This window comes from Corythoichthys intestinalis, chromosome 17, assembly GCF_030265065.1.
Source record: "Corythoichthys intestinalis isolate RoL2023-P3 chromosome 17, ASM3026506v1, whole genome shotgun sequence".
Lineage (NCBI taxonomy): Eukaryota > Metazoa > Chordata > Actinopteri > Syngnathiformes > Syngnathidae > Corythoichthys > Corythoichthys intestinalis.
Genome location: NC_080411.1, coordinates 27,665,263 through 27,772,530, shown reverse-complemented (window position 1 = coordinate 27,772,530; position 107,268 = coordinate 27,665,263). Strand labels below are relative to the sequence as shown.

The following is a 107,268-nucleotide window of genomic DNA, read 5'->3' as shown; positions in this document are numbered from 1 at the left end:
TCTTATTATCCCCTTATAATTATATATTTTCAGGTAGTTCATTCACAACGTCTGAGTGTATGTTGTCGGCGATTAGCCTAGCAATGATCTTAATTGTGGTTGTCAGCCCAAAACCCTCTAAATATATATTAAATGCATCTTACCAGATATAAAATGACTACTACATAATCTGTGGTAATCGTTTGGAGCCCAGTTTTCTCGTCGAATTGCAGCAGCCCATGTCGCTCTCCTCTCCGGGTCTCTCGGAATCCGGTAGAACTTCAAGTCTCTCCGTCTATCTTCTCTGTTATTGCAACCGACCGCCACACACGCATTCACCATTTTGATTATTAATGTTAACGAGCAGAAAAACACGCCATAATAGGAGGAATTTACGTTGCGGTAATGCATCAACAGTGACGAGTTGATGGACAATATGGCGCGGGGGCGTGGTTGTGACGTCATGTGAGTAGGGTCTATAGACCTGTCTGTCTAAAATGCCATATTTTTATTGCCCCAGTTATACCAGTGGTAAAGCATAATTTATTATTTATTTATGATAACACTAACAGGTTTAATTCTTTTTTTCAAGAGATGCTGCATATAATATTTTTTGCTTATAAAATGTTTAGGTTGAAAGTTTGCACTTAAGTTACTTACTTATTGTGTCCAGAACACCAGGAAATAGAGTAAATAAATTACTTTTACTTTTGAACTTTTTAAATTATTTGAGTTTTATTGTATTGTCAATCCCATCCAACAAAATGACCGTCATATACGTAGTAAGCCTTATTTTTTTTTCTCCAAAAAAATAAACATAACATTCGTATGAAAATTTTGTTGTTTAATTTTGCTATTAAAAAATGTGGTCTTTTTTATATTTTTAAAATACTGTACGAACACACACAACAACTGTTTACTATCGTATCGTTGTCACTCTGTATCGAACCGTATCGTTCTTAAACTGTATCGAATCGCTCGGCCTAAAAAATGTATCGTTTTTTAATCGAATCGTAACCTGTGAATCTAGATACATATCGAATCGGCTTCATGCCAGAGATTCCCAACCAGGGGTCGCGTTAACCGGAAATTTTCCGTCGTTGACCGGTTTTTTAAAACGGTGACGGAAAAAACTGAAGTCCGTCAGTCATTTTGACAGGTTGCAATTCACACCCCAGACCACAGGTTGGCACATTAATTAGCTATTGTCTCTCTTAATGCATGACGTCGTTGGCTATTCTGTCAGAATATTGTAGCGTAACCGGGGTCTGGCGGCGGCACCGTGATGGACACATCAACGCGAGGTTCTTATTGGTGCACCCGGTGTGCCAGCGCGTGATCCAATTGGTGGACTAGATTGCCGCCTGTGTATAGACAAGTTTTCGAGGTACCGGTTTACTTCCTTATGTCTTCCTTCCCCTTCCGTTTCCGCCTGTTTACCATTGAAGTCAATGGCGGTGGAATCGAAGTTGGAAGGTCTTTATACAAGATCCCGGGAATGTTATTTTGATGTAGGCGGGTGGAGAACCAAGCCAAGGCCTCCATGCTTCGTACCATGTCGATTTCCAAACCATGGGTGCTCGTACTCGTCATAAGGAGATGGACAAAACTGACAGCTCCTGCAGTCATGCCCCCGCTGTTATGGAAGGTAATGTGCTCTAAAAATACGAAACCTAAAATCTGGCGCATGAAACGACTTGTTGCCTTTGCTATTGATATTACGATGATGATTGTAATTACGAAGTTTAATCATTTTTACAACAACTAGCTTCTGCTACTGCTGCTAGCCGCCTGTTGCTAATCGTGTTTGAATGCACCGCATATATCCAAGTGTTACAAGTTTTTATTCGTTTGTTTACAGCTGGGAAATGCTGTTATAAAAGAGAAGACAACTTGACTTGTACGTTGATGGACATATATCGAACATATATAGTTTGCGTTCCACAATGATGATGACAGCTCGACTCCCGGGAGAGGCCGAGAGAGGCAGGAATTGTGACAGACGGTGGTTCGCCGAGATCGCCGTGATCCAACTACGAACTTGTGAACGGTAGCATTTTTAAATATATGCTATTGGAGCTGGAATTACCGAAGAGGAGAGCGAGATGGACTGCTGTAATTCGACAAGAAATCGGGGCACCAAACGATCACCACAGACTATGTAGTAGTCATTTTATATCTGGTAAGATGCATTTAATATATATTTAGAAGATTTTGGGCTGACAACCACAATTAAGATCATTGTGTGACGTTGGTGATTGGGGTCTATATGGTTGCCTCTTTTTCTTTGGGAGTGGAGTTGTTTTGTTGGTGTTGTTGGCGGTAAGCAGAGTAAAAAGAGGGAGAAAAATACAACTTCAGTGTCTAATTTTTCGCCGCCAAGCAAGCGTTACAAAATTAAAAATGAATGAAAACTAAATACTATTGAATATGTCATCATTATCATTTTAAAAATTTCAGTGACTGGTAAAAATAGATTATGACCGGATTTTTATGACCCTGTCAGTCAAAATGACAGACAACGAAAATGTCTAGCGCAACCTCTGTTCCCAGCCCTAGTAAAAACGTGCCTTGAGTCAAAAAAGGTTGAAAAACACTGCTCTAAAGTGAGGTTAATGAAGGCTAAATTCAAATCTTTCTTGAAGTTTAAACCCCGCAAACTCCCCCTTTAAATATTGCCAGTACAGCTCATGAAGATTTTACGCTGGCCGTAGCTTGACCCTGACTGGCACAGATCAATTCAGTTTCCATTATTTTCTATAATTGTGTGGGGATATCAAGAAATCAAATCGAACACCATCCACTGTAATGATACTTAACACACTACAACCCGGGTCCTTACATTGCAGGGGTTCCTGCAGGGAATGCCACTACTCTTGTCCATCACATGGCACTTCCACACACCCCTCCTCTTGCAGCTTCTGTTGCTGCTGATGGAGTGATGATCTCTCTTTCCCCCCCCCTCTCTCTCTCGCTCGCTCTCTCTCGGTCTCTGTTGGTTGCACGTCCACATCAATGAGACAGAGCAGAGAGCGAGGAGGAATCCACGCGTGTATTTCCACGCGGACACTTGTGCACGTGCTCCTCTCCTATTTTTTGCTTGCGGATTTCCTCTTTGTCGCAGTCCTCTATCCATCCGCAAGAACGAGAAAGAGAGCGAGAGTGTGTGATTTTGTGTAGTTATAAGTAGTGGGCATGATCTGTTTTCTGTCTGCGTCGTTTCCATGCCAGCATGGGAACCGCTGTGTCCAAAAGGAGGAATTTGAGAAACGACGCGATATCATCCGTGGCAGCAAAAGTTAGGTGAGTGAAAGCTAGCTTGGCTCAATTTTCCTTTATGCTTGTATGTTTAAAGTGAAGTTCATGTTCTAACGAGGTACCGTGTATGAGCTTGTCCCGTCCGAAATGACGCACCAAATTCATACATATTGGGAGTCTATTGCAGACCATTGTGGACTGGAGTCACCTGTATTTGTGAATGAAGCGTCACTCTGTAAAGAAAGTGATGTAAGGGTCTGCGCTGCAAAACAGCATGACTTTACATTTTTGGGAGGAGGCATCCCAATATGTCAGTCAGTCAATCAATTAAGTGATTAGCCATCACACTTTGGCAGGAGTCCATACAGATCAGTCTGAGGAGTCCATAAAGGCTAATATGGATGTTTAGTGTGTAGACATAAATATACACAGAGCGTCTCGTTTCCTTGGTGCGTTGTGATTCCCATTCTATCAATGAATGACCTTGACTCCACATCACACATATGGGCCGATATGCTGTTACGTCATCCTCCTCCCTCTCCTTCTTCCCCTTTTTCTCTCATATTTTAACCTCGCTCAGCCTTGTTTGCATGCAGCGCTGCATTTGTATGTGTGCCACCTTGAGAGGAGATGTGCTTCTCATACAAATTGGCTAGTGGCTACACAGGCTGTCCTGTGTGGGAAGCTTGCATTATTAGGGAGGTGGCGGAAAAAGGAGGGCATTTCCATTCCTCCACTGGACCTATAGGTTGTGTCATAACTAGGGGTGTGACAAAATATCGAAATGGTGATATATTTCTATAAGGCGGAAAACACAGACAAGACTGAAAAAGCAGTTTCTGCTCTTGCACCCCTCTGTAAAAGAAACTGCTGTATTTTAAGCCAAAACAACTGTTGCGTTTGATTGAACAATATGTCTTTATGCTGCCATAGCAGATTCATGGCGCATTAAGCCCCTGAACTATTTTTAATTTGTCCGTTTTACCCTGAAAACCCACGTTTACAGACGTCGCGCAACCGTTTTTCAAAATATGTCATTTTTAGCTTACAATCATTAATTGATTTCTCATATTTAGTTTGAAAAAAAAAAAAAAAGAAAAACTTTAAAAAATTATTCACTCGCATATTTTAAACTCTTAAACAAATGACGTCACAATGGAAAAAATGGCGTCTGTAAAAAAGTCACGGATATCTACCTCATAGCTATCGCTTAATTGTATTTTTTTTTGTTACTGTCGCATTTTCTACGATATGTTAGATGATAAATAATCGATCCAAACAAAGAAAAATTGGAAAAAAATGTTTAAACGGGTGAATATATGAAAAAGAAAATCTCGACCACTCCTTGAGGTCTGCGATTTCTGCATCCCGTTTGCCGTGTTTCACCCCTAAACCCCCAAAAATCCAGCTGTGTCTTGACACTCGGTGATACATGCTACATGGAGTTTTTGGATCAAAACAAGGTAAGTATGCGATAATATCTCGTTAAAATCATGGCGTCTGTAATTCTGCTCTCGCGTGCGCTCACCTCCAGATAGGGTTTAGCTGTTTGAAATGTATATATATATTTTTAAATGCTCTCCTGTTTAAAATTTTTAAATGCCCTCCTGTTTAATTTTTCTTCCCCCAGAAAATTGAGATTTTAAGCTTTCCAATGATGTATCACACATGCGTATCGGACAATTTTGAAATTTGGCCAAATTGGGGGTCTCAGAGCTAACTTCAAAGTGTTTTCCGCCATAACAAAAGGTTATTGATATGCTCATGCCTAGAATCGAGACATCGTTTTAAAAAGGTGTCAGTGTCTAAAAAAAATAATAATAAAATAAAAAGGAACCAACAAGTTGCTACCATAATCTTCCACCATAATAGTGTCTCAGTTAACTCTAAAGCCTGAGTTATGCTCCCGCATTGCGGTGACGGCACAGCGACTACAGCGTCATTCGACATTCGACGGTTCTCCGGCCAGATGACTTGTTGCTTTGTAATTCACCGCCAAGCCACGAGAGGGGTGTTGCGTTATGTTTGTACAGTTTTGGGGCATGCTTGTTGACTTCCTCTTGTCTAGTTTAACGGAGAAAAAAAATAAACAATGCAAGATGGAACGCTTGAAGGTGGATCTTCAGCTCATCAACATTAAATAAATGTTGATCATACAAATGTTGAGGCGCAGGCGACGGTTTCGAGGCGGTCTGTCCAACTTTTGATGTCGCATAGCGTTCTAGCCTCGGGTGAAAACCAGCTAGCTGTGGTGGCTAGCTTCAAACTGGTGTCGAGCACTGCGTCCAGCGTTTTGTCCGAAAGCCCTTCAGCCTGATTTGTTTGACGTGTTCTACAACCAGCCAGTGGGAAGCCATACCAGATTTCTGGCGTCTATGGAACTTCCCAAACTGCGTTGGAAGCCTTGATGTTAACATTGGCACTTTCAATCAGTGATGAGGTATAATGCGTGAACTGTCTGTTGTTGAAAATTATACATCAAAACAACTCTTTTGACAACAAACCTGTGCTTTATTCTTAATATACTTGAAGTGTGACACGTAAATAAGTCCCAGACTCACAGCAAACATATGTACACAATAAATGATGAAGTACACAAACCAAAAATATGACATAAAGTGATAAAAAGCTGGCAGTTTTTGGCCGACCGCTTCGTGTGGCCATTCGATTCCGAACACACACGTCTCAGAGGTTCTTCCATTTTATTATTATTATAATTTTTTGTTTTTTTTTAAATTCAATCGCTGATATTGCCATTTGGCAATCTTTATGATGTCTTGACGAGACTTGCTCTTCAATGATACTCCCGTCGGCTTGCTCCATTTTTGCATGTACAAAAATAATGTTTTACAATGGCGGTGATTTCACGTTGAACCGGAAACAACAGTCTGAACGGCCCAATCACAGTCCATTTCCGCCACGTTATACGCGTTGACGTGACGCTAGGGTTTGAAAAATCAATAGGAACACGTAAGGCTACGGCGCAGGGTCGTAAATCGGATCTTCCTTGACGCCCCAGGTCTGACGCGGAAGCATAACTCGGCCTTAAGGCTGCATTGACGGTGCACGACGCCGAATCCATTTAGACTGGGAAGGTTCGTTCATTCGAAACCAGAGCATTCACTGTCATTCTGTCCGATTTTCAGGGCATTTACAGGTCTTTTTCTGTTGAGTTTGAGTCACTGCCTATTCATTTGGGTGATTCCCAGGTCGCTTCCTGTTCTGTAACTCAAAATAAACAGGAAGTGGCCCGTAAAATACCCCCAAATCAACAGGAAGTAACTGAAAATCAACAGGTAAATGACCTTAAATAGCCCAAAATTACCTCATTGCCTTGCATTGGCTGCCACTGACGGCCATAGACGTCCAATCCATTTAAACTGGGAGGGTGGCAGCGAATGAACGAATGTTCATTCGCTGCCATCCCTCCCACTTCAAACGGATTGAACGTCTACAGGGTGACCCAAAAAAAAGTTTACACTGCCATAATACAACTTAAATGCCATGTTTATTCAGCTTAGAATTAGAATTTAATCACAAATTATACATTATTGTAAAGAACATGTACAGTACACTCTATTTTTCAATGTGTCCTCCCTTAAGTGTCACAACCGCCTCCAGGTGCCTGCGGAACGCTTGACAGGTCTTCTTTATGTAGGATGCTGTCATCTTTTCCCAAGATCTAACAATGGACCTCTCCAAGGCTGCCACGGAAGTTTGTCGCTTCTTACAGGCACTGTCCTCCACAGTTGCCCATATGCTATAATCCAGGGGATTGAGATCTGGACTCTGGGGTGCCACATATCACCTTGTCAATCAACTTTTTGGTCCGCACAGATCGGCACTTCCAGACCCAGGTTTTCGTGAGGCTGTTCCAGTATCTTTCAGCTTCTTTTTAACTTTGTAGACTGCACATCTGGATATTCTCAGATTTGCTGCAATCTCAGTAGGTGTCAGACCGGCCCGCAGCAGTTCAGGTACAGCTAAAGTTTTCTTCATTTTCAGCAGAAGCACAGGAATTGTAGAGACGAGAGATTACCAGCTGCATTGAGTGACCTTAATGAATCACTTAAGCATGACAACCTATTTAGATATGTTTCAATGGCTTTTAAACCAGCAGTCAACTGAGTGTAAACTTTTTTTTGGGTCACCCTGTACTAGGGATAAACTCATTCCAATTCACAGCAGAAGCTTGTTTTTCTGTTTATCAGTTTGTAGAATATTCTAGAATGATTTCCTGACCAATGTATCGATAATCATTGTATCGCCATATCGTCAGATCATCATTATCATGAGCTTTGTATTGCAAATCGTATTGTTTCGTGAGGTACCAAGAGGTTCCCACTCCTAATCATAACTGTCCTGTATAATGTATTTATTTCTATCTAACACAGACACCCCCCTTCCCTAGATGATGTCTGCTTACTGCTGTCATAGCATGCCGTGTACTCGTCACACGGGGGCTGCAGCTGTCGATTATTTTAGTAGTCAATTAATCTATCAACTAGTTAGTTCGAATAATTGAGTAATCGAATTAGGAACATTTAATGCGTTGCAGAAGAAATTTTAGGGGTGTAAAACAAAGGCTTGCTAAGATTGTACTTTCAAAATAAAATTCCCGAGTGTTTCTTCAAAATATGCAGAATTGCAGTTTCATTTAAAAATATATTAAAATACCTGAGCTTAGCCTCAAATGGTATTAAAATACATAAATAAGGATCTAAAGTCCAAGAAAGGAACAATTGGCTAACTTGCACAGCAAAGGTTTGCAAGCTTGAATGCTATAAAATGCTAACATTTTTTAACAATGCTCTCAACAAATCGTTCAAACACACATTCCCACAAAAAAACGGCAAACTATACCTATGCACTAAATTACGAATGCATAAAAAACATGATCTTAAACAAAAACTTACCTTATGTTGGTCTTAACAGGGAGCAGCTGGATTCAGATGTTAAATGATTTATGCAATATTCACTGTTGCCACTATAAGGCAGTGTATCCACTAGAGGTGTGCAAAATTTCCGATTCTTAGATTATTCGCGATTCGGCCGTGGAAGATTCGAGAACGATTCACAAACATCCAAATTCCGATTATTGAAATATGCCAAGTAAAGCGGAAGTACAACACACTCAGCGCGCCGCGCGGTCAATGAGCAACGGAGCGAGAGTAGCTAAACATCATGCTTCTCATTACCCGGCCCCTCAGGTAATGCCAATGCTCAACTCACGGCTCTAGCTCAACTCATGCCACGAGATAAAAAAACACAACAACATACCTGAAGCTGCTACAAAAGTACGTCATCCACATAATGTTACGGTAGATATCATTTATATAAGACTAGATGCACTACGGTAGCGGTAGCGTTTGCAGCACATCTACAAAAAGCTAGATGCAGACGTAGTAAACGGCCGCCATCTTAAAGCAGTACACTTCTCTGCAAGGCTGTTGTAGCGAACCTTCCAAGCAAACCTAATTAACTTTTTATCTAAAATACTCCTAAATCGGTAAAATATTGACTTGAATCTATCTTTAAAATAGTTTTAAAACTTTCACATGTCGAAAGTTGACAAAAGGGAAATTATGGATTAACGGGAGCAATTTTAACAACTTTAACGGTTGATTCACAACATTAAATTAATTGAATGTAGTTTAAAGCTGCTGATACAGAATGGGGACTGGAGTTTTTTATTTACTGTTATTTTTGTAAATTTGTTTACTGCTATATGTTTACTTGATACTGAAATAGTAGTTTGGTTTAGCCTGAGAGTATTTTTGAACAATTTTGGAACAAATGTACAAAATATTAAAAAAAAAAAAAAAAAAAAAGGGGGGGGGGGGTGCATCAATAATCGTTTTAGAATCGAATCGGACCATCTGAATCGTAATCGTAATCGAATCGAATCGTTAGGTGCCCAAAGATTCCCAGCTCTAGTATCCACCCAAATCAATAAAACTAATGCAAACACTTTTACAACTAACCATTACTTTTTTCTAATCGAATTACTCGAGTTAATTGATTAGTCATTGCAGCACTCCATCACACCACACAATTAACCCATTTTTCCACACCAATCCTGAGTTTCCTCCTGAAATTTGCTGTCTGTCGCATTATCAAAATTAAACTCTGAGAGGCATCCTGGTACCACAAGGCATTTAGACTACCAGAAAATATGTGTTACGTGACATATTCTCCTTTTTCTGAGGTGCTGGCCGTGTGGTGGGCCAGAAAATAAGTGAGAAAGCACCTTTTGAGTGTAACGTCTGTTAGCACAGCATACACAGGAAGTCCGCTAACCTGTTTTCCGGGTTTAGTTTAGTTTCATTTATAGATACAGAATGTGCCTTTAGGAGCTGTGGTCTCTGAAGCCCCTTTCACATTTACCAGAACACTGTTAAAATCCCAGGATTCAAACAGGTAGCCATTGTGTGTGAAAGCAATTTCCTGCGTCAACTGACACGGAGATTACGCGGACATTTAACGGGTATTATGTCCGGGACTTTCCCGGGACGAGGCATGCGTGAAAGCACGAGTTTGGTTCCGGGGTCACAGCACGATGGCTGATGACTTAAATATCATGGCGGGCCGATTGTCATTTCCTATTTCTTGGCGGTAAGACGAAAACTGGTAAACAAACATCACAATTAGCAACATGGGAAACTGGAAATAGCTAAATTAAACTGAAAACATAACAAAATCAAATTGCAACTGGATCATAAAGCCGAGGAAGAGAGTCCATCCTCCATCTTTGGAAATGTGTGGTTTATTTTGTTGCTGATGTTGGGGTCCGCAACTGCAGAAACAACTTTGTACCTCAAAGCAGAAAACAATGGAGGGATGCTTTCAATGGTTTAGTAAATACAACAAAAATATATGCAATCGCGGAAAAGGGGAAATAACACAGTGGGTCCATGACAGTAAGTCGACGGTGATCAATAATGCAGCTGTTGCTCCCCGTCTGTGGAACGCCCTCCCAGACCACCTCAGAGCCCCGCAGACAGTGGATGCATTTTAAAAAAGGACTAAAAACTTACCTTTTTCAAAAAGCTTACTCTAGCTAATTTTATTTGACTATCTTATTTTTATCTGATTTGTATCTGATTTTATCTGTGGTACTGTCTGTTTTTGCTTTTACTCTTTTATTCTTAGTCTTTTTTTTTTCATGGTAATGTGCACTTTGAGATTTGTTGATGATCCCGAAAAGCAGTGTCAACAACAAAATTAATTTACAGGAATATTTATAATAGTAAGTGGAAAACGAGCGTTTTTTTTTTTGTTTCCCATCTTTTTTTTTAGGGGAATTCTAAATCAGGCTGCTTAGGACAGCTATAATTTCCCCCAAGATCATCATCCATTGAATATCTGTTGTAAAATCAGTGACTTTAGTGGGTAAAATGAAGCTCTGCATGGTCCACAGTTTTAATCCTCGGTTCTTTCTCAGTAGTTTTGTCGCTTATGAAAGCTTAGGTTTGAAAAAATTACGTATATCCATCATGCCTCGTCGGTCCTCAGGTGGTTTTGGCCAAGCAAAGCAAATGACCGTCTAAGGTGCTAGTCATAAGATCTGTTCAAAAAAAGAATTTTGACCCATTATAAAAATATTTTTTTGTTCACTTCATTCATTTTTGTTGTTTGTTTAATTGCTTTATATGTTTTATAGATAATATTTTACCAGAAAACTCTTAATTTTAAAATCATATATAGGAAAGTCAATTACATGCAATGACACTTTTCTGCCACTGGGGGGGCATTCCGCCCTTGCCCCCCCTTAAACTCCGTGTATGCTCTCCATGTGTGAAAGCAATGAGTTAATCCCGTGTCACTTTACATGGGAATTTACCGGGATATTTGTGTGAAAGGGGCTTGGAAAGATGGTTGACTTGGCAAAGCCTATGCGAGTGTCTGAGTGTGAGCTGTGGTCGACAGCAGATCTAACGCGAGCATGCATATTTTCGTTGCTTATAGTACTGTTTAAAAAAACTGCCAAAAAGTGCTACAATGAATGTGTCTTTCCTTTTCAACTCGCAAGGTTGTTCCTCTATTTGTGTCTGGCGACAAGGCAAATTTCAGGCTGCTTCACTTTTGGTCAGTTGTCCACAGATCAAAGCACAAACATTGTTTTGTTGTGCTTAGGCAAGACTCTGAAGCACAATTTTCTCCCAGTGGGCCTGGCAGTGCCTTTCATGGCAGCAGCTATGAAACGGTGCATGAACGGGTGAAAGTGAGCCTCTGCAAAGCACTCTGGGCACTGTGGTGTATGTAAAGCGCTATTTAAGTGCACTCCATTTACGAGAAGTCAAGTTGTTTTATTTTGTCGGCCATTTCAGGGTGAGCATTTAAATATTTCGCTTAAACCTCCCATCAAAGGGGATTAAGTAATGTGATTTAGAATTTTTGTAATATACTGTACAAGCAGTCAAGCAAAACAAAAATTCTACATTTAAGAGTAGATTCAGGTAGAAAAGGCTAGTAGTTGGGACTTCTGAAGGAAACACACCAACTCACTTTATCTTCATTAATGGAATGTATTAACGTGGACTCGTGGATAATGTGACCCTGTTAGACGTATTGACCTCCTCTAGAGTTTACCAAAAAAAAAGCACAACTATGGTGCTGTCATCTACTCCTATTGTTTTCAGCATTTACATGAAAAATTATGACGGTTGTTTAAAAAGGAAAAAAAAAAACATTTTGTGAAGGTTTTCATTCTCCCAAAAAATGCCACAGTCCTTTTTGTGTAATAAAGGTTTCTTGTGGATATTGAACAAAAGAGAATTCACTTGGTCATGGTCCATACAGTATTTGCATGGCTGCTTGTTGCTTGCCAGAATTCATAGATCTTAATCTCAACTGCTCCATATGCCAATGTCATACAGTAATTTGCGTATTCCATGCACAGTAGAATTTTTAAGAAGTGACAGTGCCATTCCCATTTCCCTGGACAGAAAATGTTTCGGCAGGAACAGATTGTTAGATTAAGCTTTAGTAATATTTTTACCCCTCCGCGATCCTCGTGAGGAAAAGCGGCATGGAAAATGAATGAATGAATAATATTTTTACCAAGTGACGTTAGTAGGTTGTGTTATTGTATGGTTTTGCCAGCTATTTTTCATTCTGTTCCAACTAGTTGGAATACCACTTGCCTGAAACTTACTTTGCCAATTGATTGTTGCAGTACCCTTCACAACCAGAGGTGGGTAGTAACTAGGCAATTGCTCGGATGAGATTCTGATGGTATGATAATTTTAAGCCAAAATATCACGGTTTCACGATATCACAGTATTCCCATTACAGCTCTAAAAAGTGTTGCTTTGAAGTATCTGGGTTCAAAATAAAAGATAAACTTTTTTCCATTGAACAGGATTTTTGTTTTTCAAAACATTAGCAAATTGGAACATAAGTATAATTAGCTAAACAAAATAACAAAAACTACTGAAATATTCTAAATAAAATTAAAATAAATGTAGTACCTTAAATGAGCCGCAACCCACAGCCACAGCTCAACTTGATTACCATCAGAATGAAAATAATTGAATTATTTTCCATAAAAAGCACCCGTGTATGACTCGTATCATGTTTACATGATACACACAGTCTTTCTCTACACAGACAATTGCCAGAGAGAACCCCCCCCCACCACGTTTTACCACCGCTAGACACGCTAAACACGCTAAACACGCTGGAGTTAACTCTCCTAGCTGGTGGGAAACGTTCATAACAGTGTTTACTAACCTTTAATTTTGTATAAATGCAAAATAATATTGGAGGTATTGCCTCCTCGTCAGCCACCCTCCGCAAACATGTTTTACATGTCGGTTGGCCCTCCTCCTCCAAGCTACGGATGTTTGTAGCTTTTCTGTAGCCGAAGTACTGTATTCCCATACCAGTTATTTGGTTTTCTTTGATGGGGGGAAAAAAGATTCATCGTGTAGCACAGCTGACTAACTGACACCATCAACAACCGGTGGGGGAGAGTTGAACCTTGCAGCCGCAAGCGAGGGATTTCTCCCTGCATTTTTGGAACATAAAAAATACCATAGGGACGGTGTGACGGAATTTTTTTGCGGTTTTGAAACTGTGACGTTTTCATACCATGGTATACCTTGAAACCGGTCATCGGCACGGTCATGTCTAGAAGTAACGCGTTACATTTACATCGTTACATTTAGTTGAGTAACTTGAGAGAAATGAACTTCTATGAGTAGCTTATGTCTTATTATGACTAGCCATACTTTTTACTTTTACTTGAGTAGATTTGTGAAGAAGAAAAGCTATTCTCACTCCGCTACTTTGGGCTTCAGTAGTCGTTACATTTTTCCTCTTTGTCTACATATTGTGTTTTTCTTTTTTTCTTGCCAAAGATGCCAACAATGGCTCAACCAGTTTCACCAATGAGACATAGCAATAATAATCACATGACTCCATTATACCAATCAGACTCAAGCTTGCTGTTCTATGATCACGCCGGCCTGTTCAATCACATGGTGTCTTTAAAGCACCGTAAAAAATTAAGTATTTGACATAGAGCGCTGCTGTCAACATGACTTTATAGTGCGATTTTAATAACAGTTCATATAGATACATTTGTGCTGAGAAAAAAAAAAATCAAAAATCTTAAGCAGTTACTCACAATGTTACTCATTACTTGAGTATTCTTTTCACCAAATACTTTTTTACTTCTACTTGAGTACAATTTTGGGATGACAACTTTTTTTTTTGAGTAATACTATTTTGAAGTAACACCACTCCTGCTTGAGTAAAATTTTTGGTTACTCGACCCACCTTTGTTCACAACATATGACAATAGAAACAGAAACGAACATTTGAGTTTTTCGAAACAGAACCCAATATTCAGGTGGTTTTTGCATGAATTTGCAAGCAAAAATTTGAGATTCAAGTGCTTCATGGCAGCAGTGAACTCAACTCACTTGAAAATTATTGCCACTTACCAGGTGAAGCTTACTTTAAAACTAAAAACAAATAATAACATATAAACATCAAGTAACCACATAACTGCCAAAGTCCATTTAGCTTCAGCACAAATGCTGGAGATCGACAATATAAAATTCAGAGGCAGATATTCTTTATGCTTTGTTAGAAACAACTAATATCCCTGCATATTAATGAGTCAGTTTTTAATTTAATCGTCATGTTTTTACAAACTCCAAGCCTGTAGAATGTTTTATTTATTGAATTCATGTTAGAAAAAATATACAGTACATATTAGTGCTGTCAAATTTATCGCGTTAACAGGCGGTAATGAATTTTTTTAATTAATCACGTTAAAATATTTGACGCAATTAACGCATGCACGGAATGACCAGTTCATGCGTTGCCTCAAATAGTTTACAATGACACCATTTTAGCACACTGAGAGCAAAAAGGCGAGAAATACGAGTGGACATAGGCGTTCATTTGACCGCGCCTTTTATTGGCTTAAGCTTTGGCAACTCTTTCACAATAAATATAAGTATTGTGGCAAACAATGTGGGGAACAATGACAGGAGACGGTCTTTTTCTTAACACGCTTAACACCATTTGCAGCCACCACTGACAGTCATGGTTGCCCAACTTCCCATCATTTGGGCAGACCAGATAAGTCGCTACAGTATGATTTAGTGTAACCACAACATAAATAATGTTCCTATCTCTCACAGGAGATTATCTTTTTCTTAACACGCTTAATTGAACACAACGCAGAACATACTGTATACCATTTGCAGTCACCACTGACAGTCATGGTTGTCCAACCACTCATCATGCATTTGGGCGGAACAGTTAAGTCGCTACAGTATCATTTAGTGAAAGCACAACAAAAATAATATTCCTATCTCTCAAAAAAAAAAAATAATGTTCACAAAAAGGAAAGCGCTCAATGCAATGAGAATTGGTATTCCCAATCAAAATGGCTATGCAAAATACACATAAAACTTACTCAGACTTTGCCTTGGCTAGAGCTCTAATTAATTTAAAACTCGCCATTGACACCTTGTGGTGTATTTCAATCACTACCTTACCTTACGTAGTTAAAGACAATAGTTTATTTTTTGATTGAAAATTTGACAAATTTTATTAAAACGAAAACATTAAGAGGGGTTTTAATATAAAATTACTGTAACTTGTACTCAAATTTAACTTTTAAAAACTACAAGTCTTTCTATCCGTGGATCCCTTTAACTGAAAGAATGTTAATAATGTTAATGCTATCTTGTGGATTTATTGTTATAATAAACAAATACAGTACTTATGTAAAGTATGTTGAATGTATATATCCATCTTGTCTTATCTTTCCATTCCAACAATAATTTACAGAAAAATATGGCATATTTTAGAGATGGTTTGAATGCGATTAATTACGATTAATTAATTTTTAAGCAGTGATTAACTCGATTAAAAATGTTAATTGTTTGACAGCCCTAGTACATATATATTTTTAGGGGAGGTGTTACGGTTGGAACAGAGGAATGCCATTTCAGTGGGTGATGAATCTGAATGGAATGAACTGAACTGGTATCTGGGGGCACCACTACACTGTTCTCAAATGGTATTGCATGGTTTAACAAATTCGAGGACACAACTTTTGTTCCCAGTCGAACACCTTGTTCCCAATTAAAGAATTTAATGTCATAAAAACCTCCTTTAAAGCATTCAGGCGTAGGGCCCGGTTTAATTTTGGTCCGTTAATAGCGCGATGAACCTTGGCTCCAGCTGATGGGAAACGCTATTCAATCACATCCAATATTTATTAGCTACCCACCGGCACATGACCCTGCAAATGTAGAGACTAGAATGCCAAAGTGCTTTTCGTCATATTTTAACAACACACACACGCCCGCGCACACACTCAGTCCCTTTCCTCACCCTGTTCTGTTTGAAGGACAGACTCAAACTATCTTTGTGTAGCAGTGCTGGGACCCAATTTTCATTCTACACTGGCTTGGAATCAAGAGATTCTTTTCCATGGTCACGCACGACCTATGTTTGTCTTTGATGGGCAAACCAGAAAACCATGGTATTGAAAGTAATAATTAGAGAAGGTGACAATGGGGTTTGAAGATATAACGCCTTTTTTTCTTTTTCGCCATGAAAAATGTTTGACTCTACCTTTTTCTATTCTTCAATAATTAGCAGTAGAATATTGTACCCAATGCAGTCGTTTTTCCAACAGCTGGGGAAGAAAGTTGCTTTTTAAATGGAACATATGAAGCGGAACAATCTCTTTGATGTTAATGTTTGTTGCTATAATTACAACTCTTACATCTCTCCAGCAGTTTCCCAGTGAGCTCTAGACATAAAGTATAGATTACACTTGTCTACAAAATGTTGGAAAATATCTGCTCCAGAGATAAAAAGTTGCTTAATCGAACTGCTGTGGTGACATCGATTGGGAAAATAAAATATTTTAGTGCTGGTTGGTTAAAGTATTCAAGATATTAAATGTTTGGGTTTGATTACAAAAATACATTGGTGTAATTATATAGTATCAGTTTAACAAGTTGCTACATTGTAAATGAGATGGATATGCAGTGGGGCAAATAAGTATCTAGTCAACCACTAATTGTGCAAGTTCTCCCAATTTAAAATATTAGAGAGGCCTGTAATTGTCAACATGGGTAAACCTCAACCATGAGAGACAGAATGTGAAAAAAACTTAACTGAAAACCACATCGTTTGATTTTTAAAGACTTTATTTGCAAATCATTCATGGTGGAAAATCAGTATTTGGTCAATACCAAAAGTTCATCTCAATACTTTGTTACGTACCCTTTGTTGGCAATAACGGAGGCCAAACGTTTTCTGTAACTGTTCACAAGCTTTTCACACACTGTTGCTGGTATTTTGACCCATTCCTCCATGCAGCTCTTCTCTAGAGCAGAGATGTTTTGGGGCTGTCGTTGGGCAACACCGACTTTCAACTCCCTCCACAGATTTTCTATGGGGTTGAGATCTGGAGACTGGCTAGGCCACTCCAGGACTTTGAAATGCTTCTTACGAAGCCACTCCTTTGTTGCCCTGGCTGTGTGTTTGGGATCATTGTCATGCTGAAAGACCCAGCCACGTCAAATCTTCAATGCCCTTGCTGATGGAAGGAGATTTTCACTCAAAATCTCTCGATACATGGCCCCATTCATTCTTTGCTTTACACAGATCAGTCGTCCTGGTCCCTTTGCAGAAAAACAGCCCCAAAGCATGATGTTTCCATCCCCATGCTTCACAGTGGGTATGGTGCAATTCGGGATTCTTTTTCCTCCAAACACGAGAACATTTGGTTTTACCAAAAAGTTCAATTTTGGTTTCATCTGACCATAACACATTCTCCCAGTCCTCTTCTGGATCATCCAAATGCTCTCTAGCAAACCGCAGACAGGCCTGGACGTATAGTTTCTTCAGCAGGGGGACACGCCTGGCAGTGCAGGATTTGAGTCCCTAGCGGCAAATTGTGTTACTGATGGTAGCCTTTGTTACTGTGGTCCCAGTTCTTTGTAGGTCCCCCCGTGTGGGTCTGGGATTTTTGCTCACCGTTCTTGTTAGCATTTTGACGCCACGGGGGGGGAGGAGGGAGTTAATAGTCCGTGTTGCCCAACGACAGCCCCAAGACATCTCTGCTCTAGAGGAGCTATGCATGGAGGAATGGGCCAAAATACCAGCAGTGTGTGAAAAGCTTGTGAAGAGTTACAGAAAACGTTTGGCCTCCGTTATTGCCAACAAAGGGTACATAACAAAGTATTGAGATGAACTTTTGGTCTGGTCGTCTCTGGTTGTGGTTTCCGCTTCAAGGAAATATACGTGGCAGCACACCATGTTTCTATTTGTTATTTTCCAAGTGGTGAGTGCGGAACTGTGCAACAATTTTAACATCCCAAGTAACGATGTTAGACTTTCTTAGTCGTTTTCTTAAGATTTATTGCAATCGCAACTCGGAGACTCCTCGTAAAAACAGAGCATGACCACGCTCTCCCTCCCGTGTGATGCATTCAAATGCTTTCACGAAAGAAACAGTGCTCACAAAACGGACTCGGAAAGCTGGCAGCAGAAAGTACAATATGTACACTGCTGGCCAGAGTACTGGCACCCCTGCAATTATGTCAAATAGTGCTCGATTTCTTTCAGAAAATGATTGCAAATACAAATGCTTTGGTAGTAATATCTTCATTTATTTTGCCTGCAATGAAAAAACACCAAAGAAAATGAGAAAAAAAATTAAATCATTATCATTTTACACAAAATACAAAAAATGGGCCAGAAACAAGTTTTGGCTGCCTTTGAAAAATCATGTGATGCTTCTCTAATTAGTGTAATTAACAGCACCTGTTACTCACCTGTGGCACATAACAGGTGGTGGCAATAGCTAAATCACACTTGCAGCCAGTTAAGACGGATTAAAATTGACTCAACCTCTGTCCTGTGTCCTTGTGTATACCACGTTGAGAATGGAGAAAAGAAAGAAGACCAAAAAACTGTCTGAGGACTTGAGAAGCAAAACCGTGGGGAAACATGGGCAATCTCAAGGCTACAAATCCATCTTGAAAAACCTGAATGTTCCTGTGTCTATCATGCACAGTGTCATCAAAAGGTGTAAAGCCCATGACACTGTGGCTAACCTCCTTAGATGTGGACGGAAAAGAAAAATTGACGAGACATGTCAAAGTCGAAAGATTGGGGGGATGGTGGATAAAGGACCTCGTCTAACATCCAAACAAGTTCAAGTTGTCCTGCAGTCCGAGGGTACAACAGTGTCAACCAGTACTATCCGTCAGCGTCTGAATGAAAAGGGACTCTTTGGTAGGATACCCAGGAAGACCCCACTTCTGCCCAGAGACATTTAAAAAGCCAGGCTGGAGTTTGCCAAAACTTACCTGAGAAAGCCAAAAACGTTTTGGAAGAATGTTCTCTGGTCAGATGAGACAAAAGTAGAGCTTTTTGGGAAAAGGCATCAACATAGAGTTTACAGGAAAAAACGAGGCCTTCAAAGAAAAGAACACGGTCCCCACAGTCAAACATGGCGGAGGTTCCCTGATGTTTTTGGGTTGCTTTGCTGCCTGTGGCACTGGACTGCTTGACCTTGTGCATGGCGTTATGAAGTCTGAAGAATACCAAAATGTTTTGAAGCAAAACGTAGGGCCCAGTGTGAGAAAGCTGGTCTCACACTGTCCTGCTGGTCTTCCAAAACGCACTTCAATGGTTTGAGAGAAAGAACTGGAGACTTCTAAAGTGGCCATCAATGAGTCCAGACTTGAATTCCATAGAACACCTGTGGAGAGATCTGAAAATAGCAGTTTGGAGAAGCCATCCATGAAATATCAGAGACCTGGAGCAGTTGGCCAAAGAAGAATGGTCTAAAATTCCAGCAGATCATTGTGAGAAACTAATTAATGGATACCAGAAGCGGTTGTTCGCAGTTACTTTGTCTAAAGGTTGTGCTACCAAGTATTAGGCTGAGGGTGCCAATACATTTGCCCGGCCCATTTTTGGAGTTATGTGTAAAATAATAATGATTTAATTTTTTTTTTCCATTCCCTTTTTTGTTTTTATATTTATAATACCAACGCATTTGTAATGGCAATCATTTTCTGGGCGAAATTGAGCATTATCTGACAGAATTGCAGGGGTGCCAATTAAAGATGTCCTGATCGATCGGGTCCGATCACGTCATTTTCAAAGTATCGGAATCGGCAAAAAAATATCGGACATGCCTTTTTTTAATATATAAAAATATTTTATTTAAATCGTTTTCTAATTGTATTTAACGTTACAGACAAAATGTCTTACACTCATCGAGAGTAGTTTTGGCTTAAAGTAAGGCTATCAAATTTATTGCGTTCACGGCGGTAATTAATTTTTTAAAATAATTAACGCATGCGCTGCACGACCCACTCACGCTTTGTCGCGTTCAATCTATAAAGGCGCCGTTTCACCTATTTATAGAGCTAAAAGACAGCGTATAATGAGTAGAGAGAATTTTGACAGCCTTTGGAACCTTTTTTTAATTTGGTTAAAGCCTTACAATCCCTCTCTCAGCAATTAAAAATATCGTGAGAGGCAATGTGGGGAAGAAAGGTAGAAGTTGATCAATTTCTTAATACCCTATGTACTTTCCCAACGCAGAGAAGATATATCAATTGGTGCCCCTACGCACAGTCATGGTTGCACTTCCCATCATGCATTTGGACAGAACAGTTAAATGGGTGCAGTATCATTTACTGAAAGCTCAACAAATACACTAGATGGCAATATTTAGTCACAATATACAAAGTCACATTTATCCTTTAAGAATTACAAGTCTCTCTATCCATGGATCCCTCTCACAGAAAGAATGTTAATAATGTAAATGCCATCTTGAGGATTTATTGTCATAATAAACAAATACAGTACTTATGTACTGTATGTTGAATGTATATATTCGTCCGAGTTTTATTCATTTTTTTCTTAATGCATTGCCAAAATGTAAATGATCGGGAAAAATTATCGGGAATGATTGGAATTGAATTGGGAGCAACAAAAAAAAGCAATCGGATAGGGAAAATCGGGATCGGCAGATACTCAAACTAAAACGATCGGGACCGGATCGGGAGCAAAAAAACATGATCGGAACAACCCTAGTGCCAATCCACATATATATACATGTATGTATGTATATACTGTTCGTCTTTGTGTCGTTTAGCTCAAATTCTGGCTGCCACACATACAGAAGAGATTAGACAAAGAAGATACTCGTAATTTGAAAAACTTAAAATTTAGTAATACCTCAGGTCCCCCCCGTACCCTCCCTCCATTGTGCTTTTTGCTGACTAAATGCTCGAACCCAGTGCAAAAAACAATGGTGGGTATAAAGAACATCTAACCAGAAAAGCTTTACTACATTTATAAATCAAGAGTCTCAAGTTGAGTATAAAGATGAAGACAACCAAACAGGTAATGGCATAGTTTGAAAAAATATTCAGATCTTTTATATCTTTTAAAAAACATTGTGGCACAGGAAGAGCTACTCTGTGGCAAAGAGAGTATGTTTTCATGTTTATGGATGGCTGGTTACAAAGCAGGTCACTCGTTCGCCTCCAGCAGCTCATGAGACACAATGAGCCACTGAGAGCCTTCAATGGAAGCTCTCCAGTGCTGTCACATGGATTGTAAAAAGCTTTGATGGCGCTCTCCCCAGCAGAGAGGAGGGAGGAGGCCTGACGCAGACACGCCCAGAGCTCGTCGGACAAGGGGTTAGCGGTGCAAGAGCGTGACAGATGAAAGGGTTCTACATACAGATACAAACTGTTTTGCTTAGTGGTCGACAGGTGCGATTTATTTGTCATAGGCCACTCTTGGGTTATATAATGCTTCGTTTATAATGGTTTCGTTTTCTTTTCAAAACACTCCTCTGTGTCGTTTGCCTTTTTTTCACAATCGTTCTCCACATTTTTCTCAAATTCTCACGCGTCTTCACAAGATCCATCCAACTTCCGTTTCCTGACTATTTTTCTTCACTTCTTTTCTTGTACTGAGATGAGTTCTTACAAAATGCACTACTGCCCTCCAGTTTTATTGCTTTAAAATGAGTTTTAAGCATTGTGCATTGCAGTTTAGGTGCAACAGAACCTAGAGATGCCTCTTGTCAAAAAAAAAAAAAAAAAAACGTAAAAGACGTATAAATACGTTTTTCGGACACTGAAACAATTAAAAATAGAACGTATTTATACGTTTTTGGGAGCAAATGAGTTAGGGGTTAAAAAAAATCACTGCTGTCACTCAAAAAATTTTTGAAGAAAAACAATTCTTATTTCTTACCTAAAAATTTTAATTACGCTTGTAAACACACGTCACTTAACAGTTAGGTGTTTTTCCCATGTGTTTCAAATGAATTCTCATTTGTGTCAAGCTATTTATAAGTTCTAGTTCAGTTCTAGTTCAGTTTTAAGTTTAAGTCTAAATTCTATGTCCTGATAGGATTTTTGCAGTGTTCAAAATAAATGTAGGATACCTGCTGTATTGGAGCACATTAGGGACCAGTGCTACATGGTGTTATATCCATCACTGACTACTGAGCTAAAATTGACAGTTAGCTTTATTATGTTTTTATTTTACACCCTTATCACTCTACAGCGCTGTTTTTTTTTTGTTTTTTTTTACAGATTAAATAAAGCCTGTTTTAAAGACACGTTAGCCACGCATCGACAACAGTCATAATTAATAGAAACCTAGCCATCCGCAGGGCTAACGCTACGTTAGCAAGGTACAGTAACATTTATCTTATTTATTAGCGCTACGTTAACTTAAATTTACCTAGTTCCTAGTAACGCTCTTCCGCTCTCGGAGTAAATGGGGTTCCTTCGATGGAGCGGGGGCTAGGCGGGCAGGTCACGCGGTGGCACCCGGCCTGGGTTTCAGGGGGTAGTCATCGGTCGCTGGGTCCAGCCGGGGCTGCGGAAGCATTAGCGGGGCCAGGCAGGGGTAGTGTTATGCAAGCGCTGTGTTACAGTTAATACATGAAACAATGTTCGCCTTGGTCTGCAGCTTGAAATACTCCCACACTTTTGACATTGTCTGCTTTTTCGTAGTGCCTTTCTCTTCGCCGGCTTCTTCGTCGTGACCTCTATAGTCATGCGTGGTTGAAATCAAAATATATCTGCTGCCTCTCTCTTCTTCTTGTACGCACGTGGCGTCAGTGCGTTGTGCCGCATTAAAAGTAGTCTGGGCAAAACATCATGTTTAGAGCCAGTAAAATTAAAACGATTCCTCAAGGCGGAGAAAATTCCTCGATCAATTTTTTAAATCAGGTTACTCGAATTATTATTATTACTCATTTTTCAGCTCTAGACTGTTGATGTTAGTTCTCCACCGACGATATCGCCTCTTCCTTTTGCCTCCTCCCTGGTTACCTTGTTATAGAGACCCTCTCTAAATCTACAAAGACACAATGCAGATTCTTTTGGATATATTTCCTTATCAACACCCTCAAGACAAATAATGCATCTACTATGGTACTCTTTTCAGGCATAACACCATGGTCTTGTTCGGAAATACTCGTCTGAATACAGTCTCGTCTACTCTTTCTTGAAAATTGATTTTGGGAAGAAAGCAAGAACCATAGTCACTGATTAAGGTTAAAGACAATTAGTTGTATAGTGCGCAATGCTCAGATTTTTGTAATAGTGTTATCACCACTATAGCTAATTAGTAGCATACATTTAAGTTCATAAATAATTGTCCTGTTTTCTGTGATTACATAGGATTCTTTTTTTAAATACATTTTTATGTGCTATATCATCTTTGTCGGGTTGAATCTTGCTTGATAACTCAAGCACTGTGTAAATCAGGTTCAATTTTGTATTATAATTTACAGTATATTGCTATTATATACCATTACACATCCACAACAACATAACAGTGCCCCAAAACCTTAAATCAGCAATGGAATATGCTAATAATAAATAAATAAATAAATAAATAAATACAATTGGGATGTCATTGGCTAATATGGTTGAATATCACACTAGGTTACATCATCCTCCCAAACATTTTAAAAGCTCCTGGCACAATGAGTGATGCAATGGAACGAAATTGACCACATGCAAGTTTTCTGCCTGACCGGCAACAACATCAAGTTTATTGTCAAATGTACAGAAGAAATCCCTCTGCAATTGAGTACTTCCCTTGCTATCCGCAATGAATGCCGAGCACTAATTATAAAAAGTAGTGTTGCACCGACACCATTTTTTGGCCCCGATACCGATACCTGGTTGTGCAGTATCAGCCGATACCAATACCATGCCAATACCACTCCATTATATACTGTATATATTTATTTTATATATATGTTTATATATGTATTAGAGGAGTTCCAAAAAATTGATTATTACATGCATCGCGATTCGACACGTGACAATACGATTACGATTCATAAAGGTTCAAAAACGATAGTTTTCTCTCATAACTTTATGACAGCTGCTCGTAGAGGAACGAAATTCAAGACACGTCTGCCGCCCGGACACCGTTAACGGACGCACGTACAATGTTAAGATGGATGTAGAGCTGTCAAAATTAACAAGTTAACGGGCGGTAATTAATTTTTTAAATTAATCACGTTAAAATATTTAACGCAATTAACGCATGCGCAGAATGACCCACTCAAGCATTGCCGCGAACAGACTACAATTACGCCGTTTGAAGTATATTGAGAGCTAAGGGCAGAGACAAGCAAGTGGAGTAGACGCAGGTGTTACCAGCACCTGCCAAGGGGGCCGCTGTTATTTTCAATGTGACCGGCATTGTCAGATTGAGCAGTGAGGAAGAAAGTGGTCGAGCGAGAGAGGGAGCGAGAGAGTAGAGAAAGTGCGCAGTTAGCGCAGGCTCAAGTGCTGCGTCCCCCACATGCTTTCGTTTTGTTAATAAAAGTACCCACATAAAGCCATCCAATGCCCCTCGGTGATCATATGTACACCGCCGTCTTCCTCAGGAGGAAATCGGACGAACCAAGCCAACAGACGACAATGAGCCAACATGAATCGCCGGTCCATAGCACCACCATTTACCCAGATAGGCGAATTGTTAACGAAGATGGATATAATCTCTATCTTAACACCATGTATTGTACTCAACGCAGAGAAGATATACCATTTGCAGCAACCACTGTGACTCATGGTTGCTCAAATTCCCATCATGCATTTGGGCAGTTAAGAACATTTAAGTCGCTACAGTATCATTTAGTGAAAGCACAACAAAAATAATATTCCCATCTCTCAAAAATAAAATAATTTTCACAAAAAGAAAAGCGCTCAATGCAGAGATCTGGCATTCCCAATCAAAATAGCTATGCAAAATAATACTCTATTCAAACATTAAGTTTAGCTCAACAAATACACTAGATGGCAATATTTAGTCACAATATACAAACTATCAAAATTACTATAACTTGTACTCACATTTATCTTCTAAGAATTACAAATCTTTCTATCCGTGGATCCCTTTCACAGAAAGACTGTTTATGTTAATGCCGTCTTGTGGATTTATTGTTATAATAAACAAATACAGTACTTATGTACAGTATGTTGGATGTATATATCTGTCTTGTCTTATCTTTCCATTCCAACAATAATTTATAGAAAAATATGGCATATTTTAGAGATGGTTTGAATTGTGATTAATTGCGATTAATTAAGATTAATTAATTTTTAAACTGTGATTAACTGGATTTAAAAATTTAATCATTTGACAGCCCTAGATGGATGCTCCCGGTTACTGGGAGAGAAATTTACTCCTTTTCAAAAGACTGTAAAATAAATTTGTGTTTGTGACAGGCACGAGAGAAGCGTGACCCGCTTTTGTGTGCAAGTTATTTTTTAGAGCGAGAGGGGAAGAGAGATAGTTCGTTGCTCATCTGAAGTATGCTCAAACTGTTAACTCCTTTAAATCAGGGCTAAAAACGCTTTTGTTTAGCACTGCATATCCATAACTGTCTATATATTTCAATCTACCTGCCTTCTATTCCTCTTGTGCTTATCTCCATTGCTGATTTCAATGATTATTATTAGTAGTAGTTTTTGCTTTATTTTTATTTTATTTTTATTTATTTATTTTTATTCTGTGATTAAATGCGATCTTTTGTCTTGGTTTTTACGTTGTGTTGATTTAAATGTGATTTTTATGGTCTTCATGTGATGTAAAGCACTTTGAATTGCCTTGTGTTGAATTGTGCTATATAAATAAATTTGCCTTGCCTTGCCTTGCCTCCTTGTCTTTCAGATTTCCAGCAGTAGTTTAAGGCATTTCAATTGAAAAATGTCCTGAGTGTATTGCTAAGACCTGTGTGTCAAAATCCAGTAAAACGGCCGGGAGTGAAGGGCCTTGCTCCAGTGAAAATGGCTGGGAGTGAATGAGTTAAAGGGACCAGAAAAAGATTGAGGACTACAGTATGTCATTTTGATTATTGGTCTATAGCAATCATTATGGTAGAGTTAGCTGGCTTCAAAACCATCCATGAAAATAATGTGAACAGTTGTTGTTTGGAGTTGATTGTTGTATCAGTCATCATGCGATTTGCTTACAAATACACAATGTTAAAAAAAGAGCCCACACAGCAGGGCTCTCAACAGGTTCCTGCTTCTAAACTGCACGTATTGGTAGGAAACCTAATTTAATTAGTCCATCCGAGAAGATGAGGAGATTCAATCAAAGCGCGCTGAGAATAAGGCATCTGTTTGCTTGGCAGCCCATTGTTTACAGCGGCGAGACGCCTGGAGGGACATTAGGACTGATGGTATTCAAACCATTGGGAACGCTGCCAGAAAGTGTTTTTAACCACAAGACTCCTGTCTTCTCAAGATATATGGTCACTGTGTTAAATGGCACTAGGAATAGCCAGGAGACAATCAGATGCGAGTCGATAATGGGATGACTTAGTGCCCGTGGCGGCATCCTTTATCATAAATTTCCTTCTGTCCTTCTACCTGCTGATGTATGCGAGTAGCTGAGACGTCCCCTCACTCTCCCTTTGTATCGAGTACAGTATGTGTACATATTTCTGTGTAGTATCCATCCATTCATTTTCAACACCGCTTATCTTTGTCAGAGTCGCAGGGTGCTGTAGCCTAGCCCAGCTGACTTTGGGCGAAAGGCGAACTACACCCTAAACTGGTCGCCAGTCAGTTGCCCGCACCAAAGTCAGGCATGATGTTTAATTTTCTGACAGATGCAAAGGGAGAAGGAATGACATTTTGTTGTGTTGTATAAAACATGCCACAAGAAATTATATTGAAGGTAGCAGACTTGAATTAAAAAGCCTTAAGTGAGAATGTCTGTTCGATGCACGATAAAATTAACAGCTTTTTGTCTCTTACAATTGGCAAACCAATAAAATAAAACAACAACATGGCATGTAAGGCTCAAATTGGGAAAAAATGCTGAAGCCAATATTACATTATTCTTTTTTTTTTTTTTCTAACAATACAAGATATTTTAGGGGGAGGTAGTGGATGGACTGGGGCACGCTATCTATGCCACTTGTCTTCATTATGGTGTTTTGCACAATACCCCAGTTTCGAGCCAGTTTTAGCTTAAAAAAATCTTCAGAAGTGGCAGGGAAAATGTGACTCTACAAAAAAAACACTGTAGATTACAGTTGTACAAATGAATTATTTTTTAAAAATCTAATAATACACGATATTTTGGCGGGAGGCAGTGGACGGACAGCGGCACTCAATCTATGCCACTTGTCTTCATTATAGTGTGTTTCACAATACCCCAGCTCCAAGCTAGTTTTAGCTGAAAAAAAAAATCTTCAGAAGTGGCAGGGAAAAATATGACTTTACAAAAAAAAAAAAAAAAAAAAAAGCCAATACTGTAGATTATAGTTGTACAAATACCTATTAAGTACACTATGAAATGAAAAGAACGTAAAATAATTAAATTAGTCATTAGAATATTAATCACAAAAGGGAGACAAGTTTTATTGGATACAACAAAATGGAGTAAGAATGTAATGACAAAACAGCCCAGTTTGTTTGTTTTTTTTTACTGGCAGAAGGCCTGTCAAGGCGCCACTCAGGTTCTTCTTCTTCTTGTGTACACTAACTTTGGAGTCCTTCTCCTCCTTTATTTGAGAACCGATTGTTTTGAAACCTGGTAGCTAGGTAGCATGGGCTAGTGTCCATTGATCTTCGGACCTCAATTATTAATTTTTGTTTTTTTTGTATCAGGGCTTATCAATTAATTATGGAATTATAGTTAGGAGTTTGCAAGTAGAGGGCAGCGTTATGTAGGTTAGGAATTAGCTAGTAGACAGCATGCACAAATTGATTTATTGTAGCCAGTACTGTCTGCAATTTATGAGTTAGCCTGTAAAGAGCAGCCTTCAGCCTGTAGTTGCACACGTGCTTATTTTCTCAATGGAAAAAAAAATGAGTAAAAAGTGCAAATTGTCTATATGTAGGGCATGTTGGTGAGGACTATGTTCCCATCAAAAGTAATGTATTTGCAATGGAAATAAATCATACTGTATTTTGTGCATTTCTTGACATGAGGTTTACTTTTTTTTTTTTTTTTTTTGTCAACATGAAAGCATGGTGCTTTTAATATACTGTCACCACTAGGAAAGAAAAAAACAAATTTGTGTGCATTATAATGAGCATTAGTAATATGACATTATGTATACTATAATAGTATGTACTGAAGGCAGCACATGTTGACATTGTAAATTATGCATGTTCGTTCAGGTTAAAAATAAAAAATAAAAAAATAAAAAAAGGGGTGGCGTGGCTCAGTGTTAGAGTAGTTGTCCCCCAACCCAGAGGTAGTGGGTTCGATTCTTCGCCCTGATGAACTCGTCTAAGTGTCCTTGAGCAAGATACTGAACCCCAAGTTGCTCCTGGTGCTGCGTCCCAAGTTGGTGGATGGCGAGATAGTGTAAAGCGCTTTGAGCGCCTTGAAAGGTGGAAAAGCGCTAGATAAGTATAACACCATTTACCAAAAGGAAAGAAAAAAAGTGTGCCCTTCACAAACATAGAATGTGCAGACACTTGGCCTCTGCTATTCTAGCGCCTGTCTTTGGCACACATCTTGAAGTGATATATTGTGTTGTATCTACCTGTTCTTCATATCTTCGGTGAATTGGACAGTATAAGGATCAACATATGTTGCTTTACAGGACCAAAACTGAAAAGAAAAAAAAATCTAAGTTCCGTTGCGAATAAAACAAAACAAAACAAAAAAATAAATTAATGTCAGTATTTATAATTAAGATGCATTATTGTGACAATAAAGTTGCAATATTATAAGAATAAATTAAGATTTTTAGAAAGAAAGTTCTGATGTCAGGAAATTAAAGTCATAAAGTAATGGTAAAAAGTCATATTTGAATAACTTGCTCATATAATTATGATAACAGACGTTGTAATATTCCAAGATTAAAGTCGTAAAGACAACCAGAACATTTCAAACGTACATTTGACAGTATGAAATCACATTTTCTCGTATAATCACTCCACTGCTTGCTACTTATACTTTGCATTGGAGCCGTGCAAATGCATTTCATTCCAAATTGACTGTCAAACACTTCCTTCTACTTCTCATCATGGACAAACCGAACAAGAATTTGTTATAATGGACGGACTGAGAGGCGCCTTGCTCGCTCCGTTTCATTCTCCATTTCCTGTCACATAATGTATGATGATGGCGAGTGTTTGGCACCCTTGTTTGCTGTTTCCAATCAGCCGACCTTCTGAATAATACAACACGAGAGCAGCACTTCAGAGGGACACCTGCTGATTAGAGCAGCTACCCATTCATCATAACAGGCCTTGGACAGGAGCCGCTTACATGTTACCAAACACTTGAATAGTGCTTCTCTGGTGAAACAAGTACTCATCAAAGTTATTCTCTGTAACCTGAGGACTAGGTATGATTAACATCAACAGTGACCAGTATTTCCTTTCTTCTACCTTTGTTTGGGATCACATTGTGTTTGTAAAGATACATGAGTATACACAAAGCATTCCTTAACAATGCTCAGAATTGCAGGGGCATAACATGATGTCCTATTTTTAGTGTGACGTTGTGTTGGAGCTGAGTGGTTGTAACACATTCTGTCAGTCTCCGAGGAGGGTTAAGTTGCCGGCCCATAGGGGAGTGTGGTTTACAGCGGATGCTCGCTGGTGAGTGTAAATATCCAAGTCACTCGCATGGATTCTCAAAGTCTGTCCAATTCAGACTTATCTGTCTGTTTTTGTGTCTAGATCAATTAGTTATGCCAATCCCTAGAATTGGGTCATTTGGACCGTGAAATGTAAATGCAGTCGTTTGAAGAGTTTTCCTTGAGTGTTAAACTACTATCCTGGAGGGAGGAAAATCTTTAACTTCTCTTCGAGTCCCTGAAGCATTTGAACTTCTTTGGGGGTTTTTGTCTCTAAAAGGACTATTTGACTTGTTGTAGGAGTTCATTGATGGTTCATATATAAGGGTGTTTTATTTAATCATACAAAGCAGCTTTGTTCACTCACTTTCTCCCTAGAGGAATGCAGAGAGTGAGAGAACAGATAACCGGGAGATTAAAGGACAGAATGCTTCAAATCAGAATTTGTAACATTTGGGAGGGGAGGAAAAGATGAAAACATCAGAGAATTTTCTTTCGTGTTCTTGGTAACGTAGCCTACGGGTTCAAGAGGCAAAAGGGCATTTAGTACAATACAAATGTAAAAAGCTGTATATATACTGTATGCCTTTCAGTAAAAATAAGCCTGTTGACTTGCAGCAGATTCATTAGTCACCTCGTACTTGCTGACGCCAGTTCTTGCTCATTAGTCCTTTAGCAAACAAATGGTCTGCGAAGGATGAGTAATGTTGGAAAAGCAGCCTTACATCTCTAAAATGTAAGGACAATAATTACACTAAATACAGTGAGGCAAATAAGTATTTAGTCAACCACCAATTGTGCAAGTTCTCCTACTTGAAAAGATTTGAGAGGCCTGTAATTGTCAACATGGGTAAACCTCAACCATGAGAGACAGAATGTGTTAAAAAGAAAAAACAGAAAATCACATTGTTTGATTTTTAAAGAATTTCAAATCAAAATTAAAGTGGAAAATAAGTATTTGCTCACCTACAAACAAGCAAGATTTCTGGCTGTCAAAGAGGTGTAGCTTCTTCTAACGAGGTCTAACGAGGCTCCACTCGTTACCTGTATTAATGGCAGCTGTTTTAACTCATTATCGGTATAAAAGACACCTGTCCACAACCTCAGTCAGTCACACTCCAAACTCCACTATGGTCAAGACCAATGAGCTGTCGAAGGACACCAGAGACAAAATTGTACACCTGCACCAGGCTGGGAAGACTGAATCTGCAATAGGTAAAACGCTTGGTGTAAAGAAATCAACCGTGGGAGCAATTATTAGAAAATGGAAGACATACAAGACCACTGATAATCTCCCTCGATCTGGCGCTCCATGCAAGATCTCACCCCGTGGCGTCAAAATGATAACAAGAACGGTGAGCAAAAATCCCAGAACCACATGGGGACACCTAGTGAATGATCTACAGAGAGCTGGGACCACAGAAACAAAGGCTACTATCATTAACACAATGCGCCGCCGGGGACTCAAATCCTGCACTGCAGACGTGCCCCCCTGCTGAAGAAAGTACATGTCCAGTCCCGTCTGCGGTTTGCTAGAGAGCATTTGGATGATCCAGAAGAGGACTGGAAGAATGTGTTACAGTCAGATGAAACCAAAATAGAACTTTTTGGTAAAAACACAGGTTCTCATGTTTGCAGGAGATCTGCATGGAGGAATGGGCCAAAATACCAGCAACAGTGTGTGAAAAGCGTATGAAGAGTTACAGAAAACGTTTGGCCTCCATTATTGCCAACAAAGGATACATAACAAAGTATTGAGATGAACTTTTGGTATTCACCAAATACTTATTTTCCACCATGATTTGCAAATAAATTCTTTAAAAATCAAAAAATGTGATTTTCTGGTCCACCCCGCCCCCCCCCCCCCCCCCCCCCCCACATTCTGTCTCTATTGGTTGAGGTTTACCCATGGTGACAATTACATGCCTCTCTAATATTTTCAAGTGGGAGAACTTGCACAATTAGTGGTTGACTAAATACTTATTTGCCCCACTGTACAAGCCAATAGTAGGGTTGGGCTTCGATGGGATCTGGGACTAACTTTTTTTTTTTTACGATTCCAAGTTTTGATGCCCTGATCGACGACCGGAAAAAATAGCTGCTGAACACCACGAAGAAGAACCCACGTAAAGACTGGCTGCGTTATTAGCAAATCATATGAGTGGCTAATTTAGCTTAGCGCAAAAATGTGTTGTTCGCCTCACATAAATGACAACATAGTAACATAATAAATGCACCGAAATTATATCAGACCCTCTGTTAAAACATGCAACCTTTCAGATTTTGTTTCATCAAGGGTTCCCAACGATGTGCAGTGCAGAGGAGATGTGTAGCGTCTGTACACCTCAAGGATTTCTTTTTTCCAGCTAAAGTAATAAGCCCGCTGCTTCCAGTAAGTCCCCACTAAGGGAAGCCAAGTGCACAGCAAAATCAAAGAAAAACTGTAGAGTCCGGAGATACAATAGTGAAATCTTGTGGACGGATGAACAATACATCAGTTTAGAAATAAATCAAACTTAAAAAGTAGTCAACTTAAAATCAAGGGACAGAACACTCTACTAACTTGTAGAAATACCACTTAAAACAAACGATGCAATACAATAAATGACTGCAGCATAAGACACTCTAAAACATAGGCAAAAGAATATGTGTAAATGTTTTCTCTGTGAGCTTTTGAAACATAAACATCTTTGTGAAAGTGCTTTCCTGTGGAAAGAAACTTCATCATATTCAAGTTCAAAGACTGATATTTAGATACACGTTAAAATAGCTCTGTGAGAAATTCATAGCAAAGTTAATTGAAAGTTCATATAATTTAAATAACTGAGAAGTTAAGAAATTGATATAAATTATGCAATTTTTTTTTTACCGTGCCTACTAAGAGAATCAAAATCGAGAATCGTTTGGAACCGGAATCGAAACGTGGAATCGGAACCGTTCAAATTCAAACGATGCCCAACCCTAGTCAGCTTTTACTATGAGGACCACCAGTATACCACCAATTACAAGAACAGCTGACATTCATACAGTTTTTATCCCCCTTCATTAACCTTTTAAACACCCAAATGACAATTTCATAGTGGCACTTTGCAGTTCCTATTTGAAGTGGTAAATTGGCTTGCACTTGTATTGTGGTTTTCTACCTACAAAGTACTCAAAGCATTTTGACACAATTTCCTCATTTACCGTACCTACTGATGACGCAACATCAGGAGTAACGTGGGGTTCAGTATCTTGCTCAAGGATACTTGGAAAGGGTGGGCTTGGGAACGAATACTGTAATTTCCAGAATATAAGGCGCACCCGTGCATAACGCGCACCCTAATTTTAGCACCAATAAATAGAAGAATACAAGAAAACAGAGCTCGTGTACAGATACAGAAAATTCATTTTACTGACTGGTGAAACACAGCACAAGCATAGCACATTGGTAGTTCAAAACATTACCGTAAACTGACAATATGCACGGTAATAATATGATCTGACAACTTCTCCAATTTACCAAAATCCAGGATAAAACAGAACAGATGTGACTTTTCTTTTAAAGGCTGCTGTATAACTTGATCGTTTCATCATGATGAATAAATGTTTCTTCCATGGATTGATACAGTAAAATAAAAGTGAGGACCGAAGTCGGAAATTGGAACGAGCGCATCGCTACTGTAACAAGAGGAACTATTGCTATTTGGGTTTGAGTTTCCCGAGGGACAGATATAGTTGACGGACACAAGAAGTCTGTGTTGTGTTACGTTTTTTATGGTCCAAGTTGCTGAGTTGCAATAAACACTAACTCAAATGAGTTCAAGAAGCTAAATTCTGTGCTTTATGAAGAGTGAAAAAAACTGAATTTAACACAGACGAAATCATTCGACCAATCAGAGTGAAGTATTACTGAAACAAAAATGGTGACGTCATGTACCGTAATGGTCGGCAACGGATCGCTGCATACGTTTTCTTCAACACAACATGGCCTTGTCAATAAAAAAAAAATCAGTCTTTATATATATACATATATATATATATATATATATATATATATATATATATATATATATATATATATATATATATATATATTATATTATATTTCTGTCTCCATCCCTGTACCCGTGTATAATGCGCACCATGATTTTGCAAGTTGATTTTGGGGGGAAAAAGTGCGTGTTATATTCGGGAAATTACGGTACTCTCTCACTGAGACACTCCGCACCCAGTGCTAGACAGTTAGTGCTGGATGTTCTTGTCTCTCAGTGTTTCTCGGGTACAGCCAGAAACTGGCAACATCTCAACTACTGCTGCTTGGTGCAATTGGAAATGACAATTTTGATTTTGTTGTCTTTCTCCCTCATTGAACTCTTCTCCTCTTTGAATGACGGCAGACGGCCACCCTTCACTTTAGAGTTCAAAATTTTTTCAAAGGTTTTTCCTTTAGCAGGAATTTTTCCTTGCCTCTGCTACCTAGTGCTTGCTCATATGGGGTTAAGTGAAGAACATTGCTTTAGACCTGCTTCATGTTTTAGGTGGCCTAAAAACGCCTTTTGTGGTTTCATATTGCTAAATGCACTTTAGACATTCATGCAGATTGCACCATTTCAAAGGTTGGGGAAACACTGTAGTTGGCCAAAAACGATGATTATGGTAATGAATGGTAGATATAATGTCCCAAAAACCTGCACCTTAATCTAAATCGACATCAAAATTGACTGGGTCCTCCTTGGCTAATGCTCAAACCTCTTCGTTTTATGGAAACGGCTTAGTTTTCCAACAAGTATGTAATTAGGCGGGATTTTTTCATTAAAGTTGCTTGCGGGATTAATTAATATTAATATAGTCAGTCATACACTCTTTTCTCATTTCCTCTTTTAATTCCCTATTACCATCTCAGACTGTTGTTTGTCTATTAGTATTAGTATTGTGGTTTTAAATATCCCACAAGTGTATGTGCTTTCCTTCTGTTTTTTTTTTTGTCTCCTGCTGCATAGTAGTCTCATCTCTTAAACTACAAGTACAAAACATGTCTTACAAGGATAAATCCAAGGCTAAATTATTGGGAACTTTCCTACAGTGAGAGAGGGAAACAATCTTTTATCGACAATTTTTCTGTTTGCGCTGTAAATTGTCCCAAATATCAAACGCATTCACTTAAGCTACACCTACTAAACTTTATTGAGTAGTGTGGTATAGTTTATTTTTGAACGTTGAAGCAAGATGCACTAGTGTTGAGATTTCTCAACAGATCTTGAAAGCATGTTAGAGAAAAATGGGAAGACAAAATAAAAAGAATAGCGCATGCTGTGTATACCTGGACTAAGCGGTAGATAATGGATGGAAGGCTTGACAAAAGAAGTATATCTTCGTGGCTATTCTTTACATAGTTGCTGCTTTTTGTCGTCTTTGTTGAATTCATTGGAGTGTTGGCTACTATCTTGCTTCTATGCTATGACGTCACTGTGACAGACTGAGCTATAGCACTTCTGTAACGTGGTGCTAAATGGGCTTTCAGCTGAATACAAAATATCTTTTGAACATTGTCACCAATATGCAATTTGGGACTCGGTATGATGCTGAGAGAATTATTCCACATGACCAAGGGACAACTGATGATGGATTCTTAAGCCTTCACCTGAAGGACGTTGAGATGGATATGAATTTTAGAGAGCTTAAGTTCAAGGATAAAGTTTTAGCTACAGTACATTTGGCTATAGGGGTAATTGAGAAAAATGATTTCCGATGCTGGAAGATTTTTCATCCACTAGTCTTGCCCACTCATCAAAAGCGTGTGACTGTTTTGGAGAACGTTGAAAACTAAATATTTATGGTCTCACTCTGCTCTGTATAAGGTCATCCTTTGAAGCGTCATCTACCTAAAACCATTCACCCTGCGCCCTCCCCCGCTCTCTCTTTCTCTTTCTGTAAGGCTGCCTGAAGTACGCAGATAAAACAGCTGCATCTTAATCTGTGGGCGGTGTGAGCCTACAAGGAGGACAATTAGGTTTATAATTTGGATTTGGCTTGCCCTTCTCTCTTCCTCTACCCTTTTGCTTCCGGTGTTTCTCAACTATCCTTCCAACACACCCATAAATTGATCACTGTATGTGTGTGTGTCCACAGAGCAGCACGAGCATTTGGAGAGTACCTGTCACACACACATCCTGACAACCGAAACGGATCAGGTCAGCGCCTTTGCCGTCCTGACTTTCCGTCATTTTGTTCTCCATTGCAGTCGCTGATCCATTTGCTTTCATTATGCTATCTGTCGAAATGCAAGGTTTTGATCGATTGCTTATTACTTTTGCAGATGTGATTATGCTTTATCACCCTCAATTTCTTTTCAGCGCCTCAGTGTATTTGACCTGCATTTTTTTTTTGGTTGGATATTACATTAATGGTCTACTTTCCTTTTTTAAAACCCTAGCTCATCTCCTGTGTGAAACCTTGGTGGAGCCTGACCCTGAATCGCCAAACGGGACCACAGGTCCCAACAACAATCACCTTCATCTGTGCACTGACAACACCAAGGACTCCAAAGATAGCCCAGAGGACATCATAGTGAAAACATCTTTGGGTCTGCACCATCAACCACCTCCATCCATCACTGTTTCCAGTAAGCCAGTGCGACTATCCCTTGAACGCAGCTTCTCAGTAGAGGAGGACAAGCAGAAGGACGTTGGGTGCACTCTGCAGCCTGCTCGTGTCTACACCATTACCACCCAGCACGGCATGCTGATGAGTGGCGGCCGTGGTAGCAAGGAAAGTCTGGAACTCTATGTCTTAAAGGAGAGGTCAGGGAGTGGAGGTGTGGGACCCAAAGGTAGCAGTGTAAGTGGTCACACTACCTTGATCCAACCCTCCACTTCCCCTTCATCTTCCTCGTCGTCTCCGACCCAGTATCACCAAACTGGAAGCAATCGCAGCGCCAGCAGCTGTGGTGGCAGCCACCATCACCACCACCACACAGGACCCTCAAGCAGTGGGGCCGCATGTGGGCCAAGTGGAAGTAACAACCAGCAAGTCGTGAGCGTCTCGGGGTCTCATTCCCACCATACAGCACACCACCACTCCCACCACCACCATCAGCTGGCTCAGCCACCTTTGCAGACCTCAGTCAGTGCCCACAACATCCGAAGCTGGGGAGACAGCAGTAAAGGGGAGGCGGAATGCAGTGGGCTGGCCTGTGAGTCCTGCAGTGCCGTTCCTTCTCGGAGCCAGGGCTCCCTGGACCTTGAAAGTGCATCTCGAGAGCCAGGCAAGCAGCACCGACGCCTAGAAAGGATGTGGAGTGTGGACCGGGTGACTGGGCTGGAGAGAGGTGAGGGGGCAGGGGGCACACAGAAGAGAAGAGGCACTAAAACACGAATGATTTGAGAATAGGCTCAGAACTTCAAAAGATCCTGCATTGAGCTATATGCTTCAGACTGGTGAAGAAATAGCTTTTAGAAAACCTTATGGAATACATTTTAAGTACCTTCTCTATTCAATGGAGATGTGTAATCATCCCGGCCGTGTAATTTAAAACGGAAAAATACCACCTCCTTGTAGGAATGTGGCGAAGACTACTTCCCATCACAACCGAGGCTAAATTTAGCAATCTAGCTAAACTTACGCACATAAAAAAGGTTTCTTAAAGGATCCTCGGATAGAAAGACTTGTAGTTCTTAAAAGATAAACTCTCTTATTACTTCATATAATTTGATATTAAAACCTCTCGATTTTTTTCATTTTTATACAATTTACAAAATTAGTTTAACTTGTAGGTCATCATTGTTGTTGACGTCGCATTGCGGCGACGTCAATGGGTTACACTGCCGGCATAAACAAGTCATCTGTTCAACCCTTTCAATTTGAACCCGAGAGGAACATAAATGAGCAGGACAGTACTGTCGAGATTTCACAAAACAAGAAGCAAAAGCAAAATGACCAGAAAAGACGGGATGAGACGAGACGAGAGTATGACAAAACCCATTATCTGCCAAAATGTGCTACACCGAAACATGCAAGAGGTGACTTTGACACCCAAAGTATTACTGTGCGCTTTCAGCTTTTTTTGTTTAGATGCATACAGACAGAACATACTAAAGATGCCTTAAGAAAATACTTGAATGCAGTAATATCAAATAAGGGTGGTTTAAATACGCTATGTGACTAATGTGGTGTTCGTCTAGAGAGTGACAAACTATGTCATCACCCCGAGCGTCCATTGCATGCATAAAATATGGCGCCCTCCGTAGGTCAAAACATGAACTAAATATTTGAGATTTTGAAATCAATGGCAAGATTTTATGTGTTTCTAATAACATATTTTAATAAAAGGGAACAACTGTGGCTTATTAGAGCCTACTAGTCTTTAAGTCTGCGGTTCCCTTTAAGCATTTCTTGGCATCTCAGTTCTCTGGGGCTCAACTTGCACTTGGTAATTAAACACATCTTTTCAGTAGGCCTATGTTCTCAAATGTTAATCAGTGTCAATTTCCCTGAAGTGTATCTGTTATCTGAAGCCCCACACTACAAAAAAACAAGATAGGTGGTGTGTGGGGTCGGTGGGTTGCACTATCCCGTGGAACTGCATCCTTCCAACTGTGCAGTCTACTTGGACAACGCGCTAACGAGATGTTTGAGTTGCGGGCTAGTGACCTGGATGTTGAGAATGGGGGTATGAGTACTAATACAATAGTGCTAGGCCGATGCATGACAAAAAGCCCATGTGCATGCATTTTTTTTTTTTTGTTTTGAGGCGGGAGATATAAATCTCAGAAGTGGTGGGGAAGACTAGGTGTCTGCAGGTCTGCAATCGGCATCACTTTTGGGAGTGTTTACAGCCTGCTTATCTACTCCTCTCACCCGCAAAAACTAATACAAGAGGTTATACATTATGAGGTTTTAATGTCATAGAAAGACACAGCATTGTTAAAGCTATGATTTAAAGGTTAAAAAAGGTTTAGTTTGAACGCACGAGAAAGTGTTTTAATATAGCAATGTTACAGAATACACAGTACATGTGAAAAATTAGGAGCTATAGAATATTTTAGTAATTGAGTATTCGACTGAAAATTCTATCGATTAATCGGATATAGGGCTGCAGCTATCGAATATTTTAGTAATCGAGTAATCGACTGAAAATTCTATCGATTAATCGAGTAATCGGATAAAACAAATATATTTTTAGGTGAAGATCAATTATACATATACATGAGAAAACAAGACATTTCATCTAATCTTGAACCATTTTCAGTCAATCAATGTCTTTATTTTCGATGTATATTGTTGAAAACAGCCAACAATTGCATCTCAGATGTAACTAGAATTAAAAAAAAAAAAAAAAAGACTAATTCACTGCTTTCACTCAAAAAACTTTTAGATCTTATTTAAAAAAAAAAAAAAAAAAAAAAAAAATATATATATATATATATATATATATATATATATATATATATATATATATATATATATATATATATATATATATATATATATATTACCTAAAAATGCCGTTACACTTGATAACACACATCACTTAAAAGTTAGGATTTTATCCCACGTGTTTCAATTGAATTTCTCTTTGTGTCAAGCCATTTTTAAGTTCTAGTTAAGTTTTAAGTTAGTCTAAACTGTAAGTCCTGATAGGATTTTGAGTTTTTGCAGTGTTCAAAATAAATGTATGATACAGGCTGTATTGGAGCACATTAGGGACCAGTGCTACTTGGTGTTTTATCCAGCAATGACTACTGAGCTAAAATTGATAGTTAGCATGATTAAGTTTTTATTTTACACCCTCATCACTCCACAATGCTATGTTATGTTAAAGCCTGTATGTAAGACACGTTAGCCACGCATCGATAGTGGTCATAATTAATTGAAACCTAGCCCTCCGCAGGGCTAACGTTACGTGAGCTAGTAGCGACAGTAACATTAATCTTATTTATTAGCGCTTAGCGCTCTTTATTAGCGCTTAGCGCTGTACTGCTTTAAGATGGCGGCTGTTTACAAACGCTGCCCAGACGCGGCCGAGTCTGTCATTTCGCATCTAGTTCAACATACATGTGATCTCTATGAGACGCACCAGATGCTACCTGTTACCAATGTGGCATTGTGCGGGCTAGTATTTAGCAACGTCGGCGTCGTTTGTGGCGGCTGTCGGCTGCGGTAAGTTTTGTTTTTTTTCCCTTCTTCCTCTCCGCACGTGACAGCGCGTTGTCCCGCATTAAAAGTAGTCCTAGCAAAACGTGATGCTTAGAGCTGTCAAAATAAACGATTACTCGAGGTGAATAAAATTACTCGGATCAGTTTTTAAACTCGAGTTACTCGAGTTGCTCGAGTACTCGTTTCAGCTCTAATCGGATATATATATATTTTTTTAAATAGAAAGCAATTATTGATATACATGAGAAAACAAGACATTTCACCTAATATTGAACCATTTTCAAGACCATCAATGTCATTATTTTTGGTCTACATTGTTGAAAACAGCCAACAATTGAATCTCAGATGTGACTAGAACCCCCCCTCCCACAAATTTACTGCTTTCACTCAAAAAAAGTCTAGATCACACAAAAAAAATTTTATTTCTTACTTAAAAATGTCATTACGCTTGATAGCACATGTCATGTAAAAGTGTTTCAATTGAATTTCCATTTGTGTCAAGCCAATTTTAAGAGAATTCTTTCTTTATTTCCTTCCAGGTGTGACAAATCCAAACAAACATACAGCATTCATTTGTGTTTACATTTAGTTCAACCCATTCTAGTTAAGTTTTAGGTTTAAGTCTACATTGTAAGTCCTGATTGTCAGGCCGAGATAACGAGGCGGACTCAGCTGCGGAGTTCAGGGGGAAAAAAATATTCACAAAACAAAGGTTCTTCCCCAGGCATGCGGGGATGAGGAAAACTTCAAACATAAAGCGCTCCAAATGAAGGAAAAAGCCAAGACGACTATGATTAAAAAATTCAAACACAAAGCACTCCAAATGGAGGAAAATACCTAGACGACTGCAATTACTACAAACAAGACTGACGTGAGCGACATGGGTTGTAAAAACACTTTGGCACAAGACAAGGGAATGCAGAAATGGTTGAAACAATAGGCGATTAGGTGAAGGGCAAGTACAAAGACACAAGGAGGATGAAGCCTTCAAAATAAAACAGGAAATGACATGACATGACACTGATAGAATTTTTTTTTTTTTTTTTGCAGTGTTCGGAATAAATTTGTGATACCTGTTGTATACCTGCAGATTAGGCACCAGTGCTACTTGTTTTGGCCATCAATGACTACTGAGCTCAAATTCACAACATCTCAGTTATCTTTATTATGTTTTATTTTTCAACTAACCCTCATCACTCTGCAGAGCTGTGTTCTTTTCACAGATTAAATAAAGCCTGTATGAAAGAAACGTTAGCCACACATCGACAGTAGTCATGATTAATAGAAAAGTGGCCTTCAGCAGGGCTAAAGTTACGTTAGCAAGGTACAGTAACGTTAGTCGTATTCAATAGAGCTATGTTAACTTCATTTTACCTCCGCCTTCAGTGGAGTGGGGCTATGCAGGCGGGTAGCACGGTGGTGGGCAGGGGTATTGTTATGGAAGCACTGTATTACAGTGAAAACATTAAACTGTGTTCACCTTAGTCTCCAGCATTAAATGCTCCCGCACTTTTGTCATTTTCTGCCTTTTCTTGTTGCATTTCTGTTGGCTCTCGTCGGCTTCTTCGTCGTTATCTCTATATCTTTGCATGGTTGAAATCAAATATATCCACCGCCGCTGTTTCTTCCTGTTCGTCTGCGCTTTGTTCCCTATTAGAGGTAGTCCGGGCAAAACGTGACGCTTAGAGCTCTCAAAATTAAATGATTCCATAAAATTACTCGGATCAATTTTTAAACCCAAGTTACTCGAGTATTCGTTTCAGCTGTATTTGTTTGATTTTTGATTGTTAATCTTAAAGTTTTCAATATCTATTTCCTCACTGGTCTGTTGAACACTGATGGTTTTATGTTGGCTGTAACACAGTGGCCTGCATATTTCTGACTCTTTGTCTCTTTGTATGACTTTTTTCCTGCTATCGCTTCCTGTGTGTCTCCTCTCTCTCCATTTGTGGGGTGTTGGACTGTGAAGTGATGGTGCCGCGTTTGTGCTTTCATATTCCAAACATGATGCTTTCTTTTCCACAATTTTGCCAGTTTAATTTTTACAGTTGTATTACATTTAATTTTTTTAAACTATTTTTTCTGTTATTGCAGATGATGCTAACTGGTTCCCAAAGGAAAACATGTTTTCCTTTCAAACCGCTACAACCACCATGCAGGCGTGAGTGTTTGAAGCACACGTAAACATGCATATATCACACTTGTGCTCCAACCTAATGTAAATGTTATGATACCGAGTACAGCCTTACATTACCACTGTGTCATTTTTATAGGCTTTTAGATGGATGCACCGCTCTGCTTGCCAGTGACTTTAATTTTAGCAAACAGTAATAAGAGAGCGCAACTCCTTAAAGCTTGGCCAGGCAATGCAATCCATCAAAGTGAATATGTCATTTAAAATTATATTGTGATTATATTGAATAATATGAGTTAATAATAATAATAACTATTATAAGGGATTTAGTTGTAGTGGTTCTTGCTACTTCCAGTGATACGTGTAGCTTGACACCCAAGGAACACATTTTTTCCTAAAAATATTTTAGTATTGCAGCTATGTTATTACACTATTATAATTTAGTGAAGATGGTCAAACAATGATTATCAGTCACTATATGCTTTTTCTTCTTTATCTGTCTGTTTTGTTTTTAGTTGATGCTTCCTGCTGACTGCCATGTGTTTTTTTTCTCTCTCCTCTTCTTGCATGCTAATTACAATCTGGACAAAACAACACAGGATATCGTGAGTATATATTCCCTATTTGAATGAGTTTCTCCACTGATGTTGCTTAAGCTCACTGTCTACCATTTAACATTCATCCTTGGCCTGCTTCGTTGACTTCCTGCTAACAGACTGACCATAGATTTGAGGTGTTTGAGAAGTGCGAAGCAATCCTCTTAATTGTGGCATATACACAGTAATAGTCAATTTAAAAAAAAAAAAAAAAAAAAAACTGAGCTTGACACATTTTATATTTGGCTCATTAAAAAAAATGTGGTTCGTGTGATTGTGTCCAGGTATAGGACACTGGGGAAAGCATCCACTTTTATTAGGACAAAAACTAAAAAGAACATGAAAAAAAGGTTGAAAGGTCAGGAAATCAATTCCTACTTATTTAATTTTGATCATTTCTTATGTTGTATTAAAATATCTGAACATTGTGTTTACATTTGCTGTAAGCACATTGGGAGCGAAAACGCAGAGAAATGCGAGTGGACACAGGCGTTCATTGATGATCAGACCATCTTTTTCTTAACACGCTTAATTGAATACAACGCAGAACATATTGTATACCATTTGCAGCCACTACTTACAGCCATGGTTGCCCAACTTCCCAGCATGCATTTGGGCGATGCAAGTCGATCTTTTTCTTAACACGCTTATTTGATCACAATGCAGAACATACTGTATACCATTTGCAGCCACGACTGACGGTCATGATTGCCCAATTTCCCATCATGCATTTGGGCTGAGCAGGAGACGATCTTTTTCTTAACACGCTTAATTGACCACAACGTAGTCCATATTGTATACCATTTGCAGCCACTACTGACAGTCATGGTGGCACAACTTCCCAGCATGCATTTGGATGGAGCGGAACAGTTAAGTCGCTACAGTATCATTTAGTGAAAGCACAACAAAAATAATATTCCTATCTCTCAAAAAAATGTTCACAAAAAGAAAAGCACTCAATGCAAATAGAACTGGCATTCCCAATTAAAATAGCTATGCAAAATTCACATCTAACTTACTCAGACTTTGCTTTGGCTTGATCTCTAATTAATTTTAATTCCCCATTGACACCTTGTCGTGTATTTTCACTACTTTACTTATCTTTCCATTCCAACAATAATTTACAGAAAAATATGGCATATTTTAGAGATGGTTTGAATTGCGATTAATTACGATTAATTAATTTTTAAGCTGTGATTAACTCGATTAAAAATTTTAATCGTTTGACAGCTCTAATATACACTATATTTATATATATTATTTAGACATGTGCCGATTACAGGTTTCAAGGTATACCGTGGTATGAAAATGTCAAGGTTTCAAAACCGCAAATTTTTTTGTCATGCCGTCCCTAAGCTATTAGCTATTTTTTTATGTTCCAAAAATGCATGGAGAAATCCCTCTCTCTGCAGCTGGAGGCTGGAGGAGGTGACTCGCTGAACTTTTTTTCCCCCATCGAAGAAAACAATATCGCTGGTATGGCAATACTTCGGCTACAGAAAGTTTACAGATGGCTGCGGCTTAGAGGAGGAGGGCCATCCGACATGTAAAACATGTTTGCGGTGGGTGGCTGCCGAAGAAGCAATACCCCCAATATGATTTTACATTTTTTACAAAATTAAAGGTTAGTAAACACTGTCATAAATGCCTTCCATCAGCTACGGGAGTTTACTCCAGCGTGTTTAGTGTGTCTAACAGTGGTAAAACGTGGTAGTTTTTTTACTCTCTGGCAACTGTCTGTGTTGAGAAAGAGAGTGTGTGTATAATGTAATTTAACACGAGTCATACACAAGTGTTTTTTATGGAAAATAATTCAATTATTTTTGTTCTGATGGTAATAATGTTGAGCTGTGGCTTTGGGTTTAGGCTCACCTAAAGGACTGCATTTATTTTAATTTTATTTAGAATAATTTGTTATTTTTAAAATTTTATTTCAACTTAACATTTATACGTATGTTCCACTTTGCCAATATGTTTTGAAAAATAAAAGTCCTGTTCAATGGAAAAAAGTAGAGCTGTAATTGAAACCGTGATATTTTGGCTTAAGGTTATCATACCGTCAGAATAGCATACCGGCACATGCCTAATTTATATATATATATATATATATATATATATATATATATATATATATATATATATATATATATATATATATATATATATATATATATATATATATATATATTAGGGCTGTCAAATTACAGTTAAAATATTAATTAATCATAATTAATCGCGATTAATCGCAATTCAAAGCATCTTTAAAATATGCCATATTTTTCTGTAAATTATTGTTGGAATGGAAAGATAAGACACACGACGGATATATACATACAACATACTGTACATAAGTATTGTATTTGTTCATTGTAACAAAAAAATCCACAAATGGCATTATTGGCATTCTTTCTGTTAAAGTGATCCACGGATAGAAAGACTTGTGGTTCTTAAACGATAAATGTTATAGTTACAAGTTATAGTAATTTTATATTAAAACCCCTCTTCATGTTTTCGTTTTAATAAAATTTGTAAAATTTTCAATCAAAAGTAAGAGTTAATATAATAATAAGAATAAAAATAACAATAATAAAAATAGAGTGACCAAAGTCTAAGTTTTACGTGTATTTTGCATAGCTATTTTGATATGGAATGCCTGTTCATTTTGCATTGTTTGTTTAACTGTGTGTCAGAATAGGGCCTCATTACAATAGACTGAAGTGCTTTTCTTTTTGTGAACATTATTTTTTCACTAAACGATACTTATGTTTGTTGTGAAGGAGTTGCTGAAGCTTATGCCAGTAAACGGCGCGGTCCAAAGAACGCCTGTGTCCACTCGCCTTTACTGTATAACCTATATCTGTACATATCTTACCCAAAATACAACAAGAGACACATAATTGCCACTAAAAGAAAGAAAACTTACCGAAATATGTGTGGAGCACAAATAGCAATTTGCATTGCATTGTGAATACAGCATAAACGTCTCACAACTACTAATTCTCCCACGTTTAGAAGAAATAACATGAGTATGGAACGGCGCTGCCCCCAAGCGGCCCGTGGCATTCTCTTCACTCTTAATGTCAATAAACGGCCTCATTGTAATCTGTTTGAGGCAATATGCGAGCGGGTCATTCAGTGTATGCGTTAATTGCGTCAAATATTTTAACGTGATTAATTTAAAAAAATAATTAAGGCCCGTTAACGCGATAATTTTGACAGCCCTAATATATATATATATATATATATATATATATATATATATATATACACATATATATATATATTATACACATATATTAAAAATGAAGTAATTTTCTGTTTTTTTTCCCCACATTGTGTCCCTCATGATTGAGGTTTACCCATGTTGACAATTACAGGCCTCTCTAATCTTTTCAAGTAGGAGAACTTGCACTATTGGTGGCTGACTAAATACTTATTTGTCCCACTATAAATGCCCTAATCCGTTCCAAGCCACCCCCAAATTCAGACATAAATCTTTTATAAAGCATTAAAATGCATCAAAACGGAAGGTAACAAATACAGTGCAAGTTACAATTGGATTATTGCACAATAAACATAAATGAGAGTTGTGCATAATGTAAAAAAAACAAACAAATAATAGAGTAAACAATAAAAGTTAATACACTCATATAAAGCTACCGGGACACCTAAATGCCTGAGGGGCGAATGAAGACGACGCTGGGATACACACATACATACACAGTAATCTTTGCCAATTGGATGCCTGGAAGATGCTAGGCAATAGCCAATGGCGTAGCAGCTATAAGCATGTTACGTTCAGAAAACTCTAGGAGCAGCGAGTAGCAGCCCATACTGTATTTTTGCCTTCTGTATCCTAAAATTTCTTTTGTAACAAGAGGCACACGCCCATTGGGGCTTGTTGTAACCTGAAAACGTATGTCCATAAGTAGAGGTACCACTGTAGGTCGAAAGAATCACAGGTTTCAGTTTAGTGAATGTCAAAGGCAGTCCTTTGCAAAATTATTGTATATTACTGTGGAACCTATAATGTTTTTCCCAGGATACTAGTTATACCTCAGATTTTTTCAGATTTAGAGGGGGGGAAACACTTTGGTAAAACTGAGTAACAATTCATATTGACAATTATTTACAAAACACATATTTTAGATAGCGCAATAAGCAGGGTTATTTTATTTTTACATGGTTGCTCCATTGAACAAATCCTAATCGTGTTCACAATATGGAATATGATATACAGATTGCTAGTGATGAATTTCCAGAAACCGACAGTGGTGCTGGAGCAGCAGCACTCTGTCTGAAAAATGGCTAATTTACATATGCATTCCCCAACACACACATTCAGGTATTCAGGCGAGCTTGGGATAGACCAATGCTCAATCACCAAGTAGAAAAAGCATATCCTGCATGTACACTTTTTGCTGGGGACGGGACATTAATAAGAGCAACAGATTATTGAACGGGGGTTAGGACTACATTTCGCACCAATATGAACCAAATTAAAAGATCCATGCAAAATAATTCTGTATTGACTTATACTAACTTTCATGTGTTTAGGTTCAGGTGATACAACGTTCGATTCAAAGCTTTGTTTTCAAAATCTACTAAAGAAAAATTTTGAAGTGCAAGTCCCTTTATTTAGAAAACCGGACCATTCCAAGAAAGGGTCCACTTCTCGGGGACACTGGATCACCCCTAGACTCAAACTAAAGTATTGCTATAAAAAGTGATTTGAGAATTAAAAAAAAAAAAAAAAAAATCAGATTTCCAAGGACCGATCTACATCTGAGGCATACTACTGTAGACTACCCCAAGACTCGAGCCAAAGTACTCTAGTGAAATTCTGATTCTGATAGCTTGACTTTGTTGTTCCTTCTGGAGGCTGGCCTGAGTTTTGCAGGTTAGCAAGTTCACAGAATTTAATTTTATTTTAACTCTGATGCTGGTCGGACTTTCAGTAGCAAAATAAGTGGTGTTTTACCTCCACAACATTGAGATCTTTTTACATTACTTACTTTGGCTGCTGCTGGCCAAAAAAAACTTCTAATATCCCTACTCTACAAAAGGGGTGGGGAGGGGTGCAGCATGTTGTCGATATGAATCTATCAGAGCTGTGTGAGTGCACGTGTGTGGCGGGGAGGGGACGGGGTTAAGTGATCAGCCAATCAAATGTGCATTTGGGGGGGGGGGGGGGTGACTGGCACATTCAGCAAGTAAAAAAGGATAAATATAAGTCTGAAGGTAATAAAAATAATTCACATAATAATGGTAGGGTCTGTTCTATCCTTACAACATATGGGAGGACAATCTAAATGACCTATATAATGAAATCATTATATAATAAAAATAAGGTTGCCCAGAAGTTGGTGGGATAATTTGAGCATCCTGAATAGTTTCTAGTGCAATGCAAACCTACGCCCTTGGACTAAACAAACACAAATGTAAAATGAGAAGACAAAAACTCACCCAGACACAAACTAACCTGCCATGTTCCTGTCACCACTCTCTAAGCAACACCCATTAAAAAAGACACAACACTAACAGAATTAATTTAGGCAGGGAAAAAAGCAGGTAAAAATCCGTGTAGATGGGTCGTGTGTAAGTGGCAAATAGTACCAGTGGTCTAAAACTCAAATTTGTCTTCCTAAAACTCCTTAAGTCATTGCGCCTTTACATTAAGCCTTGTGAAGTCCATGACAGCTTTACTTTTATAGCAGCAGTAAATGCTTGAGCTTGTCTTTTTGATACTGTATCTTCTTTGACAGTGTTTCTCAACCTCTGTTGAGCCAAGGCATATGTTTAATATGAGGGGGAAAATTCAATGTAATGTAATAATGTCACAAAGGTACCTGCACAGGTTGATTATGTACAAAGTACTTTAAACATCTTTTAATAGTTTTTTTTTTTTTTTTTTTAATAGTTCTGTCTAGCTCTATCTGTACAGTAGCTGACATACACTAATGAAAAAGATACATTATTTGATTGAATTCTATGGAAACTTTTCCGACACTTAAATGTAATTATATATTAATTTTCAATGCAGGTTTAGAGTGAGTGTACAGTATATGCTGAAATTTGTGCTACAATAAGTTGAATTTAAATTCCTAAATTTTTCAATTGGTTCAGTTAAAAAAGCTGAATTTGAATTTATTTGTACACTGCAAATTTATAACATCTTCATCAGATTAGTTTTCATAAATCTAAATAATTTTCTCTGTTAACAGTAAATGGAAGTAAAGTAAATGGAATAATCATTTACTTTAAGTGAATATTACTATTTGTTCTCATTAAAACCATACATCTAAAAGTAAAGAAAAAAAGAAAAAGAAAAATTTGCTTTCAAATAATGTTTTGAACAATATCTATTCTTGAATTAAGAGCATTCTTGACATTTCAAAGTTTGTTTTTTTTTAGATTAAATATACTCAGCTTTCAGCTTGATGAAAGCCTACACTGCAAATTTATAACGTCTTAATCAGATATTTTTCTTAAGTCTTCAAATAATTTTTTCCATCTTGTTTTGAGTGTTAAAGACTTTAACAGATTAGTGTGTCAGGTTATTCCTCTATAAATGTGTTACTAATTATTCTTATTCAGCCCATACGTCTAAAAGTTGTTTTTTTCACCCAAATCAAGAAAAAAAAAATCAAATAATGTTTTGAACCATATCTGTTCTTGAATTAAGAATATGTATAACATTTCAAAGCTTTATTAAGATATTTATAATTTAAAATAAGATAATATTCTAATTTATCGCTTATAATAAATCTAGGTTTTTTTTTCAGCTTAATGAAAGCCTACTCTGCAAATTTCTAACATCTTAATCAGATATTTTTCTTAAATCTAGTCAAATAATTTTTTTCATCTTGTTGAGAGTGTTAAAGACTAGTTAACACTTTAATGTGTTACTTTAAGTACTTTAAGTACTTTAAGTATACACGTATTAATATTTGTTCTTATTAAGCCCGTATAGGCATGTGCCGATCAGTGTTGTTAATCTAACTTTAAAAAAGTCATTAATTACAGTTAAAAATTACTTCTCCCAAAAAGTAATTGCGTTAGTAACTCAGTTCCCTGAATGTAAGAGTAATTAGTTACTTGGCAAAGTAACTGGTGATAATTTTTTAATGTTTTTTTTTACTTAAAAAACAAACAAACAAAACAGGTCACACAATGTGAAATTTAAAGGGTTTTTGGGACAATTGGCCCTAGCCCAATTCTTTACCCTAAACTTAACTAGACACAGGGGTATTGCGGATATTGCGATAACTAGATAGTAACCTTTGCAATGTGTGGAAGTCATTTAATGTTGTAAATCAACCGTTAAAGTTGTTAAAATTGCTCCCATTATTGCATTAATTCCCTTCTGTCTGCTTTTGACATGTGTAAGTTTTAAAACTATTTCATCATTTAAAGATAGATTTAAATCAAGATTTTGCTGATTTAGGAGCATTTTAGATACAAAGTTACTTAGGTTCGTTAGGAAGGTTCTCTACAGCAGAGCCTTCCTGAGGAGTCTACTGCTTTAAGATGGCGGCTGTTTAACAACGCATCTAGTTCTTTATTATACATGTTGCTAATGCAGCCGTGTCTGTCATTTGCATGTAGTTCTGTATATATGTGATATCTACAGAAGTATCATGTGGGCGTAGTTTGTAGGCTATCGGCTACAGTCAGGTATTATTGGAGCCACCTAGCATACTAGCATCGCGTTTGCAATGGCGTCACCCTCCCCTGCCTCCTCCCCACTCCTGCTCTGCTCTCACGTCTCCGTGAGTCCGTCTTTCTCACACTTTTCGCGCTCAGTCAACTAACATAGTAACGCACGCCTTTCCCGCCTCATTAACGGTAACGGTGTTGCCAAGATGAGAAAAGTAATTAATTAGATTACTCACTACTGAAGAAAATAAGGCCGTTAGTAACGCCGTTATATTCTAACGCCGTTATTAACAACACTGGTGCCGATAAACGGTTTCAAGGTGGTATGAAAATGTCACGGTTTCAAAACTGCATAAATTTTCCGTCATACTGTCCCTAAGGTATTAGCTATGTTTTATCTAACATGAATGCAGGGAGAAATCGCCCACTTGTAGCTGCAAGGCTCAACCCACCGGCTGTTGCTCAGTGTCAGTAAGTCAGCTGTGCTTCACGATTGGTGGAGGAGGTGAAACTCCTGAACTTTTTCCCCCCATTGAAGAATACGAAATCGCTGGTATGGGAATACTTCGGCTACAAACAAGTTCAAGTCGGCCACAGTTTAGAGGAGGAGGGCCAACCGACATGTAAAACATGTTTGCGGAGGATGGCAATACCTCCAATATGAATTTGCATTTAAAGAAAATTAAAGGTTAGTGCGTTTTATGGAAAATAATTCAATTATCTTTGGTCTGATGATAATAATGTTAAGCTGTGGCCGTTTTAATTGTATTTAGAATATATATATATTTTTTTAACTTAACATTATACTTATGTTCCAATTTGCTAGTATGTTTTGAAAAATAAAAATCCTGTTCAATGGAAAAAAAGTTTTTTTGAACGCAGATATCTCAAAGTAAAACATTTTAGAACTTTAATTGCAAAACCGTGATACCATCATATTTTGGCTTAAGGTTATCGTACCGTCAGAATCTCATACCAGCACATGCCTAACCCATACTTCTAATTTTTTTTTTTTTTTTTACGTAAATCAAGAAAATTTTGGTTTCAAATAATGTTTTGAACAATATCTATTCTTGAATTAAGAGTATTTCTGACAAACAAGCTTTTTTTTTTTTAGATTAAATATACTAAATTTTCGCTCAAAATAAGTTTGCTAATTTTCAGCTAGCTAACTTTCTTATTTCAAGAAATCTAAGTGAGTAAAATTTACTTGAAGCACTGGCAGATAATTTCTCTTATTTCTAGTAGATTTACACTGAAAACAAGGGAATTTAACTAGTTTTAAGGAGGTGTGTTTTTGCAGTGTTAAACAGTTCTACGTTTTTCTAAACAGCTCAACAATATCAATGCACACAGTGGACCTGTGACATCACTGTTTTTTTAGTCAACCTATCCCAAATTTAGCTACTCAGATTCCGTTTCTGGTGGAACATATGTGAATACACGTGTGTCAGTGTTGTATTATACGCAAAATGATGTACAAAAAGAAGTTCGAAGCAAGAGATGACACTTGACACGATATTATAAGCAGAAGCAGCTGCCCGCAGACACTAGCATTTCCTCCACTGCTCAACTAAACCCTTCAGCTAAAACTTTGGCATCGGCCTGCATCCACGCTTTCAACCCCTCCCTTCGCTACGCCGGCTTCTCCGTCTCTTATCCCTTAAATACTGTGACACGTCCTGGCAGGGCTTTCCGGGGATTTGGCCCAAGAAAAAGGAGAGAGAGAGAACAGGATTCAGCAGAAGTGTACCAGAGGTACGAAGTGTCCCGTCAGGCTTTGCTTCAGTACTGTTTGCGCTCGTCTGCTGGCTGTGATACTCAAGACTGAGTCCTAATCTGACTAAGGCGAAGAGACAAAAAGAAGGGTGTCAAACTGTTGCCGTTTTTATGTTCTGTGGTACCTCAACATACGATCTCTTCGACCCACAGTCTTTTCGATATCCGACGTAAAATTTGACTTGCCATTTGTTTCTACATCTGACGACATGCTCGAAATACCATGACATGACAGCACCGCAGACGGACGCACGGAGGATTTTCTTTTGAGAGAAATCAACACGTTTCAAAAAGGTTGGTACAGGTGGTGAAACAAGGAAAAAGGTGATGCTTACCATTGAAATGACGATGCAAATGATAGAAAAATATGAGCGTGGGGCGCACATCCGTGAACTGGCTCAACAATACAGCTGTAGAATGTCTACACCGTTTGCCAGTCTTTATAAGTTAAGGTGAAAATTATAATTGTGGTAACATCGCTAAAGAAATCGCCAGCTTCGTCAGGTGTTTATAATTTATTTCAGAACTTGTCAAACACAAAACGTCTACTCTTTGCCGCAGTTGACGGTGTTCTCAACAAAACATTAAAAAGTGAAAGTAAACTCTCAACCGCACCGCTCCCTCCCTCTGTGTACGCTCAGGTACGGCAAAAAAACGGCTGCCACATTAGAACCCTATTCGTTATTATACATTATTAGAAGAATTATTAATATTATTATATTATTATTCCGATTTTTATTAATAATTTATTTGTTTTGCTATGTGTAAATGCCATTTGTAATAGTACCAGCAGTATGTATTAAGGATTTAGTGTAGTTTTTTGCACTGTGGAACGAATTATAATCTATTCTTATGGGAAAATCCTGCTCGTCATACGACTATTTCGAATTACAAACAAGCTCCTGGAACGAATTAACTTTGTATGTTGAGGTACCAATGTATATATCTACAACTGTTAAAAAATTATACATTGTGATTTCTGGATATTATTATTTTTTTATTATGTCTCTCACAATGGACATGCACTTAAATTAAAATATAGAGACCCCCAAATGATTTCTAAGTGGGAGACCTTTAAAAAGAGCAGTGTTCAAAGACTTATTTTCTTCACTGTATACGAGGTGCTGTCTATCGCTTTAAGTGCAGCTACTTGTTGCTAGGGATTTTTTCTTTTGTGCTATGAGTTATCAGTGCCCCATTAATCCCCCCAAATTTCAAATTACTAGGCTGTTTCAATTCACAAGGATTTGCTTCAAAGCAGCAAAATGAGACGTGATCAAATGGTACACATTAATTTCACAACTGGATCACAAATTTTGTATTTAATTAACCATTTCTTTTGTGAATCTTATAAAAACAGCACCATCTGTCAAATCTGGTGGGGCACTGCCTCCCCTGCCCCAAATACATTATGTTGAATGCCTTTCAGATCAAATCAAAAACACTAATCTGACACTTTTTCATAAACCTCTAAAGTTTTAGCTCTGCACATTTATTAGAGCGAATGGGACAAATTAACACATTGAATAACTCCAGAAACACTCTGGCAAGAGGTGACATCAGCGTCCTCGGGCTCAGATGCTGTGTCACACGCGGGGCAGATGGGCCACTTGACACCAAGTGAGTGCTTCTCAATTCCTCTGCCATGTCGCGCTCATCCATCTGCAGTATGGACAAGCGTTTCCTGTTGTTTAATTAAAGTGAGTGGTCACAACAAACTTTTGTGAACACTCGAAACTCTGGTAACCAATGACACCATCTCTTTAAATATCTATTACCTTGTCAGGATTAAACAAAATAGACTTCACTTTCAGTTAAATTTAGGTGCCATACTCCTAATTACTGTGGATGTGGCATGTTTTAACTGGCTGTGCTAAAGATGTTCTACAAAGTGTCCTTTTCGCATTTTTTTTCATTGCAGCTTGTATGCTTGTTAGTTAATTAGTGGCTTCCTAGACGGGTGTAACTTGGGCCAAGGACGAATCCATTCAATTTGGGGCACATCCAACTACTGGAAGTTGGCAGTTCATTACTTTTTTGAACATTTCTGGCTCAGGACAGGTCTTTTTGTGGACATTTTAATTCATTTTCATGAATATTCGTTTTAAAATGACCCTATCTGCAGTGATAAAATGTATTCAGACATGGACTTTTATTAAAAATCAGCTGTATGTAGCTATATAGAAGGAGTGGCACTTTAATGACACCGTAAATGTTAAGATCTATGACGTCTTGGCAGACTCTTTCAATAATCCTCTTTATTCTGTATTTCATTGTACTGCTCGCAGTTGTTCCGGTTTGAAAATGTGGTAACACTTTACAATAAGGGTACCTTAATTAACATTAGTTAATGCATTTTTAGACAATAACTAATGTTTAAGTAACATTACAATAATTAATATAATTGCTTATCTAACATTTATTGATATATTAATTAACATGAGTTAATGCATTAGCTAATGCATTCGCTAATGCATAAGTTCATGCATTAGTTAATGCATAACCAGACACTAACTAATGGTTTGGTATAATTAAAAAAAAAAAAAAATAGGCCCATATTGGGTTAGGATTTTGGGTTTAGGGTTAGGGTTTGTTAACTGAGCATTTATAATTTCTTGGTTAAGGGACACATGTGCTACACTTTACAATAAGGATCCAAAAAGCATTCAGTAATGGTTAATAAAGGTTAAAGGGGGGTGGGGAGGGACTTAAGTATTTATAATTTCTTAGTTAAGGGACACATGTTCCACACTTTACAATAAGGGTCCAAAAAACATTCAGTAATGGTTAATTAAGGTTAAGTAATACTTATGAGGTACGTTCACATGAAATAATACCATACTTAAGGTTAGGTTAGCAGCACCCAAGGACTCACATAGCAATGTTTCTCATTTTAAAAGAATATAATCACTTATTATTATTATATATAATATATATTATATATATTATTTATTACAAGGACTCACATAGCAATGTTTCTCATTTTAAAAGAATATAATCACTTATTATTATTATTATTATATATTATATGTATTACATATATTATTTATTATAACCTAACCTTAAGTATGGTATTATTTCATGTGAACGTACCTCATAAGTATTACTTAACCTTAATTAACCAATACTGAATGTTTTTTGGACCCTTATTGTAAAGTGTAGCTCACATATCCCTTAACTAAGAAATTATAAATGCTTAAGTTCCCCCCTCTTAACCTTTATTAACCATTACTGAATGCTTTTTGTACCCTTAAATATAAAGTGTAGTACATGTGTCCCTTAACCAAGAAATTATAAATGCTCAAGGTTCCCCTCCTTAACCTTTATTAACCATTACTGAATGCTTTTTGGACCCTTGTTGTAAAGTGTAGCACATGTGTCCCTTAACTAAGAAATTATAAATGCTTAAGTTAACAAACCCTAACCCTATATAGGCCTATATATTTTTTTAGTTTTACCAAACTATTAGTTACTGTCTGGTTATTCATTAACTAATGCATTAACTAATGTTAATTAATATATTAATAAATGTTAGATAAGCAATTATATTAATTATTGTAATGTTACTGAAGCATGAGTTATTGTATAAAAATGCATTAACTACCGTAATTTCCCGAATATAACGCGCACTTTTTTTCCCCAAAATCAATTGGTAAACTCATGGTGCGCATTATAAACGGGTACATGGATGGAGACAGAAACATATATGTATTACATATATATATATATATAAACCGATTTTTTTTTCATTGACACGGCCACGTTGTGTTGAAGAAACGTATGCGGCCACCCGTTGCCGACCATTACGGTACGTCACCGTTTTGTTTCGGTAATCTTCACTCTAATCGGCCGAATGATTTCGTCTGTGTTAAATTCTGCTTTTTTCACTCTTCATAAAGCACAGAATTTAGTTTCTTGAACTCATTTGAGTCAACGTTTATTGCTGCTCCGCAATTCAGACCATTACAAATGTAAGGACACACACTTCCTGTGTCCGTCAACTATATCGGTCCCTCGGGAAACTCAAACCCAAATAACAATAGTTCCTTTTGTTACTCTCGTGCTGACAGCTATGAGCTCTCACGGATTTCCGACTTACGTTCTCACTTTCATTTTACCGTATCAATCCATGGAAGAAACATTTATTCATCATGAGGAAACGAGCAAGTTATACAGCAGCCTTTATAAGAAAAGTCACATCTGTTTTGTTTTCTCCTAGATTCTGGTAAGTTGGAGAAGTTGTCAAATCATATTATTACCATAAATATTATCAGTTCACGTTAATGTTTTGAACTACCAATGTGCTATGCTTGAGCTGTGTTTCACCAGTCAGTAAAATGACATCTCTGTATCTGTACACAAGCTCTGTTTTCTTGTATTCTTCTATTTATTGGTGCTAAAATTAGGGTGCGCGTTATAAACGGGTACAATAATTTTCCCTAGATTTTACAAGTAAATTTGGGGTGCGCATTATACACGGGTGCGCCTTATATTCGGGAAATTACGGTAATGGTAATTAAGGTACCCTTATTGTAAAGCGTTACCGAAAATGTTTTAATATTAGAGCTGTCACAACTGACTGCTCTATGAACTACTTGAATACTCAGAACAATATAAAAAAGATTGAATCAGCGTTATTATTTAAAATTATTATTTACCAGCTGATTATTATTTATTTGGAATTGTTTGATGACTAAGTGAAACCAAATAAGCAAAGGAGTAATGTTGCACTTTTTAGATTCTGATTGACTGGAAGTCACGAAAGGCAGGGGATTAAATAATAATTTCCTCCTATGCACAGAGGAAACATTTCTTGACAGTGGTTGATGAAAGTTTTAATAAAAAGTCGGTATAAGACTACAGAGAACATGCCAGAAAAATATCTCTGTGATAGAATACACCCTTCACAAAAGAGACACCTGCTGTGTGTGTCAGTGTGTTGGCATGCATGTCTGTGTGTGTGTGTGTGTACTATTTCTGACGAATCTAATGAGGCCACTTTTAACCAAAGTTGGGAACAACAAAGACAGTTTAATAGCAATCTGTGGCGCCTTATCATGCAGTTATCACAGCATGCTTTTATATCACCCTCCCCCAGTGTCTTTTGATGTAGTGCGTTGTCACGTATAACGACCTCTATAGGGTGAGGAATGGTTTTTTTGTCTATTTTTTTGTCTATATTGTCTAGAACATCAGCTTTTATCTCTGTCTCGTTTCACCTGCTGTCCATCACAGTTTGTCTCGCAATGTTTACCAATATAAACCGTCCTTTAAATCTCTGGTAACTGGCAAACAAGGTATTATCAAAACATCTTTTAGTTTTGGCAATACAGAGATCAAAAGGACTGATAGAAGTTGGACTCCATTTAACTAAAATAGAGACAAGTTTCCTGAGCGAAACATGGGAGGCGCCCTCTGTGATCATTTCTGCTCCGGACTTCTGGTTTAGACAGAACAACATGTAGTGAAGTGGAAGTAAGCAGTGTGTTGACAAAGTTAAAACTATAAAATCAAACCCGAAGAACCCACGGAATCTCCAAAAATTGATTAAGCACAATGTAGATGAGACTCTGAAACTTTCTGTGCTGTGAGTGAACTCCTGGAAGTGCATATATGCAGTGTATCACAAAAATGAGTACACCCCGTGCATTTCTGCAGATAATTAAGTATATCTTTTCATGGGACAACACTGACAAAATGACACTTTGACACAATGAAAAGTAGTGATTTATTTTCCCCTCAAAATATAGCCATTAGTATCTAAACCCCTGGTAACAAAAGTGAGTACACCCCTTAGAAACTACGTACACCCCTAAATATCCAAATTGAGTACTGCTTGTCATTTTGCTTCCGAAATGTCATGTGACTCGTTATAGGAGTGCTGTCAGCATTGCTGCAGAGATTGAAGAGGTAGGGGGTCAGCCTGTTAGTGCTCAGACCATACGCCACACTCTACATCAAATTGGTGTGCATGACTGTCACCCTAGGAGGAAGCCTCTTCTGAAGACTGTACACAAGAAAGCCCGCAAACAGTTTACTGAAGACATGTCATGAAAGCACATGGATTACTGGAGCCACGTCCTATGGTCTGATGAGACGGGCGGGCTTTTATGTGTACCATCATATATTTAGGGTGTACCCCGTCTACTGCCCATAGTTAGCTGGGATTGGCTCCAGCACCTCCCTGACCCTTGTTAGGATAAGCGGCTCGCAAAATGAATGAATGAATATACAATAATATCATTATTATTATTATTATATATATATGTTTTAACCTTGTAATTACATTTGATGACTACATTCATCAAAAGCCAACTTGCAAATTTTTCCAGACACAATCTGTCATTCAGGCATTTTTCCTTTTTTTTTTTTTTTTTTCTTTTTTTGTTTTTTTTTTTGCTTTAATTCTTGGGCAAAAATGGGAGATGTCAAGTCACAAAAGCAACAGTATGGCAGATAGTGTACAATTCTTCAAAAAAAGATTATTTAAAGTTATTTATTGCCACTGACAGTAAACATAAAACATAAAGAATTAGACGTGATTTAACAACCACATGTTCACACATAACGCCATTTACGGGCGGAAATAACTGCAGCGGTTTGATAGCTTATTTTTGACATAACTCTGTATTTGTATGTCTGATGGCCAAGGTGTGTACACCAAAAGGAGAAGCACAATGGCCATCGAATTGAAGCATCAAGTGTGGGGAAAAATGGTTTAATTGTAAATTCTAAATTGTGTGATTACTATTTTAAGTACAATGTTATAGAATGCTCTTACTGAATGGATTAATGCATTTTTATTCATCTCAAACAGGTAAGATGATTTGTAATTAGAGTTCTTTCCTTAAATAACAAACAATTCAAGTTTAGTCATTTTGTGTAATACATAAAACCTAACAATCCTTAAAATTAATTCTTTATAAATTATTTAGCATACATTTCAACTGTTTTCTCTTCAAACTATTCTGCTCTAGTAAAAGAAATTGTGAAACAAAATGCAAATAATGCAAGGAATACTGTTTTGTTCATTTTAAATATTGGGAATTGCTATAGGACAAGGTTTTTCTTCACAATTATGTTTTACCCCTTGTTACCAGGCAAAGAAATGTGTTTATGCCCACTAAAATAAAAGAAATTGAAAAGAAACTGGACTTTTACAAGTGAATCACTGCCCCGTGTTTAAAAAGGAAAAATATGAAGAAAAACACCTTTATTAAGTTGCTACTAAGTGACCTTCCTTCTGTTTACCGCTTTTTAGTGGCGGTAGACCAAGGGCAAAACGACAATAAGGATTTTTTTCTACTTTTTCATACTACTTATTTTTTAATCATTTATTTGTTGCTAGAGAACACTTGCACACAATGTCAGTACTGACAGTTGAAAGGAAGATTGCCGTGTATTTAAGTGGGAAAAGTTTTTATATATTTATATTATAAGGAACCACAACTGAGCTTTTTTTTTTTTTTTTTTTGCATGATTAAAAAAGATGACCGTTATACAACATTACTTTATTTTTAAAAAATGACCATTTTTGGTTTTAATAAGTATATTTCTCCCATTGCCAAAAAGATGTCAAACGCTGACTTCTGACAGACACGACAACACAGTTTGCCGTTTAATTCTTGCAATGAAATTTATTCTGTGTTTAGATGCCGCAGAGCATTGTAACACCTCATTAGCCACCTCCATTGTTCTCTGGTACCTGTACAACGACCCCGGTAAAAGGATTTAAATTATTTGTTCGGCCAGAAATGGACCCAGTGGAGCATAGCTGTTGACGAACCCAGCAAAGATTGTTTAACACCTAATCGATTTTGTTATGGGTGAATACAAAACAAAACAAAACAAACAAAAAAGTAAATGCGAACATATGAATGGGACATTGTTGTGTTTATCTGTGATCGCTCAAGATGGATATTGTTCTTAAATTCTTAACCACGTGTTGCTTCACCAATTTTTAAACGGGAACCACGGATAGAAAGACTTGTAGTTCTTAAAAGATAAACGTTAGTATATTAAAATAATTTGATACTAAAACTAGGGCTGTCAAACGATTAACATTTTTAATCGAGTTAATCACAGCTTAAAAATTAATTAACCGTAGTTAATCACAATTCAAACAGTCTATAAAATATGCCATATTTTTCTGTAAATTTTTGTTGGAATGGAAAGATAAGACACAAGACGGATATATACATTCAACATACTGTACATAAGTACTGTATTTGTTTATTATAACAATAAACCAGCAAGATGGCATTAACATTATCATTCTGTTAAAGCGATCCTTGGATAGAAAGACTTGTAGTTCTTAAAAGATAAATGTTAGTACAAGTTATAGAAAATATATATTAAAACCCCTCTTAATGTTTTCGTTTTAATAAAATTTGTAAAATTTTCAATCAAAAAAATAAACTAGTAGCTCGCCATTGTTGATGTCAATAATTACACAATTCTCATTGTGAAACAGGCTGAAACTGTTGTTGTGTCAGGCTGAAACCCATAAAATCAGTCGCACCCAAGCGCCAGCAGAGGGTGACAAAACACAAAAAAAACACAAGTAACAAGTAGACATGACGTTGCTGTCATTTTAATCTGTTTGAGCGGGGCATGTGCGTTAATTGCGTCAAATATTTTAACGTGATTAATTAAAAAAAATAATTACCGCCCGTTAACGTGATAATTATGACAGCCCTAATTAAAACCCCTCTTGATGTTTCCATTTTTATACAATTTGTAAAATTAGTTTAATTAGTTGGTCACCATTGTTGTTGACGTTGCGGGGTGGTGACATTACTGGACTTCATTCCCGGGCTTCCAGAGTATGACTAGCGACATAAACATGTCATCTGTTTAGCCCTTTCAATTTGAACCCGAAAGGAACATTAATGAGCATGACAGCACTATCGATATTTCACAAAACGAGCAGCAAAAGCAAAATGAGCAGGAAAGACGGGATGAGACGAGACGAGAGTATGACAAAACCGGTGTTCTGCCAAAATGTGCAACACTGGCGAAACATCTACAAAAGGCAAATTTGACACCCAAAGTACTACTGTACGCATTCAGCTTGTTTTGTTTAGATGCATACAGGCAGAGCATACTAAAGATGCCTTAGAAAATACTTAAACATAGTAATATCAAGTAAGTGTGTTTTAAATATTCCACATGGCTAATGTGGTCAACAGATCAACAATCTACTTTAAAGCTACCACAAGAAAACAATGCTTATAAGTATGAGCGGGAAACACATACAAAAAGTATTTTGAGGCAATGAAAAGGTAACAAAAGACTCAATAAAAACGCAAATAGTAAGTACTCGCTGCTTTTAACTGATGCGCGCAAGTGTTGGACGTCTCGCTGCGTAAAAATCAAGGCAAGGGACGAAGGGATCGAGAATAGAAACTGTCAAATGGCAGCAAGTCAATATCTCAACAACCTGCCTAGGATTGGTTTAAAGATGCTGCTTATGAGCTGGAATTGGATGCAGGTACGACGTTGGGAACTCATCCCACAGCTCTGTAACAAAACAATCTGACCAGCAGCAGAATGTGACAAAATCATGGCAGTTGTCATACTAGCTTCACTTGCTAGCTAGCACAGCTATTCTCCCAGTCCAGGTAGTTACATAATCACCCCAAGTGTCCATTGTGCACATAAAACATGGCGCCCTCCGTAGGTCAAAACATGTACTAAATATTATAGACTTTTAAACCAATGGCAATATTTTATGTGTTTCTAATAACATTTTAGTGAAAGTGAACAATTGTGACTTATCATAACCAAATCCGAGGTTCCCGTTAAGGCATATCGTTTAGTATTTTATCACACACACAGTAGTTGATAGGTTTGTCTACAAGTGATTCAACTCGTATACCCAATTTTCAGACTATAGGTCGCACCTACTTTAAGTGGAAAGGCCTTTTTACACTAGCAGTAGCAGTGTGCAGGTTGCCGCACGGAAACCTCTTGATTGAGTATGAGGGAAGGGGCGTTCCCGGCAGCAGTGTGGCCATATTGGACGGATAAGAAAAGGGTGAGGGAATTTGCCGCTGTGATGTGCGTCCTGAAAGAGAAACTTGTTCGATTTCAGAGCGGCCAACCCTGTATGTCAGTGGTCCCCAACCTTTTTTTGCACCACAGACCGGTGTGAAGTGGGCCTTTTTTTCACAGACTGGCAAATGTGTGGCAGAAAATTACAGTATATATAAAATAACACGATGGGGCTAAAAAATGAACATTAAGTGCGGGAAAAATGTAACTCACCGTACACTGAATCAACCTTTTTTAATGGCAGCCTCTTAAAACATAACGACAAATATCCTTGGCCGCTGGCATAATGAGTTATTCTCCAATCGAGAAAAGTTTCTTGGCTTTAGGAATAAGGTTTGGCATAATGTAAGATGCTCTAAGTGCATTCGCATTTGTTACCTCGTTTGCTAACTTTTAGCCACTTGTTATACAGAATGGACTTGCTTGTAGGCTCTACTTCTGGCTAAGCAGGTGGCCTTTTCCGCGTAAAAAAGCAGTTGAAAGACATCTGTTTTCCAGTCATCTTTGCTAACGTGTGGGCTTATTATTTCCGGGAACAAATGTGATGCGCTTACGTTACTGTATTATCGAGGACGAGGCGCACATAGATACAAAAAATAGATGCTAGCTCCTGTTTTATTATTTTATCTATAGAGTAGACAGGGATATTGATACATCATGAGACAAAGCCCAGGCCAAATGCTGTATGTGTCCCAATAGCTGAGGTGCTGGCGTAGTGTTTTTTTGGTTGATGGAGACGCCAAGGTCACAGCAGAGGAAGTCTTGATAAATGCGCCCGAGCTTATAGGGACGCTCAAAAAGTGGCTCTCACACCTCTGCCTGCTAAGATAAATGATATCTAGACGCAATTTTGTGTGGAACTGTAGTTACAATCGACACTGAACTATCCATGAGCTCGCCGAAACTAGTAAAGCCTGTTTCACGGCTTGTGCAACAATGAAAAATACAGTTCGCGCTTCAAACTTCCCGCCCTCTGTCCATCGTGGATTATTTATTTATTTAATTTTAAAAATAAATAAACAAATAAATGCAGTATTTAATAGACCCTACTCACATGACGTCACAACCACGCTCCCGCGCCATATTGTCTGTCAACTCGTCGTGTTGACGCATTACCGCTACGTAAATTCCTCCTATTATGGCATGTTTTTCTGCTCGTTAACATTAATAATCAAAATGGTGAAGGCGTGTGTGGCGGTCGGTTGCAAAAACAGAGAAGATAGACGGAGAGACTTGAAGTTCTACCGTATTCCGAGAGACCCGGAGAGGAGAGCAAGATGGACTGCTGCAATTCGACGAGAAAACTGGGCTCCAAACAATTACCACAGATTATGTAGTAGTCATTTTTTATCTGGTAAGATGCATTTAATATATATTTAGAGGGTTTTGGGCTGACAACCACAATTAAGATCATTGCTAGGCTAATCGCCGACAATATACACTCAGACGTTGTGAATGAACTACCTGAAAATATATATTTACAAGGGGATAATAAGACAGCTGTCATACAATTAATTTACAATTTCACTATTGAGGTCAAAAGCCAAAAAATAAATTCAACTAGGGACAATCTGGAGTAGTGCTATCGCACTTCATATTTATTACATATTATATATGTATGTAGTGAGAGTGCTATTGCTAAACCATATAAACATTAAAAGCCCTAGCTCCATTGACAGATGACATGAAATACATTAGACTTGACAGTGAATGTTAGCAAGAACAAAAGATTTTGAATTGAAAATTTCGTAACTCACCTTCCCGAGCACAAGATAGATTCCTGCCGAATTTTCGTGGACGAGGACCTGTTTCACCCAACCAGCAACGAAGTATTTATAAGCCTCCAAGCTCTTAAAGTTTTTCAAACTTTCGTGAGAACAGGCTGATTTTGTGTGGACAAGATAGTTGTAAATATCAGGGTAGCAGATGTCAGGCAGAGACGGCGAAGACAGCGGGTCGAAAAACATCGATTTAGGCATCAAATATGGATCTAGCGAATGAATAAACTGAAGCTTTTCCACATAACGCCTTTTATGCAACGCATCCAATGGGTTTACAGCGTCAGATAACACCAGGGCTTCCATGAATTGCTCTATAAGTTGCCCGACTAATTGAAACCATTGAGAATAGGGCTTAAAAATTACGGACAATATGGCGGCCGGATACAGCGACACGTCATTTTGTGACGTAGGTGAGTAGGGTCTATAGAGCTGTTCTAACCGATCACGTAGTCACCCACTATCGCTCCTGCCGGTTTTCTTGGTAAGGCAGTGCACTCGACGATTGACAGACGCTAAGGTTTGATATTTGCCCGAGACGCTTGTAAGTCGAAACGTCAAAGCGCCACATACGTCAATCTTGGTTTAACTTGTTAAACAGTTGCCGTGGCAACTCATTGTGTGTAAGTGAGCAGCTTGAGCGGATTTGAGTGGCCTAATTCAATGAAGCATTTAATAAAGACGAGCATTTTTCTACTTTATTCTTGTCTAAAAATAATTTGGTGGGACAGTAACATGTTTAAAAACTTATCATAAATATTACATTTGAAGTGCTTAAAAACCATCCATCTATCCATCATCTTCCACTTGCTCTGGGGTCCGGTCACGGGGGCAGCAGCATACGTATAAACATTTTTTTTAGAATTATAATTTGGGAGAAAAAGTTAAAAAAACATGTCTTATATGTATCTCTTTCCAATGCTAAATCTGAATAAATACATTGAACACCACCCAAAAAAAAATTTTTTTTTGAACAGGCGCTGCTTCGTGGTTTTTCATGTATTGCAGCGGGTTCTGGTCCCCATTAACCGTGAAAAACGAGGCATCACTGTAATGCAGTCGTGCTTGGGACCACAGCAAATAGGCTTGTTGGAGTTGCCACACTTCACTTCCTTGCCGCAACTACGTCATCGCTACAGTGGCTCCTTCCGTTTGCCGTCATCTAGCATTTTGCGGCCAGACCTTTCACACTCAGCTGCCACTAAGTTGCACCAGAACAATGAAAAACAAAAACATAGGGTGTGGCGCAGTTGGTAGCATGAGTTGTCCTGGGACTGAAGGGTCAGCGGTTCAATTCCTGGCTATGAGTGTCCTTGGTCAAGGTACTGAACCCTAATTTTTTCCCAAGTACAAACCTTATATGTTTTAGTAATAGCAATAAAAATGGAGAACAATATCTTAATAGGCATCTGTTATTGTAACATATAAACAGATATTTGGATAACGATAGTCTAAACAACACACCGTGTTGATAAAAACCTGTTTACCAAACTCGCAATCTCACTCCAAATTACTACCAAATCAATTAACTTATGAGCATGTGTTGTGTTAAATAGTAAAAAACCAAAAACTTTTTAAACACCCATTTACAGCAATTGACGTCCTTTTAAATGGGACGTCAATGGGACGTGGGAATGTCAAATCAGATAGAATGTCTATTGCCATCAAGAGCAGCCAGATAGTTAAAGTTAATCTTCAGCGTCACTTCTGAACAACTCTGCCAACCCTGCAAGTAAAGGGCAGACCTAGGCTAAGTTCATACCACAGGTCTTAATGCACGATTCCAATTTTTGTCATATGTTTTTTTGGCGTGCCCGTTCAGACTGCCTTTGTCTATTGGGCACGTTCAAGTATGACGCATGCGCACTAATTCGCCGAGTCCGAGATGCACTGAGGAAACTGACCTACATGCGCAGGAGCATCAAAACAAATGGCGGCTCAACATCACTCTAGGGTGATCACATTTTGATTTCCAAAAAGAGGACATAAATAATCACCGTTTAGACTTACATTCAAAGTTAAAATGGATTGATAGCATGTCTGTGCATGACGCATACACAAACGGACAGTTTGCCCCAACTCTCGACAGTGTAAGCAATCTTGAAATATTGCTCATTTGGAGCACAGAAAGAAAACCGAGCATTCTCAGGCTTATCACCCCCCTTTTTATTTATTTTTTGACTGTTGTCAAGCACGCCTGTTCCCTAAAAGCCGCGTTCAAGCTAGGCGCTAATGCACAGCTGCATCGCTACCGTAGCGCCCTGTCTCTCTCGCTCTTTGCTGACGTAATTGCTGAATGAATTCCAATTTGGGGGACTTGACAGTTCAGACCACAGCCACATTCTGGAAAAATGTGGCCCAGATCGGACTTTAACCATATCTGAAAGTGACCTAGATCGGATTTGAAATGGTCCACTTTTATGCGACTTTTCCTCTTCAGACCGTCAAGTTAATGCGTCACTAGAGTCGGAAAAACACGAAAAAATAGGATTTGTGCATTAAAATTTTGTATGAACCTAGCCCTAGGTAGCCCTTCTCGTGGATTGTCCATGTTTAAAAAAAAAAAACTGCACATAAGTCATACCTATGTATAAGTCACAGGCCCACCCATAGCAAAAATTTGCTACTCATCTGTTGCTTAATTTATTACATTTTAGTTCATTTAATAAATTATATATTTTTATATAAAAAAAAAAAAAAAAAACTTCCAAATGGCAGACATGTTGCCTGTGAGCCAGTAGTTTTAGCGAGACATTGTCAGCCAGCATGTTGCCTGTTTGTATTACGTCATTAAACAAGAAGACTAAGGTTCTTCACACTACTTTGTGGGATACTTTCGGTCTTCGAAACCAAAAACCGATAATGCATTTGTAGCGGCCGATAGTTTTCTCTAATTTTACATTGAACAAGATGAACAAAATGAATCAGATGTTATATAATTTGGGGGATGGGTAAATGATAAGCATATGCTTCTCCCGTCTGCCCTTGTCTTTCTTTGGTTCTTTCTTCCTTCGGGCAAATCATGTCACATTTTGTAATTGTCAATGATACCGATGATGATGACAATAAATATTTAAAAAAAAAAATTTTTTTTTTAATTTAAATTGACCAATTATAATATTTTCTTGCATTTCGGCATGATATGAATTAAGATGTGATTGGAAATGTCAGAGCAGACACTACTCTTACAATGAAAGAATCTTGAAATCCCAAAATTAGCAATTGCAGACTGGAAATATTATTATAATATCATATTGAGAAACATTTGTGACTGGCAGAATATAGGGTTGCCTGGCAAGATCAGTAAAAGAGGCAGCTTTGAGGCAAGTTTAAGAAATAAAATACTTTGCTCATCCATGTCTTTTACTGAGACATTACTGAGATCGTGACTCCAAGTAAGGAGATAAAATTGAGACGCATTTGAGATTGACACAAGTACTCATAGTTGTCTCTTGGTGAGATCCTGAAAGGAGACAACTGTAAGACTTTATTGAAAAATCGTGCTAGTAGAACTATTCTCAAGACCTTCTCAGGTAATGCTCACTAAGAGACTTATTTCTCATGAGACAAATTTGAGAAAACTGAGAAAACCACCCTGGTCTCGATTATTGCTGATTCACCTCTCAGAGATGTAAATGAGACATGAACAAGATCTCATCTTCAATTTTGCTTTGCTATGGGCAGCCAAACTGAGAGAAAGTGTGCCTGCGAAATATGGTAAATACTTGAGTGAGGTCCCTTCCAAGTGATGCTTTGTATAGAATGAAGTGTTTTCTCTCGACATTTATGAATGAGTCAACTGCTCTTTACCACCCACACTGACAAGAACGTTGCCGCTAATAATGCCTAATAATGTCTTGTTTTGTCTTTCAACCTTTGTTGTTCCCCACCCACCCTCTTCCTCTTCACTTCATGCCGTCCTTACATTTGACTACCTCCTCCGTCGTGTCCAAAAGGAACTTCCGGAAGCATCTTCGTATGGTGGGCAGCAGAAGGATTAAAGCACAGAGTGAGTCAGATATTTGTGTGAGTCTGTGTGGTTAATGCGCAATTTCTCTGTGTTGTTCACCCCGCCTTCATCCATGTGCGTTCTTTTTTTGTTTACTGCTTGTTTGGCATATGTGAGGATGCGAGTGTTGTTCGGGGACTTCCGGAGTTCCTGGGTTTGTGTGTGTGTGTGTGTGTTTCTTTGAAGAAATTCGTGTCCACTCTGTGGGTGGTCTTTTCCTGTGGTTTCACTGTAAACATTTGTTTTTAGACTGATTCTGAAGCATTTGAAGGTTTAATCATAGACAAAGGATGCGAGTGTTCATTAGAAATGAGTAACTGGTTGAACTCGTGTACAAGGGAAGTCAAGTTGTTGAACTGTTTGCTGAGGTTCTTACTTTTCATTTAATTAGTCTTAAAAGCCCCACCGTCCCTGATAATTGGTGATAAGGGAAACCGTGGAACTACTGCAATAATAACACTTGTCTCCTCTTTCACAGTTTTAGTTTTTTAATTATCAAGCAAATTGCTGCTAATGGGAATGGGAAAAAACGGTCATTTTGGGCTTCTCCTGTGTCCGTCAAACTTGTATTTTCCTCCAGAGGCTGAACTCCTCTAGTTTCTGTAATCAGTTATAATGGAATGTAAATTGAGTTGAAGTCAATCAAGGATTGCTTTGAACAGCTCTCTCACATAAAGCCATGTGAGCCGTTCCACTGAAAGCAAAATAAAATGTGACGCGCTCTAAAGAGATGGTGTGGATTACAGTATTTGAATATATATACTGTATATATATTTTCTTATCAATGATTTATCAGTAAAAGCTCACCTCAAGAAGCATTCACTTCATGGTTTGTATCCCATAGTTGTGTTTGACTTTGCTTTTGCAATCAGACCCATTGATTGAGATCGAGAGGAAAAAAACACCAAAGTACCTTTTTTTTTTTTTTCCCCATTAATTTATTTATTTTAGATATCAGCTGCTAAATTCAATACCTGTATTGGCAGGGTGAGGGGGCCAATTTTCCATATTTGGTAATATTCAGAAATGCCTTCATCTGAATAAATGTTGGTTGAGTTGCTTTTCTTTGGCTGTTTTCTCAGATTTGATAACAAAGTACCTTGAATTTCACCAAATTTGAAGGCTTAAGTAAAACATGATTGATTCAATAGTTTTAATCGGATTTCAAATGTCTTCAAAGATTTTTGGAAAACGTGTCAAAATCACAATATGGACAGCTGTAAATGTCATTGTCCAATTTGGTTAGAGTAACTTACATTAATGATATGAAAAAGTATCGCAACCTTTTTGAATTTCTCACATTCTGCATAAAATCTCCAAATGTGATATGATCTTTGTCAAAATCACACAGATGAAAATACAGTGTCTGCTTTAACTAAAACCGCCCAAACATTTATAGGTTTTTGTATTTTGATGAGGATAGCATGAAAACAATGACAGAAGGGGGAAAAATAAGTAAGTGAACCCTCTGCCTAAGGAGACTTAAAGAGCAATTAAAACTAATTTTTATCAAATAATTTATGTCAGGTGTGTGCCCAATAACTGATTAATTATCAAATTAATAATAATTAATCAAAGCTGCCCAGCCCACTATAAAACATACACCTGGTAAGAATTGTCTTGATGAGAAGCATTTTCTGATGTGCATCATGGCTCGGTCAAAAGGGCTGTCTGAAGACCTGCGATCAAGGATGGTTGATTTGTATAAAGCTGGGAAAGGATACGAAACCATCTCCAAAAGTCTGGATATTTATCAATTGACAGTCAGAGAATTTGTCTACAAATGGAGAGAGTTTGGCACAGTTGCTTCGCTCCCAAGGAGTGGCCGTCCACCAAAGATGACGCAAAGACTTCAGCGCAGAATACTCAGAAAGGTAAAAAAGAACCCTAGAGGGTCTGCTAAAGACTTACAGAAATCACTGGCACAGTCCAATATCTCGGCACACACATCAACTATATGTAAAACTATGGCCAAGAAGGGTGTTAATGGGAGAACTCCAAGGAGGAAGCCTATGCTGTCTAAAAAAACATTGTTGTTCGTTTAATGTTCGCAAAAAGGCACTTGGACACTCCACATAAGTTTTGGATAAATATTTTGTGGACTGATTAAACAAAAGCTGAATTGTTTGGGAGTAACACACAACGTCATGTGTGGAGGAAAAAATTAACAGCTCACCAACATCAACATCTCATCTCCACCGTGAAGCATGGTGGAGGGAGCATCATGATTTGGGGCTGTTTTGCTTCCTCAGGGCCTGGACAACTTGCAAACATTAATTGAAGAATGAATTCAAAAGTTTAACAGGATGTTTTGCAGGAAAACCTCAGGCTGTCTGTCAGACAGTTGAAGCTAAAAAGAGGATGGATGCTGCAACAAGACAATGATCCAAAAACAGAAGTAAATCAACTTCAGAATGGTTTCAGAAAAACAAAATACATGTTTTGGAGTGGCCAAGTCAAAGTCCAAAATTGAACCCCATTGAGATGCTGCAGTATGACCTAAAGACAGCGATTCATGCCAGACGAATGGGCCAAGATTAGTCCTGATCAATGTGCCAGACTGATCTGCAGCTACAGGAAGCTTCGGGTTGAAGTTATTGCTGCCAAAGGGGGGGCCACAAAATATTAAATTTGATGGTTCACTTACTTATTTTTTCGCCTTTTGTCATTGTTAGCATACTATCCTTATTAAAATATGAAAACCTATAAATATTTGGGTGGTTTTAATTAAAGCAGACTGTTTTTTTTTTTTTTTTTTATCTGTGCGATTTAGACAAAGATCAGATCACATTTGATGGTGATTATTTGCAGAAATGTGAGCAATTAAAAGGTCCTGATACTTTTTCATAACACTGCATTTTGACAGACAGTCAGAAAAACTAATTAATAGTTTGTTTTTGTTTTTGTTGTTGTTTTTGTTTTGTTTTTTACCTAAAACACTACTACGCTAATTCTGGTCTTTTTTTTTTTTTTTTTAATGGGAGTCAGTCTTACAGATGCAATTTGTGCTGTGTCGTCTACAAAAGGTTACTATGAGGCCTGGAACTCCTGATAAAGATGAGCGCCATCTCGTGGCAGCATCTCTCGTTTGATAGAAAATCCTTCAAACCAGAGTGCTGATAAAATTTAGAAGCTTTTATGAAGAACTGTTCGAATGATCCTTTCTGTTGGGAAGTTTTTTACCAGGATTTTGCATTCAAAACTCAAATTCGTCCACACATTTATAGACAACAAATGGGATGAGTGACGGATTATTTCTCAAAAACTCCTAAATTAAAGTACCACTGTATTATTTTCTGTTGCTACATGACAAACTCGTTTCTTATTTTAGCAACAGTGATTGAGAGCTCCTTGAAAGCCATACACAACCATTTAAAATGACACACGTGCACAGTTTAGGCCAATTTGGGGAGCACTTTAGGTAACGTCCAGTTCCAAGGTCCATTAAAAAAAAAATGCTTGGATGAATTTGGTGTGGCCTTTGTCCGTTTGTGTGTTTTCCCAGTGGACGAACACTCCATTTGTGGACTTGTAGCTGCATCCGCCTCTGCACTTGTACGTCTCAGGTTGTGTGTCGGTCCTCTAGTGTGTATTTGGGGGTGTGCGTGTGTGTGTGACGATCTCTCCCCCCGCCTGCACTAGCGTTTGCTGAGCGTAGATCGAAGAGTTTCAGCCGTTCCTGGAGTGACCCCACCCCTGTCAAGACTGACTCTCCTCATGAACCCAAAGACAGTGAGTTGACACGACATGTACGCACATCATTGACATCACATGTGTTTTGTAATCAGGGTGTCAATGGAGAAATAGAAGAACTTGCTCTCAATTGACCATCCTGAATAAATACAGGTGAAATGAAATGGGGGAAAAATGAAATCATAAAAACATTGCAGACTGTTCCTACTTTGTGAAAATATACAGTGTATCACAAAAGTTAGTATACCTCTTGCATTTCTGCAGATATTTAAGTATATCTTTTCATGGGACAACACTGACAAAATGACACTTTGACACAATGAAATGTAGTCTCTGTGCAGCTTATTTAATAGAGCTAATTTATTTTCCCCTCAAAATAACTCAAAATATAGCCATTAATATCTAAACCCCTGGCAACAAAAGTGAGTACACCCCTTAAATACTACATACATCCCTAAATGTCCAAATTGAGTACTGCTTGTCATTTTCCCTCCAAAATGTCATGTGTAACATGTTAACTCATTCACTGCCATTGATAACTATAATTGTTACGTAGGGTTTTTAACGGGGAGGCGTATGGGAGAATCTGATGTTGATTCACTTTTTTTTTTTTTTTTTTTTTTAATTTGGAAACAATTCTAGTGTCGAACAACAGCCAGTAGATGGCAGCAATATAGCCTTTTAGTGATGAACCCAAGTTACTAAATTCTAAACTCCCTAATTACCCCAAACCAGACCTAACCCAACAAAAATGAGAACAATTACCAATACTATGAGTCAGTGTTTTCATTTACATATGTGAAACTAACAGTTCACAGTGGATCCCAGTTATAAACAACTTATTCCATCCTTCCAATATCAGTTCATCTAACCTGATAAAACAACACATGTCCTCAAAGTGACTTTAAATTCACAATTTATACTCACCATATCATATCTGTAAACTTGTACGATTTCCCCATATTTTGTACAGGATATTCACTATTTTTAACGGATACGGCGCACAGTAAAAAATCATACTGGAAAACACGAAAGTTAAAAAAAAAACAAAAAAACATACAGTGGGGCAAATAAGTATTTGGTCAACCACTACTTGTGCAAGTTCTCCCACTTGAAAATATTAGAGAGGCCTGTAATTGTCAACATGGTTAAACCTCAACCATGAGAGCCATGATGTGGAAAAAACCCCAGAAAATCACATTGTTTGATTTTTAAAGAATTTATTTGCAAATCATGGTGGAAAATAAGTATTTGGTCAATACCAAAAGTTCATCTCAATACTTTGTTATGTACCCTTTGTCGGCTATAACGGAGGCCAAGCGCTTTATGTAACTCTTCAAAAGCTTTTCACACACTGTTGGTGGTATTTTGGCCCATTCCTCTATGCAGATCTCCTCTAGAGCAGTGATGTTTTGGGGCTGTCGTTGGGCAACACGGACTTTCAACTCCCTCCGCAGGTTTTCTATGTGGTTGAGACCTGGAGACTGGCTAGGCCGCTCCAGGACCTTGAAATGCTTCTTACAAAGCAACTCCTTTGTTGCCCTGGATGTGTGTTTGGGATCATTGTCATGCTGAAAGACCCAGCCACATCTCATCTTCAATGCCCTTGCTGATGGAAGGAGATTTTCACTCAAAATCTTTCGATACATGGCCCCATTCATTCCGTCCTTTACACAGATCAGTCGTCCTGTTCCCTTTGCAGAAAAACAGCCCCAAAGCATGATGTTTCCACCCCCATGCTTCACAGTGGGCATGGTGCAATTCAGTATTCTTTTTCCTCCAAACCAGTTTTCCTGTGTTTCTACCAAAAAGTTCTACAGTGGTACCTCTACATACGAATTTAATTCGTTCCAGGACCTTGTTTGTAAGTCGAAATGGTCGTATGTCGAGCAGGATTTTCCCATAGGAATACATTATAATTCCATTAATTCGTTCCAAAGCCTAAAAACATACACTAAATTCTTAATAAATACTGCTGGCACTGTTACAAATGGCAATTAAACATAGAAAAACAAATAAGTTATAAATAAATAAGTCAGAATAATATAATAATAAGAAGAATAATTAATAATTATTCCTGTAAATAATGTAACGAATTGGATTCTAATATGGCGGACACTTTTTACTGTCCCTGAACGCACCGTGAAGCTGACGTCACGGTGAGATAGGTCGGTGCGGTAGAGATAATACTTTCGTTTTCTTGAGAGCAGTCAACTGCTTAAGACAATGGGCGTTTTGTGTTGGATAAGTTCTTAAATAAATGATAAAAACGTGACGAAGCTGGCGATTTCCTTGGCAATGTTACCACAATAATAATTGTCACCTTAACTTATAAATCGTGGCGAACGGTGGTCGGAAGAGGACCATGGAGCTGTATTGTTGAGCCAGTTCAGGGACGCGCACCCCAAGCTCATATTTTTCTATAACTTGCATCTTCATTTCAAAGGTAAGCATCACTTTTTTCCTTGTTTCTCCAACTGTATCAACTTTTTTTGAAAACTGTGTTGATTTCTCACACAAGAAAATCCACCGTGCGTTCGTTTGCAGTGCTGTCATGTCGTCGTATTTCGAGCAACTCGTCGGATGTAGAAACAAATGGCGGCTCAAATCTTACGTCGGATGTCGAAAAGATCGTGTGTCGAAGTGATCGTATGTAGAGGTACCACTGTATTTTGGTTTCATCTGACAATAACAATTTCTCCCAGTCCTCTTCTGGATCATCCAAATGCTCTCTAGCGAACCGCAGACGGGCCTGGACGTGTACTTTCTTCAGCAGGGGGACACGTCTGGCAGTGCAGGATATGAGTCCCTGGCGGCGCATTGTGTTACTGCTCTCTGTAGGTCATTCACTAGGTCCCCCCGTGTGGTTCTGGGATTTTTGCTTCCAGTTTCTTTTTATCATTTTGACGCCACGGTGTGAGGAGGGAGTTGAAAGTCCGTGCGCCCAACGGCAGCCACAAAACATCACTGCTCTAGAGGAGATCTGCATGGATGAATGTGCCAAAATACCACCAACAGTGTGTGAAAAGCTTGTGAAGAGTTACATTAAACGTTTGGCCTACGTTATTGCCAACAAAGGGTACATAACAAAGTATTGACATGAACTTTTGGTATAGACCAAATACTTATTTTCCACCATGATTTGCAAATAAATTCTTTAAAAATGAAACTGTGATTTTTCGTTTTTTTTTTTCCACATTCTGTCTCTCATGGTTGAGGTTTACCCATGTTGACAATTACAGGCCTCTGTAATATTTTCAAGTGGGAGAACTTGCACAATTAGTGGTTGACTAAGTACTTATTTGCCCTACTGTAGTAGCATCTACAAGGGCAACGCCACCTTCGACCTTTCAATGATTTACTTGCAACCGAGAGTACGAATACCATTAAAGTAAGACATAGCCAACGAAACAACAGCCTTCACACTGCTCCCGGAAACTCCTCCACCCCTGCCACTCTCCAGTCAAGGCCTTGTCCACACATAGCAGGGTATTTCGCAAAATGAAATTTTTTGGGGGGGTTGGCCTATCATCCACACAAAACGCACATTTTGGGCATTAAAAACAAAGTTTTTTTTAAAACTCCGACCAAAGCTGAAAATATTTTGTTTGGTGCGTCGTCATGTGTATATTGATAACCGGAGATTTGTGTTTTTTTCAGGGCTGTCAAACGATTAAAATTTTTAATCGAGTTAATCACAGCTTAAGAATTAATCGTAATTAATCGCAATTTAAACCATCCCTAAAATATGCCATATTTTTCTGTAAATTATTGCTGGAATGGAAAGATAAGACAAGACGGATATATACATTCAACGTACTGTACATAAGTACTATATTTGTTTATTATAACAATAAATCCACAAGATGGCATTAACATTATTAACATTCTTTCTGCGAAAGGGATCCACAGATAAAGACTTGTAATTTTTAAAATATAAATGTGAGTTTGTATATTGTGATTAGATATTGCCATCTAGTGTATTTGTTGAGCTAAACAAAATGTTTGAATAGAGTTCGACCAAAGTCTGAGTATTATTTTGCATAGCTGTTTTGATTGGGAATGCCAGTTCTCTTTGCATTGAACGCTTTTCTTTTTGTGAACATTTTTTTTTTTTGAGAGATAAGAATATTATTTTTGTTGTGCTTTCAGTAAATGATACTGTAGCGACTTAACTGTTCCGCCCAAATGCCTGATGGGAAGTTGGGCAACCATGACGGCCAGTGGTGGCTGCAAATGTTATATCTTCTTTGCGTTGTGTTCAATACAGGGTGTAAAGAAAAAGATCATCTCCTGCCATTCTTCCCCACGTCCTTCGCCACAATAGTTAAAACTGTTCTGGGAGAGATGCCAAAGCTTTTGCCAATAAATAGCGCAGCCCCAATGAATGCCTGTGTCTGTCTACTCCACTCGCTTGTCTTTGCCTCTTAGCTCTCAATATACATAAAACGACGCCAATTTAGTCTGATTGTGCCAATGCGAGAGTGGGTCGTTCCGCGCATGCGTTAGATATTTTAACGTGATTAATTTAAAAAATTAATTACCACCCGTTAACGCGATAAATTTGACAGCCCTAGTTTTTTTTTAACAGTCGAAATGTCTCGGCGTAAGACAAGATATTTTCATACATCATATATGCAATCAGTGTTAACATTCAGAGCGCTTAAACTCACAGAAGATTTTACGCCAGTTGCAGTCCACGTGCTTTTTTCTCTCGTTTTTAAAAGCCCATATAATGCTTCACGTTCGAGAACACAGACAAAGGACCATGTGAAGGACGGTTCTATTATCTTTGCCTTCCATGTCCAAGGCAAGTTCTCCTTTCAAGTCTCCAAAGCTGTCTCTGCAGATTTGTCAATGCTTCCCTGTGTTCAACTGTTTGTCGAAGTTTTAAATAAAGATGTAAAACAATTGTGATGACAGTATTATATTGTATGCCCACCACTACGTGTCAGCGAAGGTACAAATACGGAAGAGTAAGGGTTAGATAGACATGGCGGAATGTGCGTGGCTTGCTTGCCATTTCCGATTAGTGGAAATAAATTGTGAACATTGTTTTAAAATAAAAAGTCAAGTGACAACAGTGGGCCTTGAAACTGGGAGAAACTGTTCATTCCAGCCAGGTAAGCATATGACCTTATTCCACTATACTACAGAGTGGCACACATTAGTTTGAACTCAAGGTGTAATACTGGTGAAACAATGTAAAGGTTCTGGCTCTCATAAAATATGTATAGAACTGCAATTATGTTAGGTGTGGATGATATTTTTCCTACAAATGAGGTTGTGTTTACCTTGTGTAATGGGTTCAGGCAGGTGCGTTGCATGCCGAGGATACCTCCATCCATCCATTATCTACTGATTAATCTGGGGCTGGGTCGCAGGTGCAGCAGCTTTAGCAGGGAAGCCAAGACTTCTCTGTCCCCAGCCACTTTAACCAGCTTCTCCGGTGGGATCCCAAGGCGTTCCCAGGCCAGCCGAGAGACATAATCAGTCCAGTGTGTCCTGGGTCGTCCCCGGGACTTGCCGCCAGTGGCACATGCTTGGAACACCTCTCCAGGGAGGCATTCGAACCAGATGCCTGGGCCGCCTCAGCTGGCTCTTCTCAACGCGGAGGAGTAGTGGCTTGACCCTGAGTCCCTCCCGGATGACCGAGGTTCTCACCCTATCTCTAAGAGAGAGCCCGTACACCCTGCGGAGGAACCTAATTTCTGCCGCTTGTATCCAGGATCTTGTTCTTTCGGTAATGACCAACAACTTGTGACCATATGTAGGCACGTAAATCGACTGGTAAATCGAGAGCTTTGCCTTTTGGCTCAGCTCCTTCTTCACCACAACGGACCGCAGCCGAGGATACCTCGCTCCTTTTTATTTTGTATTTTTAACCTATCCTGTTCAGCTGCTTAGACACGGAAAATGAGAATCTGAGTGTCCTTATAGTCTGAACAGATTTAATGTGTCACATGGGAGTTTGATACCTTTGATGCCAAGTCGCTGGAACAGCGACAGTCGAACCAGATGGCGTTCCTCTGGTGACGTCTTAGCAAGTCGGCCGGCGAGGCCGAACTCCCCGGGTCCACTTCGGTGTTAACCCTTTGTACTGACTCCATTTTGAACGGTTTAAAGAAGGCTCACCGAAAACAGGTTGGCAATTTATTTGTCAACAATGGTCAAAAAACAAGGCAAAACAGACGACGGAGAGGCAATGATGGATCCAGGGTCAGAAAAACAACGGATACATCGAAATCAGCAAAACAACGGATACATCAAAATTACCCCGTCAAGCGACAGTTGTTATCTAAATGTTCAGTCTTTTGAAAGCTGCGGTGGAGTGGGCCGGGCGGAAGGCGTGCCTGGGTGTTGTTTTGGGATCATCCCTCTGTGGCAGGTTTGGGCGGTCAAGTTTGTGTGTCATCTTTCATGGCTGGGACGTGGTTGCCATGGCAACTGAGGCATGTCTTGACGTCGACGGCGGCGCGCTATTAATTTGTTGCCTCGGTAGGGTGAGAGTGTCCTGACCCACCGAAAAGCTGTTGACGTCCTTTCCTTTGCTTATCAGGCGAGGGCTGATAAGGTGATCCACTTTACTGTGTCAAAGGGCAAGCAGTGACGTCCCTCAAACTATGGTTAAATGCTTAACTATAATGAAGGTGTTAGACTAATCCAAATAATTACATGGTGCGTGCGAGAAAGGTAACTATTCCCTTCACTCTCGATGCTGTCGAGAGAGCACCTAGCGGCTTGAGCTGCTGGCCTGGCCTTCTAGCCTAGTAGCTAGCATGCTGTCCAGTCCCGTGCGTCAGAGCTCGTCCTGAGACCACAAAATTTCCAATCATACTCCAGTTTATGTCACGATGAGGAGTCGGGTACCCAAAATCGGCACCGGCCCGAATATAAACCGACATGTGGTCAGCTGAGCATCACCGCTGTCACGATTGTAAAGTGAAACTTGATCGGCAACGGGCCGGTGTGTGCTGAAAAATAGCTGCCCCGCGTGAAAAGTCCCCCCTGACGGGAGCGCTTATTTATAACGCTTTATTGACATCAAAACATCAAATGTTTTCATGGACGCATTACAGTAATGGATTTACGACTGTAAACACAAAATATTAGTACTGTATTTTAGTAACAAATCTTGGACTGGGCCACAGTCCAAGATCTTTGAACAGAAATGTATTAGTCTACAGGTTTTCACGACCATATCCCAATGACAATCACACAGGTATGACATTTATTAGTTCAAGCAGAATAAAATAATACATATTCACGGTACAAGAAAGTCGTTTCCGTGTGGGCGCTCCCGTCAGGTGGGGCATTTCACGCAGGGCGGCTATTTTTCGGCACAACACCTGTTGTTGCGCTCACTTTCTTGCTGCGCGACCGTGGCGACAAGCGTCGTAGTCTCCGTCTGACGATGTCTGCGATCGTGTTGGCATCATATTAATGTTTTCGCCGCTGTCTGACAGCTGTTGACACAAACGCATCATGGACCGAGATAAACAAACCGTGCTGCTTTAGAGATTTGCCCTTTTAACAATGAACACACAGCAACTACTAAAATGACCGTTTATCTTCTCTGTTACTGCAACCAACCGCCGCACATGCCTTCACCATTTTGATTAATCAATGTTAACGATTGTCAGGAAGGTTTTTGGGTTCGTTTACTAGGCGGTGATTGCTTAGACAAGCAGAAAAACATGCAGTAATAGGAGGAATGTACGTAGCGGTAATATGTAAACATGATGGCTGACGGACAATATGGCGGCACCAGTCAGGGGGGCGGAGTTGTGACGTCACGTGATTGGGGTCTATAACAATATCAAAGGCAAGAAATCGTTTCATGCGCTAGATTTTAGCTTTAGTATTTTTTGAGCACCGGACACATGAAAATACAGGGATAGGAAGAACATACCTTCCATACCACAGCGTAACATGGCTACAAAAACACACTTATGTGGTGGCTTAAGCTTGGTTCCACATCTGCGTTGTCATGTTGTCCTCCCCTCTTGTGATGATGCGGATGGATGGATGCGGTATTTCCAAATGGTCTTTTTTAAGGGATTTTGATGAGTAATGTTACTTCAACTCCACTGATGTTTTGGATGGAGAAAATGTAAAACCGAAGTTGCTTGCTTGTTAAATCTACCAATCATTTACTTGGTGTGCCTTTATGACCCAAATTCAACTTTGTGCTGCTCTCTTTGTGAGTTTGTCTACCAAAGTGGTGTGTGTGTTTGTGTGAATGTTGATAGAAGAGTGTACAAGCGCGACTTATACGTATGTTGCTTGCTGGTTGCGTGCATGCATGTCGTCTTTGTTAGTTGATGTCTGCGTTTTGTGTCTGTGTGGTTTTATGTTTTCTCTCCACATCCATTTTCAGTGTTTCCCTTTGTGTTGCGTGATAAATGTCCTGTTGAGCACAGTCTAATGTGCTAATGTTGAATTGTTTCTCTTTCCTGAAGAAAAGGTGTTGGTATTCTCTTGAGGTGTCACAGCTCTTTTTCTCTCTTTGTCATTTATTCTCATGTTTTTATGTGTGTGTATGTGTGTCTGTGACAGAAAAAGACAATAAAATAAAATTTGGGCTGTCAAACGATTAAAATTTTTAATCGAGTTAATCACAGCTTAAAAATTAATTAATCGTAATGAATCGCAATTCAGATCATCTCTAAAATATGCCATATTTTTCTGTAAATTATTGTTGGAATGAAAAGATAAGACACGAGACGGCCATAAACATTCAACATACTGTACATAAGTACTGTATTTGTTTATTATAACAATAAATCCACAAGATGGCGTTAACATTATTAACATTCACGGATAGAAAAACTTTGAGTACAAGTTATAGTAATCTTATATTAAGAAAAAGAACGTCTCCTGCTCTGCCCAAATGCATGATGGGAAGTTGGGCAACCATGACTGTCAGTAGTGGCTGCAAATGGTATACGATATGTTTTGCGTCGTGTTCAATTAAGCGTGCTAAGAAAAAGATCGTCTCTTGTCCGCCCAAATGCATGATGGGAAGTTGGGCGACCATGGCTGTAAGTAGTGACTGCCAAAAGTTAAGCGGACCAATGGACGCTTGTGTCCACTCGCATTTCTCTGCCTTTTCGCTCTCCATGTGATAAAAAGGCGTCGTTGTAGACTGTTTGAGGCAGTGCATGAACGGGTCATTCCGTGCATGCTTTAATTGCGTCAAATATTTTAACCTGATTAATTTTAAAAATTAATTACCGCTCGTTAACACGACAAATTTGACAGCCCTAAATAAAATAAAACAAAAACTAACATCCACCAATCCATATCCTTTTTCTACATCACTTACGTATCTTGTTTAGGGTCAGACAATAGTAGGTCTTTTTTTTCCCAATGTGTGTAAAATTTATGTAAGCATTTATTCCTTTATTTATTCGTCATGTGTATTTAACTAAATCCTGAGGTTTACTGTTAATTAGGCATTTCTATTTTATTCAAATCAATTTAATACTTAATTTGCTGTACTTTCTCTAGTCTAAACGCTTTCAATAAACAAGGGTGAAATTATTGAAGTGCTACTGAATGAATGAGGAGCAAATAACAATACAGGGTAATGATAAGAACTGGGTAGAACTCAAACTCTCAATTCATCTTGTCATCATAGTGATTAAACAATGCTTCACCGCTGTTTGTTTTTCACTATTCAGTAATCACATTCCTATTTAAATGTTAAATAATTCCTCACTCGACAAATTGCTAAATCAGATGACTCCACGGTTAGTCGTTTTTGTTTTAGCTCAAATGTATGACATGTAAGTTACTGCTCTGTTGTCTTGTCGTAGCAACACAAGGTCTAATGGAGTTTAAATAGATACAAATATGCCAATGAATGCTACTCTTAGATGTTTGAAATTACAATCGCTTATATTTTTAGTTTTGCTATGTCTCATCCATCCATTTCTGTCTGCAAGCTAACAAAAATATTATGAGACCTTTTATGACTAAGCTGTTATGGTAAAAATCTGCATCCGCTCACCATCAGTCATTCTTTTTACACGTCTGACAGCTGTCGCTGCCTTTTCCATCTGCCATTTTCTAACATCAACACCATCTATTAAGAACTTCCCCCTCCAGTGTAGCATACTATTCTGCACCTTCTGATTAAGTCCTCCTTTAACATACTATATATACGTTCTTGACTTTAGCTAATCTACCATACTCCAAAACTCATTAGCTTGCGTTCTCCTTTTCAAGGTGGAGACCTGCAGACTTCCTGCGGCACTCTTGACGAAGGTGCTGTTGATGAGGCTGCCGACTGGGAGGAGGAGAGAGAAATGGAGAGGCTAGCCTGCGAGGGAGATGATTTTATACCTCCTAAAATCATGGTAAGACACACTATTGAGCTCACCATTATCAAAGGGTGAGGATATTTATGAGTGATTCCTCTAAAACCAGAAAGTATCTCAAAAACTGGGAATTTTTTTTTTTAATTGCCTTTTTTGGGGCTGTGCTTTTGATGGAATTTGAAATATGATTTGGCATAGTAATCATGTTTTTTTTTTCTCTTCAAGATCATAAAAACTGAGAACGCAGCCAGAAAAAGAAGCAGCATGTGGGCTTTCAAAAGTAAATGAATAAATAAGTAGACATTGGCGTCACTAGCCTGCTGCCTGTTGTATTACACTTAGCAGATTATATGCATAAATTGGTAAAAACTTTTCAAATAATTTTTTAAGTTCGTTTCTCAATGCTTATTAGGCCTAACAAAAAAATTAGCACAAACACAACTTTAGGAAGCAAACCTTGAAGTGAAAGTTTCTGTTGTTATGGTTTATTCATAAATACTTCAGAGAAACTATTTTTGGAGGGGACAAAATACACATGCTGCATAATGCAAAAAGCATCTGGTTTACGGTTTACAAATCATAATACAGTGATCCCTCATTTTTCGCAGTTAATGTGGACCAGAACCCGATAAGTGAAAAACCACGAAGTAGTGCCCCATATAACAGGGGTCATGAATTAAAAATCCTCTGGGTCCGAAATTAAAAAATTACAACAATCTCGGGTCCGGAAATATTTTTAATGCTTCTTTTTTTCCAAAAAATACACACTAGAGCTGAAACGAATACTCGAGCAACTCGAGTAACTCGAGTTTAAAAACTGATCCGAGTAATTTTATTCACCTCGAGTAATCGTTTATTTTGACAGCTCTAAGCATCACGTTTTACTCGGACTACTTTTAATGCGGGACAACGCGCTGATGTCACGTGTGTAGAGGAAGAAGCAAAAAAAAAAAAAACTTACTGCAACCGACAGCCGCTACAAACGACGCCGACGTTGCTAAATACTAGCCCGCATGATGCTACGTTGGTTGCAGGTAGCGTCTAATGAGTCTCATAGATATCACATGTATGTTGCACTAGATGCGAAATGACAGACTCGGCCACGTCTGGGCAGCGTTAGTAAACAGCCGCCATCTTAAACCAGTAGAGCGCTAAGCGCTAATAAAGAGCGCTAAACGCTAATAGATAAAGATTAATGTTACTGTCACAAGCTCACGTAACGTTAGCCCTGCAGAGGGCTAGGTTTCTATTAATTATGACTACTGTCGATGCGTGGCTAACGTGTCTTACACGCAGGGTTTAACATAACATAGCGTTATGGAGTGATGAGGGTGTAAAATAAAAACTCAATAATGCTAACTATCAATTTTAGCTCAGTAGTCATTGCTGGATAAAACACCAAGTAGCACTGGTCCCTAATGTGCTCCAATACAGCCTGTATCATACATTTATTTTGAACACTGCAAAAACTCAAAATCCTATCAGGACTTACAGTTTAGAATAACTTAAAACTTAACTAGAACTTAAAAATGGCTTGACACAAATAGAAATTCAATTGAAACACGTGGGGGAAAAATCCTAACTTTTAAGTGATGTGTGTTATCAAGCGTAACAGCATTTATATATATATATATATATATATATATATATTTTTTTTTTTTTTTTAATAAGATCTAAAGGTTTTTTGAGTGAAAGCAGTGAATTAGTCTTTTTTTATTCTAGTTACATCTGAGATGCAATTGTTGGCTGTTTTCAACAATATACATCGAAAATAAAGACATTGATTGACTGAAAATGGTTCAAGATGAGATGAAATGTCTTGTTTTCTCATGTATATTTATAATTGCTCTTCACTTAAAAATATATTTGTTTTATCCGATTACTTGATTAATCAATAGAATTTTCAGTCGATTACTCGATTACTAAAATATTCGATAGCTGCAGCCCTAATACAAACGTATCTTTACGTGGCCATGCTGATAATTACAACATTCAAAAATGTAAATAATATATAAAAGGTGCATAAAACTAAAAAAGTGTTTTAATTGAATCATTAAATAGCAACATAAGAGCATGTTCAAGACTTTTTTTTTTTATTTTAATTGTGGATGGTGACAGGGGGACTTGTTTTATTTTTTGACAGACCTCTTCTTTTTGCTTTCCATGAAGCAATGTTTCAGAAACTGCACTCATACAATCTTTGACAATCGGTGCATCACTGAAAGACCCTAACCCTAACCCTAACCCTAAACCCTAACCCTAACCCAAATTGTAGGGCTGCAACTAATAATTATTTTTATAATCGATTAATCGGATAAATTTAACTTAAATGTAACTTTTTCAATTACCTTCACTATTTAACTTGAGTCGTTTTGGCATGTATGTATCAATAAAGACAAAATGGATGATTATTAAAAATAATATTTTATTACAGCTTCCTGACTTAACTGTACTGTAGTAGTCTACAACTGTTTTAATAAGTTTTTAATAAAGATTCTGACTATAAAACATAAAAATAATTTCTCAGTACACAAATCAGACAAAAGTCCTGTTCATTCAAATAAAATTTTAAAAAAGTGCTGCTGATTGACATTTTTTTTTTCTGGTGGGCAAAACACTGATATAAATTGTGTCAATTGACTAATTTATTTTCTTTAAACATACTAAGCAACAAAATTGAATCATGAAGAGGAAAACTAATGTATCAGTTGTCTTTTCTATCCCTCAGTTGTCCATAAATACAGTCTAAATCCAATTTCAAAGCACAGTCTATTGAATGACAATTTACAGTTTGAGTTTGTGTTGAAAGAAGACAAAAAGCTGTAATATGAATGGGTTTATGTGTGTGGTTTCTCTAAAAAAAACAAAAAAAAAAAAAGAAAAAAAAGAAATGAGACAACTTTTGGATCTAACAATAACTCAAGTGCTAATATCTTTCCCCAAAACAGATTACAAACTGACACATTAGACACTGATTAGCATAATCGCTAACTAGTTTAGCGCTCCGTGCTAAGTAGTAACGTCTCATCAACAAAGAATACAAACAATACACTTGGCTTTATTTACTCACCTCTGATCTGACACCACGCTGGATCTAACAACACAAAAGACAATCTAACTCGCGACACTTCGTAATGTTATTGATTCAGCAACCCAACAACAGCAGCAGCATTTGCAGCAGTGAACTCTCTCTCTCTTGCTCTAATCACTGGCGCACGCACAGCCTCAATTTACACACAAACAAGGACCCAAATAGGACTTCTCATAGCTGTCGGCAAAAATCGATTATCAAATTAGTTGGCAACTAATATATGAATCAATTCAATAGATTTGTTGTTGCACCCTTAGTAAACTGATGTGGCAGCACACAACCTTGATATTTAAAATTACACGTCAATAAATTGTTCGTAAAAGCTATTCAGTAGAATTTATAAACTGCTGACAGCCCTTTTTAAAGTTGAGCTTTGTACAGTTGAAAGGCTCACACCTCCATTTCTCCAATGCAGTTGTGTGGGATTAATCGTAGCTTGCTAACATTTGACAGGACTACCTGATCTCATCTCCAATCCTATGAATATAGTATGAAGCTCTGCTTTTCCCCCACAGTCATGACTGCATATGGCCGTTTCACCCCTTTCCTACCTTCCTACGTGCAGCCTTCCCTTCATCTTTCACCTAACGTCAACACTTTTGTTAGCGGCTCTTAATAGACTTTCCCTTTTCCTTCACCTTCAGTTGATCTCCTCCAAGGTCCCAAAGGCGGAGTACGTACCCACCATAATCCGCAGGGATGACCCATCCATTATCCCCATCCTATACGTGAGTCAAACAAAGTTAAAATGCAGTCAAAGCAATATCTTTTTCTGATCAATCATGTTTCTTATTACCTAGGACCACGAACATGCAACTTTTGACGACATTTTGGGTGAGTCTGTATTTCCATTGTCTGTTTTAATGATTTTACATTTTAAATCATAAGATGACCATTCGTCTATTAAGTGCTTGTCCGCACTTGAATTTTGGGGGAGCTAGAGAGGATCATAAATAACTTCAAGACACGCTCTGGACTGGTGACCAGATAATCGCAGTACATATACAGACACACAACCCTGATCACCCACACGCACGTGTGCCATAAACATCAAATTCCAACCAGGAAGGCTAGAAGTTTGCACTTCCTTTATAGAGTTCTCTGTTCACTGCAAGGCTCACCCCTTGTGATTGACATAAAAGTAAGGATGCAAAGATGCTGTTTGAAAGGCATCAACTTATGAAGACTTCAAAACAAATCCCCTCAGGGTGCGAACGCCTTGACACATCCTCAGCATACTGTACGGTTCTTTACCTGCTAATAAAATAATCCCATCATGGAAATGATGGATTCATAGCTGCCCAGCCATCAGCACCATAAATATTTTGTGCACAGAAAAAGTATTATTAGTAAGATTTACATTCAAATATTTATTTATTTATTTTTCTACCTTGCAACATCTCGCTGCAGGGCCATAAATGTATACTATAATATATTCAACAATTAAATTTCAGATGAATTGATTCATTTGCTACCACTCAAGCGCCCCACAACATTGCATAGACTATTTATTTTCATGATCACCAACACCTATTTGTAGCCTGGCAAACCAGCCTGACTATGACCATGTACAAGATACATGGCAAGTCGGTCTGGTCTTTACTTGCTATCAAATTAATACCCATTTGCTTTTACTGGCGTCGTATGTGGCCTCGTGCTGCTGACAAACTGTCCAAATTTCTTTTTTAGCGACGACCACGCGAGTGACATCTTTGCTGTTTACCAATGGAAATGCATCTCAGGAATGAGAATTTATACTAGAAATTTCTGTTCAACATAAGGCAGTACTTCTCAAATAGTGGGGCGCGCCCCCCTGGGGGAATATGTTTTTTTTTTCTCCTTTTTTTTTTTTTTTTTTTTGGCCGTACTGGAATAAAGTGTACTTGCACATCCACTCAGTGGGTGGCAGTGGCGCTCTCCTTTTCAGAGTGCGCGCAGTATTTATGAACTAAGGAAGAGCACTCAGCACACACAGAAAACAGATATGAAGAGCAGTGCTCCGCCGCTGTTTTCGAAAGCCGTTTTCCGACCGGTGTTCTGCCAAAATATGCTACATCGGCGAAACGTCCTACATTAGTCTAATTTGACACCTAAAGTACTACCGTGCGCTCTAAACTTGTTTTGTTTAGATGCATACAGGAATAAGGTACTAAAAAAATGCCTGCAGAAAATACTTAAATGTAGTTATATCAAATAAGGACGGTTTAAACACGCTACGTGACTAATGTGGTCAACTGCTTCAAATCTAACACAAAAAAACACAATGGTTAAAAGTATGAGAGGGTAACACATGCAAAAAGTATCTTTGAGGCTGTGAAAAGGTTCTAAATAACTAAATAAATAAAAAAATAGTGAGTAATCGCCGCCTCTAACCGATGTGCGCATGCGTGTGAATGCATGCGCAAGCGCCCTGAGCATTGTGTAGGACGTTTCGCCGCGTAGTAAGGAATGGCCGAACACCGGACTAACTCACGCAGCGACCCACTGTCTTGTCCGGTTTTCACGTCGCCGCCCGAAAAGTGCCATTTTCGGCTTGGAATCGTCACGACGACCGCCCTCACCTACGGTTCTACCTCGGCCGCCGAGAATGCGTTTTTTTCGTGCCGTTTGCCTTTTAGTTTTGACTTTTACTACAGTGGGTAATGAGGAAAGACCACTGTTTACTGTGTCTAAAAATAATTATAGCGGACAGCCAGAAGCCAAAACAATTAAGACGCCACTTGAAGACATTAGACCCCAATCTCATTGATAAGCCGCTTGATTGTTTTTCACCGAAAACGGCCGAATATTTCCAACAATCGTTCTGTTTTGTCAGTGTAATATCAGTAAACCCATTAGCATTGTTAGCATGCTCATTTCAAGATAACTCCACACCATTGCAAAGGAGGTACAAAAATAGAAACTGTCCTTCTGTCCAGGGACGCTTTTTTTTTTCTTTCTTTTATTCAGTTTTGTTTTTTCGGTCAATTTTTTTTGGCATATTGTCGTCATGATTGAATGTTTCTAATCAATTTTAATTTGTTATTATTTACTGATTTTATTACATTTTATTTTTCTGTATCAAATGGTAAAAAATGTTCCTTGAGTGTATTTTTTAATTTGGATGGGACTTTTTTTTTTTTTATTCAGGCAAACTGATGCGCGTCAAGTCTTCTCTGTTACAAACAAAACAATGTTAATAAAGTTATACTTTATTATAAGTTGATCTATGTTACTTTTTTTCTTTATTAGGAAAAAAGGACACAATGTTAGGCAGATGCGTATTTATAATGGTAATTTTATAGACAAATTATACTATTACAGTGGTGGCAGAGAGTTTGGGGGGGGCGCGAAACATTTACGTCTTCCTTGGGGGGGCGTAACAGAAAATAATTGAGAAGCACTGAACATAAGGACATTTCTGAGGTGTTATCTATTAGAGCTGCACAGCTGCTAAGTGTCTGAATACATTAGGGGTGCACGATATCCATTTTTTTGAAACCGATACCGATATCGATAACTTCCTGGTCCTCATACCTGATACCGGTTTTGATAACCGATTATAAGACGACCCTCTTTTTCAAGACTCAAGTTTGAAAAAAGACTTTTTGAACACCAAATTAATTTTTATACAGAAAATAATTACAGTACATCTGAAACAAATGATTATAACAATATATTTGAGAGAAAAAGCATGTTATTTTGCCTCATTCAAATCTTAATATCTGAACATATAAATATGCAAACTAAAGTGCAATCACATTCGTAAATGAATGGCTTCTGTTTTTTGAAATGTAAATAAACCAATGTATTGTGATAAAAAACCAAATTGCAATAACTGCATTTACCATCAAAGTGAAGTCTAACTGTAACTGTAGTCTTGAAACAAATCTGAATAAGGAAAAACATTGCAATAAAATAATACAAACTGGTTAAACTTGAGAGTAGCTGAGATCTGTCATGACGGAACATCGCTTCAATGATATCTGGCGCCATCTAGTGTCATGAATGGGTATAACGTCTAGACCGCGAAGATAAGACGACCCCCACTTTTTCGGTCTTATTTCAATGCAAAAAACACCGTCTTATATTCAGGCCAATAAGGTATTTGTAGCCTGGTAAACTAGCCTGACTATTACCATGTACAAGATACATGGCAAGTCGGTCTGGTCTTTACCTGCTATTAGGGGTGTCAAACGATTAAAATTTTTAATTGAGTTAATTACAGCTTAAGACTTAATTAATCGTAATTAATCATAATTAATTGTAATTAATCGCAATTCAAACCATCTATAAAATATGCCATATTTTTCTGTAAATTATTGTTGGAATGGAAAGAAAAAAAGAAGAAAAAATAAGACACAAGATGGATATATACATTCAACATACGGTACATAAGTACTGTATTTGTTTATTATAACAATAAATCAACAAGATGGCATTACCATTATTAACATTCTGTTAAAGCGATCCATGGATAGAAAGACTTGTAGTTCTTAAAAGATAAATGTTAGTACAAGTTCTAGAAATTTTATATTAAAACCCCTCTTAATGTTTTCATTTTAATAAAATTTGTAAAAATTTCTATCAAAAAATAAACTGGGTTAGCTGGAGAAGGGGGGGTATATTTTGACATTTTCACTGATCTTTGTTGGTCAGGCAGTGAGTGCAGTGGAGTTGCTTATTAAAGTTAACGATGATTGACATACGTTTACTGTTTGATCTTGCCAGAAAAGCGAACTTCGAAATACTGCATGCGTCAATCATCGTTTAACTTGATAAACAGTTGTTGTGGCAACTCATTGTGTGTAAGTGAGCAGCTTCAGCAGATTTGAGTGGACTCACTCAATGAAGCATTTAATAAAGCCAAGCATTTTTCTGCTTTATTCGTTTAAAATAATTTGGTGGGACAGTAACATGTTTAAAACATCACAATTATTACATTTCAAGTACTTATCAAAGTATTTAATAAAATATATGTATATATATCTACATTTTTTTTTTTTTTTTTTTTTTGTTAATTATACTTTGGGAAAAAGTAAAAAAAAGCACGTCATATATATATATATATATATATATATATATATATATATATATATATATATATATATATATATATATATATTAGTGCTGTCAAACGATTAAACATTTTAATCTAGTTAATCATATGTCATTTGTGTGATTAATCATGATTAATCCCATTTCCCTCGGGATGAATAAAATTGCTCTTCAGGAAAAAAAAATCTAGGAAAATACTATAATTGACTTAAAATTTGTTTTAAGATGAAATGTATGATGTGTGAATGAATTAATAATTAACCAAATAGAGTTTTGAAATTTTATTTAACAACTCAGCTCGTATAAAATAAAAAATAAAATAAATTGTCTGTATTAAACAGCAAAGAGTTTTAACAGATTGAAGTGCCTCAGACTAACAATGTGGCTCAAGTACCGTTTGGCATATTACCCAAAATTGATTCCCAATTTAAAAAGCAGACAAGCACAATACAGTAACAATAGCTAGTATTTCAAAAATGTGTAAACAACTTGTCTGTTAAATTCAACATTTGAAAACAAATAAATGCAGCACTTGCAGTTTAACACTATATGGCCTGAAAGCTGTGTGAAATTTAAAAAATAAGTAAATAAATAAATAAACAATTTTCACACACTTAACTGAAAAACATTACACTAAACTGTGTGTAAAGGTGTTAGATAGCCATACTCTTATTAATATTTTGTTTTTTTAACCAACTTCTCAGGTAAACTAGCTTGTTGACATTTTCAGATAACAGAGCAGATCTTTTCTTTTGAACAATGTACCCTGTCAAAGAAAATAGTCTCTTGCAAGGAGGCAGGTGTGACCAGATACTTTTTTGCAAGGTGGGCCAGCTTACTGTGGGCACTATTGTGCGCAGACCACCACTGTAGTGGACATGACTCCATGCTGGCACTGCCTTGTACCTGTCTAGTGGTTTGTCATTGGTTGTTGTCGTTTGTTGTCATTGGATTTTCAAGGCCCTCGTCTTCGACTATGTTATTGGGTCTACACTCTACAGTCTCTGGTTACCCATGTAGTGATAGCAGTAGTCAACCTACTTGGTTTCTTTTTGTTGGCAAGTCCGAGTCCACACTCTTCCAGTGAAGCTTGATGACTGCGGCTTGTTCCTGCAGTGTTAGCATCATTGCTAACACTAGCGAAGATGTGCCTTTCCCGAAGGTGGTACTTTAGGCTGGTTGAGCTTCGATTGAAGGACAGTTCATCACAGCAGTATGTGCACACAACTTTGGTTTTATCCAGGTTTCCATTAGGCAGCTTTTTAAAACGGAATTTGGTCATCATCCTCACTCATGTGGCTGGCTGCATTATGTCCTGCATTGCCGCGCGGAGAATGTAAACATCAGCATGTGGGACTACGGGAGGCAGTTGTGGCCAAACTTAGTGTGGGCGGTAAATTGCGTTATTTTTTTTAATGCGTTAATATTTCCAGATTAATCATGGTCGTTAACGCGTTATTGTTGACAGGCCTAATACATATATATATATATTTTTTTTTTCCAATGCTAAATCTGAATAACTACATTGCTACTTCGCAGTTTTTCCACTTATTGCGTCGGGTTCTGGTCCCCATTTACCGCGAAAAACGAGGGATCACTGCAGTATAGTGGAGAGACAGAGAAAGAAGAGAAGAACAAACAACAACAAGATATACATTAAACGCCTACGCTACCTTTATAAGTACTCTCCATTTACCATATGAATGTAGTGGTGCTAACGTTAGCTAATTGTATTTCCGGTGGACACCATGTGGGGGGCCTGATGACTGAGGAGAAAGAAGAGGAGGGGTGAGTCAAAAAGAGACGTGATTAGGCAGGATGGAGTGTACACATACAGTATTAGCAATATAAGGTGTGGAACACAGTAATACTGTATGTGAACATGTAAGTGTGGATATGTTGACATCCTATTTTATGCTGCCTGATCGCTATTCCTGGCACCGACAATCTCTCTACTTGAGTGTGTCTAATTGCACCCAGTCATGCGTGAATCCCATCGGACACCGTTTCAGCAATGCTCTGATTTGCAATGAGAGTCACAACAATGTTATTTAATGGATTTTTACTGCGATTTTAGATAATTTTTATAAATTTTCAGACATTGCATATCATATTGGAATGAAACACCTTTTCACAAAACAGACACTAGACATCATTCCAAAAGGAGAGGTTTAAAAAAAAAAAAAAAAAATTGCTGTACCTACAGTATGTGTATGCAACCGGCCGTCTAATTCATTATATTTTTTGCACACACAAGAAAAAGTGCATTGGATGCAAACGGGATTTATTAATGTTTTAATATTATACATATGTTTAATATTAATAATTTAATAGATATTTACCTTGGCTGTCGACGTTGTCCCAGTTTTTAATTTTGGCCCACCATGAATTTGAGTTGACACCCCTGCATTCCAAACAGTCCCTTGTGTCTTAGATAATAAAGTGAAACGATATGAAGCCCAGTTATCGACCAGACACCACTGAATCATTTACAAAAACTCATTTCAGGTCACCACTACTACACTCTTGTCAATTGACTTGTTTGTCACTTTGTCACTACCGCATATTTTCAATTGAATGTTCTCTAGTGGTCTATTACTACACCTGGCCTCAAAGCCATTCTTTCTATTCACTCATTCACCACTAGCTCCTTGACTTGTATCACACCCATTCACATCTTGTCCCTGACCTTCACATCAATCTAACCCTCTTGCTTCTCCTTGCAGAAGAAATTGAGAAGAAACTCACAGCTTACAGGAGGGGAAGCAAGTTCTGGAGGATGCTCATCTTTTGCCAGGTGGGGGACCAAGATTGAGATCGATCCTTTTTTTTTTTTTTTTTTAAACAGTTGAAAAATGCTCTTAAAAAACTACCCAAAAAATTCCTGCGTACATGGATGAATGCAATATTTTTTCTGATGGAAAGCAACTAAAAATTATTGTTGATTAAACTTGAAGTATTTTCTAGCTTTTATAACATATGTATATTGAATTGATGTTGGGTGACCAGTTGTTGTTCCTCTTAGCTTTCCAAGATATGTGCCTATTTTTACAGGAGATGGGAAATTCTTGCACAAATTTAAAAAATTGAGACAAAAAATATTAAAACAGGTTGATTAAAGCATGTTTATGTGTGCTTTGTGTGTCTCATAGGGAGGTCCAGGTCATCTGTACCTCCTGAAAAACAAAGTAGCAACATTTGCCAAGGTGGAAAAGGAGGAGGACATGAGCCAGTGAGTCTTTTTTTCCCTTTTAAACAAGTATGTGAAAAAGCAAATAATGTTAAAATAGATAAATATTGCAATTATCTGGAAAATTGCTTGAGGTTTTTGATTGCTGAAAAAGCTTTTAAAATAGGTTTTAAGACATCAGCGCTATCTATAGATCCATCCAAATGCAGACTCCATGGTCACTAATAGGGTTAGGAAAACTGGGGATGACATCGGAGCTATTCAATTGGATGCTTTGTGTTTTGAAGCAACAAAAAAAAGCCCTAATGGTCTTGTTACAATGTTTATATTGAAAACTATGGAGGTCCTCAGTTTGTGAATTCGTAACCTAAATACAAAGTCTATCACTAACCTATGCTGACACACGAGAACCACCATAATTACATGAAAGGTTCGTGTGAAAACCGCTTGTAGTCTATAAAAATTACACAATGAAATGAGAAACACTGTGTATTCTCCTGTCATATTTGTAACCTTAAGACATTATCGTATGTCAGATGAAAATGCCCGCCAATGTTGAGAAAAATGATATTCATAAATAAAATGTAACTTCAGTTTACTAAGATTCCACCGTTGTGAGAAACTCGACACAATTTGGATTTTTGCCATGGGAGGAAATTGGTACCAACTACTAATCCAAAACGGATTTAATATTTACAGTGTAAATGCTCAAAAATTTTAACCGAAATTATTCACTTTTTTTCCCAATCAAATTTTTCATAACAGGCCTCATCTGTAAAACGGGATCGTGGAAATGGTGATACTGTACATTCGGTTTCTTTAGTATCCATTCAAAACTGTTGTGAATATTGCCATCTACAGGCGAAATGACATAATTGTGCTCACTTTTGAGGAGAAACACTGACTGGGGTGCAACGGTGGTGCCAAATTCTTGTCTTGAAATAAGCAGTGGCGCCTCCAGAAATTTTTCATAGGGGTGGCCAGATGGGGCCACTTAAAATCTTGGGGTGGCCAAAACTAAAAGCCATAATTTCAGGCTTTCATTATATTTTTGCAGTAAAATGGACAGGGGAAAACTATCAGAAAGACTTAAGGACACGGATACTGATATACTTTGGTGTATTGTGTAATATTTGATTTTACTAATGATTTAATGTGCATAGTCCGTAACTGTCCAGTCAACATTTTGAGTTCCACAACAATTCTATTTTATTGTGTTATGTATATATCAGGTATAAGGTGTATATTTAACTAGGGCTGTCAAACGATTAAAATTTTTAATCGAGTTAATCACAGCCTAAAAATGAATTAATCGTAATTAATCGCAATTCAAGCCATCTCTAAAATATGCCATATTTTTCTGTAAATTATTGCTGGAATGGAAAGATAAGACAAGACGGATATATACATTCAACATACTGTAAATAAGTACTGTATTTGTTTATTATAACAATACATCCACAAGATGGCATTAACATTCTTTCTGTGAAAGGAATCCACGGATAGAAAGACTTGTAATTCTTAAAGGATAAATGTGAGTTTGTATATTGTGACTAAATATTGCTATCTAGTGTATTTGTTGAGCTTTCAGTAAACAATACTGTAGCGACTTAACTGTTCTCCCCAAATGCATGATGGGAAGTCGTGCAACCATGACTGTGTGTGGTGGCTGCAAATGCTATATATCTTCTCTGCGTTAGGTACACCACAGGGTGTTCAGAAAAAGATCAACTCCTGTCATTCTTCCTCACGTTGCTTCCCACAATAATTATAGTTTTTTTAAATATACTTTTGCCAATTAAAAGCACTTGTATCTACTCCACTCACGTGACACTGCCTCTGATCTGTGTATATAAGTAAAACGGAGCCATTGTAGGCTGTTTGCGGCAATGCGTGAATGAGTCGCACCGCGAATGGTTTAATTGCGATAAATATTTTCACGGGATTAATTTAAAAAATTAATTACCGCCCGTTAACGCGATAAATTTGACAGCCCTACATTTAACAAAACAAAATAAATGCATTCATTTGGGATGAAATGCATAACTGATGCTATAACAATCTAACGATATACTGGCAAGCGGGGTGGCCAGTGGGGTGGCCAACCAATTTCTAGGGGTGGCCATGGCCACCCCCTGGGGGCGCCACTGGAAGAGTACAAATTACATAATTGAGGAAGCAAATGATCAATATATATTATTTTTCAAATCGCTGATCATCAAAACCGCTCTTCAAAAGATGATTGCATTTACATTACTATTTTCTGAACACAAAGTTATCATCTTGAAGTCAAAATGCAATGATTTGTCTTTAGTGTTACAATAGCATCCGGAAAAAGGAAAATTGGCCATAGCTGAAGCTTTTTTGGGTTGATTTAGATTCTGGAGACGACTCAGCCGAATGATGAGTAAAGTCAACCCGCAGCCCAACCTCATCCATATAATGGGATGCTACGTCCTGGGAAACCCCAATGGAGAAAAGGTAAGAACATTTAGCCAAGTTGAAGGCCTCTTGTCAACTTTTATACAGATCTTTTAAAGCAGCTCTGAGCTGTTATCATAATAGCCCACAGATGAAGAATTATGCTTGTGACCTAACCTTGAATCATAACGCAAAACGCTTGTACACCCCGGGAAAAAAATGCATAATCCATTCATCATAATTCATTGATGCTTCTTCTGTGGCAATACAATGCAGAGGTGAATATGCTATTTAACCATTTCAGGGACCATGGTCACTACTCACTACAGTGGACAGCATTTCAAATGTTCCTTTTTCTATATGAATGTAACTTAAAAAAACAAACAAAAACAAAAAAACAGCAGTGGTAAGGGGGGGTAGGTTACATAGGCGTTTGACTCACAACATGTTGATGACCCCGAAACACAGTGTCAGCAATTAAATTAATTTACAAGAATATTTATAATAATAAGTTGAAAATGAGTGGGATTTTTTTTTTGTTTCCTATCATTTTTTAAGATGAGGTCTAAATTAGGCTGCTTAGGACAGCTATACTTTTTGCCAAGATCGTCATCCATTGAATATGGTACGCCCACCGGTGTCATGCCCATGTAGTTACCCCCGTCCAAAATTGTAGCCCCTGGGCGGAGCCACTGTGCTGCACTGATTTGCTTGATTTCCGTGTTTTGGTGATGTAGTTATCTACGAGGTTTTAAAAACATGGCCCATCCATCCAAAAAAAAAAACTTTTTTTTTCTGTCGCATAACGTAGCATATGCACTGAATGTAAAAACAGGCAATGTTTTACTCATAGGTTGACCTATAATTGCTATTACTGTAATTCAAGTTCTGTATGGAGTTTCTCCAGTTTAATAAACATCGATGTCAAAAATATATAACTGGGGTTTTTTTCTGGCTTCAATTAATTGTCTAAGTCGACATACCTCATAACATATGTGCATGTGTTCCCTCCCGCAGCCAGGGGATACAATTTTTGACGGGGGTAACTACATTAGCAAGACACCGGTGGTGGCTCTTTTGAACAGTTAGCGTCTTGATTGGGGCAAATTGAATCTCCGCTCACCATTTTGGCGGTGTTCTCTGGCGTTTCAGGGTCCATTTTCAATCCTTGGTTCTTGCTCAGTAGTTGTTGTTGCTTTTGAAAGCTTAGGTTTGAAAGAATCCATCCATCTTGCCTCTTCGGTCCTCAAGTGGTTTTAGCTAACCAAAGAAAATGACCGTCTAAGGTGCTAGTCACATGATCTGTTCGGAAAAAAATAATTTTGACCCATTACAAAAAAACTTTTTTCGTTCATTTCATTCATTTTTGTTGTTTGTTTTATTGTTTTACATCTTTTATAGACAATATTTTACCAGAAAACTCTTTATTTTAAAATCATATAGGAAAGTTAATTACATGCAATGACACTTTTCGGCCACCGGAGCCCCCCAAAAACTCTGCGTATGGAAGGGGTGCGTTACTATAATTTGGTTGAATGAAGCGAAAGTTGTCTGATTTTGTCACAGCTTCCTGGGAGAGAGCAGAGCGGGAGGGAGAAAGTGGGAAGGAGGTGGTGACACCGTTGCAAATGCAAAGATGGCATTCGCGATCTCGTTAGCATTTACATTGAGTGGCGAGCGTCATCTTTAACTCTCGGGCAACTTTTCTTTTTACATACAGCTCGTGGCGTCCAGGTGGGTACACTTATTTGAAAATAATGTAAGGTTTTCCTGCTGAATGTCATTATCATCACCAAGTTGGCAATGTCCTTGTAGACACTAGAATATAATGATAAACTTTTATTTATTTTATTTCCTTTTTATTACCAAAATTAGTTCCTTGCCCTAAACTTTTCTTGAATGATATATCCATGAACCTTGTGTGATGTTTTTTAATCAAAACAACTAGAGCAAAGACAAGAGAGACTGGAGATTCAGAGCCTCACTTGCATATTGAAAAAAATATCTATATATATTTGGAGTGTGACGATACACGTAAGTCCAGGTTCAGTACGTACCTCGGTACTGAGATCACGGTTCAGAACAACAAGAAAAACAAAAAGGCCTTTTTTTCTCACAGCATTTGAAAGTTAAAGTTTATATACCATTACACTCATAGGTGAAATTTAAATAAAAAAAAAAAAAAGGCAAAACGTGTGACCTACGTTTTTGGGGGGAATGAAAAAAATCAGTTCAATTCAATCAGTATAATCAATTCATCAAAATCAATATAAACATATTTGATGTGAAAGATAGAACGTATAACGCAATAACGTGTAGAACCTGAAAAGTAACGTCAATTAGTTGCCAAGTAACTAAGTACTCTTACAATGAGGTAACTGGGTAACTAACTATTTCCTTTTTGGGAGAGGTAATTTGTCACTAGTTAAAAAAAATAAATTTAAAGTAAGATTAACAAAACTGATCACTTCAGTGGACAGCAGTTCAAAGTAGGGGTGCAAGATATCCATTTTTTGAAACCGATACCGATATCGATAACTTCCTTCTCCTCAAAGCCAATACCGATATCGATATCCGATAATAAATATATAATTTTTTATATGTATAACCTGAGTTTTTGAACACCTGGAGGTTTAAAAAAAAAAAAAAAAAAAAAAAAACTAGTGGTGGATTCAACATAGATTTGCCTTTGATCTCATCAGATTTTTCATAATGACATGACCAAAACAGTGCGGTTCACTTCTGCACTGCCCGACAGCCAGCTAAGAATGAATGTACTTCCATAAACCACAAGGCTTGGTCTTTCCTTGCTTTTATGGGAAGACACTCGTCTTAATATTGTGAAAGTACAACAGAAAAATACACATATTCAATACTCAATATACGACAAACTGTATAATAAACTTATATACACAACTATTATATGTATAGCATAGCACACTAGCTTGAGCTACTAAAGCATTGGCTGGCTTCTATAATACAACTTATGAAGTTCTGTACATATGACCCTTCACCACAGAAGTAAATGTATATTGCACATCCATATGTTATAGTAAACATAAAATACTTACATATATTTCCGAGGTGGAAACGTAACAGAAAGCATTCACGACTGTCAATGCTCCCGTTAGACACCGCAATGTGTAAGTGATTGAACCAAACTACTGTAACAAAAAAATAGATGCAGTGAACTATTCTGACCAGCAGGTGGGAGCAATGGCCCGCAAATGGTCAAGTGATTTCCCATACTAGAAACTGTAAAGCCAGAACGGTACATAGTATCGGTCCTATTACAAAATGTTATTGGATTTATCGGGATGACGTCATAATTCCTATTATTGGACCGATAATTATCGGACCAATAATTATCGTGCACCAGTAGTTCAAAGGTTCATTTTCCGATGTGAATGTAATAAAATACAAATAAAATAAAAAATAAAAAAAAAAACACCAGTGGTAAGGGGGGGAGGTTACCACAAACACTGCAGATGACTATTATATTAAAACTTTACCTAACACAGCAGTCTGTTTAAACATTCGCGTGTTGGTAGCTTCAATGTCGGGTTCACCAACATTTCACCACCAGAATGTCACTTGTCTACCTGAAGTGATGTTCTCTATTATAGAATATGTAATTATATTATATTATAGTAACATATATTATTACTATATTATTATATAACAGAACAAAAACAGTAAAACTAAGCACTAGCTATTTTAGCCATTTACAGCTTTTGGCATCAAAAAGGTCAGCAATTTGAGACTAAACTAAGACTTACAGCAGCATAACAATACAAAGTTCATAAAAACAAAATTAATAAAATTAAAATGACTAAAAACAGAAATACACTCTGGTTTGGCCCTATGTAACACTCTAAAGTTTTTGTTTTCTTATAGAAATTAACTCATTGCATGCCATTTACAGCAATAGACATCCAATTTAAATTGAGAAAACAGGCTGTGAATGCTCATCTTTCAGTGGCATTGATGGCACTAGTTATTCAATTCATTTTGAAATGGGGGGGGGGGGGGGGGGGGGCAATGAACGAATAAGCGTTTATAAAGATGCGCATGCCAGCAGACATTGACCCAGCCAAGCATTTTGTGTCCGTCCCAGTCATGGCTGCCAAAACATTACATAAATCTGGATCTCTGAGGGCTTTGATGCCTTGTCTGGCAACGTGAACAACAACAGGCTGCAGATCAGTGTTTTACCCAGCTTGTCAAACACTGTGTTGTACTATACACACTTTGCTTCAAGACTATACAAGACAACAGTACTTTTTTCATTGCTGTCCAAGTGTGTGTGTGTATTTCTGACTTTTTGATTATCCGCATGTTGTGTGTATGCAGCAAGCAGCATCCCTTGCTGAGTGTGTATCAAAGTGCCTTTGCTTTCTTATCTGCACCCAACAGCTGTTCCAGAAACTGAAGAATCTGATGAGGCCTTATTCTGTGGAGTTCGAGTCGCCGCTGGAACTTTCTGCACAGGGTGGGTGTGAGCAAACACACACGAGGACATATAAAAGCATGCCAAATGTCCTAACTTTTCATGTTCATTAACTTCAGATTTGTTTCTGCATTCCTAATGCGCAAGGCGTTTTGCATTCTACTTCACATCCGTTTTTTTTTTTTTTTTAATTTACAATCTGAAGCATTTTTCAAGTGACTTAGACCATTTTTGTTCAAAATATATATAATATGTAGAATGCATAAATTAAGGATTTGCTATATGTTATTATGGTTAGAGTTGTCCCAATCATGTAATTTTGCACCCAAGCTTGAGTCCAAGTCCAATGATTTTGAGGATCGGCCAATACCAAGTACTGATTCGATAACAAGGCATTTTATTAATTTATTTTATAATTTATTACAAAACATACTTTTTTTCTTTTGACAATATAGTCTTGATTATTTTATTGTTTTGTAGCCATTAAACAAATCTTAAGAATACAAAATAAATTTTTTCCATCCAATTCAAATCTTCTAAAACTCCATTTTTATAATCGATTAATCGGATGCTTAATTAAACGATTAATCGGATAAATGTCACTTTTGACAATTATCAGTTTAACTTGAAGTTGTTTTAGGCATGTCGTAAGTAACAATGAAGACAAAAAGGATGACTATTTCATTCAAAAATATTTTATTACAGCTTCCTTTACTGTAGTACATAAAACTTGTTTAAATGTTTAATACATGTTCTGAGTATAAAACATAAAAAGAATTCCTCAGTTCACAAATAAGACAAAAGTTCTATTCATTCAAAAAAACAACGTTCTACTGATAGACATTTTTTATGTTGTGGGCAAAGTATAAATTGTATATAAATTGTGTCAATGACTCATTTTCTTTAAACAAACTAAACAACAATCAAATAAGGAGGAGGCAGACTGTAATGAATCAGTTTTCTTTAACAAACAGTTGTTCTTAAATACAAATAAAATCCAATTTGAAAGCACACTCTTGTATGACACTTTAGTTAGGAGTTTGTGTTGAAAGGACTTTCAGCTGTTATATGAAGTGGTTGTTTGTGAGGTTTCTTTATAAAAAGAAAAGAGACAACTTAACAATAACTCATATGCTAATATGCTTATCCAAAACAAAATAAAAACGGACACTTAAGACACGAATTAGCATAATCGCTAACTAGCTCAGCGCTCTGTGCTAATTAGTAACGCCTCGTCAACAAAGAATACAATAGGCTTCATTTACTCGCCTCTGACGGAGGCACTCTGGATCTAACAACACAAAAGACAATCTAACGCTCGACACTTAGTAATATTATTGATTCAGCAGCCCAAAAGCAGTAGTTGCAGCAGTGAACTTTCTCTCTCTCTCTCTCTCTTGCTCTTATCACTGGCGGGCACGCTCAGCCCTCACATTACACACAAACAAGGCAAAAATCGATTATCAAATTAGTTGGCAACTGACTTAATTAATTTTAATCGATTAGTTGTTGCAACCTTATTATACATCTTATTTTGTCATGTTATTTTGTTATCTGGTGATCCTGTGTCACTGGCATTGACTGTGATAGACGTCCAATCCCATTTGACTGGGGGCTCCCAGCCCCTCTCTGTTGAAATGGATTAGACACCTAGTAACGTCAATAGGTGTTTTCAATATCAATTTCCGTTTTTATTAACTACCACAACATATAAACTGTGACATGGGTTGGGAGTGGATGTCTTAAGCTAATTATAACCTTTGAATAGATGTCCACTGTAGTGTCCACAGTCCCTAAAAGGGTTAAGGTTAAAAAATTTTTTTTTTTAAATTTTAAAAAACTTCTTTACCTGGTCAACCAAAAATAGTAAATACACCTGCTGCTTGTCACTCCAACCTTGTCAGAGAACATTTACAGTGAGAAGTATTTGCACCCATTGTGATTTTGCAAGTTCACCCACTTAGAAAATAGAGGTCTGAAATTTAATCATAGATGCATTGCCATTCATAGAGACATATTCAAAAAAAAAACATCCAGAAATCACATTGTAGTTTTTTTTATTATTATTATTAATTTATTTGTAATTTACTGAGGTTCATAAGCACTTGTACCCCTGAGAACCAGCAATAATTATGACACTCAAAGAGTTGTCATTGTACCTTAAAATAAAAAGGTCCACCTTTGCCCCATTAGTAACCAACCACCCACCACCCGTTTGAGGTCATTATTGTTACCTGTGCACCCCACAGTCAGTAAAAAAGACCAGAGAGCTTTCAAAAGACACCAGGGAAAAATTTTTGAGCTCCACAAAACTGGAAAAGGCTATAGGACAATTGGAAAGCAGTCCGGTGAGAATAAACCAACAATTGCAGCAATTGTTAGAAAATGGAAAAGGCAAAACATGACTGATAATCTACTTCGGACTGGGGCTCCAGGTAAAATCTCCTCTTGTGGGGCATCACTCATGATGAGAAGAGTGAGGGCTCAGCCTAGAACTACATGGCAGGAGCTGACCTGAAGAGAGCTGGATGCACAGTTTCAAAGGCTAGTGTCAGTAAAACACTACGGTGCAATAATTCAAAATCAAGCACTGCTCAGAAGGTTCCCCTGTTAAAGCCGGTACATGTGAAGGCCCGTCTGAAGTTTGCCAGGGACCATCTGAATGATGCAGAGGAGTCATGGGAGAAAGTCATGTGGTCAGATGAGACCAAAGTACAACTGTTTGGTGCAAACTTTACTCGTCGTGGGTGGAGGAAAAAGAAGGATGAGTACAATCCCAAGAACACCATCCCCACTGTGAAGTGTGGGTGGAAACCTCATGCTTTGGGGCTGCTTTTTTCGGCAAAGGGGACAGGAAGAATGTACTGTATAAAGCAGAGGATGAATGGTGAAATATATCGTCAGATTTTGAGCCACAACCTCCTTCCCTCAGTCAGAGACTTGAAGATGAGTCGTGGCTGGATCTTCCAACTTGACAATGATCCGAAGCACGCAGCCAAGCTGACCAAGGAGTGGCTGCCTAAAAAGCATATCAAGGTGCAGGAGTGACCTAGCCAGTCTCCAGACCTCAATCCAATAGAAAATATTTCGATGGAGCTGAAGCTTAGTGTTTTTCAATGACAGCTCCGAAACCTGACAGATCTAGAGAAAATTTTGAGGAGCAATGGGCCAAAATCTCTATTTCCATATGTGAAAAACTGGTGAACGACTACCGAAAGCGTCTGACCTCTGTAATTGCAAACAAAAGCTTCTGCACTAAATATTAGCACTGATTTTCTCAGGGCTACAAATACTTATGAACCCCAGTAAATTACAAATAAATTATTTTAAAAGTTATACGATATGATTTCTACATTTTTTCCCCCGGATTTTGTCTCTATGAGTGGAAATACATCTATGATTGAAATTTCAGACTTCTACCTATTTTCTAAGTGGGTGAACTTTGAAAATCACAAGGGGTGCAAATACTTCTGCTTCTGCCAGGTATAAAAATGTAGAGAGTGTCGCTGTCTGAAAGCCCTGTAGAGATAAATGTTAAACTTGCACCCAGTAGGGGGCAGCAGACTACAGGAAACAGCTCCATCCCTCTGTTATCTGTTACTTGTCCTGAAATACAACCTTCATAGGACACAGAAAATTCCAGTCTGGCAACATGTCTATTTATTGGTGTGCCATTATTTTTTTTCCTTTTAAATATACATGGTCCTAAATCCCTCACAGGACAAAATCACTAAATTCAGACAGAACTTGCAAAACAAAGCGTTTCTCTTCTCCAATGAATGAGCAAAACAAAATGTCTTTTGTCTCTTAGGCAAAGAGATGATCGAGATGTACTTCGACTTCCGCCTCTATCGCCTTTGGAAGACGCGTCAGCACTCCAAACTGTTGGACTATGAAGACCTTTTGTGACGAACAAACACCTGAGATAACGAAGATCTTCCTTCGTGCCACGAGGAAAGCGTTGCTGTGACTATAGACGTTCTGCTAACCTAGTGTTAACTCCATACAAACATTTTTTTTCCTCATAGTGGAAAAAAAGGGACATCACTGACTTCAGGTTAAAAAAATATCTGTAAAGATCCCATTTAAGTCCCTATTTGGTTGCCAGGATGTCTGGTTGTGTCTTCTATATACAGTGGAGATTCAAAAAAATAAAATAAAATAAAATTTTAAAAAGTCTAGACACCCCTGTTAAAAAGCTGGGTTTCCAGAACAGGATGAACCTTTTCAAAAGTTTTCAAATGATTTATCTTTCTGTAATTTTCTTATATTACTAAACCTGACATTTGAACAGGAGTGTGTAGATTTTTTTTTAGATCCACTGTAAATAGCTATTATTTAGCCGTGTCCGCTTGTGTCTGTGTAAGAATCCTGAGTATCTGACATAGCTTCAGTCATGCGGTTAATAATCATCCTCACAATCGGATCAACGATGTATAGTTTATTTTTGATGTGAAATGCCGTGAGGTTTTCTTACAGTACATACGTTGGAATAACTCAGGTTTTAGCCACTAAAGTAACAATTTTAAATTATTCTAATATTTATTGCCATCTCACTGGGCGTGAATGTATTATTAATGTAACTGAAATGTACTGTACCTCTTTATTGTTTCTTTTCTTTTTTTTTTTTGGGGCGTGAATGTGGTCGCTTATGGAAAAAAAAATAACAAAACATAAATGACGTGGATTTTTTGTGCATTTTCTTTGCGGCTGTGAAAAGCTAAATGTATTCACATTTTTGCTGTGATGTCAAGAGGGATGTAATAGCCATCCAATAATTGTGTTTGAGATACTTCAAACAATTACCGCAAAACTTAACAACAAAAAAAGTCCTCTAAAAATCCCCAAAACGGGCATTTGACTACATTTCTTGGACTCATTGATTAATAAATCAACAATTAATTGTTTTTTAACATTATTTGTTCTGAATTCCTGTTTTCATGTAAGCATCACATTCAGAAGAAGGTGTTCTTTAGACAACTACAAAGTTCAGCATTTGGAACTGTCTCAACAGCGTAGTTGCTGTTCTTCCAATACAATCCACAGAATCGTTAAAACTCATTCAATGCTACCTTTCCCAATTTAACTCAACGACTGCCAGTGTTCCCAGTCTAACTGGATTGGATGTTTATCACCGTCAATGACACTAATACGTGTTCATTACCTACCAGTGATCCCAATAAAACTCCATTGGACATCCGTCGCCGTCAATAGCTGTGAGTGAGTTCTAACAATGAATTAATCCGTTATTATTATTATTTACAAAATGTTAGATACAGTGGTACCTCTACTTCGAAATTAATTGGTTCTGAGAGTAGTTTCTCAACTTAAAAAGTTCTGTAAGTAGAGACGTGCTTTACATGTAAATTCCCTAATCTGTTCCAAGCCCCCCAAAATTTAGACATACATCTTTTATAATGTATTGCCTCTTGTTAAGAAAGAAATTTCAGGTTACGAGAGGCAAAAATACTATACAACACAGTGATCCCTCGTTTTTTTGTGGTTAATGGGGACCAGAACCTGCCGCGATATGTGAAAAAACACGAAGTTGTCCTAAATGACCGATGATGATAAATAGAGTCCCCCTGTGTGTAATCAAGTCTCCGTATAAATGCACCTGCTCTGTGCTAGTCTCAGGGTTCTGTTTAAAGTGCAGAGAGCATTATGAAAACCAAGGAACACACCAGGCAGGTCCGAGATACTGTTGTGGAGAAGTTTAAAGCCGGATTTGGATACAAAAAGATTTCCCAAGCTTTAAACATCTCAAGGAGCACTGTGCAAGCCATCATATTGAAATGGAAGGAGCATCAGACCACTGCAAATCTACCAAGACCCGGCCGTCCTTCCAAACTTTCTTCTCAAACAAGGAGAAAACTGATCAGAGATGCAGCCAAGAGGCCCACGATCACTCTGGATGAACTGCAGAGATCTACAGCTGAGGTGGGAGAGTCTGTCCATAGGACAACAATCAGTCGTACACTGCACAAATCTGGCGTTTATTGAAGAGTGGCAAGAAGAAAGCCATTTCTCAAAGATATCAATAAAAAGTCTCGTTTAAAGTTTGCCACAAGCCACCTGGGAGACACACCAAACATGTGGAAGAAGGTGCTCTGGTCAGATGAAACCAAAATTGAACTTTTTGGCCACAATGCAAAACGATATGTTTGGCGTAAAAGCAACACAGCTCATCACCCTGAACACACCATCCCAACTGTCAAACATGGTGGTGGCAGCATCATGGTTTGAGCCTGCTTTTCTTCAGCAGGGACAGGGAAGATGGTTAAAATTGACGGGAAGATGGATGCAGCCAAATACAGGAACATTCTGGAAGAAAACCTGTTGGTATCTGCACAAGACCTGAGACTGGGACGGAGATTTATCTTCCAACAGGACAGTGATCCAAAACATAAAGCCAAATCTACAATGGAATGGTTCAAAAATAAACGTATCCAGGTGTTAGAATGGCCAAGTCAAAGTCCAGACCTGAATCCAATTGAGAATCTGTGGAAAGAGCTGAAGACTGCTGTTCACAAACACTCTCCATCCAACCTCACTGAGCTCGAGCTGTTTTGCAAGGAAGAATGGGCAAGAATGTCAGTCTCTCGATGTGCAGAACTGATAGAAACATACCCCAAGCGACTTGCAGCTGTAATTGGAGCAAAAGGTGGTGCTACAAAGTATTAACGCAAGGGGGCCGAATAATATTGCACGCCCCACTTTTCAGTTTTTTATTTGTTAAAAAAGTTTAAATTATCCAATAAATTTTGTTCTACTTCACGATTGCGGCTCACTTGTTGTTGATTCTTGACAAAAAATTAAAATTTTATATCTTTATGTTTGAAGCCTGAAATGTGGCGAAAGGTTGCAAGGTCCAAGGGGGCCGAATACTTTTGCAAGGCACTGTATAATAAAAAAAAAAAAAAAAAAAAACATATATATATATACATACACATTTGTATCTATCTATCTATCTATCTATTAGGGGTGTAATGGTACACAAAAATCTCGATTCGGTACATACCTCGGTTTTGAGGTCGCGGTTCGGTTCATTTTCGGTAC

The 107,268-nt window shown here is 38.0% G+C and overlaps 1 protein-coding gene across 1 annotated transcript; it reads left to right on the top strand.

Annotated features, from left to right (window-relative positions):
• Window positions 1-2,970: 2,970 nt before the first annotated feature.
• Window positions 2,971-105,733, top strand: nsmfa (NMDA receptor synaptonuclear signaling and neuronal migration factor a). The gene is given in 15 exon segments (XM_057818627.1): window positions 2,971-3,282; window positions 35,966-36,027; window positions 36,270-37,163; window positions 42,086-42,158; window positions 52,070-52,138; window positions 67,950-68,002; window positions 71,645-71,734; window positions 81,929-82,059; window positions 85,756-85,839; window positions 85,912-85,945; window positions 92,875-92,945; window positions 93,301-93,380; window positions 95,717-95,819; window positions 100,176-100,251; window positions 104,021-105,733. Coding segments are annotated over 15 exon segments (1,989 nt in total). The 5' UTR covers window positions 2,971-3,211; the 3' UTR covers window positions 104,119-105,733.
• Window positions 105,734-107,268: the final 1,535 nt, after the last annotated feature.